This window comes from Pseudonaja textilis, chromosome 11 (genome assembly GCF_049901715.1).
Source record: "Pseudonaja textilis isolate UNSWEBS1 chromosome 11, rPseTex1.2, whole genome shotgun sequence".
In the NCBI taxonomy this organism is placed as follows: domain Eukaryota; kingdom Metazoa; phylum Chordata; class Lepidosauria; order Squamata; family Elapidae; genus Pseudonaja; species Pseudonaja textilis.
In genome coordinates this window covers 1006031-1144349 of record NC_142000.1, presented here as the reverse complement: position 1 = coordinate 1144349, position 138319 = coordinate 1006031, and the positions used below count along the sequence as shown (strand labels likewise).

The 138319-nt window shown below is 48.1% G+C and overlaps 8 protein-coding genes and 1 long non-coding RNA gene across 13 annotated transcripts in view; 5 read left to right on the top strand and 4 right to left on the bottom strand.

Moving 5' to 3' along the window:
• The window catches only part of GOT2 (glutamic-oxaloacetic transaminase 2), a 10056-nt gene extending 2264 nt beyond the window's left edge, over positions 1 to 7792 (top strand). Inside the window, exons 4-10 of the mRNA XM_026714467.2 lie at positions 1249 to 1308; positions 1407 to 1568; positions 1876 to 1980; positions 2980 to 3130; positions 4210 to 4375; positions 4946 to 5096; positions 6266 to 7792. Coding sequence (XP_026570252.1) covers positions 1249 to 1308; positions 1407 to 1568; positions 1876 to 1980; positions 2980 to 3130; positions 4210 to 4375; positions 4946 to 5096; positions 6266 to 6388 — 918 coding nt within the window. The 3' untranslated portion in view covers positions 6389 to 7792. The remainder of the gene's footprint in view (positions 1 to 1248; positions 1309 to 1406; positions 1569 to 1875; positions 1981 to 2979; positions 3131 to 4209; positions 4376 to 4945; positions 5097 to 6265) is intronic.
• Positions 7793 to 9006: 1214 nt separating this feature from the next.
• On the top strand, positions 9007 to 16969 carry SLC38A7 (solute carrier family 38 member 7). Of its 2 annotated transcripts, none has more exons than XM_087940363.1 (11): positions 9007 to 9151; positions 9542 to 9882; positions 10662 to 10860; positions 11086 to 11230; positions 12697 to 12795; positions 13206 to 13266; positions 15302 to 15416; positions 15533 to 15680; positions 15757 to 15956; positions 16415 to 16469; positions 16552 to 16969. In XM_087940363.1, the coding sequence occupies exons 2-11, from the start codon at positions 9640 to 9642 to the stop codon at positions 16652 to 16654; spliced, it is 1368 nt and encodes a 455-aa protein (XP_087796489.1). In that variant the 5' UTR covers positions 9007 to 9151; positions 9542 to 9639; the 3' UTR covers positions 16655 to 16969. The 2 variants fall into 2 exon arrangements, with proteins under 2 accessions (XP_087796489.1, XP_087796488.1); XM_087940362.1 differs by having other exon boundaries at positions 9539 to 9882.
• A 16349-nt stretch (positions 16970 to 33318) lies between these two features.
• On the bottom strand, positions 33319 to 60174 carry LOC113445339 (fatty acyl-CoA hydrolase precursor, medium chain-like). The gene is made up of 13 exons (XM_026714460.2): positions 60086 to 60174; positions 55949 to 56153; positions 53464 to 53593; positions 51043 to 51176; positions 49332 to 49485; positions 47417 to 47521; positions 46508 to 46615; positions 44536 to 44676; positions 43575 to 43655; positions 36086 to 36233; positions 34353 to 34502; positions 33686 to 33758; positions 33319 to 33581 (listed from the first exon to the last, which is right to left on the bottom strand). Exons 1-13 carry the CDS (start codon positions 60147 to 60149, stop codon positions 33395 to 33397), a joined length of 1680 nt encoding a protein of 559 aa, XP_026570245.1. The 5' UTR covers positions 60150 to 60174; the 3' UTR covers positions 33319 to 33394.
• LOC148124810 (uncharacterized) lies at positions 33915 to 36222 on the top strand. The gene is made up of 2 exons (XR_015744895.1): positions 33915 to 33964; positions 36053 to 36222. It is a non-coding gene; the product is annotated as an uncharacterized LOC148124810 (long non-coding RNA).
• A 5358-nt stretch (positions 60175 to 65532) lies between the features above and the next one.
• Positions 65533 to 72724, top strand: CIAO2B (cytosolic iron-sulfur assembly component 2B). Its single transcript, XM_087940281.1, has 5 exons — positions 65533 to 65745; positions 65829 to 65906; positions 65995 to 66120; positions 69803 to 69848; positions 70352 to 72724. The coding sequence occupies exons 1-5, from the start codon at positions 65599 to 65601 to the stop codon at positions 70447 to 70449; spliced, it is 495 nt and encodes a 164-aa protein (XP_087796407.1). The 5' UTR covers positions 65533 to 65598; the 3' UTR covers positions 70450 to 72724.
• Positions 72725 to 75442: 2718 nt separating this feature from the next.
• On the bottom strand, positions 75443 to 88455 carry MATCAP1 (microtubule associated tyrosine carboxypeptidase 1). Of its 3 annotated transcripts, none has more exons than XM_087940280.1 (7): positions 88351 to 88455; positions 85817 to 86429; positions 84324 to 84467; positions 84109 to 84241; positions 77586 to 77891; positions 76852 to 76949; positions 75443 to 76218 (listed from the first exon to the last, which is right to left on the bottom strand). In XM_087940280.1, the coding sequence occupies exons 2-7, from the start codon at positions 86369 to 86371 to the stop codon at positions 76054 to 76056; spliced, it is 1401 nt and encodes a 466-aa protein (XP_087796406.1). In that variant the 5' UTR covers positions 86372 to 86429; positions 88351 to 88455; the 3' UTR covers positions 75443 to 76053. The 3 variants fall into 3 exon arrangements, with proteins under 3 accessions (XP_087796406.1, XP_087796404.1, XP_087796405.1); XM_087940278.1 differs by lacking the exon at positions 88351 to 88455 and adding an exon at positions 87219 to 87391; XM_087940279.1 differs by lacking the exon at positions 88351 to 88455 and adding an exon at positions 87225 to 87391.
• Positions 88456 to 92341: 3886 nt separating this feature from the next.
• Positions 92342 to 103360, bottom strand: LCAT (lecithin-cholesterol acyltransferase). The gene is made up of 6 exons (XM_026714424.2): positions 102787 to 103360; positions 96867 to 97023; positions 95611 to 95726; positions 94861 to 94956; positions 93739 to 93963; positions 92342 to 93369 (listed from the first exon to the last, which is right to left on the bottom strand). The coding sequence occupies exons 1-6, from the start codon at positions 102932 to 102934 to the stop codon at positions 92807 to 92809; spliced, it is 1305 nt and encodes a 434-aa protein (XP_026570209.1). The 5' UTR covers positions 102935 to 103360; the 3' UTR covers positions 92342 to 92806.
• Positions 103361 to 107796: 4436 nt separating this feature from the next.
• Positions 107797 to 119060, bottom strand: LOC113445266 (serine/threonine-protein kinase SIK2-like). Of its 2 annotated transcripts, XM_087940277.1 has the most exons (6): positions 117626 to 119060; positions 113636 to 113777; positions 112138 to 112350; positions 110445 to 110558; positions 109541 to 110354; positions 107798 to 109507 (listed from the first exon to the last, which is right to left on the bottom strand). In XM_087940277.1, the coding sequence occupies exons 1-6, from the start codon at positions 118191 to 118193 to the stop codon at positions 109271 to 109273; spliced, it is 2088 nt and encodes a 695-aa protein (XP_087796403.1). In that variant the 5' UTR covers positions 118194 to 119060; the 3' UTR covers positions 107798 to 109270. The 2 variants fall into 2 exon arrangements, with proteins under 2 accessions (XP_026570151.1, XP_087796403.1); XM_026714366.2 differs by having other exon boundaries at positions 107797 to 110354.
• A 12462-nt stretch (positions 119061 to 131522) lies between these two features.
• AGRP (agouti related neuropeptide) lies at positions 131523 to 137609 on the top strand. Its single transcript, XM_026714441.2, has 3 exons — positions 131523 to 131739; positions 133983 to 134050; positions 137418 to 137609. Exons 1-3 carry the CDS (start codon positions 131580 to 131582, stop codon positions 137607 to 137609), a joined length of 420 nt encoding a protein of 139 aa, XP_026570226.1. The 5' UTR covers positions 131523 to 131579.
• Positions 137610 to 138319: the final 710 nt, after the last annotated feature.

Genomic DNA, 138319 nt, shown 5'->3' with positions numbered 1-138319 from the left:
TTCTCAAAACATGCTCACAGTGACTGTGTCCAGAAGAAGATATAATATATTGTGGCTGTCCCAAAGAGGCAGAGTTAATTTAATCACTCACAATCACATAATGTGCAGGAAGTAGAATTACCGTATTTTTCACACTATACCTGGCTGTAAGAGCACCTAGCGACAACTCAGAACATGTCTGTGCCTGTTTTATAGTTGCCAACAGAAAGGGAGGGGGAAAAGGAGTTTGAAAGAGCAGTACGGCAGTTTGGAATCGAAAGTGCATTCCATTTTTTTACAGAGATTGTAACTAGGCGACTGAAGTTTCTGCCTGAAAAAATCTAACTGGACAATATGATTGATGACTCTTGGCTATGGACGTGTCCCATTGGAGAATATGAATTATGATATCCTCAGAGGGGTGGTGGAAAACCAGGGTCAAGGGTCACAGCGAATTCCGTGTCTCAGAGTCAGCTACACCCAGGTCATGCAGACATGTTAACTCCCAATAAATCCTTTGTAGTTTTGGAAGTTTGGCTCGAGACTCATGATTTAATTGGAGTAACTGCTGGAATCCTGACACCTAGGTTTAGAGGAGGAAAATGGGCAACGACAAAGAAGAGGTGAGGTCCAGCACTGCAAAAGGACGCGGCCACTGCGGCCCGTATTTTTCGTTCCATAAAGCACAGAGACATTTCCACCCACTTTTGGGTGGGGAAGTGTGTCTTATGGAGCAAAAAGTACGGTAGTCCTAAATAAACAATTGTCTTCCTTCGGTTAGCTGTATCTGGGAAACCAATCAGGAGATTAATTAACCCTTAGCTCTCCCAAGGTCAAAAATGGGCCCTTTGGGGTGGGCTGAAACCATGCAATCCCACCCATTGCACAAATTAAATCATCCCAGGCACGGGGCTGTCTGGCCTCAAACTTTGTTGGAAGTAACTTCACTCTGCTTAAGTTCAATTGATGCTCTCTAGTATCACAAAAGCAGTTGAGAATTGCAGTGGCTCTTTCCAGTTGGTTGAGCATGACTACCCTCACAGCAGAGGTATACAACTTGTGGTCCTGTGGATTTTTCTGGGACTTCCATTCTCTAAATTTGTAACTATTAGCTCTGGGGGAAGGTGGATTCTGGGCTCCATTTCCTGCTTCTTCTAAGGTTTTGGCTGCAAAATTAGAGAGCAATTCAGTGTTTGCTAAGCTGCAACAATCTCTTTTTTTCCTTGTTGGTATCTGGATTTCTCATGTGCCTTTTCTGCATCCTTTCAGTATGTTACAGTGCAGACAATTTCTGGAACTGGGTCTTTAAGGGTTGGAGCCAACTTCTTGGTGAGTGTTGATTTAAAATCTTTAATTTTAGAGAATAGGACTCCTTCAGCCATCTACAAGCTCCAACTCAGCTGCCTCCCCTCTTTCTTTCTGCTTAGCAACGATTCTTCAGCTCCAGCCGTGACGTGTTCCTCCCCAAGCCTTCCTGGGGGAATCACACCCCCATTTTCAGAGATGCCGGAATGCAGCTCCAAAGCTATCGATACTATGACCCCAAAACATGCGGCTTTGACTTCACTGGAGCTTTGGAGGACATTTCTGTAAGTTTATACTCGTGGGTGGGAGGGTCACGTGTGTGGAAAAATGTAGCCCACAAAGCCCCAGTGTGAGGCAAGGCCGATCAAAGCTGAAGTCTTGTAGCCACTTTAAAAAAGCCAAAATGATATGTGGAAGGCTCGTTCCGTAGATGGGGGCTCTTTTTATCCGATGCACAAAACTGCAACACTCAGAAGCAGGGTTTCCCATATTTTTTGTGATGGGGGAAATTTCTCTTAACTCTTCTTATTCATGGGGATCATGTCTTATCCCTGCATCCTCCTTCCCCCCCACTCTTTTTTTTAAAAAAAGAAAATTCCAGAAAAGAGCATTATTCTATTCCATGCCTGCGCTCACAACCCCACTGGAGTGGATCCCCGTCCAGAGCAATGGAAGGAGCTGGCAGGAGTGGTGAAGGTGAGTGCTGGGTCCAGGCAGGGGGTCTCCCTTCAGCCATTGCGGGGTTCTCCTTTGGGACCCGAAGGGTGCAGTGGAGTGCAGTGTTTCGCTGGATTTAATTATGTTGGGATTTGGTTCTTTTAAAGCTGAGAATGCAGTAGCAGCTCTCATTGACTGGAGGGCAAGGCACTTTGATTTTTACTTTACAATTTAATTTTCTTTTTGTTTTACATCTATATCTATTTTTCATATTGGAAGATTTTTTTAAAAGTACAACTTTAAAAGGGTGCTTTGACTTGAGACGAAGGTTTGAAGCTCAGGCTGCTAACAAAATTCCTTTTGAAGGGGTGGGAATCAGATGGTGGTTGGGGTTTTTTTTCTCTCTTGTCCAAGAAACGGCAGGCATTTGTGCCTTTTCTGAATTATTAGAGCTGACCATGAAACACAATCCTTCCCCCCTTCAGGAGGAGACAGGAGCTGAGGTCTTTTTGGGGGAGGAGCAGGCTGGGTGGGGGCGGAAGGGCAGGGGTGGGTGAAAAGCCTCCAGCACGGGAGCATCCTGGACCATGTGTGACTTGCCTTTGACCCCCTTGTGGTCCAGAGGCCGCAGTTTTGGCCTCTGAAGGTCGAAGGGAGGCTGCTGGGTGGGGGGGTGGGGAAACAAGCCGTTTTGTTCCATGTGTGGTGCTTTCAGAACAGGCTCCAAGGCCCTCTGACCGGGGAACTCCCAACTGGTCAGGTGGACGGACGTCCTAGGCTAGGGAAAGGGCAGGGGGGAGACTCTGGAGGGGGGGCCTCTCTGTAGCCACTGATCCTGACCGACTCCCCGATTTTCAGAGGGACTGCAGAAACGGTGGGAATAAAGAGGCACCTGGAGTGGCAAATGTGGGGCTTGGTGGGTGGGTGGTTGCCTGAAAACCTCAGCTGGCTTGTTGAGCTACCTTCCTGTACAAACGGAGGGCCAGCAGCTGGGTGGGTGTTCTACTTCAGCGGCCGCCCTTGGAATCTTTTTTCCAGAAAAGGAACCTCTTCACCTTCTTTGACATGGCCTATCAAGGTTTTGCCAGCGGGGACATAAACCGGGATTCGTGGGCCGTCCGTCACTTCATTGAACAAGGCATTAACATTGTACTCTCCCAGTCCTACGCCAAGAACATGGGCCTCTACGGTAAGCTTCCCCGGGACTCTCCGCACCTCCTCTTCCAGGAGAGGCTAGAGAGGGGAGTTTCTGGGGTGTCCTCGGGAGAAATGGGGACGCTGTGACGTCCCACCACCTCTGAGGGAAGCGGGGCAGTTTCTCTTGGGTTGCTCCCAGAAACCAGTGGCTAGCGAGAGCCTGCTTGCTGCACGGAGGGTGCAGGGGCTTTGGGTCTGTCCGCTGGGCAGCTCATACCCTCTGTGGCCCAGTCCCGGGTACAGCAGCACCCATGCAGCCAGTCAAGAGCCTCCATTGGGGATTCTTCTACCTAGGAACGCACAATAAATCCCTCCGACACTAACCAGACAAAATGGGGGCTGCAACTAATCAAAGTTTCCCCCTTTCCCTTGGGGCTGGCCCAGTCCCAAAGCTGCCCCTGTAGGGAAAGACGTCCAAGACTTCCACCTGGCAAGGCCTGCTTCTGCTTTGGCTGCAGTGCCCAAGCCTCCAGGCCAGCCTTGCAGGGGGTTGGGGTGCACCTGTGAGCCCGGACCTTGAACCGGAGCCCTCCCAGTGGCCCTGGGCTCCTGTCGCCTCCTTGGAAGGAGTTGGGCTTCCCTGCTCTCCTCCGCACACCAGGCCTCCTGCTTGCCTGGGGGCAGTTGGGGAGAGAAGGAAGGGCTTGGAGCCCTTCTGTGGGTGTGACAGGATGCAACCCTCCATTTTGAACGTCTATAATAATAATAAATAATAGGAATAATAAAAACAAGGACAAATAGGCTGCAAAACAGCTTCTATCCCAAGGCAGTAGCTCTGTTGAATTCTACTGTGTAGTGCAGTGTTGGTGCTGTGTCGGGGGTTTTGGTTCAATGTGTGGAGGGTGAAGGATGTGTGTTTGTGTTTATTTTCATGGTCATGATGTGCACTGAAGACGGTGTTTGATTTTGTTGTACGAGGTGCAATCACAGTCAAGTAAACTAAACTAAGCTAATTAACTTCAGGATAGGACTATGCCAGGGCTTTGCCTAGTCAACAGGCCCAGGGAAGGAGGCAAGAGGGGGCCTGAGTCGTGAGGAGGGCTCCACACTCAACTTGGGTTCCGTCTCTAGGGGAGCGTGTGGGCGCCTTCACGGTCATTTGCAAGGACTCGGAGGAAGCCAAGAGAGTGGAGTCCCAGCTCAAGATCCTGATCCGCCCCATGTATTCCAACCCCCCCATCAATGGGGCTCGGATAGCTTCTGCTATCCTGAACAGCCCTGACCTGCGGAAGGAATGGTGAGCGTCCTGGGGTCCTCTCTCCTGGGCTTTAGGGGCTGCGGCTGTGCTCTGCTTTGGAGCCTTTGGGGCAGGGGGGCCTCAGGCGAGAGCCTGTCGGGACTGAATGCGGCCAGGGCCATTTGCTGGGCTGCTCCGTGCATCGCTGCAAATTGTTAGAAGGGAGTGCCAGGACGGGCCAGTGGTGGGGGTGACCTTGTCAAGGGACGGGGACCAGCCTAGGGAGCCTTTTGAATCGCCTTCCCCCGGGGGAAAGTGGAGCGGTCCAACTCTGAATTGAGGGCCAAGTCTTCTATCTTTAATGCAGAGGTCTCCAAACTTGGCCACTTTAAGATTTGGAGACTTCAACTCGCAGAATTGGCTGAGGAACTGTGGGAGTTGAAGTCCCCAAGCCTTAAAGTGGCCAAGTTGGAGGACCCCTGCTTTAACGGAAAGGCCTCCACTTTGGCGCTCGGAAGAGCCTCTTCTCCCTCTGGGTCCCGAGATGGGGGTCATGGAGAGCAGAATGGGGAGGGCCTGGGGGATCTGGTCTCCCTGCCGCTGAGCGCCCTTTCTGGCTTCCCTGGGCAGGCTGGCAGAGGTGAAGGGGATGGCCGACCGCATTATCGGCATGCGCACCCAGCTGGTGGCCAATCTGAAGAAAGAAGGTTCTTCTCATAACTGGCAGCACATCACTGATCAGATCGGCATGTTCTGCTTCACCGGACTGAAGCCGGAGCAGGTAAGACGTGGGGGCGGTCTGAGTGTCCAGAGCCCCTTGGCCTGCTTCGACCCCAACTGGGCTCGGTTTGGGAGAGGAGCTTGACCTCTTGCCCCCTTTATTTAGCAGCCCAACCCTGGGGGAGCTTCCGAGAAGTTTGCTTCCCCCGCTTTAAGGGGGTGACCCCTATATTCATCTGTACTCGGCTCCAGGTGCTTTGATGAAGGGGCTACAAGGGGCGAATCTTAGGTTGCCCAACATTCATTCATTCATATCTTGCCTTTACTACTTTCACATGTGTGTAACTCAAAGCGGCAAACGTATCCAACACACCCTATTTTCTTCACAACAACCCTATGAGGTGGGTTGGGCTGAGAAAGAGTGACTAGCCCAAAATCACTCAGCCAACTTTCATGCCTAAGGCAGGACTAAAACTCACTGTCTCCTGTTGATAGTCCAACATCCCCCAGCTGGCTTTCCCAGCTAAGGCAGGACTAGAATTCACAGCCTCCAGATTTCTGGGTGAGCACTACAGCAAACTGGCTCTCTGTTGCTCTAGAGTCTAGACCATTTTAAAACATTACAAGGAAAGGTGTGCTCAGTCCTCTCTGGTTTTCAAGACTCGATCAAGTCTGATGGGAGAGCCAGATATTTAATTTTAAATTTATTAAGGTACAGGTTGAGGGTTTGTGTGTGTGTGTGTGTGTAGTTCAAGCCTACAAGGTCCTGATTGTGTTTCTCTGCAGGTTGCCTATCAGCTTCTGAGCCAGGTTCAGTCCTGTCAGTTGTGGGGAGGGCAGTAAAATTCCTGAGAACTTGGTGTCTGGTCTGCTGGCCAGAGAGGCTCCAGAGGACAGAGGGGGCCCATGTCATGTTCTTGCTGTGCTCCTTGAATCTTGGTCGCTGGGAATCACCTGGGCTTTTAGTTTCTATTGTGTTGCATTGAAACAACTTTTCTGCTGCAGTGCAGCATGTAAATTAGTGAAAAATTAAAACAGTGGGGATGCCCAGAAACCCCAGGATAATGGAGGGATTTCCCCCTCCCCTGTTGGTGCTGTCCTTGCTGCAGCAGGTTGCGGGGAGGGGGTGTCTCCACTGCTTGGCCAGTCAGCCACGCCCCTCGGGAGACGCGGCTGCTGGACCTTCATGGTGGGAAGGCCTCCCCCTGAACGGAACTTTCTGTTTTCCAGGTGGAACGGCTAACCAAAGAATTCTCCATCTACATGACCAAGGATGGCCGCATCTCCGTTGCAGGCGTCACCTCGGGCAACGTGGCTTACCTGGCTCACGCCATCCACCAGGTGTCCAAGTGAACAGGGAGGCTTGTCAGATGGCTTTGTACTCTGTCTGGGCTGGGGGGAGAGTAGGAGTAGCAGCAGCAGCGCAAGCATTTCCCTCGCTTTTCATCATCCGTCACTTGGCTTTGTGTCATTGCGCACTCACACACGCACACACCCATCGCTTGAGGTGACTTCCGGTCCTGGGTGCGAACACTCTGGCATCCTCTGAGCTGGGCTAGGAGACTCTTGGCCTCTTTGTGAGCGTAGCCTTCCCAGGACTACAGCTCCCATAAATAGCCAGGCTAATTTCAAGTGTGCCCTGTTCAGTCTGCCTGCGTGGAGTGGACGTCCTTCTCCCAAACTCTGTGCCCAGGGATTTGAAGGAAGCTGTCCAGGAAAAGTGGCTTTTTTTCTTGCTAGAAAAAGTTCTCATTGTTCTTATGACAGGAATATAAGGCTTTTTTCCCCACTTCCCAATAGAAAAAAGCACAGTATTTTAAACTATTCACTGACAGGATTAATTTTGATTCGCCGTAACCCATTAAATTCCCTTCCCTTTCCTTTGGGGTCTTTGAGAAACCGTTGTATCTATGGACATATGTATGGACATACTTGCGTGGAAAGCCGCCCTCCTGGGGTAAAGCTCCTTTGCGAAGTTGGCATATGTTGTGGCTCTTAAAAAACACAACTTTTCTCAGCTGCTCACCTCACCAAGGAAATATTCTTTCTCCTATTCAAAAATTATTATTAGTGCTGCTTCAGTTCCGGTAGAGATAGATGCTGAAAGGCGTGGGGCCGAACGTCCACAGAAATGGAACATTGCATGAATTAAGTAGGACAGAAGTTGCAAAACTGACCCCCAGTGCGATATTCGCACTGCAACCCCTACTTCGTATTGTGAACTCATGTATGATGGAGCTCTGAATTTTCTCGTGTGTGTCTTAAGAACTTCTGAATGCTCTCCCCACCTCTGAAAGCAGAGGGCAGGAGAAAGCCGCCATCAGGTTGATCAACCAACGAGCTTCACTGGCTGCACCCCCGTCCTGTGCCAGGTTGATGCTGGGGTGCTCTGGTTGTCTCTTCAGAACCCCAAGTGAGGAAGAAGCATTCTGGGAAACGGGGCGACCTGCACAGCTGCAGCCATCAAATGCCTCCCATGGTCCATCACCCCTGGGACGCCTCGTCGTCGTCTCGAGCGGATCAGTGGAATGGTGAACTCTGCAAAAGCAAAGCCACCGAAAGAGACGGGTGGTGGTTGTGTGGCTGCTGAGAAAACCGCCTCTCCCCCTTGGGAAGCCAAGCACAGGCGCCTCTTCCAGCTGGCAGGTTCCCCGCCTGAGAGGTGGCAGGCAACCTGCCTCTTGCGCAGCTGCCAGGCTCTGCCTTCCTACCCTCCCTCCCTTCCTCCCTCCTTTAATAAAGCTGCTGTACATCAAACGCCTCGGTCTGGGATTCTTCTTTTGATTAAATGTTTTAATGTTTAACACAATAAATCCATTCCGCTTCAATCGTGTGTCAGTTAGGTACACATTTCTTGTGCTTAACAATTACTAATATTCTTAACAGTATAACAATATAATAATACTCACATTCCCATATATATAAGTAATATTCAGTATGTCTATTACACTAGTTCCTCTTATTGCTTTATAAATACATCTAATCCCTTTTAATTTTTATTTTCTAGCCATTTATAAAGCAAGTCCCACACCATACACTATTCAGATTCTTTTTCTTTATTTTCTAAGGTTAAATTATTCATTTCTGCACATTCAAATATTTTTTTCAATCACTTTTTCCTCTATTGACATCACCTCCAATTTTGAGCAAATACAATTCTAGCTGCTGTTCACATATAAGAATGTTTTTCGGGGTCTTTCTTGGTCGCTCGCCTGGGACCCCGCAGCGCAGGGACGGGGTGGGTTGGGGGGATCGGTCGGTAGTGGAGCGATGCCCATCTTGGACCCCAAGAAAGAAGATACCGGGCTCGGCCGGGCCTTGGCTCCCCCAGGGAGGGCTGTGGACCGTCCTGGGCGGCCCCAAGCGCCTCCATGAAGAGCCCGGGGCACTGTGCCTGGGACGGGGGCTCCTCCGGCAGCTGCTTTGAAGGGGTCCGGTCGGTGTGCTTCGTGTGCCCGCCTTGCTCTGAAGCCCTCCCGCATCGCCCCCATTTCCCGGATTTGAGCAACCTGAGGGCCCGTAACTGTCCCGTCCCGTCCCCCAGCCCCCGGGATGGGGTTTCGTCTACGGGTAGCCTGAGGCGGGCCGCGGGGGCTCCTTCCCAAGCGCTGCCTCATCGCAGCCGGTCGGAGCTGAAGGGAGAGAAGGGGTCGCAGAGATCATCCAGACCAGGGGTCTCCAACCTTGGCCGCTTTAAGGCCTGTGGACTTCAACTCCCAGAATTCCTCAGCCAGCAAAGCTTTAGGACTTTTGTGGACCAACTCCCGGAGCAAAGCTGGCTGAGGAATTCTGGGAGTTGAAGTCCACAGGCCTTAAAGCGGCCAAGGTTGGCGACCCGATTCCAGGCCGCCCCAAGGAGGCGGGGCGGGGCGGGGCCGGCGGAAGAGGCAGGGGCGGGGGCGGCGTCCCGCGCGCGGGGGCGGTTGCGGCTGCGGGAGGGCGAGCGGAGGGGACGCGCGTGCTCGGGCGGCGGGGACGCGCTTGGCCGGCCCAGGGGCGGGTCCCGGACTTCGCCCGGGGGTCTGGAGCCGGATCCCTCCTCCCCCCCACGCGACCCTGCTCCGGGGCTCGTGACTTGTTCGCGGCTGCCTGCTCCGGCTCCCTCGGGGCTGCGCGGTGAGGCGCGGCGGGGTCGCGTTTCGCGGGGGCGGGAAAAGTCGGGTCGTGGCTCGAAAGCGCCCGGTGATGCCCCTGCCCAGCCGCCGGCTCCGGGCCCGACCCGAGAGCGGCGCCGGCGGGCCTCTTCCCCGGCCCCGAGCGATGCCCGGCTCAGGTGGGGGGTGGGGGGGCTCTCCCGTTCGGCTGGCGGTCCGACGGGTGTGCTGGGTCCGTAGCGCCCGGACAGGGCATCTCCGGAGCGGCGGGCTCCGTCCAGCCAAGACGCGGCTCTTCCAGTTTCCCCGCCTGCTGTTCGGGCCTGGCCGCTGAATGGGGGACCGGGGGCGGGGGTGTCGGTGGCCGGGAGGGCCGGGGGAGGCTGATGGCGCCCGGCTTTCTCCCCAGAAGGGCTGCTGCTGCTTGCCGCTGCTGCCGCCCCCCTCCTCCTGCGGGGGCCCCGCCTGGCCTGCCGCCCAAGGGATGTGCGACTCGGCTGCCCGGAGAAGATGACTCAGAGCCACGTGGGCATCAACAGGGACTATGGCAACTGGGAGTGGAGCCCCGCTGATGCCGGCGAGCGGGCCAGGCTGTTGCAGAGCCCCAGCGCGGAGGAGCCCCGGCCGGCCACCACCTCCATGCTGGGTGCCGTCTTCATCGTCGTGAACGCCGCGCTTGGTGCGGGCCTGCTCAACTTCCCAGCAGCCTTCCAGATGGCCGGCGGAGTGGCCGCTGGAATCGCCATGCAGACGGTGAAGGGCCCTCCTCGGTGCTGCTGGCCCAGAGCAAACCTTAGGGGCCAGGCTCTTCCTTGGGGCCGACGGGTGCACCTCACTAGAGACCTGCTCTTGGCGAGGGGGCTCTTGTTGTCAGGCAGACCCTGCAGGCTCCCTGGTGGCCCAGCAACCATTGGCCACTCAGGCTGCCCTCCAGTGACCATCCCTGGGGAGCAGAGCAAACCTCACCTGGGGCTCCCAAAGAGCTGGTGGTGCTGGCCCAGGGCCTTCCGCTGCCTTCCCTTGCCCGCCTGAGTGTTCCTGAGGAGCAAGAGAAGGATGGCTCTGTAAGCCAGGCAAAAGCCCCAGAAGGGCGAGTGTTGACACCTCCCCCCCCCCCAGGAATGCCCTTTGGTGTCCGAAAGGGCCTGGCCTGAGCCCCTGCAGGCGGCATCCACTCATTGGCCAGAGATCTTGTCCTGTGGTGTGGGGGTTGCCTCTCCTCCTCCCTTCGTTGCAATAGCAATAACACTTTACAGCCCACTCTAGGCAGATTACCGAGTCAGCAAATTGCACCCAACAAACTGGCTTCTCATTTTACTGCCCTCGGGAAGGAAGGGAGGCTGAGTCAGCCTTGAGCCTGGTGAGATTCAAACCGCCAGCAGTCAGCAAGAAGTAGCCTGCACTCCTGCATTCCAACCACTGCACCACTATGGCTCTGTGTGTGGGGTGTGTGTGCGTGTGTGTGTGTTTTACAAGGGCTGTTTCCTCCTTCCCACCCAGCTAACGCCTGCCCTTCTCTGCCTCCCTTGCAGGGGCTCCTGCTCTTCATTATTGGTGGGCTGGTCGTCCTGGCCTACTGTTCCCAGGCCAGTAACGAGCGCACCTACCAGGAAGTGGTATGGGCTGTTTGTGGCCGAGTCCTGGGGGTGCTGTGTGAGGTGGCCATCGTGGTCTACACCTTTGGCACCTGCATCGCCTTCCTCATTATCATCGGGGATCAGCAGGACAAGAGTGAGTGTGGCAGTGGATGCCGTGGGTCGCCCCCCGTCTCCTCTGAGGCCGGTGACTTCCTCATCAGGCAGCTCTCGTCTTCCATAATTAGAATCCGTCCACGGTTTCTCTAAGGGAGCATGGCCACCCCGGAGTGGGCACTCGGCAGACTCCTCCTGCTGATAAGGACCTCTTAGGTGGACTGGGCCCTCAGAGGCCAACTTTCTCTCTCTGTGTCTCCGGAAGTCATTCCAGTGCTGGTAAAGAGCTGTGCCACAGAAGGGAGGAGCTGCTGGTTCACGGATCGCAAATGCACGATCAGCCTCACAGCCATTCTCTTCATCCTTCCACTGTCCGTCCCCAAAGAAATTGGCTTCCAGAAATATGCCAGGTACCTGCCAGGTGGGTGGGCGGTGCTGCTGCTGCCCGTATCCCCCAAAGACGGTTGTTGTGTGTGTTGACACTGGTGGGCTTTTTTCCTGCCCCTTGGCAGCTCTGGTAGGTCCAAGAATTCTGGTTTGCCAGCTGCTGCTGCTGCTGCAGTGCTTGCCTTTGGCTTGGAGGTTGCCTGTCTTCCTGTGTTCACCCCTTTCCCTCCATCCCGGCCCACAAACTTGCTTGCAGTTCTGTTTTATAGGATAAACGCCAATTTGGGGGAGGCTCTTTTAACCCTTGAAAGTCTGGATCCCAGGAGGGAAAATCCTGTGTGTTCACCCTGAATGCCTTCCACAGGCTTGTTTATCTCCATCCCTTCCACCAACTGGGTTTTTAGAGCACCTTCCCTGTGTTAAATCAAAATCATGTTTTCAGTTTATAAATGAAGCCAGTTTGGTCTGGTGGTTAAGGCACTGGGCTAGAAAGGGGGAGACTATGGGCTCCAGTCCGGCCTTAGTTGTGAAAACTAGCTGGTGGTTCTCTCTTAGTCAAACTCACCTCCCAGGGGTTGTGTTGGATACGTCCATCACCTTGAGTTAATTGTAATAAAGGTGGGATACAAGCAAGTAAATAAAAGGTGAGAGAAGTTGCATAAAGAAGCAGTATTATTTTTAAATATATTTTATTAAATGTTAATAAATAATATCAGGTGAGCGTATTAACACAGAGAAAAGAAACAAAACAGAAAAATATAGGAAATGCAAAAGAGATCTACTGCAATGAACCTAGACAGGTTCTGTCATAAACATTTGCCATCTATCTAGAGTATAGCAGAGTATAATCTGTTGCCACTGAAATAAAATGATAATATGTCCAAATGTAAATGTAATTCTTGTCTCTGATGTCTCATTAGTTTTAACTTTGTGGGTTTTTTTGTAATATAGCAGTTAATTCACAACTCTGTTACGTTATCTTGATTATTCCAATGTTGGGCAATTATTATTTTGGCTGATAAACAAATAATTCTCCCTTTGTTTTTAAGCTTATGATTTAGTCCTGTAAATACATTCAGTAATGCTGGCTCTGGGGAACATTCAATTATTGGATTAGTGGTAGCACTTATCTCCCCAAAGATTTTACACCCAGAGAATATAATTTTATTGCATGACCATCACAGATGAAAGACTGGTCCTTTTGTTTTGACCACCTCTTGAACATTTGGAAGAATAATTCTGATATACTTATGCCAATCTAACAGGAATCGGGTGTCAAGGGTGTATAATCTTGCACTGAAGCTGAAGTCAATCAACCCAGTTTTAATAGCCTTCACCAATTTATCTCCTGCATGGGGTTACCAAGATCCATATCCCAAGCTTTTTTAAATCAGTAGGATCTCCTGTTTGACAGTGTTGGTATTGAAATAAAGCACGTATGAAATGTTTCTGGTGGATCCCCACATCCCTAAATTTCGCTCTCTTTCAGCTGCTTGAGTGTGATCGGGACCTGGTACGTCACAATTGTCGTCATTATAAAGTATTTTTGGCCTGACCAGGTGATCTCCCCAGAGATAATCACAACCAGGTACGTGAATGCCGGCTGCATCCAGAGAGGCAGAGACGGCTGAGGGTTGCCATGAAGAAAAAGGCACGGCCGCCTCAGGCTTCGTATCGCGCAACAAAAGCAGAAGAGAAACCTGGCAGTCTTTTATGTCAATGGTCGTGCCTTGTTGGGGTTGCCCAGATAACCCCCTTCCCTGCTCGGTTAGCGGCAGTAACTGGCGCTCCTCTTCCTGGAGCTGCAGCTGCTATTCTGCGGGGGGGGCAACCTCCTGCAAAGGGACAGATTGGCCGTGTTGTTTCGTCCCTGTAGGAGAACCATGGCTGGGGGGAGGGGTGCACTTGGCTGGGACATCTCCTGCCCCCCCTTCTGATGAGGCGCTTGCGGGGGGATCCCCTCCCTCCCTAATCCAGCTCTCCTCTTCCTCCCCGCAGCCGCCCTTCTTCCTGGGTGTCTGTTTTCAACGCCATGCCCACCATTTGCTTTGGTTTCCAGGTAAGGTTCAAGCAGCTCTGCTGTCTGCCCTGGGCTGTGCCAAGAGAGGCTTCGCTGAGGGAGCAGTTGGTGCCACCGCAGGGCAGAAACCTTTCCCGTCTAGATGGGGTAGATTCGGCCCTTGCAGTTGCTGAGCGGCCTCCCCTCCTCTCGCTGGAGGTCTGAAGGAATCCCTCCCTTCCTATGGCCCTTGTTGGGGGGGGGAGGTGTTTGGGTCTGCTACCCAGGATCTTCGGGCATCCTTTAGCTCCTCCGTATCTTCCCTGGGCATCCAACGAAGTCTGGCTGAAGTGGGTCCCGGGTTGGTCGGGGCGCACAGATACCTGGGAGTGGCTTTTCCATCCTCCTCCAAATTGGATTGGACTTTTTCCATTCGCAAGATTGCACATTAGTGGTGTGATTAACAGCTACAACCCCACTTGTAAAGGTTTCTGGATCAGTGGTTTTCCAAGGGGCCCGAAGGGAGTGATGGGGGAGTCAAAGGGCCATTTGGTGTCAGAGAGAGTCCCTAGCCCAGCAAGGAGAGAGAATGACCATTCTGATGGACAGACCTCTGTCGGTGGGGGAGGTTTTATGGCTCACGGAGGAAGGGGGCCCTTCTTGGGTTGAGCCAACCACTTCCTGAGGGGCGATTTAGGGAGGCAGGTGGGTGGAAACCAGTGTGCTTGCATTTGAAGCGAAAGGGCAGCTGAAGATCCTGAGGGGGTCCAGGGTGGCCTGCAGGCACCTGCCCTTCTGTGGACCTTCTCTGGGAAGGAAGGAAGGAGGGAGGGATTCAGAGGGACGGCCTGGGGAAAAAGGCAAAGGCCGCGTGTGCCAGGTGGGAGGGCTTCTCTCCTGACCAAGAGGGCATTTGCTCCCGCCAGTAGCAGGATCTTAGAATCCTGGCCACACCCAGCACAGTCTGCCCATCGTCAGGGCGAGCGGTGAGAGGATGGACATTCAGTGGGTGTTTCCCCCCCACCCCCGGCCACCCCCCACCCCCGAGGACCACTGGTTGGCTTGCATCTCAAGCAACAATCCCCCGTGGTACAACTGTCCTCGGGAGGCAGCCCAGGTACCTCTCCCTGCAGTGTCCAGCCCCTGTGAAGGAAGCCTGGCGGGCCGGACAGTCAGGGACATGGAAATCCGGCCAAATTAGCTGTGCCGGTCTCAGAGCAATTCAGGTGATTGCTGCCTTGCTGGGCATTGTGGAGGCGAGGGAAGAGCTGCTGGGGCAGGTTTCTGCCTGGGAGGCAACGCAACACGGATCAGCTGCTTGCAGGGAAGCTGGGGGGCTCACCTTGGCTTCCTTCTTCCAGGTTGCTTCTACACCTGGAAGGGGGAGAAGGGAGCTGCTCTGTATCAAGATCTTGGCAAAGATCTGCCCAGGGCAACGCATGCCAGGTGGGCAGGAGGACACGGTCTGTTACGCTTCCCACCTGTGTCTGCCTGAGCTTGCCTAAAACTCAGGGAGGGGCTCCTAGCTCAGCTTTGGGCTTCTAGGGTTTCACTTGGCAGATTTGGAGGGAGACCGCCCTGGGTTTCCCACTGAGGAAGCTGTCCAGCGCCTGGTAGAGGCAGCGATGGCATTGGGGGTTTCCAGGCAGACCCGGATGCGTCACACGCTGGCTATGACCACTCCTGTTTTAGCGAAGGGGAAGAAAGTCGAGATACGTCATGTGCCGACAACCTGAGGCCACAAGTGTGGCACCCCAATTTTTAAGGAGATTAATATATGACAGTGGCAAGTAACAGCTGCCAAGCTAAGTTAAAAAAGGTGATGGCAATTAAAATTATTCTCTGGAATGAACCACAGGTAGTAACTAGGGCATCACTTGGTTAAGGGAGGAGGTTTTCCCCAGGAATCCTGGATTCTCGTTGTGAACTGAAGTGGGCGTCCACCTGCAGTTACCATAATGCCCGCCTGAGTGGATGAAGGGCTTGGGGACCCGGTGCAGCAGCTTCAGAGTTTGGGGGGGTTAGGGGTTAACCCATTGCCCCAAAGCAGCTTTGCTGCCCCCCAGCACTGAGCCTTCCCCTCCCCCTTTCGTAGTGCCACGTCAGCAGTGTGCCCATCTTCAACAGCATGAAGTGCCCGCAGGTAAGGACCTGGGGAGTCGTCGTGACGGCAGCCATGGTCATCGCCCTCTTTGTCTACATGGGCACAGGTAGGGAGTGGATCCCGAAACCCAGCCGCTCGTTCCATCCAGTGGCTTCTGCTTTGGCTGAGGGCCTGGCAGGAGCCGTGCCTGGTGTTGCCCCAGCCTCCCTCTGTCCCTGCCAGGCGTCTGTGGCTTCCTGACCTTCGGTGAGAGTGTGCAGCCGGACGTGCTCCTCTCCTACCCCTCGGACGACATCCCGGTCGCCTTCGCGAGGGCCTTCATCATCCTCTCGGTCCTGACTTCCTACCCGATCCTGCACTTCTGTGGAAGGTGAGCAGGCCGGCTGGGAGGGGGTGGGAAGGCGGTGGGGGGGCGTGTGCTGACCCTTCCGAGGTCTTCCTCCTAGAGCCGTCCTGGAAGGTCTCTGGCTGCGCTACAAAGGGGAAAGCATGGAGGAAGACACGAGCCGGGAGAGACGCCGACGCCTATTGCAGACCTTCTGCTGGTTCCTCCTCACCCTCCTCCTGGCCTTGTTCATTCCGGACATCGGCAGGGTCATCTCGGTCATTGGGGGGCTGGCCGCCTGCTTCATCTTTGTCTTCCCAGGTAGGGGAAAGGTTTCTGGGAAGGTGGGCGGGCGGTGGCTTCTCTGGGTTCTCCACTGCAGGACGGCCGGGGCTTGGATGGCCTGCTGGTCCCAGGCTGCAGCCAAGGCTGGCTTTGGGGACAGAAGTGGCGAGGAAGGAGCCAAAGGCTGCCCCCGAAGAGCCACCTGATGTTCCCACGAGGCCGGGGGGGGGGAGAGCCAGCTGAGGGCAGGCAGGGAGTTTCCTGCAGCTCCAGGGACGGGATGGGAAGCCCTGACTGGCCCCCCAGTTGCTGCGTGACAGTTGGCCGGTTCCCCCCAGGGCCGACCTCTGGAGGGAGGGAGACGCCTGCCTGGCTGAGAAGCTCCCCCTGTGCAGCCGGAGGCCCTGGAGGGAAAGTGCTGCCTCTCCACTCTGGGGCCGCGGTGAGACCGTCCCCAGGCTGCCCAATCCCGCTCTCTCTTTTTGCCCTGCCAGGCCTCTGCCTCATCCACACCAAGCTTTCCGAAGTTCAGGGAGCTGGAGGAGTGAGGTAAGAGAGGAGCTCGGCCTTGACCCATCCCCGCCTCGCTCTGCCCCTCGCTGGCCTGACTGTGTCTGTCTCCTCCCCGCAGCTGGTGGATGGTGGTCGGCTACGGGATATTCATGGTTGTCCTCGGCGCTTTCATCTTCGGACAGACAACGGCTAACGCCATCTCCTTGGATCTCAGGAAGTGACCCACCAACTCCACTCCACTGGATCTGGACAGTCCCCTGGGGACTTTTAAGCAGCCAAATTATTGGAACCTCCAGACCTCAGCATTGACAAAGCAGGAGGGTCCTTCTCTTTCTCTGGTCAAATCACTGCTCTGGTTTCCAGTTGCCGTTGGATGAGGGGCTGTTGGCTTTTACCTGTTGCCCCCCACACACACACCCAAAAGAAAGAGGCCTGTGGACTTCAGCCGCTGAGGAGGAGGAGGTCTCTTCATTTAGCCGGGGAGATCAGCTGCTCTGCTTGGACCAAGGATGGAATAAAGTGAATGCATTTGATTGGGATGGTTGTGACATCAGATATGTGAAGGTTGCTTGCAAGTCAGCATGTGAGAAGTGCATTGAGCAATTTTAGTGGGGAAAAGGATCCGTCTCCACATTAAGCTGCTTTTGCTTTTTGTGTCTGGAACTGAATCTTGCAAAACAAAACAAAACAACACACAGAGAGAGAGGGGGGGAGAGAGAGAAACTTGACTAGAAATGGCATATATTTTTCTGTGCGGAGATTTGGAATTTATTAGGATTCACGTGTTTATAACCTCTGACTTCCAGTTTCTAACAAGAACGGTGCTGCTTTGGGCAAAATGCTGGGTGTGACTTGGGGGGCGAGGGAGGGGCAGGGTGCTGTGCTTCTCAGCTGATGAGCAGGAGCCGAAGCCACTTGCTCCTCCGTTGGTCACAGATCCCACAGGTGTGTGGACTACTGTCAAATCAAGGAAGGCAAGCAGCCAGAAAAACCAACTCCAGTGTCAGACTGAGAGACCTGGCAGCTGCTTGGAGGGATGGTAGGGCAGGAAAGCATAGAATTTCAGCTGAGAACCTGCAGGTAAAATTAGACTTCAGCAGAATCTTAACATGAACCCACCTGTCACTTTTGGCTTAGCCAGAACGGGAGCTCTGATCTTGACAAGCGTCTTGAGGAGGTATGCATGCAGTGCATCTTGGGAAAGTCATGATTTAGTGTCTGGGTTTGTAGATGACAAATAATGTACCAATGAATGAGCAAGGTTTCCGATTTGAGAAGCAACGATCCCCAAGAAATCGTTGGTTCTGGCGGGAGAGAAGGGGAACTCGCAGGGTCGTGGCTGGGGCCACCTGCCCCAAAGGCAGACCGAGGTTAGTCCACCGAGCAAGGGCCAAAGAGTCCACAAGGCACTAGAAAGCTTCTCAAACCAAATAACTCACCAGGCCAACCTAAATCCATGCACGAGGCAAGAAAAGTCCAGAGTTTCCAAGGCCCAATTCGATTCCAAACATGGTGCCAGTCCAGAGTGAGGCAGGAATCACGGCGGCCAGAAAACACACAGCGAGGAAACAAAACATTCCAGCAACGCCACCACGAGATAAATAGTAATCTTGTGGTGCAGCCCAAGGAGAGGAGAGGCTTTCTCTCGAGTAGAGGTAGTCCTTTATCACCACAACTGAGCCCAAAATGTATGTTGTTAGGTGAGACATTTATTAAGTGAATTTTGCCCCGTTTTATGATCTTGCCACCGTTAAGTGAATCATTGCAGTTGTTAAGTTAGTAACCCAGTCGTTAAATGAATCTGGCTTCCCCGTTGCTTGTCAGAAGATTGTACAAGGGGATCACAGGACTCTATGACTGTGATAAATATGAGTCACATCTGAATTTTGTTCGTATGACCGGGGATGCTGCAACAGTCATAAGTGTGAAAAACGTCTCTTTCAAGTGCCACTGTAACTTTGAATGAACTGCTGTAAGTCGAGGAGTGCCTGTAGTCAGGCTGACCTGCTGCCTCTTCTCTGCCCTCTGTGTTCTTGGATCAGGTGCAGAAGTCAGCTCCTCCTCCTCTTCGCTGGTGTCTGCGAGCTTTTCCCAGCTGGAGCCTCAGCCAAATGGCCGTTCAGAGCAATCAATCAACTCTGCTCCTGGCCTGCTGAATCTTCCCACAAGCTGCCATCTGAAGAGCCATCTGGGGATCGTCCAAGGGAGTCCTCACACGCCTGATGAAATTTGGACCCCTCTGAAATGCAAGGATGGTCCCAACCCAATCCAGGAAAACAACCTGGTTATTTGTACAACAGGCACAGGGAGGCCTCTCAGGATCGAGCCAACAAGTCCCTCTTTCCAACTGCTGGCCATCATACATAATATTTATTAAAGGAGTCTCCCCCCCCCAAAAAAAAGAAATGAATCGGGATAGGATTTGAGAAGGGTAGGTGGCTGCACAGTTTGCTCAGCTACTTTGCCCCCAAAATGGACCACAGAAACCAGACCACGTTTTTGAAATGTCTAGGTGCAGTTTAGGATCCAAAGCGGAGGCTTGGAAGGGATCCAGTCCAAACGCGGCTCAGAGCTTCTGCCCCCCTTGGTTCAAACACCGCCAGGGAAGCTGCTGCTGCTGCGTCAAGATTTGCCTCGATGTGCAGCTGAACTTGGAACCCCTTGTTTTGTCTCCTGTCTCCTCGTAGCTGGAGTTCTCCCCTGCTCTGGATGACTTCGGTTCAGGTAGGTGAAGGTGGCCATCATGTACTCCGCCACACTTGCTTTTCCAGGCTGAACGCCAGCTCAGGCAGCCTCAGGTGTGGAAACCTCTTCACAGAACCATCACGGATCTGCTCTTAGACCCCCTGCAATCTGCCCACTGAGCAAATAGGTCGGCAGATGATGCTGTCAATATGGCTCTGCATTACATCCTACAACACCATGAATCTCCAAAGAACTACACAAGAGTCCTCTTTGCAGACATCAGCATGGCATTCAATACCATCATTCCAGATATTCTTCTAACTAAACTAAATCAGCTCGCTGTGCCTGACCACACTTGTAAATGGATCATAAGCTTTCTAACAGACAGCCAACAGCGGGTGAAGCTGGGCAAGATCACATCAGATACCTGTACAATTAGCACAGGGGCCACCCAGGGCTGTGTGGTGTCTCCACCTCTTTCTAAATACCAGTGACTGCATCTCAAATGATCCCTCTGTTAAAGTACTGAAGTTTGCAGATGATATAACAGTGATTGGTCTCATTCAAGACAACAATTAATCTGCATACAGATAGGAGGTTGTACAACTTGCCTCATGGTGCGACTGGAACAGTCTTGAACTAAACACATTCAAAACTAGAAATAGTGGTAGATTTTAGGAGAACCCCTCCTATACTACCACCCCTTACAACACTAGACAACACTGTATCAACAGTGGAGACCTTTGAGTTTCTAGGTTCTATCATATCTCAAGACTTAAAACGGACACCTTACTTCAAAAACGTCCTGTGGTGCAGAGTGTGGGGCGCTGGCAGTTCCAGGAGCCCCAAGAATGGCCTCCATAGGACCAGTTGCTCTGCGAGCTGCAATTGGCTGCGAATTTGCTTCCATGTGCAACTGAAGGTGCTGGTGCTCACCTTTCAAGCCCGCCATGGCCTGGGGCCCGGTTACTTGGGGACCCGGCTCACCCCTCTGGCTGTGTCAGCTATCTGGAGGGGGGGGGGGGAAGGGAAGAGGCAGAAATCCCTTCATCCTTTCCTTCTCTTGGGCTAATTTTGGAGTTGCAAATCAGTGAGAATCAGCCTGAAGTGCTCACGACTTCAGAGACCCAATGAAAGACCCGGCTGTCCTCCACAGACGGGACCCCGTGCAGTTCTGGGCCTGGGTTGATCTCTCTCTCTCCCCGCAAGACCCTCGGCCCCTCTCCTGCTCCCTCCCCTCTTGTCCTCCCCTGCACTTCCCCCCTCCCCCGCTTGCAACAAAGGGTCTGCAGCATATTGGTGGTGTTTTCTTAGGCAGCAAAAGTCAGCCAGGTCCCCTCCTCCAAAATACCGAGGAAGAGCAGAGTCTTCGGCACGGATCTTGGCCCCGAGGGCCTCGTCGGGGCGGAACCTTCGGCTACTGGGCAGCACGGGCGCCGCCCGGGAAGGGCGAGTGGGGGGGGGGGCGGCAATTGAGGGACGGGGGGACCGAGCGAAGGGCAAGGAGGAGCCGGGCTGCCCAAGGCAGGGGGCCCGTTGCAAGAAGACTCCCCGGCTTACCTGGCCGGCTTTCCCGCAGCGCTCTGGCCGCCCATCCAGGGGCGGCCCTGAGCGCTCCAGCCGCGCCGTTGTGGCCGCTGCGCGAGACCCGCTGACTCGCCTCCCGCAGCGGCGCCCCTTCCGCCCTTGGGCTGCGCTTCGCCCCCTCCTTCCCCGACGCTCCCTCCCGCCGCGCCCCCCGCCCCACGACTGGCCACCTGCGCGCCCACCTGACACGCTCGGCCCTTCCGGGGCCCCGTTAATTGGTCGGGAACAGCGGCGGGATTCAAAAACGGCCGGTTCTGTGGGCGTGGCCATGTGACTAGGTGGGCGTGGCTTTCTTGCTTTTGCAGCCCCGCCCATTTTGGGGAGCTTCCTAGTCTCAGAAGAGCCTCTGGGGGGCGATTTTGCTTCCGTAAGGCTCCTCTGGGGCTCTGGAAGGCAAAAAATGGAAGGGGGGGCCTGAGCTCCTCCCTCCATTTTTGGCCTTCCTGGGCCTCAGCAAGGGGAATCTACAGCTGATTGTCAGGAGGGAAAAAAAGAAAGAAATACCTTAGGCGAATGTCAGGCAGGAGGGCGACCGGGTGGGGGGGCGTGGCCAGCCAGAACTTACTACCGGTTCGGCGACCCACACCAAATTCTTGCTACCGGTTCGCCCGATCCACCACTGGTTGGGAACCCAGAAAACAGACCATTGTAGCTATTTCTCCTCCAGTCATAAAGCAAATGCCATGGTCATTAAGCAAGTCCCTTGTTGTCATGTGGTGCTTGTTATAGGATCTGGAAGTGAACTCTTGTTTCCAGCAAAAAATTGTGCTAATCTCTGTGTTGTGACCAGGGGAAGCTGCAAACAGCTGTAACTGTGGGCTGGTTGTGCAGGGCCGAAAGTGCAGTCCTGTGACTACGAGGGGGGGGGGTCGCAGCCCTCAGAACTTTGAATCTGGGTCATAGGTATCTCTGGGCTCCGTCGTACCTTTGAATGGCCACTAAGTGACCAATCATAAGTTGAGGACTATCTTTAAAGAATTCCTGTTGTGTTTACGACACCCGGACAGCTTCCTCCAGATACCTAGGTACACCCTGTTCTTTATAAACAAATTGGCTTTCAACATAGACATCCATTTAGGACAATGGAGCTCAATACTGCTGAGCAAGACCATTGTGGAATGAGCCCTGGCCCACTTTCATGCCCCGTTTGCTCGGGTCGTTCAGTGAGTCAGATGTTGTGAAACGAAGAGTGTGGTTGTTAAGCAAATGTGGCTTCCTCCCTTGATTTTGCTTGACTGGAGTCAGCTCTGGGCGACTCTGGGCCAGTGCAACGGTCATCAATATGAGCCAGTGGTCAAGGCCCTGGATTGTTTCCATGTGACCATGAAGAGGCTGCAATGGTCGTAAGTGTGAGAAGGGGTCATAAGCCCCTCTTTTCAGCGCTATTACAACTTCACAGGCTTACTAAACAAAGCGCTGTATGTTGAGGGCTCCTGAGGGTGGAGGGCTGGATGATGTGTCATGGTCCTCCTGTTGCAAGGAAGACTCTGGCCTGTTGGTTCTCGTGGCTTGGCTCCTCTTGAGGGCATCTGGGGACCCTCCAGTGTAGAAGAGAAGGGCCTCTGTTGGGCCACCCTTCTTCCCTCCTTCCAGGGGATTCGGTTGCAGGTCGGAGTGCCTAGGAGCCTCTCTTTCGCCTCTTTCCAAGTTCATTCACTAGGAGGAAATCTACCACAACTTGGGTGGATCATTTTTCTGCTCAAGCTGAGGGCTGGACTAGAAGACCTCCAGAGACCCTTCCAAGCCAGTAATTCCAGGTTCTCCTTTCTACACACACACAGGCTCAGGATGTACTTTTCCTTTTAGATCGTTGAATCTATTGGACATTTCTAATACAACAAACTACTTAACAATAACACTGACATTAAAGTTTCATTCCCCACCCCTCAACTTGTGGGCCAAATCTGGCTCTAGGTTCAGCCTCGTTCTACATCCTTTTGCACTAAGCAAACGAGTCAGAAAATGATGTAAAAGCGTTTTATTAGAGTACATTGATAAAGGAGGGGGGTCCCTATGAAAAAGGGGGACTTGGCTAAAATTGACTTTTATATTAACTTCAAAGCAAAAACTTGGTTCAGAAATAGTCATCTGTCCAGTAACATCCCAGGGAAGGAAAGCATCCAATCCTATGTGAGCATAGCCATAGAAAAGAGCAGAAAAAGGAACTAAAACACATGGATATTTTAGAAAACACTATATATGAGAGGCTATATTATTAAATTGGAAGAAGGTTAAAAGACAACACTATTTGCAAATTCCAGTCTGGCTTTCAACTATAGAAGCGTTTTCATATCCAGTGATATATAAAATGGAACAAACACTTAGATATGATGAAATTATGAATGAAAAGGGTGAACTTAAATCTATGCAAGAATTGGAGCAACAAGGTATAAGGATGAATTGGTTTTCATATGCGCAAATACATTCTAGATATGAAAAATATCTCAAAACAGAAGGTTTTTATGATAAAATTTTAAGCCTTATATAAAATTTTAACAGGTACTGATGAAAAGGTGATTAAGAAATTATACAGATATTTATTAGAAGTTAAATTAGAAGACGAACAAGTTAAAGAAACAATGATTGCATAGGGGAAAATTTTTAGATACGGGATAGACCTAGAGAGATGGCAAAAACTATGGTCTCAAAATTATAAAATGACAATGTCACCTGCATATAAAGAAAATTTGTATAAGATGTTTTACAGGTGGCATCTTCCCCCAACGAGAATAGCAAGAATGTTTAAGAATAAATCTGAAAAATGTTGGAAATGTCATCAGATACCTGGCTCATTTTACCATATGTGGTGGACGTGCGCAAAGGTGAAAAAAATATTGGAGTACAATCCACACTTGGTTGGAAAAAATGACAAAAAGTCATATTGATTTTAAACCAGAAATATTTTTATTGGGTATTGTACCATAGATATACAATAGAGAACTGATATATTTGATTGTGAATGTACTAACAGCAGCTAGAATTGTATTTGCAAAGAATTGGAAAAATGAGAAAATACCAACACAGGAGGAAGTTATTAAGAAAATGATGGAATGTTGCTGAAATGAGTAAATTGACATTTGAAATTAGAGAACAAAAAGAAAATATGATAAAATATGGGATTTATTTTATCAATGGTTAAAAAAAAGTGTGGAGATGATATATTTTATAGATAACTTTACAATATAAAAATAATAGAATTTAAGAGAAAATGATATAAGAATGTATTTTTTATTAGATGAAGTGGCAATGGAAGGTACATTACATATTCGTTTAAAATATTGAATATCCTATATGAAGTGTTGGAATAAATAGTTATTGTTAAATGAAAGAACTATAATGATAATAATACTTATATATATGTACATAAAATGGAAAATATGAGAATTTATGTGACTTGTGAAGGAGGATGATGGACACCTAGCACAAAAGAATTGCAATCAGTCAACACACTGTATGTAATTGAAAGATGGTTTTATGCTTTTATGTATTGTTTTGTCTGTATTTGTGTAGAAAAATAAAAAACTTTTTTAAAAAAGAAAAGAGCATTGGATTCTCAGTAAAAGAAACATTTGCAAAGGAAAAGCATCGAAATGTGTCTGGGTAAGAGACACGCTCAGCACTTCCCAAAATTGAGGTAGAATCTTTGCTTAGATCATGGAGGCTTGACAGAGAGGCGTTTTCTTGAAAGTGAAGTGACCAGTACTACAAAACCAAACTTCAACTATTACAAAGTCCATCCTCTGTGGCCCTCAAAGCACCAAGTCTGAAAATGGTTTCCAAGTAGAACCAAAAGTATCTGTTTCCTTTCCTTTAATCAAAGCGCTCAATTTAGGGTCTTTGTCAACTCCATCAACTTTTGCGGCCATTCGTCCATTGTGGGAATCCAAGTATCCTTCCATCTTTGAGCGTAGTATAGTTTTCTTCCTCTGTCAACATATGGAACATCCAGGTTCCGTTTCTCTCAAGGTCTTTATTCATGAAGGCTACAAGGAAAGTCTCTGGATTTCTCCTCCTGTTCCCTTTAAGAACCTCGGCATGAAGAGGGGAATCCAACTCCCACACCAACGGTCAACAGGTCCTCCCTTGCATTTCTTTCCAGGCAGGAAGTCAGAGCTGCTCCCAAGTCAAGTCGCCTGCGTGGGGTGAAACGGGGAGACAAATGAAGGAGGGAAGGGGGCGAATGGAAGGGAAGCCCATGTCTATCAACAACACGGGAAGGTTGCCGGTTAACGTCTCGGCTACATTGCTGGAAACCACAAAAGGGTCACCTTCCAATGATGACAATAGTGGAGTCCAGAATTTTGGTCCATTTTAAAACCGTTTTTATAATTTTATAATCTTAAGCGAATCGCATGAGGTCCTAAAGCAAATCATGGGGTTGTGAGTTCAAATCCAGACCATCCAAAGGAATTGTTTTGTGATGTGTTTATTTTTGCCCAGAAAGCAACAAAACCTCTTGCACAATGTGACTGCATCACCATCAGAGGCTGCAAACGCTCACAAGAGTGGGCTCGTTGCCACGCACCCGAAATGCCACCCAGGGCCTTCACTTTGGATCGAATGTTGATGGCCAGCCACAACTACCTTCATTTACAACTTGATCAGTGACAAAGTCACCTTCGTTAATGAATGGATCCTTTTCAGGCACCCCAACTTCCTCCCAGCGCTGCTGGACTTGGGTGAGCTGGAAGAGACGGAAAGAATCCGGTTGCCAAAGGGCCCTGCAGGGTCATCCCGCATCCTCCCTCGGCCCATCGACCCAAGAATGAGCCGCAAGGGGTTCTGCCCAGGACTCCCTCGTCCACCCTCAAGGGGAACCCAAGGGAAAAGACGCCCTGCCTCCCCGTCCTTTCCTCCCCAGGGAGAGGTCCTAGGAGGGTGGGGAAGTCCTGTTGGCTAAGAGCCTCCTCTTCTTCACTGCCTTTGTGGAGAGACCTGGGGGAGGAGAGGCGGGACGTGCTTAGCAAAGTCTCAGGCCACCCTCAGAGGAAGAGAACCATCCAACAGCAGGCCCTCCTAGGCAGGGCTCTTCTTCCCCTCCAGACCCGCTTCCATCTTCCCTTAAAACCTCTTCCTGCCTCACAGGGCTGGTGGATCTCCTGGCCAGGAGGGAGCTCCTCAGTGAGGCCTCAGGCCAATCTAGGCCCTCCCTCCCTACTCGCCAATGCCTAGAAAGAAGTGCAGGGGAGCCACCTGAAAGGCTCCCCGAAGAGTCAGAGGGGAGCAGGAGACCTTGTGGGGAGTCCCCAGAGACGCTGCAGGAGGAAGGGGGGACAGCTTGGCCTCCCTCCTGTCCCTCTGCGCAACCTTGAATCTCCAAAGGTGCAGGTGTGTGCCCTGCATATCCCCTCCAAAGGGAAACCCTCCCCCTTCCCTCTCAGGGTTGCAGCCCAATCCAAGGGTCCACTCACCACATGGCTCCACTTTTGGGAGCTCCAGGTGAATGAGGAACCGGACTTATTTTCTCTAGGAGCCTCGGTGCTCTCCTCCCCTCCCCCAGCGCCTGGGTCCCTTGCCTTCTTTCGTGGGCCTCCAAAACACCACAAAGATCGGAAAGAAGCCCTAGGAGACGGAGCAAAAGGAAGGTAAGGAAAGCCTAGTTACCACAGTCGCTTTGATTCAGGAAATGAGAAGGGGAAACGAGAAGGCGATACTTCTGGCTGGACCCCCTCCCTTTTCACCTTGATTTGGTTTGACATGACAGGATGTGTCCCACAGCCAGGTGAGTTTATCCGATTTGAGAATGATTTTCCTAATTCACAGGAAATGTAAGGCTCCTAAGTTATCCCAACCAACTGGAAAGGACTCAACCAAGCCTTTTAGCGCCAATAAGGAACTCAAGGTCAAATTTATTTGGAACACATTTCCCCTCCCCCATTTCCTTTTCTAAAAGGGCCACAAATGGCGATCCCCTCCCCCGTGGAATAGCCAATCCTCTGAGAAAACAGGTCCCTGGAGCCCAGCAGCCTTGAAAGAAACCTACTTACATCCTAGGCACCATTTTGAATTGGATCACCAACAACTGACAACAACTGACAGTTGACTAGTAACACAACACAAAGCCCTCAGAATCCTCACGGGATCCTATCAGAACTCACCTTCTCCACCTTTTCTCCACATACCAATGCCAGCCCCAAACGAAACTCCTCTGCCAGCTTCATGTTCCAAACTCAAGTGGCCTCTAGGAATGAAACCAGCCAAATTTCAACATGAAACTGTGAAAACTCCTGGCGGTCTTCAGTGATCTGGAAGAGACAGAAGGAAGTCCACTGTGCTGTCACCCAAGTGTTGTTGAGGTAATTTACTCACACTCTCTTCTGAGACTAAGGCTAAACAACCCAGGTTTCTGGCTCCATCTTATGGCCATTTGAGAAACCACACCTAATTACAGTTTTGCATTTTCTTAAAGATACAGTTTTAAAATGTTTATCCTGGTTTATATATTTCTAACACAAATACCTGTTAGGTGGCTTTATATTCCTAACATTCTCCCCTTTTGGGTAAGACAATATATACAACCTTACATTCTAAGTCCATAATTTTCACAGCTAGCCTTATACTTTATAGAGCTTTGGGCTTTTGTAAAATGATCTGCTATATTGTTTTCTGACATACAGTATTCCAGTTTAATCATTTTACCTTGCACACATTGTCTCACATTTAAATATCTTAAATCTGTGTGTTTCGTTCTTGTTTTAACAGCAATATTTGAAGCCATCTGTATTGCTGATTGGTTGTCTTCGTAAACTACAATAGAATCTGTTATATTAATTCTCATATCAATTAATAATTGCTTATACAAAACTAAATCTGTACATAGTAAAGACTAACATGAGAATTCAGCCTCCATTGTTGACAAACTTAGATGTTTCTGTCTAATAGATCTCCATCCAATCAATGCTTTTCCCAATAATACTAGAGTACCCGATATAGATTTTAGTGTATTTATGTCTGTAGCAAAACTTGCATCAGCATACGCAGTCAAATTCAGTTCATCTTTTGGCTCCAAATACAATGCATAATGAATTGTTTGTTTCAGATATCTTAACACATGTTTAGCAGCTTGCCAGTGCCTTTCAGTTGGCTCAGTGTTAAATCTTGCTCATTGATTAACACTGTATGCAATATCTGGCCTTGACCAATTAACTGAGAGAAGATAAACTACCAATCAAGGACTGATAAATGTTCTTATCAAAAAAGGACTTTGAACATCACTATGGCTAAACTCCTGGCTCATTGGTGTCTTAGCCGGCTTACAAAGTTCCATTTTAAAACTTTTTAGTAATTGGTTAATTTTATCTGCCAGTGAGATCTTGTATCCTCCCCTAGTTCTATCTATCTTTAAACCAAGATATTGTTTGATTTATCCTAACTGTTTTATTTTAAATTTCTATTCCAACAGTGAGAGCAGTAGCTTCTTGTTCAGTTTTGGTGATTAATGCTATGTCATCAGTAAATAATAACAATAATGAAATTACACCATTAGTTTCTTTTTTAAACAAACATGGATCAGCCATGCCAGCTACAAAACCTATCTTAGTTAATTCTTTAACTATACATTGGTTCCACTCATATCCTGATTGCTTTAAGCCATAAAGACTCTTTTTCAATTTCCAGCAATCAGTTGTATTATCATCTTTGATACCTAAAGGTTTCTTTAAATATATAGTGTGTTGCAACGGTGCATGCAGATAAGCTGTCTCTACATCCAAATGATTTACAATATATTTCTTCTTAGCTGCCCACACTAACGCTGCCCTTAATGTAGTAGCCTTCAGACTAGGTGCAAACACCTCATCGTAGTCATTTGCTGTCTGATTAAACCCTTGTGCTACTAACCTGGCTTTATGGGTAACAGTCCCATCCACACCTGTCTTTAGCTTATATATCCATTTACATCCTATGGCATGTTTACCTGGTGGTAACTTAACATTTTCGTACACCTCCAGTCTTTTTAATGATTCTAGTTACTTATCCATTGCTTTCTGCCAAGCAGCCTGATCCTTAGCAGTTTTAGTTCACTATAATTACTTGGAACTGTATTCACACTAGCATAAAACACTAGCCTGATATCTATCAGGTGGTCATGTTACACGGGTTGAACATCTTGGTAATACAGGGCTTACTGGTGGACTTTCCTGTGCCACCTGCTCCTGTTCTTCTATTTCTTCCTGTGCCTGTTCTACTACTTCTTTCTGTTCTTCCTCTTTAATGGCTGTTTGGGGTTTACTGATTTTATCTTTAGGGACTATTTGGGTGTCAATAACAACATCATTGCTGGATTCCTGTTCCAGTTTATCCCATCCAACGTGCTCGAGAAATTTTGCACCAGCACTACAATAAACATGAGCTGTGCCTTGATCCCAGAATCTAAATGATCTATGGTTGGCCTCATAACCCACAAAAAATAACTTCTTAGCTCTATGTTGCCCTTTCAGTCTTACTTATGAGGGAATATGCACCCATGTTGGAGCTCCAAATGTGTGTAGGTAACTTAAATTTGGTTTTCTGCCATGCCAACAAGTGAATGGCAATTCTCCAGTTGTTGTATTAACTACATCGTTTAAAACATGGTTACTACACATTATGGCCTCACTCCACACGTTTCAGGTAAACCTGAATCAGATAACATAGTGCGAGCCATGGCTTGTAATGTTTGCCCTCTTTGTTCTACAAACGAGTTATGTTTTGGTCTGTAAGGTGCAGAACATTTATGCTCAACACCAGCCAATTTTAACATAGTTTGGAATCTCTTGTTAACAAACTCAGTCCCATTATCAGTTACTAAAGTAATTACTTTACTTTTCATTTTTCTCTCAGCAAACCTTAGCCAGTTAAAGAAGTGTTGGAATGTTTCTGTTTTGTTTTTCATAAGATAGCAAAAACCGTATTGTGAGTAATGGTCCATAATACTCAAAATATAAAACAGGCACCTCCTAAACTTGGTTTTTTAGGACCAATTATGTCAGCAAAAACAACCTCTAAAGGTTCTTTGGTCTTAATCCCATTTAGTCTGTTTGCAGGAGTAACCTTGCTCTTCTCTTGACTATAAGCATTACAATGTAAATACTTGCTACAGGGTTTCAATTTTACTCCCTCTGCCAGTTTAACAGTTTGTTTGAGCATTTTGAAATTAATGTGCCCTAGACATCTATGCAGTAAATGTATACATTCATCATGTGGCTTAACATTGTTATAAACTGAGTTAGCCATCTTCAACTGGTCACCATGTATCTCATATAAATCATTCTTTAATGTAGCAGTAACACTTTTACCCTCTTTCTCTATTATACAGTTATCTCCCCTAAAGGTTACTACATAACCAAGATTAACTAAAGCCCTTACTGATAACAAATTAAATTTCAGTTTAGGTACATATAACATAGTTAAATGTTCGTTTATACAAGAACAATATGCAGTACCTTCATCTGATGCTTTAATCTTCCATCCATTTGCCAATGATACATGTTGCTTACTTGTGGACATCTTTATAAACTTTTTTCTATCTTTAGTAATGCATTGCGATGCTCCACTATCAACAACCCACAAATCATGATTTACAGTTGAATTGCTAGACATAGCTAAACTAACATTCTTCTTAGCCGTCTGGTGTTTACTAGTATTCTGTTGTTTTCCCTTCTTACAGAATTTAGCTATATGTCCCCTAGCCCCACAAGAAAAACATTTCTTAGCAGTATAGGCAGTTGAAGACAAATCCTCTTCTTGTGGTTGTTTCTTCCTCAGTTGATCCCTATCCAGCCTTCTTCTAGCAACCTTCCAGTTATGTCAGTTTATTTCTGGGCAGGACTTCCAGTGAAGATACATAATCATCATAACTTTCATCCAATGAGGAAAGAATGATGTAAACTTGATGCAGCTCTGAAAATATCAGTTCCTTTTCATGTAGCTCTTGAAAAAAAAATTTCATTAAGTTTAAATGAGCTAACATATCTCCACCTTTCAGAAGACATGCTCTAAACAGTTTACGTGTAAGATGTATGTGTGCACCTACACTGTCACAAACATAAATCCTCTTCAAATTCTCCCAACACTTAGCAGCAGACTCTTCTCCACGAATATGGACTAGCTGCTGGTCACTCAGTGTTAGTCCAATTATACAAAGAGCTCATTTGTTGTTCTGTTTAAAGTCAGCAAGCTTCTTAGCATCATCCTCATTTTCTGGATCCCAAGTATTTACATCCAGTGGGTCTTGAACTACTTTCCATAAACCTTCTTTACGCAGAAGTAGACTGCACTTCATAGACCAGGAAACATAGTTTATTCCATCCAACCAGGTTATCAGTGATAGACTTGTTGAAGTATCTTGTGCCATTTTTACCAGGATAGTAACCCACAATTAAACAGTAAACAGCTGTCTGTATACAGTACTGTGTATTCGCACTAACTCTCAGTTATCTGAGCCTGGTATGGCCTGGGCCCATTACCAGTGTTGAGGTAATTCCCTGTTAGGAGAATGAGCGCATACAGGGAGACGTATTTGAGAGTAGTGTTTGAATAATACACACACAGCACACAGATACACTGTACAGTAAATGTTGGTTTTTACTTCCAATAAAGGTTTTAAGCAAAGTTCAAAATAAGCAGTCCAAAGTCATTCACAGGTTAGATCAGTCAGTTTTCATCCAGGGATAATCCAAATATCAAAGTCCAGTGTCAAAAATAGTTCAGTAACAGACTTACATTAAATCCAGAAAATATCAGTCAATTAGGAAAAATTGCAATACTCTCCAACAGAAGGAAATAGAGACTTATTCACACTCTCTTCTGAGACCCTTCAAGATCTTCCTCCTTTCTTTTGCTTCTTCCTGGCTGCCATGAGTAACAGGAGGTGGAAGGGGGAAATGTATGGGATGTAAGCTTCAAATGTTGCTATCTAATATTGCATAAACTGGGGAGGGCTTCTCATTCCTGCTTGGCTTTCTCTTCTCTGCGCAACTGCAACCCTTTATCTGAGTAAGCCAAGGTCAACTAATCATCACCACCTGGAGATGTCCGCATGATGTAGTTCACAACTTTGAATTGGAAGAACCGTTTGAACTATTGGGGGTGGGAACATTTAACCCCCTTGATATATGTGATGTGCGTGCCTGTTTACCCAGATTCAGAATTTTCTTGTTGCTACCACTGACTTCCAGTAAAAGATATCTTTTTTCTAATTACAAGAGTCTTAAGTATTTCTTTCCTGGATTTTGAAAGGAGCACCAGCTGACACCAAGGCTAAACAACCCAGGTTTCTGGCTCCATCTTATGGCCATTTGAGAAACTACACATAATTAGAGTTTTGCATTTTCTTAGATACAGTTTTAAAATGTTTATCTTGTTTATCTTGGTTTATATATTTCTAACCCAATTACCTGTTAGGTGACTTATATTCCTAACAGTCAAAGGTGGTGAACCTATCTAATCCTCCTTCCTCCTTCTATTTTCCTCATAATGACAACCCTGTGATGTGGGTCAGGCAGAGAGAGAGAGAGAGAGAGACCCAAAGCCTATGACCGGAAAGCTACAGGGTCTCCTTATAGCAGGATAAGGACATACAGGTGGAATTGGAAGAGAATGCCTCTGTATCAGCAGTCCAAGGTTTGAAGAAGCTGAAGAAGCTTCTTGGATGAGAAATGAAGCATCTTCAGAGAAAAACAAGAAAGTCCACGTTCCTCCCCGCCCCCCCGCGCACCCCAAGAATAGCAAGGATGTTCAAGAACAAATCATGAGGCCATGAAGAATGAGATGGGGTGGTGAGATCAGAACTAAAGGATGAAAAAAATTGGTTATAATTTAGATGATTGGCAAAAACTTTGGAATAGAAACAAAAAAAAATGACCTTAGTGATTCCTTTGAAAGAAAATCTGTATAAATTATATTATAGATGGCACATACCCCCATCAAGACTGGCAAAAATGAATTCTAAATTTCCCTCCATCTGCTGGAAATGCAATAAAGAAAGAGGAACTTATTATCATTTATAGTGGAGTTGCAGAGAGGCCCAAAAATACTGGCAAAATTTACATAAGTGGATAGAAGAAATGTGTGGAATTGAATTACAACATAGGCCTGAGTTCTTTCTGCTAGGAATTAGCACTACGAAATATGATAAAGAGAAAATGTACTTAATGATCCATGTAATTACTGCAGCAAGGTTGGCGTATGCATAGAAATGGAAAAGTAAAGATATTCCAAATGAAATGGAAATATTGAGGAAAATAACAATGTGTGTAGAAATGGATAAACTAACAAAAGAATTTAAGAATAAGGAAGATATGGATTATTATATAATATGGGATAGATTTTATGATTGGCTAGAGGCGAGGACAATTCATGGGAATAGTGAATGACTTAATGTTTACTAAATGTATATGCACGGAAATTATGTAATATTATTACTGGATATAGCAATGTGATGACAATGATTGATATTAGGAAAACTGTACCACATTCATTTTTTGAATGTAAACTTGTTTGTGTTTGGTTGTTTGTTTAATAAAGAAAAACTTTATTAAAAATGGGCTATTACCATGATACATTGTTTGTTGATTGCTCAAAGATGGATAAGAAAAATTTATTAAATTGTTACAAATTACACTCATTTCTGGACTGTGTGAACAATTTTTGTTTAATAAGCTGTACTGTTTAGTCCAGACAAGACTGGTGCTGTACACATCTCAAGAATTTTACAGCTCTGGGTGTGTTTTCTCTTCTTCAATTATTGTTTTTATTTTTTCAGGCAGGGTCTTTAACCAAAAGTCCACATAGCTGTTTCTCAGTTTCTCTGATTTCCTTTGTTCCAAGTTTAATTCGAGATACTCTTCATGCAGACCATACTGCGGCCATTCCACCAGACCTTCACCATTTGGGTTCCTGGAAATAGCAGAGTCAAGAATTCAGAGGTTTGCCTTTAGCGTAACTGTCATCACTTAACTCAGCCATCAAAATTCAGTGTTTCAAAATAGCCAAACTCTCACCCGTTACGGGCAAAGTTGCTCCAGTATTTCATGATTGTTCTGCTAAGCCGTTTCTCCTCCTCTGTAGCTTCACCTGTGCAGAGCACACAAGAGAAAATACTTAGTCACGCCATGCACAATCTAATTAGAATTTAATGGCTTTAAAAGGATTTCAACCTATTTATGGAGAAAGTTCACCAGCAACTCCCATCTATCCCATGATAGATTTCCTATGAAGTGAACCTGAGACTTTCCCATGAAGTGAACCTGAGACTTTGGGGACACTGACAAGCCGCCTGAGTTAGGAACTGCTGGGCAGGGTTGGGGGGTGGGGGACTCTTGGCCTGATCATCTGATGGGATGTTATTTTTGGGCCAACAGCCTTGTTGTCATGCAAAAGTAGAATCTCCAGGGTCCCCCAATAGGTCTTCAGTTTGTGAAACAAGATCATTGATTTGAGCCACCTGACTAGTTAAGACAGAATCTTGCTAAATCCATGCAAAGTTCTCCTAGTTCTTTCGCCAGCCATAAACACCTGGGTCCAAATGGCTTATTAACAAGCTGCAGTTAAACTGTCAATCACTGGTCTGAATAGAATCAAACGAAAGCTGATCTGCAAACCCCTCGTAAGTGGCCTGATCTGGACAAGATTTGATCTGGATTTCCATTCAGTTGTTTCAGGGCTTACTAAATGTGATTGTGCTGCTTCTCAGGAATGGTCCCCCAAATACAAAGCCGAGTTCATCACCATGGTCTGCCTTCACAAAATCTGGCTTCTTGTCTCTGAATGCTATGGGGCGATGCTGGAACTCATAGAAGTAGACCGGAGCAGCAGAATCTATGAAAAAGATGAGAGGCAGAGAAAGCGTTACAGCTGTGTAGACACAGGAGCCGTGGGACGTGTGTTCAGTGGAGACAAGGAACACGACAGCTGAGATCCTGCATTAACAGAAGGTTACGCAAGTTAAATTAAAACACAATATATATAGAAATAGGGAATGAGGGTTGTCTTGGAAGAATTTTCCAGTAGCCAGAAAGACGGATGCCTGTCCAGAAATAATTTTAAGAAGCCCATGTCTGAACATGCCATGCCAGCCTCACTGGGCAGGATACAAGCGATGCTGCACCGGTCTGTATGATCATCATTGCTTTCTGTTTTGCGATGATGCTCAGCGAAAGTTCTTCTTCCCCAGTTCGAGCAGTTGTTCTAAATCTTTATGCCTCTAAACTAAGCAAGAGAAGTCCTCCTTGGATCTAGGCTTCCAAATTAGCCAGAGGCAATTCAGGGGGATCTGGCTAAGGTGGAATGGATTCTCTTTCCCACTTTCCCACTCAGTCTCCACACAATGAGCTCTAGAACTTTGGCTTTGATTTAGTCAGCTATGACCAGGATTGATTCACCTTATTAAAAAGAATATTTGTTTTAAGTGGTATTTTATGGCCAAAGTGTTTTTCTGCAACTGAGAGAAGCATCCACATTTCTAGTTGCTTTTTTCCAGACCTGCAAAAGCAGATTAGTTTATCAAGGACTAAGTGCCCTTTGTACTTCCTTGACTTGGAATTTCTTCTGGTCTGGAGAAGAATTATGAGCACCAAAACGTCCTTCCTAGCTTGGCTCATCTCCCTTCAGGGGCAGAATAGTGTTTTTTTTTCCCCTTCCTGATTTATTGCAACAGAAAAAATAAAGTTGACACCTGAAAAGGATCAAGTTCCAAACTGCTGCTAATTTCTGTTTGTACTGGTTCTAGCTGAAATGGCAAAATGCTTCTCATAAGATAGCTAAAATGACAAAAATGACAAGAATAGTCTATTTTTTGTAACCCTTTCAAGTTAGTTGGGAAATGTATTTTTAAGTTATTTTTGCCACAAAAAGCAGACAAAAATTCTGAATTGAGCCTCCTGGTTACCATTTGCAATCAGAGGGAAAAAACCAATTAGAAGTAGACTTAAAAATCATAAAACAGCAAGAGAGGCCTCCACCCTTCCAAAATATCTAAAACTAACATTGATTGGTGGACACCAATTCTTGCAGCCCTCACTGGGACCATAGCTGATTCCTCTTTGGTCAGTCTAAGAAATTAGGCTTTTGTCAATTATTACACCTATTTATAAAAAAGGCTCCATGATCAACCTGGGAAACTATTATTCCATTAGTTTATTGCATATAATCAACAAATTATATCGGAACACTTTGGAACTGACTGGAGACCAAAAATATCTCCACAGATGAAGAGGTTGATTTTATAACCGGCAGACCAAGAACTGATCATTGCTTGGTTTTCCAATATCTACTGGGAAAATATAGTACAGGGCCCAATGGGGCTTTATACAAATCCTTTCTTGACATTAAATTCACCTTTGCTCTATTCTGCTCTATTTCTATTCTAGGAAAAAAAACTATGACTTTGTAGATGAACTCACCTCTGTGGTATCTTGCGGTTTGAAGAGAAGGCACGACAAAGATGGCATCTTCCATCAGTTTTTGAAACTGACTGCGTAACTCTATAGGGTCTTCAGTGGCTTCCAAATACTTATCCAATATCATCTGCATAATCTCAGGAGGGTAATTCTGCCAAGAAATAAATATATACGTTGAGACACTGACCGTTGTTTTGCTTTTTGGCACTTCATTAACACTAATTAACTTTCATCACCAGAGATGGGCTATGTTCCTTCTTGCTTCAAACGCTCTACTATCATCCCAGTGCCAAAGAAGGCCTCCATCAGGGAACTGAATGACTACACACCAGTTGCTCTAACATCTGTAGTTATGAAGACCTTTGAAAGGCTTGTGCTGTCCCACCTGAAAACCACCACGGATCTGCTGTTAGATCCCATGCAGTTTGCATACCAAGCAAATAGATCGACAGATGATGCTGTTAATATGGCTCTGCACTATATCCTACAACACCTTGTAGGATATAGTGCAGAGTACAAATACCTACGCAAGGGTCCTCTTTGTAGACTTCAGTTCTGCATTCAATACCATCATTCCAGACATTCTTTTAACTAAACTAAACCAACTAGTGGTACCTGAACACACTTGTAAGTGGATCATAAGCTTCCTAACAGACAGGAAGCAGCGGGTGAAGCTAGGCAGAATCACATCTGATACCTGCACAGCCCTCCCCGCCCCCACAAGGCTGTGTGCTTTCTCCACTTCTCTTCTCTCTATATATCAATGACTCAAATGATCCATCTGTTAAAATACTGAAGTTCGCAGATGATACAACAGTGATTGGTCTCATTCGAGACAACGACAAATCCGCATACAGACAGGAGGTTGAACAACTTGCCTTGTAGTGTAACTGGAACAATCTGGAACTGAACACACACAAAACCGTAGAAATGGTGGTAGACTTTAGAAGAAACCCTAATACTACCTCTTACAATACTAGACAACACAGTATCAACAGTAGAGACCTTCAAATTTCTAGGTTCTGTCATATCATAAGACCTAAAATGGATACCTAACATCAAAAAAAATGTCATTAAAAAAGCACAACAAAGAACGTTCTTTCTGCACCAACTCAGAAAGCTCAAACTGCCCAAGGAATTATTGAATCTGTCATCTGCACCTCTATAACTGTCTCGTTTGATTCTGCAACCTAACAAGACAGACATACGTCAGACACAGACTTCAGAGAATAATTAGGGCTGCAGAAAAAACAATTACTACCCACCTGCCTTCCATGGAGGACCTGTATCCTGCACGAGTCAAAAAGAGGGCTGTGAAAATATCTACAGACCCCTCACATCCTGGACATAAACTGTTTCGACTCCTTCCCTCAAAACGACGCTATAGAGCTGCACACCAGAACAACTAGACACAAGGGGAGTTTTTCCCCGAATGCCATCACTCTGCTAAACAAATGATTCCCTCAACACTGTTCAACTATTACAAAATCTGCACTACTATTACTATTAATCCTCCCATCCTTCCTTTCACCCACCCCTCCCACTTATGACTATATGACTGTAACTTGTTGCTTGTATTGTAATGATTTTTATTGACTATTTATTAATATGATTTGATTCTTATTGTACCCTATGACTATCATTAAGTGTTGTACCTTATGATACTTGACTCTTGATAAATGTATCTTTTATTTTATGTACACTGAGAGGATTTGCACCCAGACAAATTACTTGTGTGTCCAATTACACTTGGCCAATAAAGAATTCTATTCTATTCTAGGCCTATTTCCTCAGATTTTGTATAATATCAGGTGGATATTAAAATCTTGGATTCAAAAATCCAAGAAAGAAAACTTTAGACTCCATGGTTATAGAGAAAAGGACTTTTACTGGAAATTAAAGTGGCAGCATCAGAAGAAATACAAGATCTGAGGCATTAGGCGCAAAAATCACATATAGAAAGTTATCCCATGTTCCCACCCCCAATAGTTCAAACTGGCCATCCAATCTGAGGTGTATATGTGGGGCATCTTGAGGTGGTGTTTCAGACATCTGGCAGGCCAGGACGGTTGACCTTGGTGTAGACGGATAAAGGGCCACATCTGCGCAGTAAGTAAGTAAGCATAGTCAGGAAACCACTCCAACTTTAACATTTCACCAACTTAAACCTCCAGCACTCTTCCCCCCACAAAGCCCAATTATTCTTCCCAACCCCCCAACCCCCATTTCTATGGCAGCTAGAAAGACAAGAAGAAGAAGGATTCTTGGAGGCTGACACTATTCTATATTCTATTCTTTCACCAACAAATCTCATTCCCCATGCCAGCGTGGTTTGTTTGACCCTCTTTCATCCTATGTGAACCCGGCCATCCTAACCTAATTAATAATCAAGGGTTAAAGAAAGAGTGTCTTTAAAAATCTCCGGATATGTAAGATTATGGGCCTAAATTCTGTTGCAGAAAGTAATACAGCAGCAATTAGCAATCAAAACTATTTTTCAGCTCTCAACAAGAAGATGCTGGGAGAGAATTAGTCAAATATATGTTAGGAAGGATATAGAGTGTAGAAAACAGCCATAGAGGCTAAAACATATGAAGAACGGTGGGTACGTCTAGTAAAAAAGGAGGACCAGGGGCGACAGGATGGCAGTCTTCCAATATCTCAGGGGCTGCCCCAAAGAAGAAGGAGTCAAGCTATTCTCCAAAGCACCAGAAGGCAGGACGAGAAGCAACAGATGGAAACTAATCAAGGAGAGAAGCAACCTGGAACGGAGGAGAAATTTCATGGCACTGTGAACAATCAACAATCAGCTTGCTTCTGGAAGTTGTGGGTGCTCCGCAACTGGGCAGCCATTTGTACAGAATGGGCAGAGCTGTCAAACTCCTGGACCACTGGCCGGATGCGTCATGTGGTTTAACGAAGGGGGGGGGAGTCCCGATAATGTCACGTGATGCTGCCCTGACAATGTGAGTTTGACACCCCTGGTCTTGGGTGTCCTACTTGAGAAGGAGTTGGACTAGAAGCCTTCCAACTCTCTTATTCTGTTTTGTTGTTTCCTTTATTTACAAACTTTTATTATAATTTAAACCATTTTCTTTTACATTTATTTCTCATTACTGAAAACTTTATGACAATCCATGCATATAGCCCTTGCTTACTGACTGCCTTGTTTAGCAACTGTTCAAAGTCACAATGATGTAAAAGTCAGCTCTACAACCACAGAAGAATCCCTTGGTCTCATGGTCACCAAGCTGTTCTGACCCAAGCCTTGTTCAAAGCAAACACCAAACAGAGATCAAAGAAAGACCTCTTTAGTGCTTCTCTGTGAATTCCGTTCATTCACAGTAAAATGCTATGAAAAACTAATTGTTGGCTTCCGGTTTGAGTCTCTTTGGCGACAGACCGAAATCTGTGATCGTGTGCGGTTTCGATCTGTGCTTGCCGCCAGAGCACCCCTCGCCAGCTGGTTTCAGGGCTAAGCCACCCCATAGAGGTGGTGAAGAGGGGAGAGACCACCAGCAGGGTCAAGGAGATCCCCATCTTTCTTCCCCAGCTGGCCATTACTCCCTTTCCTGAAGGAGGTTGCAGCGGTAGTCAGAAATCGCCACCTCAAAGAAGAACTGAACTGGAAAAGAATGTACAGGAGGAAGATAAGAAAAGAAAGTTTTGGTCGACTGGGTTAAACTGAAAAAGCAACAACGTAAGGTACCCTGGAATTTAGTTTAAATACCATTGTTCCCAAAGAAGATTTTGAAGCAGCGAAGGAGAGAAAAAAGGGAAATAATTAGGTTTTTCTTTTCTTCCCTTTCATATACTGACAGCTAAGAGACTTAAGCAAGAAATTGAAAAAAAAATCCACTTTGACATTAATAGGCATTTAAGCTGAAAATAAAAGTCAAAGGGATAATAAAGATTTCTGGATATTCTGGATTTCTGGATAAGTTTTTAAAAGCAAGAAAGGAGAAAAAAAAGAATAAAAGGATAGGATCTGGAAAAATGGAGGAGACTGCCTGGAACTAAGGAATGGAACTGTAACTAAAAGGAACTTACAGTGAAACTTTGACAAGACTCCCCAAAGATACATCCTAACTGAAACTTGGCAATAAAATAACAGAACCCCAGGAAGAGAAAGTGGAAAAAAGAAGCAAGAAGAAACAGCCTTGGATTATTTGGATCACTTGGTGATTTTGGGTTTTTGCATCTAAATGACTAAAACTAATCGGGTGGTTGTTTAAAAGTGTTTAAAATGGCATCACTCTTAGAAGAACTGAAAATGGAACTTTAAAAGTGGAAAGAGGATGCACAAAAAGGGAGAGGTTCTTTTGGCTTCGTATTTCAATTCTTAGAAATGGAAATCTGGAACTATGAGAAACAACAAGAAACGCTTGCAGAACAAGAAGATCGGGACAAAGAAGAAGCCATCTTTAATGACTAAATAATTTTAAGTGAGGGGAAAAAAGGAAAGTGGGGAAAGAGAGTGGAAGGTTTAAGACTAGAAAAAAATAACCAAAAAGAAGAAGAGTTTGAAAGATAAGCATAATATTAGAAAGCAATAGAAGAAGGGATTACAGATGAGAGAATTAGAAGTAGAGAGATGAGGGGGTAAAAAGGGGAGGGAGAGAAGAGGGGGAAGAAGGTAAGGAAAAGAAGTTATAAAAGACAGAAACAAGATATAGAGAAACAGGGAAAAGATATAAGGACTGAAACCATAAGCCTGTTTAGAGATAATGGGTGAAAATTTAATTGTAAAAGGGATTCTGAAAGGTGCATAAGATAGCATTGTTATATTACAAATAGAAACAATTTTAGAAAATATGACTAAAATGATAAAATATTCACTTTAATGTAGTGGAATGTTTGTTAAGAAATAAATGAATTAAAGTGAATGAGATAATTAAATTAGGAAAGGATGGGAACATTTTAATTATTATTTATTTATAAAAAATATATAAGTGAGCAATATGGAAAAAATTAATTATGGAAAGTTTATAGGTGTTCCCAAGGAAGTATGATATTTAATTGAAAAGAAATGTTAAAGATGTTAAGATTTTAATGAATATTAATGATAAAATTGAATTGGAATGTGTGTTTTATTTACATATATATATATAATCTTTTCTTTTTAAGAATATAATGTGTATTTTAAGAATGTACCAAGCAGAATTCGATTGGAAGTTATGTATTATATTGAATGCTATAATTTTAAAGGTATACATTGAAACTTAAATAAGAGTTTGAATGGATAAAATTAAAAGATATAAAGATGTCATACTCCAATTAGTAACTACAGGGGAAAATTTGTTTAATGAGAAAAGATAATATGAAATTGCAACAGGACAGACAAAGTATAAATATAATGATTTGAATTGAGATGAGATAATTAAAATAAACTTGAGAAAATTAAAAGAGGGCAAAAACTATGTAGAAAATATAAAACAGTAATAAGATAGAACATAAAAATGAGCATGAAAATGGGACCATGCTATTTTCAAAAAAAGATGTTTTATTTGTATTTTGTTTTTGTGAAAACCCAAATATTTTTTTTTTAAAAAAACTAATTGTCCCAGATAAGAACAAGCCTTGCCAAGGTTGTGCAAGGCTGCCAAGAACACTAGATAAAGTTACTCAGAAATATTTCAAACACAAAAAGTCTCCAAACACAAATCAGGATAGTCCAAATGTCCACAAGACCTGAAGTGCAAAAACTTCTTTGCTTCCTGCAAAGAACTCCAGTTTCTCAGCTGGCTTTTATCCCTTAAAGGGAGGGGCCATCACCTTGCAGCCTTACCCCTGAGTCTCCCATGCTTCTGCAGCTGCTCTTTCCTTTGAGCAGCCTTGCGCGCACTGGGTACAGGCTCCTCAGGGACCTCTTCATTACTGCTGCCAGCCTCCACAATCTCTAAGGCAGCGCTCCACTCCCTGATGGTCCTGGCCCCATCCCTGCCTCACACGCAGGCCCCTCGCCTGAGTCCTCATTCTCTGAGACCTCAGCCGTCCGCACCTCCTGCTGGCAAACCACAACACAGGCAGGTGCTTCCACAGGCAAAGTCAAGGAGGAAAGCAAACATCAAACCATGTCACGGTCGCTGCTGTCTCCCACGGCAGTCAAATGGCGAAGCGGGGGACATTCAGAAGCCTTTGATCATCATGCAATTTCCCACAAAGCTTAGAGATTAGTCACAGCCTTCATTGCCATATCACAGCATGGTTTTATTTTGATTTCTGATTTTTATTCTTAAAGCTAAACATTTCTTAAGGTCCGGTTAAAAGGAATGGGATTAGCCACCTTCTGCAGAAGTGCACGTATGGATGAGAAAATGTATGGATGTCGGTTTCCAGTGCAGAAGCCTGGCTGATAGAAGGTGACGGTAGAATTCCTGAAATCCATTGTGCCCCTCGAGCACGCCAGGCACAGTCAGCTTGCCAAATGCAGCCCAGGGTGGGTCTGATTGGCTGTTTACCAATATTGGAAGAAGGTGAGTAAAAACAGGGACCAAGTTCCTGATTCCAATATTAGGCAGAACATAGAAAGTCTTCAGATGTGACACAGAAATGATACAAGGATTGGGAAAACAGCGGATTTTTGTTTTAAATTTTTGTAGCTTCTTATGAGCAGTCTGTGGCATTCTCCCAACCGTCTGCCTTTTTAACGATTATTTTAATATATTAATATATTAACATATATTTAATATGTTAAATATTAATATAGTTAATAAATTATGTTAATATATTGCAGCCTGCTTCTAATTTGAAATGTGCTAACAGCCCTGTAATCTCCTTGGGCAGCCAGTAAGATCCTTCAGCCACCCTGGACTGCTGAATCCCATCTCTGCTCTGGGCCAGAATCCCAAAGACAGACTCGCTACTGGCCGGAGGCTGCCCAAGGCTGCGACTTGGACTTTGGGCTGGAAGAGTGCTGCGGGAGGCCGCAGCCCATTTTGGCTGGCAGAAGCACCGCGAGCTGGTCCTTTATTGTTTCCAGGATGGTCCCAGATCTAAACAGCCCGGGGGCTGGATCCGGTCCAGAGGCCTTGAGTTTGACACCCCTGTTTAAGTACTCTAATTAGAATAAAAATGTTCAAAAACATCAACTAATCAACAAGGAAAAAAAATATAAAATAGACATCGTAGCTGAAACTCACAGCTGGTCTGCAATCCCCCCTTGAGATCTTCCACAAAAGAGTCATTTCTCTTCATCCCACAAAATCCACCTTTTAATTCATTGGACTTTCATGGCTTCCCATCTTGCCAAGCCATTCCTGTTTAACTCAGCTTCAAAAGAAGTAATGAAGAGCAAAACTAACAACAGGAAAGCAGGATAATGGCGACCAGGCCAAACCGGCCAGCAGGGGTTGAGAAGGGCCGGCTGGGCCCTCCTGGCTGCCTGAAGGGTCAGCAGCTTCAGCTTTCTCATCAAGCCACTTACAGCGCATCAACCAACATTCCACACAAAGTGAGTCGCGAGGGAGGTAGAAACTGGTTTGTCTGATACCCAGTTAGAGGTGAGTGGCTGCATCTCTGCTGCGATCCTTTCCCGATCCATGCCATCTATATCGGAAGAATTTTTTGCCAACTGAAATCCAAAAAAGACATTTCAGAATTTCAACTGAACTTAAGGATGCACAAATTATAAAAAACTATAAGAACTGAGCTGCTATTGTGTAAGTAGGCATAAATGAATTAAAACATATTTTGTCACAGTGCAATAAGCACTTAAAACTATTCCTATAAAAACAGTTTATAAACAAGCGTGGGGATGATTTTCCCATGTGCTGTGTATCCCCTGCCCTCCTCCTTTCCCCACCATGTTCCCCATTTGGTTTTTTCTTTGTAGACACGGTGGTGGGTGGAAGGTTGTGCAGATCCCCAGGACGGGGGGAGCCAAAGGCAAGGCACTTGGATCCTGCAATCTGTGCGTGAGAAAGAGGGTGACGGTGGCTCCTGCTGGGCGGTTCCCAGAATATAGGAGTGCAAATTGTCCGCTTTAGTTCGGCAAGATTTCTGTCTATGGGTGAGGGGCAATAAAGGAAACAGCTGGCAAGAATTGCAGTGTATGTGTTGTGGTTCTGGAACCTGAAACATGGACTCGTTTTCATTTGGACTCTACTTCTATCAGGTCGTCTTTGCTGGACGTTGTAAATCCGACTCAATCTATCAGTCAACCCTGTGGTCTGGATACCCTGTGTAGGGTGTAAAAGATCCGCCTTCTCCTCCCCATCACCTCTTGGACCCCTGGCCAAATCCTTTCCAGGAGGCTTAGCATCCAGTGTCACCACCGTTCCCCCTTCTAGAAACGAACAAGAACAGCACCTGCCCAATCCTTAGACAACCTGGACAGCCACTCCCAGAATAAATTATATTCAGCTACACCAGCATTTTGTTATTTTTCAATATTTTTCAGCACTTCAGCACTCCTTTCATGGTTTTTTTTTCATGAATCACAAACAACTTACACTGTAGATAAGCCATCCATATTCATTATTATTCACTCCAATTAAATATGGGACGGCATGAAGCTCCTTGGAGGCCAACAGTTCCTCTGGGGCTTTTAGAATGAATTCTCCATCAACAACTGCAGGAATAAAGTGAAGTTCCTGGGAAAAGAAGTTACACTAATGCGAATCTGGAAAGGTACAGAAATGTTTACTTTGAGGCTCAACAAAAATTAAGAAAATTAAACCTGCAATCTCTGAGGGAGATGGGCGGTTAAGAAATAAGAAAAAATCAACCCATCTATGCCTGCCGGCCTGTCTCTGTGCAGATTAAAACAATCCAGCCGAAAGCTACAGAGTGGTGACCCCATCCCGGCCTCATGTTGCCTTTGACTCTGCCTCTCTCTCTCCTGCTCTCTCTCTCTCTCTCTCTCTCTCTCTCTCAGGGGATCAGGATTCTTGCTCGAAGGGGGTGCAGAGATGTGGCACAAGCTGATCTTCTGGGACCCAAAACTTGTCTTAAAAGAAAGGGGGATTCTTTCTGCAGCTTTCATTATCTTTTATTTTTATTTTATTTAAAGTCTTTGACTGTGATGAGCCATCAGGGTTATTAAGATCTGGGCAGCATAGAAGTTTAGTAAGCAATTATTATAGAGTGATCGGCAGGCTCTGAATGCTGCAGGCTAGCCCATCTCGCGCTGACTGAGATAGAAAAGGTATTGATGCTTTTGAATGGTGATACTGAAAAGGGCTGAGAATACAGCGCATAGCCAAGAAAACGAATCAATGGATAGCTGAACAAATCCATCTAAAGTTTTCACTCGAGACACAAATGATCAGGCTCTGCTGACCAACCTATTTGGAACACATGAGGTAAAATCCTGGCTTTCCAGAGAAGCCTGTAATGCTGAAGTGATGGGAGGAAAGAGAAGAGAAGGAAGACTGGGCTTGTGTACAGCAGTGATGGATCAAGGGACCCTTGGAAGACGAGAAGGGCCACGCTGGGAAGGATCAACCGGAAGATCAACAGCAGCCACCTGGCTCCTGAGAGTTAAGTCTAACTTAAGGGTTCGAGCAAGCAAGCAGCTTTCTTAGCAGATTCTGGGGGTTGCTGTCAGGTTCCTGCCAGAACGCTGCCCTTCTGAAGGGGAGGGGAGACGCTTCTTGGGGCCAATTGCTTGGACTGCTTTGGCTTTTGCTGTAACCTCATGGGAATTGGGGAGGGGGACTGGGCCATCAGGATGGATTCCCCCCAGCCAGTCCCAGCCTCTTACCCAAGAAGAAGAGAAGGACCAGGGGAGACATGATAGCATCTTGCAATATTTGAGGGCTGCCACAGGGAGGAGGAAGGGGACAAGCTATTGTCTAAAGCGCCTGTAGGCCAGACAAGGAATAATGGAAACTGAACAAGGAGAGATTCAACCTGGAAATAAGGAGAAACTTTCGGACAGTGAGAACAATCAACCCATGGAACAGAAGTTGCCCTCGGAGGTTGTGGGAGCACCATCAGTTGAGACTTTCAAGAAGAAATTAGACTGCCATTTGTCAGAAATGGTGTAGGGTATCCCACTTGGGCGGTGGGTTGGACTAGATGACCGACAAGGTCCCTTCCAACTCTGATTATCTGTTATCTGTTAAGGCCACGGTGCCCCGAGGATGACCTGTTATCACCAACCCGCCTAGGAGTTCTCATAACACCTTTGCAGCACCGTATTAGCTACTGGTGGACATGGGGCTCTAGGTGAGGGTTGAACAGGGGAAATTAGCTTAATGCTTTGTGTGGGAATCTTCAGACTCCACCTGACTTCTCTGCAATCCCTTCTCTCAGCAAACGTTACTTGGGAACTCCTTTCAAGAGTCTTGCCTTCCTGAGAAGGGAGCTGACGCAGGTCCTTATATTTGTATTCTATGATCTTGAGGGCTGCTTTCAATTTGGATGAATATCCTGTCAGTAGAATTGAAGATTCACAGTTGAACACCTTCCATTTCTTACCGGGGGCAACCTGGAAACCAGTGACTTTAGTTCTCCTTCTGTCTTGTTCCGTAAGCAGAGCAGCATGGCAGGACTAGTAGGATCACAGTTGGCAGCAGATGCCACTTTCTTCAAGGTGGAAAAAATATGTAATATAAATGAGGTACAATTTACACTGATGAAACGGGGATACAAGGCTATGGCCCTACTTGCAGAATTTAATTCAGATTTTGCCTTTTCTGAACTTCCATATCCAGTAACTTGAACTTCTACAAAAGCAGGACCTGACCTCCTTGACTGCATATCGAGAGGGTACATCTGGGGAAGGGGGTGTTCCTAAAAAGTGACAAACCCTCCCCCCTTGTCATCACTGCTGGGTCTCATGCGAGCAGGGTGTGTCCCTCTGCTTCCAGGGATGTCGGGAGAGGCTGAGGCCCCCCTGGCAGCTGGGCAGCAATCAAAATGCCGGAGATTCACAGGCACAGGCGATGGAGGTGTGGTCTGGATTTGTCCTTTTGGACCAATCTACTCCTTGAACCCAAACCATTTTGATGGCTATTTGACATATGCCTGATCATCTTTCCCAGATTTAACAGTTCCATGGCTCGCTTTGGGCCTTGGTGGCGCTGTGGTTAGAGTGCAGTACTGCAGGCTACTTCTGCTGACTACTGGCTGCCTGCAATTTGGCAGTTTGAATCTCACCAGGCTTAAGGTTGACTCAACCTTCTGTCCTTCTGAAGGGGGTAAAATGAGGGCTCAGATTGTTGGGGGCAAGAGGCTGCAAACTGCTTAGAGAGGGGTGGAAAGCACTGCGAAGTGGTATATAAGCCTAAGGGCTATGGCTATTGCTACTGCTTTTATTTACAGTAAAAAAAAAGGCAGGTGGATATTGGGATACCAGCATGCAGTTCTCAGACAACGGTTACTTACTTGAGCAAGGATTTCTGGATGCTGGATGAAGATGCCGGGGAGCAGGACACTTCCACTCTCAGAGATCGCTCTGTGAAACAAACCCTTGGACAAAGGAGATAAAATCTACCCACACAGACAGGCAAAAAAGGACAAAATATTCCATCACTTTTTGAAAGGGCCTTAATAATAATATATCAAACTTCTCTTCAACAAGGAACTTGGAGAACATTAAAAATGCAGATCATCTCTGCAACTGTGGTGCCTAGGGGTAGGGGCCAATGGAATTGGGCATAGACATCTGTGAGGTGGTGTGCCTTTTAAAAATCCTGTTATTGTCCATAGATAGAGAAGTTTTCCTAAACTTCAATCCTGTGGTTTGGCCAGAGTTGGTTTAAAGAGTAGAGTTGCTTGGGTAAAAAAAACAAGGCACACCTCCATGTGCCACAAGAGTCTTTGTCATTCAAGAACATTTCAATATCTGCTTCGATGTTCAGATTTTTGAAAAAGGGGTGGTCTTCAGTTTGCCAAACCACCAATTCAGTGTATGGGTTGCTTGCGGCTGATCAGAAACCTTCTACCCTCCAGTCCCTCCCCAGAGTTTTCTCTGATGGTTTTAATTTGCACAATGGGCTTAATCAATGAAGAAGCAGCTGCATCCTCAACATCCTAAGCTTGTTTAGTTTTAAGCCTGCTTAGAGTTTGTGTGGTTTAACCTATCGCCTGTGGTTAACGTGGAGTCCTGCGTCCTGCAGGAGTCAGGCTAGCTTCGCGCTCAGGTCACTTATGTTGTGCAAGCCCAGCCAGTTATGAAGCAATCCTGAGCACAGGGACTTATTGGTGTTTATCCATTCATGTACTAGAACCCACCTCATAGGATGGAGGCATAAATGAGTAAAACTGGTAAAATCTTAAAATCAACTTAATCGACCAGAGTAACAGAGTCGGAAGGACCTTTGGAGGTCCCCTAGTCCAACCTCCTGCACAAGCAGGACACCCTGCACCACTCTGGACAAATGGCTGTCCAGTCTCCTCTTAAAACTCTCCAGGGATGGAGCACCACAACTTCTGGAGGCAAGCAGTTCCATTGGTTAATTGTCCCCACTGTCAGAAAATTTCTCATTAGAGAATCTTGGATTGGATCTTTCTTTAATGATCTTCCACTTGTTACTTCTGGTCCTGCTTTGGAGGACAGGTTGACTCCCTGGTCTTTGTGGCAGCCTCTCAAATTTATGAAGACTGACAGCCTGTCCTCCTTTCCCCTAGACTAGACATACCCAATTCCTGCAACCCTTCTCCATATATTTTAGCCTCCAGCCCCCAAATCAATCTTTTTTTATAATATGGTGACCAACACTGGATGCAGTATTCCAAGAGAGGTCTTACCAAGGCTTTCTTAAATGGTACTGGCACTTCATGTGAACCTGATTCTATCCCTCTGTTAATGTGATCTAGGATTGATTGCACTGGCTTTTTTGATTACTGCCTCACTCTTTGGGGGTCACATTTAAGTGATTGTCCACTAGGACTCCAAGATCCCTCTCACAGTTACTGCTGTTAAGCCAGATGTCACCTAATCTGTACCTTATTAATCTTATTATTAATTGTAATCTGTATCTGTACAGCTTATTGATTTGAATAAAAAGCATCAGAGGCAGGCCTTAACCAAGAGGTATCAAAAGCTTTAAAGCAAAGAGGAAAGGAAGCTGGAGATCAAGCAGTAAAGGACACAAGAAAATTAAACAGAAAATTAAACAGAAGCAGAGCTTCTGATGAGATAAGGATGCCTGGAGGGCAGTCTCTTACCGGATCTGTAACCCCCCTAAGTTGCAAAAAGCTTTCAAACCAACTCTGAATGTCCACGGCCCAAAAGAAGGAATTGATGGCATGCGCTCTGTCAAAGGTCTTTCAGCTGCTTGTGACACCATGTACCCACCTGAGCCCCTACGCTGAATCCTCCAGCGGACTCTCCAAATATGGTCACACAGGAGGGGTCTCCTCCAAAAGCCTCAATGTTTTCCTGAACCCATTGGAGGGCTGCTACTTGGTCCAGGAGCCCCCAGTTTCCAGGGGCTTCTTGGGAGCCAGTGCTGAAAGAAGAAGAGCTCAGAGTAGCCAGTCAGGAAAAGGGTTCTGGGCATTTCTCTACTAGTTATAATATTGAGGAAGGGATGGAGGGGGGAACACCTCTTAATGCCTAACGGATTTGATGATGATGATGATTGTTGTTGTTGTTGTTAATCTTTAGTGAGATTCACAGCCTTTGGGGCTGGTTGGTAGCTCAACAGCTCGAGTCCTAACAAGGACCTAGGTAACGTTCAGGTAATGTCGGAGAATATGAGCTGTTCCAAGTCAGGGTGTTTTTTTGTAGAATCAGGGTATTCAAGTCTGATAAATTCAGGATTTCCAAATAGCGAGGCAGCCCTTTAGGTGGTGTTGCTCCAAGGGCTCCAATCACAATTGGGATCACACACGATTTCTTTTTCCAAAGTCGCTCAACAGCCAGCCGGGACTTTGCTTATCACCTTCAAGGCCAATTCCTCTAGCTTCGGTATGCAGAAGGGAGCGACACCGCAGCTGAATCAGAGACTTTCCCAAAACATCTTCTGGACTAGGGTTGAACTCTGGTTGCCTAGCTACAAAGGGGGGGTGGGGCGAGGTTTCTAGGTTTGTTTCATTTTGAGGCTTTGCATGTTTTTGCTTCAGATCTTGCCTGACTTAGCCGTATTAATTTCTTTCCTAACGAAAGTACCTTTTCTCCAATTCTGTAAAGCCAAAGGTTTTTCTTTCCTAGGAGTTGGTACAGGCAGCCCTGACAAGGGCATTTTCTAACGTATTTTATTAAAGGGCATGAATTAAATTTAAAATGCAGTAAAAAAGCTCAGGCTTTTCAATAAAATGTTAACTGAAAAAGACTACCAGAAATTCTGAATGTTTTCTACAGAAATATAGGGAATGCCTTCAGAAGAAAGCTGTCTTCCCCTTTTCTTGGCAACAGCCTGCAACTTATCTTGTTCCAAATGTAGTCCTTGCTCCATCAGGCTGCTTTCCTTCCCTCCTGAACATCGATTCCTGACTATTAGAATCTCTCTTTTCTCCTCACTCTTTTCTATTCACCATGCTCGTCTATGCAAACCACTCCCGGTGTTTGTTTTTTTCCCAATTTCCACATTTTTCTTTTATGTACATAGATTTATGCTCTTCTCTTCAAATCATGACCAGGATGGCTTAAATAAGAATAACTGAAATATTAGAGACCACAAAATCATTCATGCAGTAAATTTCATTTCATATACTAAAACCACAATGATATAAAAAGACATCAAAATAAAACAGGCAAATGGGGTTATGCACAGGTTCTAAATTCCAAATGGCTGTTTTCCAAGCTCTAAACCACCATTCTGCTTTCGGCAGTTTTCAGGTATGTCCCCAGAGGCCAATCATGGGATGTTTCTGAAAGCTGCCTTTGTTGTCAGTAGATTAATGGTGGGATAGACAGGTGCTTTGGAATGACTTGTTACGAGCTTTATTCTGCAGGCATTTACAAAAGATAAAAGTCAGCTAAGCTGCCTGTGCCCGAGTACAGGAAAGGGGCTAAAATGGATGCGGTTTGGGATGTTTTCTTAGGCTCTTGCAACTTATTTTACCTGAGGAATCCAAGAATCCCCAGCCGGTACTGAAGCACGACTACCACCACATTTCCATAAGCAGACAAGGCCGATCCGTCATAAAGTGAAGCCCCGCCATTGACCAGGCCACCTCCATGAAGCCAAACCATCACCTAGAAAATAGATCAAAAAAATGACCATCGCTGAAACTATTGATTTGGCAAAAAAATTTAATTGTTTCCTCTCTGTGCCCACATTCAATTGATGAATGGGTTAGTTATTTAATTAGAAAACCTATGTTTAATGGGAATAAGAGAATAAGAGAGTTGGAAGGGAGGCAGACACGGCCTGTGAAATGTAAGCGCTCTAATCAATCCCACCTTGGTTTTCCTGGCCAGCAGAGCAAGATGGGGAGGAAATTTGGAAGTCGTGGGAGCTGCATCACTGGAGGCTTTCAAGAAGAGGTTGAAGTGTGATATGATGTATGTCTAAAAAGGACTTGATATAGCCAGTACACTGATGCTGCAAAACTGGAAATGTGATGTATAATAAAAGGAAAATACACAATGTTTTTTTAAAAGAAGAGATTGGACTGCCATTTGTCAGAAATGGTGTAGGCTCTCCTTCTTGGGCAGGGGAGGGTTGGACTAGATGACCTACACGGTCCCTTCCAACTCTGTTAATCTATCTCTTTTCTCCTTTTCTTCTCTTTTCTTCCTTTCCCTAAGAAACAGGAAAAGAATTCTGCTTTGAAAAAATGAAAAATATGAGCTCTCCTCTGATAAATCTTGCATATGTATATAACACAAAAGGGGGAATTTTGGAAAAATTGTAACAAATCAGATTCTTCCCCTTAATTTTATTCTTCATACTGCTCCTTTTAAATAGGAACAACCCAGAGTTTTCCAACTCAGCATCCCTCTGCTTCACTGAAATGTGACTGAACAATTCAATTAATGAGAGTCACTTGTGAATCGCACGTTTTCAGATTCAAAGAGCAGATAGAATTGCAGAAATGTCCAGTAAAAAGAAAGGAGGATATATCTGCTTTTATATTAACAACCAGTGGCATAAAAATGTCACTAGACTAAAGAAATTTTGTGACGTGGACTTAGAAATACTATTAATTGCATATCCTACTACACACACACACACACACACACACACACACACACACACACACACACACACACACACACAGAGTTTTCTTCATTCATCCTGGCTGGGGTCTACATATCACCCCAAGCTTGCATAAAGGAAGGCATTGCAAAACTTAACTGACCATGCAAATAAATTGTGCAAACAGACTGGCAGATGATCGGCTGCAGAAATATAGTATTCAGTGCATTTTACAATACCTCGAACCCCCAAAGACCTATGCAAGGGTCCTTTTTGTAGAGAATTCTACAAAACTTTACTAGAGAACCAGTGGCGGGATTCAATTTTTTTTACTACCGGTTCTGTGGGCGTGGCTTGGTGGGCGTGGCAGGGGAAGGAGACTGTAAAATCTCCTGTCAGAGGTGGGATTTATGCTGGTTCTCGGAACTCCTCAAAATTTCCGCTACCGGCTCTCCAGAACTGGTCAGAACCTGCCGAATCCCACCCCTGTAGAGAACCCACTGTATACCCAGCAAGCCAAACAGCTGGAGAGCAGGTACTGAAGTGAACAAACAGTTCAAGCAGAATGGATACCCACAATCATTGGTCACGAGATGTCTGCAAAGCACAGTGGGGGGAGAAAGGAAGAAACAAGGTACAAAACCAGCCATATGGCACACCCTGCCTTAATCAAAGACACTTTGGAAGCTGTAGAGCGCGCCTGCAAGTGGGCATCACACACAGCCCAGAGGCTACCATAGGAGGACAAATTATGCATTGTAAAGATTGCTCGGAGGCAGGAGGCACTTACAATGTAATCTACCAAATCCCCGGTGTGGATTGCCCCCAGGCCCATTTGGCCAAAGCAGGGAGGAAGCTAACCGCTAGATTGCAAGAACACAAGCATGGGGTCAGACAAGGAGATCTGAACTCATTAGTAGCTTAGTGTGAGTGAACAAGGACAAACTTTCAATTTTGCAGCTACAGAGATTGTTGGACCAGCCTGGGAAACAAGCCAGTCAGTCAACAGGAGTGCTGATGTACCACCCGCCTGTCAAGTACTTAAAAGGCTGGGCAGCACAAGCAAATGGCAGCTAATGATTTAAAGCCAGCCATGAACACACCCCAATCAACCTCTAAAAAGCCACACACAACCAGGCACTATAAAGACCACACAGAGAACAGCACACAGTCTGCTAGGCGAGAGAGAAGTGCCCTGAAGCCCTGAAGTCTGAATGCTGGGAAGGCAAAACCTCTCATCCCGGGGACTGACTTAGATTGAATCCTCGGGTGAGATGCCTGAGGGAATGTGTGGTGTGAAAGAACAGCTAAGAGAGAGAAAAGAAACTGAATTTTACCTACAGGCAACTTAGCCTCCGTGTCTGGGGTGAAAATGTTCAGGTAGAGGCAATCTTCAGCCACCGTCAGGTTGGACAGCGTTGCATTCATGAGCGTCCTAAAAGCATCCAGCCACCCCAGGTCTTGCAGGCACCTTGAGCATAGACAGAAATGTGCCTGTCGGCATCAGGGGCGCTTTGGGATCTCAAGGGTTAACCTGGCAGGCAGTTGCTACCCTCCCCCCACAACCCCAGCAGCACCCCTGAGGGGGGAGCACTGAGCCACTTTGCTGGCAAGAAGCCAGCATCTCTGCAGGCGGGCCAGGGTCTCCACTCCCCGAGGCTCTGGTGCTGCTCCCAGTGACTGAACCGGAAAAGCTGGTTCTGGGTGGCAGCTCCCCCCCCCCCCGCAGCCAGGCAAGTGCTGAACTTCATAGCTCCGCCATTCTTTCCATCCCAAGCCATTCAAACAAGGCTTGGGGGAGATTTGTTTGTTTTTGAGACCCCACCCTCCCCCCAGCCCTTTTTTGAAAGGCAGAGGAATGCATTTACGCCCAAAGAGCAGAGGCCGCTGCCTGCCTGGATAGCATCTCAGCGTGAACCACGGATACCGCAATGCAATGCGTCCCTTGTAAGACAGAGCCAGGGCCTGACATCGGTAGAAGGCTCGGCTGGCTTCCTCGGGAGCCAGTAAAACAAGAGCAGCTACTGCATACTTCTTTTTACATGTTGTCATCACTGTCATTTTTCCATTCAGTGTGCAGTATTTGAAATACGCTATGCTTTTTTTTACACACCCACCCACCCTCCAATTTCCTTAAGGCTTGTCAAGGAGAGATTAACTTTGATGGAAATGTCAAAAGAGAAGGACTTGGGTATCCCGCCCTCTTTCCCCACCTGCACAGCAACTAGCCTTTCGTTGCTGTTGCGAATTAAAGATCGGGCCATGCGTAAGGTTGCATCTCTAAGATTTCTCGCCATCAGCATCCAACCAGGCACATCTTCCTTCTCGGGCGGTTTCACGATGTCCCTCTGACTCCTGGAGCACTTTAAAGTCATCCTTCCTTGTCTTGCATTTTCTGCCCAAAGGGGCAGTTTCTGTGGTGCACTTGGATGCAGTTTTACTGGATCAGAGGTTGGTGGGTCTCAGATGAACATGCCAATGTGGAGGAATCCGTACACAAAGCTTCCTCCAGCTCCTCCTTTTTGAGTGCAGCCAATCATTATTTCTAAGCAAGGCAGCTTGGAAAAATCTCCGCTTACCTTATGCTTTATTGTGCTCTGAGTTTTATATTATAGTGACCAAAACTAGGTGCAGTTTTGGTCACCAGAATATAACAGAGATGTTGAAACTCTGGAAAGAGTGCAGGGAAGAGCATCAAAAATGATTAGGGGACTGGAAGCTAAAACATACGAAGAACAGTTGCAAGAATTGGGTATGTGAAGTCTAGTGAAAAAAAGGATGGGAGTGGCATGACAGCAGCTTTCCAATATTTGAGGGGCTGCCACAAAGAAGGGGGGGTGGGGAATCGACCTGTTTTCCAAAGCACCAGAAGGTAAGAGAAGCAGCAACGGATGGAAACTAATCAAGGAGAGAAGCAACCTGGAAATAAGGAGGAATTTCATGACAGTGAGAACAAATTAACTGGTGGATGGTTTCCCTCCAAAAGTTGTGCGTGTTCCAACACTGGCACTTTTTAAGAAGAGACTGAGTGGCCATTTGTCCAGAATAGTAATGAGTCTCCTGCTTGTGCAGGGGCTGGACTAGAAGACCTCCAAGGTCCCTTCCAACTTGTTATTCTGATATTCTGTTACTCAATCAAAACGTTCTAATAAACAGATGTTTTTTGAAGTATGCATGTTGTTCTTCCATTGCTTCGGCTCCAGATGCTGCAGGGTTGCCATATCCCCTTTCTCACCTTGGAGAAGGGCAGCTTCAGAGCCTGGGGAAGTTGAAGGAGAAATACAAGGATGGACTTCATCCTTCAGGGTATCCTCTCTGAATCCTTGGAGGAGAAACCGAATTACACATTTCCCCCTTGTTTTTAATTAAACATAAGGGGAAAAACTTGAAGAAAGAATAGGAATAAACTATGAGTGAATAATGAAGTGTCATGGAGCCGTGGTGGGATTCAATTTTTTTTACTACTGGTTCTGTGGACGTGGCTTGGTGGGCCTTGTGGGGGGAAGGAGATTAATGTATTTGCCGTTTCTCCAAACTACTCAAACTTTCTGCTACCAGTTCTCCAGAACTGGTCACAACCTGCTGAATACCACCTCTGTCGTGGAGATTGTATCTTTCCAATGTCTCACTGTAAAGGACTTAATGTATTCTATTGTTGAAAAGACGATGAATCACTGCTTAAAACTGAGAGAAATGGAACGAATCCAGCAACATTTCCATCAAAGATTGCCATTATTATGTACCCCTGATATACCAACTGGGCTCAGCATAGTCCTAATAACTTAAATTAGTTTGAAACCATTCAAGCATTGAAGGAAGACCTTACATTGGGGGTTGGGATGTGCAGTCTCTCACATAGCTCCAGGGTTCAGCTGGTTGTGGTGAGGAAAATCTCAGGGATCCAGTTGGGGATTTGGCAAATGGGACTCCAAGAAAGCTCTTCACAGGCTTGTCTACGCCCTCCACGCCAGCCAGTTTGCCTCTCAGACGTCCATACTTGGTGTTCACTTCCAGGTGGTCTTGTCTTTCACCTAAAAATTCAAGCCTAGATATGACAACAAGCAATAGACACCAAGGGATGACCTTCCTACTCCCTTCTGTGTTTTAATTTGCTCAGTGAAAGGTTGAACTGCAACAGCAGAGTGACTTCCCCTCTCAGCATCATTTTACTATGGCTACTGCAATCGGGACTTCTACCTCTAGCCTTCTTCTCCTCCAGACTGGAGAACTGGTGCTGGCCAAGGGCTGCCCTTCATGTGGGGAGAGACTGGGAGATGAGGTGGAGATGCAAGCTGGCAAGGCAGAGTGGGACAGGCACTTCCTCCAGGATGGCTTTTTGCTGCTGGGGTCTCTTAGTTTTCAGATGTGTGACGTCTCCTCTATGGCTAAACCTCCAAAGCACCAGAAGGCAAGACGAGAAGCAATGGATGGAAAGTAGTCAAGGAAAGAACCAACCAACAGCCAGCAGGGGGTTGGACTAGAAGACCTCCAAGATCTCTTCCAACTCTTTATTCTGTTAAACAGGCTCAAACAACGGTTTGATCATCTGTTCTGCCAGACATTCATCAATGACATCTTGAAATGGCAAATGTGTCTGCAAGTGACCTCCAAGCTCCCACTGACCATCCACGGTAGCTTGGTGGCTCTATAGCTACATCACTTCAAACAAGGGTAATGGTGCAATTTTATTTATTTCCTTTGTGGGGGCGGGAAATAATTTTTAGTTTGAATCAAATCCAGTGTCACCTGGCCCACCATTTTGTATCATATCCATAATCCCCCGTCAGGTGCACCCAAGACCCTCACAAGGATGAGCAGGGCAGGAGTCTGCCAAATCATTCCCCTGTATCTTGCCCCAAGGTAATCTGGGGCAGGGTGGATATAAACAGCCATTTTGACAGCCAGTCCTTCAGGCTTTTGGCCTTCTCAAAGGGACATCTAAGCAGCAGTCGCCATTCCTTAAAGTTTCTTTTGTTATTTTCAATACTCTTTTTGAAACTCTTCAATATCTTCATAAAAGACTTAGATGAGAGAATAGAAGGGGGACTCATCAAATTTGCAGATGACACTAAGCTCGCAGGAATAGCCAACATCCCAGAAGACAAACTCAGGATCCAAAGAGATCTTGACAGCCTTGAACACTGCGCCCTACCCAACAACATGAATTTTAATATGGAGAAAAGCAAGACTTTACACCTGGGCAGAAAAAAACCCCAAAGGTACATGTACAGATTAGGCAAAATCTGATTCAAAAACGTTAACTGTGAGGGATCTTGGAATCCTACTGGATGATCACTTAAATATGAGCCAGCAGGTTGCCAAGCGCTTTTCACTGTTAGACTCAGAGTTCTGCCGTTAGCAAGTAGTAACTTCAACTTGGTGTTCTAGATCATTCAAATTCCAAAGGAATTTGTGTCTGGTCAAAACCAAAAGCCCGGCTATGGCTTTTTTAATAAATATATTTTTTATTTTTAATATAATCATTCCATCTTCAGTTGAACAGTGTACTATCTGGATACAAATATCTTTGTTAAACAATGATCAAAATTACAACATCCTTCATTAAATTAATATTGATTCTGCAATTTTTAATGTAATATTCTACATATTAATTCTACAATATTAACATAACATTTAACATACTAGTCATAATATTGACCTGTCTTTTAACTTATCCTCTTTATTTTGTTTCCCTATTTCTAACTTCCATTTTTATTATTTAACCATTGATAAAATAGATCCCATAGTAGTGAAGCAGTTGAAAAAGAGCATATAAAGCACTTTTTCTTTAGCATAGGTCAACTAGTCATATTTAGCAAAGGTCCCAGCTTCCCGTAACATTGTGCAAACCCACAATATTGCTGAACTCAGGAACTTGAACTAACCATGTTACTGTAAACAAGGGTGAACATGGAAAATAACTGATGGTGTAAGATAACTGAATAATCAAAAATATACTTGTTATTTCCTCTTTATACTTCCCTTATAGAAATGTATGCAATATTGTCCTTATTTGGTAAAATGTAGTAACGCCCAGGTCGACGCTGAGGTCATAATGGGTATAAAAATATTGTCTCAGGAAGAGCTGGGGGTTCAGAATTTGCCATGTTAATGCTCTGAACGCTTTGCGCAAATAAAGCCTGTATTCTCCAACCTTTTGTGGTCTTGTGTCCTGAATTGGAAGCAAGAATTGCTGCAATAGTAGTATAGTATTCAGTTTGCTCTTTCTCCTTGTCAAGGTTGATCTCTTCATTTCCGCACATTCTAATATTTTCCTAATCACATTCTCATCTGTAGGTATTTTACTCTTCCAATTTTGTGCAAATATAATATATAATATAATAGCAGTGGTTAATACATGAATACACATTTTCCTTACTGTATTTTTTGGGTAGAATCCCCAATAGAATTATTTCTGGTTTTAAATCAATGTGTTGATTTATCATTTTTTTCAACCATATATGTATTTTTGTCCAGTATTTTTTTTTTACTTTTGAGCAAGTACACCACATATGATAATATAACCCAGGTATCTGGTGGCACTTCCAGCATTTAGCCAATTTGTCCTTAAACAGCCTTGCCAACCTCAAGCCTCGGTGGCGCAGTGGTTAGAGTGCACTACTGAAAGCTCCTTCTGATGCAGCCAGCTGACTGCAATTTGGCAGTTCAAATCTCACCAGGCTCACCAGGTTGACTCAGCCTTCCATCCTTCTGAGGTAGGTAAACCCAGATTGTTGGGGGCGATAGGCTGACTCTGTAAACCGCTTAGAGGGCTGTGAAGCACTATAAAGCAGTGTATAAGTCTAAGTGCTATTGCTATTATACAAATTTTCTTTATATGCAGTTGACATTGTTAATTTGTAATTCCTGTCAGAGTGAACCATCATACATCAACAAGCAGATGGTGCTCCCAGCTCCTCCTCCCGAGATGCTGGTTCTTCTCTGAACATTTGAGAGGCAGGGCCAATGGTGCCCCTGTTTACTGAACTTTGGGGTATAAATGTTTCAAAGAATAATAAAAGGGTGATGATGTTCCCTTCCTTCAGTTCAGCATATCAAATATTCCTTATGAAAGGAAGCATGAAATATAAATTGTGACAGGACTTGGTTGTGAAGAAATCTGTTTCCAACACCCACTTTTTGTTCAGCCAGATGAGTCCACCTCCCTGTAAATAAGTAACATGCCCTTGGCCCTCTCCACTACATCTTCGTATTGTAAACATGACTATACACTTTCCCACTTGTCTCAGAAATGTTGCTTCTGTTTCAGATAGTCTACCTGTAACGGGATGTTTCTGAACTTCTTAAAAAAAAATTAACTCAGATTCATAGAAAGAAAGATGATCAATTCTAATAACAATAACAATAAACAGAACCTCCACAAAGGTTCTATGTCCGGAAAGTCTGTTCCCCTGCCCGCAAGAAATAGTAACAACGAATGGTGATTTACAGGCTTTCCCTTTCTTAGCTGACCCTGGAAATACAATTCTACAGTTGCAATACAACATACCAAAAAACTTTGCTGAGAGTTGGACAGACTATAAATTTACTTTTATAAGCAAATTTCATAACTTTTGTCTTTCTAAAGGTTCCCAACAAGAATATCTACTAATGGAAGAAGGTGCCTATTAATCTTGCTTAACTTTTATTTAACGAGTTTGGTTATTATTAGCAAACTGCATAAATTCACAAGATGGATTCAGGCTGCACAGGAAGCAAATGCTGCATTCAAATCTACAGTATTTAGAGAAGGCCTGTCTTAAAATAAAAGCTGGAAACAGAGGACTTTTCAGCAGAAAGCTGCGATCAGGAAAGGAACAAATATTAGTTAGATATGTCTTGACAGAAGTTTCAAAAGAGAAAAAGAGGAAAGTCATGACACCAAACGCCTTGTGCTCCTTTACATCCCCTGAAAAGGACTTTTCTACATTTATTCATGATCAGCAAAAGAAGTTCCATTTACCCTCAGTTGTTATTCCAGCAACCAACAAGCTTTCAATCACGATCCCAAACAGCCAGCACTTCATCTCTGCTGAAATCCACTCGCTTCTCTCTTCCGAAAGCACAAAGGTCTCTGAAAACAGGGCCAGCAAAGGGAGTGCTTGCTTAACAAAGGGTGTGTTTAAAAAGAAAGAAAAAAAACCCCCACACTTTCCCAACAGGAAAAAAAAAAATCACAAAGGTGTCCAGTTCTGCAAAGCTAAGCAAGAGTTCAGAGTCTCATTTTTTTATTCAGCTGGATTGATGCTGATGCCGACAAAATCTGAAGATCTTGAAGCCACAACTGATATACCTGGCTGAACTGATAATTTCAAATTTGCTCCTTGTGACAGGTAGAAATTACATGAGTTACACCTGTGAAAATGATGGACAGAAGGGAAGCCATACTTATCCATTTGAATTATGCAATGATTATGGGACAGTTATATATCTAATAAACATGTACTGTTTTTGTAACTTGTTATGTTCTAAAGTAAATGTCAGGCTTTTGGGTAGAACACGGGCCTGTACATATTGGCATAAGGACATGTGTAGGAGATACTAGGTTATCCTGACCCGAAAGGAACGGGTTAATGATCTATTGTATTACAGATGGTCATAATAGGACCATAACGGGAAGAAGCCATGAGAATGAGGGTAGTTTCCAAGGACAAGGAAACAGGTGTTACGCAACAATAATCTGGGTAGGGAGATACGTAGCTTGGTTAGATTGTGAACCCAGGAAAGGGGCAGAGACTGTATATTTGAACCTGTATTCCTGAGAACCATGTCTTCTGCCATGAGCAGAATTTTCTTTTGCAAAAGCTTAATAATAAAGCTCTTCTATATTGTTCGCGTTTCTCCAGTTGTTTTGTGATTATTATCATACTCCCGAATGCTAGAAAGTAACAGCAGAATGGAAAATATAGTTGATAGTCACAGCTCCTCCTAAATGCCCATTAAACTCTAAAAAGCCCAGCTGTCCAAATGTGTCATAAAGGAGGCAGCATTCATTCTCCCTCGCTGTGCCAGTTCTTCCTTCCTTCCTTGTATTCTTTAAAAGTGGGCTTAAATGGAATATTTTTATTTTCAACAGCTCTCCTAGATCCAGTCAGTGAGAAAAACCTCCATAGCTAGAGTGAGGTCTCTTTAAAATCACTCATTTCCCTCATTTATCACGTAAGATTATTCTTGTCAAATGTCTAACCTCTTCGGCTTCTATGCTTTGCTGGCATCCTGCCATAAAATGCGAGGGGTGGGGGGGGGGCAATGGAATGTAGAGAGTAGAGATTAGAGTGGGAATGTAAAGGACAAAAGGTGGGAAAGGGCAAGTGACCGTCTGGATGGAAACCAGGTGGGCCAGAACCGGATTACACCAGGATTCAGGGACGCCTGGCCTGAGAGTAGGATGTGAAATTACACCGTGTGGAGCCAAACATCCAAGCCATTCCGAAACATCTAAACGGCATGTCATTAGACAGTGATGAACTGATCCAGTGCAAAGGTCCAGGGAAGTGGGGAGAGTGTAACCTTTTGCAGACAACGTTCAGGTCTAGCTCTTCTTTCACTGCAACCACTTAACGTTAGCAAAAGAACCCACCATTTCAACCAAATGAAAACAAGGGTCTTCCTTTCCTAAGGACTGAGCTGGGACAAGCCTGACAATTATGTGCCATCAAACTGATATCAACTGTTAGCAATCGCATCTATTTGCTCCAGGAGGGTTTCTCACCGCAACTTCCAACAGTCCTATATTGTAATCAAATCTATGTACATTGTTTTGATCATCCGCTCCATCTCATTCCTTCCATCTTTTCCATCATTAGAGTTTCCTAAGAAAGCTGAATTTTCCATCTTGTAAAGTCCAGCTATAACTTAAGATCATGATGTGCCAAAAATGAACTTAAGCAGAGGCTTTGAAGAACAAAATCTAACTTTAATTGATCAATAAGGTTAGGGTAAGATATGTGAAGAAGGTTACAAAGCATATAAACAAAAGTAAGTCTTCTTATACTTTTAAGATTCTTTAGAAGTAGAGTAACTGCATTGTAAGTTAGATTTACATCTTTCTGCAAAAGACAAATGCCCTTCTGGCAATGTTTATCTTTCATTATCCCTTCTCCTATTGTCCTGCTAATTGATCACAATTGATACTTAAGAAGGCATTAACAGCATACTTCAAAAGGTGTGGATTCCTCTGGATGGAGGAGATTGCATTCCCAGAGAGGTAGGTTTCATTCCCAGGGGGGTGGGGAATGCTGGGATGAAACATATCCATGAAGGAAAACAGATGGATTCAGGTTGATTTAGATGGGACAATCATGTGTCTTCATAGGAGAGGGATGTAACTGATTGCAGGCACGTGTTATAATTGTTTTACAGCAAGTGAAAGGTTAAAGAAATATTTTCTACAACAGCAAGATAAGAAATGCCTATCCTAACATCAAGATAAGAAATGCCTATAGAGTAACTCTCTACTTAATGCTATAATATATTTTACTACATTTCTTTATTTATTACCCTTCAATCTGAAATATGCTAGTTTGAGCCTAGTCATTTGTGCCTCAATTGAGAACTCCAAAATGATTTGTTCTATTATCCATCAGTTGTTGTTGTTGTTAGGTAAAGTACTTAAGCTCACAATGAGCCAAAAAATGAACTTAATCAAAGGCTTAAAAACACAAATCAGACTTCATTATTGATCAAGGTAAAGTTCTGAGTAGATCATTCCAAACACATGTACAAAAGATGAGAGGAAGGTTTACAAAATACAAGAAGATGTGATGTCCTTCTTATAGCCACAAAACTCTTAATTACTCTAGTCATATAACCTAACTTCAGGGGTGGGATTCTACCAGTTCGCACTTATTTGCTAGAACCGGTTGTTAACATTCTAAGCAGTTCGGAGAACCGGTTGTTAGAAGAAATTACAGGGCTAATCCTGTAAGGAAGGCAGGAAGGAAACATTCTGGTGTTGCTTACAGAAACTGCCTCTCCGTTAACCCTGATTACATTCTTGGCAGGACTAGACTTCCTGTCTCAGGAACTTCTCTGGAGTTTTCTTTCCTCCTTTGCTGGTACTTTGCTTGTGTGGAGTGACCATTCAAAGTTACAATGGCACTGAAAAAAGTGACTTATGATCATTTTTCACGCTTATGACTGTTGCAGCATCTCCACAGTCATGAGAGGCCTGGCGAGGAGATGCATGCCTCGGTGTGAGTGATGTTGAGTTGGCCACACCCAGCCAGTCACATGACCAAGCCACGCCCACCAACTAAGCCATGCCCACAAAACCAGTTGTTAAAAAAAATTGAATCCTACCCCTGCCTAACTTCCTTGTAAAACTCTAGTCATATACTCTATATTACTTGTCTTCTAACTTAGATTTAGATCTTCCTACAACAGAGAGATTCCTTTCTGGCAGTGTTCTTTGTTATCTTTTCTTTCCTTTGTCTTCTTGATTGATCACTTGGTCACCTAATAACAGCACAGATCAAAGGTATGTGGATTCAGATAACAGGACCTTATACTTGATACAGGAAGGATACAATTGATTGCAGGACATGCTTTTACAGAGGCATATGTTTTACAAGAGAACAAAATATCAATAGAATAACAAGTTTTTAAATTAATACTATAATACTATAGTATATAATACTGTACTACCGTTGTAGTATTTCTATTTATTATATCTGTATTACTATTTCTCTACAGTTGTTTTTGGCTATCCGGGGCATTCTCAGAAGTTTCCAACATCAAAAGCATCAACACTCTTCCTATCCTGCTGCCATGAAGTATCACAGGGAATACCACAACTTGCCCTATTCTGATTTATGTAGCTCTAGATACATTGTGGCATCTAATATCTATTCCTTCATAGCTGATCCACTTATTGTTAGTTTGTTGTGTATTTCTTGACTGCTTATTCCTTTATTTTTTTTGATGATTGATCCTAAAAGGCAGAAACTACTTTGATATCTTCATTGTCAATTCTAAGGTTGGTTGTTGTACTGGTTATTTGATGTTATAGCAATAGCAATTAGACTTATATATCACTTTATAGTGCTTTCCACCCCTCTCTAAGCCGTTTACAGAGTCAGCCTATCGCCCCCAACAATCTGGGTCCTCATTTTATCTCGGAAGGATAGAAGGCTGAGTGAACCTTGAGCCTGGTGAGATTCCAACTGCTAAATTGTAGGCAGCTGGCTACAGAAGTAGCTTGCTGTACTGCACTCTAACCACTGCACCACAGAGCCTCCTCATATATTCTCCTTAAGATGTTTACTCACAGGTAGCACCTTTGTAGACAAAACACAACTGATGGTTATCCTGGATGGGAAGCTTTGGGAATTCTCTCATCCAGATTGGGTAAATTTCCTTCAAAATTAAAGTTGAAGAAATGTTCCAAGAGTACTGTACTGTATATGCATAAGACTCTAAACATAAAACATAAGCCTGACATCACAGGGGTACCAAGCACCAGATCTAAAGCAGCAGAAGCCCTCCAGACTAGACAGGTCCTGACAAGGGCAGACCACGCAGAGAGGCCTCAGAAACAGCCCAGCACATAGTGGCGGGGCGTAAGATCCAGGGAAGAACAGGAGGCATGGAAAGGCACAACTAAGTATGGCCTTATGCACAGAAACGTCTGCACAGAATACGGGCTAAGAGCCGACCCCTCCGGGTTTAAATGGAAGCTCCCATTTAAGGTGGTGGATAAGGACCTGTGGCACTACCAGATCCAGATCAACCCGACATGGTGGTAGCAGACATGGGCCAGGAGACCGCAGCGGCCGGAGCGGTGCCAACATCAAGGGAGGATGTGGGAAGTCAAGATGGGCACGTCCGCCCCCGGCAAGGAAAAAGACCCGGTCCCGCAGCTCTTGTTGGCTTTGCTTCTGTCTCGAGGAGAGGGGAGGCCGGAAAAGAGGAACCGGGGCCGCCGCCTAAAGATGCCCCGCCAGGCTCGCCGCTCTGCAGCCAAGAGAGCGGCCGCTTCCTCGGGACGGGGCGGAATCCCCCCGGAAAGAACCTCAGCCTCAGCCTCAGCGGCACCGGACAAGGGAAATTAAGCCATTAAACGTGGACGCAGGAAAAAGCCTTTCACGGCCGAGAGCGGCCTTTGGCCTCGGCGCGAGCCGCAGTTGCGGGGGCGCCGCGAGGGAAGCGGCCGAGAAGGCCGCGCCGTAAGGAGGGTATCCGACTGGGAGCTTCACCGGGAAGCATCCCGGAACCCAGCTACGGGGGTTCATTTTCCTCCCGGCCCAGCGAGGCGCACGGAGCTCCGAGCAGTTTTCTCCTTCCGTTCCCTCACCAGTCCTTCACTTCCGGACGGAGGGGGGGACGAGGGCCCACGGGTAAACTACCGCGCAGGCGCCGGGAGATGAGCCAACGCTTGCGTCCTCTGGCCTCAAGCGGAAGCGGTGCGTCGGCGTGAGCTCGCCAACGCCGGAAGTCGGCCGCCCTTCCGTTGTCGGTCCCCGGCCTGCAGGCTTCATGGTGGGCCCGCTCGGCGGCGGCGGCGGCGGCGGCTTGGAGAACGCCAACCCCCTGGTTTACCGGCGCCAGGGCGAGCGGCCCACCACAGCGCGCGAGCAGGATGAGGGGCTGCCCGACGCCATCGACGACCGCGAGATCTTCGATATCCTTTGGCGGAGGACCGGGGGGGCAGGAGGGGGGGGGCGCTCGGGGCCCCGGCGCGTCCAGCCTTCCTTGACGGAGCACATCTCATCCGCGGCATCCACGACCCGGAGCACCCGCTGACCCTGGAGGAGCTGAACGTGGTGGAGCAGCTCCGCGTGCAGGTGCGGAGGCCGAGCGCGAGGTAGAAGCCCGCGGCTCCCCGCCCGGCCCCGCCGCCGCCGCCTCTGAGCCCCCTTGTGCCCCTCGCAGGTGAGCGACGCCGGGAGCGCCGTCTCCGTGGAGTTCACGCCCACCATCCCGCACTGCAGCATGGCCACCCTCATCGGCCTCTCCATCAAAGTGAAGCTGATCCGGTCCCTCCCGGAGAGGTTCAAGGTGAGCGGCCGGAGGGGCATCGGAAGCTCCGCTCCCACCCAGAGGCTCTTCCTCCCGGGAACCTCGGGCGGGCCGGGCGCCCTTTGGATAGCCAGCCGCTCGCTGGTTCATTCAGAAAGCTCAGCTTTACCGCCGGTTTTCCTGCCTCGTGTTTGCCTCAAACTCTAAATCAACGGTTGAGACCGGGGTCGCCAACCTTTTGAACCTCAGGGACCACCAATCTCATAATTTTAAATCCCGCGGACCAGAGACGCTGAAAAAAGTCTGCAGGAAAATTCCCTACCCCGTATTCCTACCCATCAATCCTTTCTCTTTGGGATCGCAGGATACCGTCTCCAGCTTCATTTTTGTGGGTGGGGGTGGGGTAGGGGAGACTTTTGGCTTCATGCAAGGGAAGCAGCAGGAGCAGCAGAAGTTTTTCTTTCTCTCCCCCCAACTCAGCCAGAAATGAGTTTTTGCCGCAGCAGCCTCTTGGAGCAGGAGGCCTTGCAGGGTCCCAAAGACTCATTTCTGGCGGAGTTTGGGGGAGAGAAAGAAAGTCTTTTGCTGTTTTCTTTGCATGAAGCCAAAGGCAGAAGAAGAAAGAAGTGGAAAGAAGCAAGCCAGTGGCCAGGCCAGGCACGTGGGGCGAGTGGGGCAAGTTCCCCCCTCCACCCTTTTCCCCCTCCCCTCACTACGTCATGTTCGCAATGCAAGCAACGCAAGCCTTGTGTTCCCACGGGCCATGTGGGTGGCGCAGCCTTGTGTTCCCATGCAGCCTGGATTAATTGCTTGGGGGGGGGGGGCATTTCTCTGAGGAGCTCCAAAAAATTTTCGTGGATGACTAGTAGTCCCCAGCCCACTGGTTGGCGACCATTGGTTTAGGTGAGGGGTCCCCAAACTTGGTAACTTTAAGACGTGTGGACTTCAGCTATGCTGGCTGGAGAATTTGGGAGTTGAAGCCCACACGTCTTAAAGTTGCCACGTTTGGGGACCCCTGGTTTAGACTTAAGAAGAGTCTGACAGCAAGAAATCGGGTACTTTTTATTTGCATCTTCCCAGCTCCCTCAACTTGTTGCTTTTTTTATTGGTAGTCTAAGGCAGGGATCTGAAAGCTCTGTGTAGGATCTTCATGTGATCCTTGATTATCTAGCAAAAGAAGCAAACACCCTGTAGCAGCCTGTTTTGCCAAGGGGTGGTGTGTATAAGTCAAAAAGTTTCTAAGGTGCAAGTCACCTTCCCTCCTACAACCACTTTATTATACAGCCGCTAAACGCGTGTGTACGTACATCCACACAGATGCCTTGGGGTGGCTTACAAATAATAAAAAACCCACACCCATTAAAAAGGAAAAATACACTTAGCTTATCTAATGACATCATTAAAAATCATAACATTCGTAACTGAGGTAATCATGTTTGTCAATAATTAGTGCGGTTTCTGTGCCAGCTTTGCCACATTTCCTGGTTCCTATTGGCAAAGCCATGTTTTCAAGATCTTGTCAAAGTCCAGCAGAGTTGGACCAATTCTAATCCCTGGTGGAATGATGTTCCAAAGGATGGGCAAATCCTTTTCAGAGGTAGCCCCGTTGTAGAGTGACTAAAGCATAACTACCGTGAGCAGGTTGAGGAATGAACAGAATTGGCACACAACACACTTGCTGCCACCTGTTCTTTGACCAGAAGGACCTCCAGATTGTGCCCAGATCCCATTTGGGGTACTGCAACTCCATCCGGAACAAGAGATGGAAAGTCTCAGAACCAGGGAGCCCAACACTCAGCCTCTCTCGGGCTGAGCTGAGCCTGCCATTCCCCATTCAAACCCTGACAGTCTCCAAGCACTGAGACACAAAGAACCTCCAAGCATCACTTAACTGTATATCATCAGCACAGTGAGGATAACTCACCCCATGCCATTAGGGGATGGACACACACGCACACACACTCACAGCTTTATGTAGAGAGGAGAAAGGGTCCTTACAGAGCAGAGGCTGAGAGCCGAACCTTTCCCTTCCTATCAACGCCAACTGGAACTGGTCCAGGAGGAAGGAAGAGCCAGCAGAAGGCAGTGCTCCTTACTCCTGGAACCAGACCAGAAGGATGCTGTGGCTAATGCTGTTGAAAGCAGCTGAATGTCAAGAAAAGCGAGGAGGGGCACACTACCCCCATCTGCAATGCAGTGCCCCCCACCCACCCTTTCTATTGGGACTTTCCTTCTGGATAAATCCTAACTTCCATTGCAGTGTCCCAACTGAAAGTACCAAATCCCTGCCAAATTTCAGTGGTGCCCATCACGTTTTGGTCATCTTCGTGGATTGGGATCCCTGCTTATTTTCTATATCTGCTGCATTAGAATAGCCAAGATTTTAAGTGATGCCATCTCCAGGCTTCTGTGTTCGCTGCTTTGCGTTTCTTCCTTTCGATGGTAGGGGGCGGAGGTTCTTTTTTTGTCCTAAGTCCTTGGTGGCCACTCTTGATTTTGCCATTTCCTCTCTTTGGTTCTTTCGTTCTTGCCTTCCAAGATACAAGCCAAACTTTCCTTTCCAGTTTTAAGACATATCCCATTTTTCCACCATGAGAACATGGGCCATTTTGTAGAATCGAGCCCCTTCTCAATCCCACCACTTGCATATCTGTTAGTTAAGTTCCAGGATCCTCCTTCCTTGCACAAAAATCCTCAGCTGGAACAATTCATGAGTAAATTCTTTTCCAGCCCCTCATAATCTTAGTACATTATTTTAAGATCCCTTCTAGCTATGTAATTTGTCTTGCATGGGTCATGAGAAAAGGAAGGTTATTGGTGGCTTTGAATAGTCATGTGCCATTTAAGGGCACCTGCAAGACTATACACCTCCAATGACGTCACCTTTGGTTTCCACACAGCCCCTCAGTTTATCTCAGCTGGGAATCATCCATCGCTATGATTTGCCCTTTTTCTCAGGGTGGCTGTTGGGCTTCTTAGATCCATGGGGGTCCAAGCATCTTCCATAATGTTACATGCAACCTTGTTCGGGTAGCTGCATCCAGAAAGCCTGGTGGCAATTCTTGGTTTCTGTTGACACTGATTTTGTTATTTGGCAAAAGGAAGGCACTCCCAGAATGGTCTGGGAAATAAAGATGCTAAATGCACGCTTACAATCTAGAAGACAAGAGAAGCAGACAGATTTTTTTTGGGGGGGGTTAATTCAGTTTCTCCAATAATTAAAATATATACATTCTAATTTGATGACATTTATGTTTGCAATATCTAGTTTCAGATTAGGCCAACTTATTCTATTTTGCTTTCTGTTCAAAAATCAACTTTAATTGGCATTTTGTGTCTCGGGGAATACTGCTCAATTTATCCACAAAGGCCCTTCAGGTCACCCGGAGAAATAGGTTCTTTGTGGAGGTGCTTTTTCCCTCTTCCCTATCCTATTTCCTCTAGCCCTTGCCTCTACCCCCCCCTCCCCAAGGAGAACTGAATGAAGCTGAGCCCTGGGTAATACGTGACCTGAAAAATCAGAAATGTTTTTTTCTGAAAAATTAAAACAAAGGGAGTTATTGCAATGAAGGGGTTGCTGCATCCCTTTCAGGAGAATATGCAAACTGAGCGAGGGATTCTGTAGTGCTCTCTGGGCTCGGTCGCTTTTTTGCAGACATTTCATGACCAAACTAGGTATCATCAATGCTCTGAATAATTTGAACTGCTGCCTCCTTTTCAGGTGGATGTCCACATAACCCCCGGGACACACGCTTCTGAGCATGCAGGTAATCTTTTGTTTTTATGTTTCATATTCAACACGCATCTTGACAAGGTTGCATTGAGGATGCTTAGTTACCTGGATGCAAAGCAGAAAAGGTGCTTCAAAGAAAATTCAGATGAAAATTTTACTGCCCATTAAATAAGGTGCTTTTTTCTCCCCCCACCCCCTCCTGAACCGTCACCCGCTGCTGACAGGACAGATTCATTTCCAAGAGGTGTTTCAGATTCTTGGTTCTTTAGAAATGCCCATTTAATTATCTCAAACACTTTAATATAAATCTGTTTTAATTTATGTTCTACCTTTATTTGGATCTTTTTTTTTTTTTTTTTGCAAAAATAAGAGTCATATATTTGAGTTTCTCTGAGGCAAAATGCACACATTTGTACTGTTCAAATGTTAAATATAAGTTGGTAAACATAATTTTGCTGGTTGTGGGGGAAATGGGGAGCTCATATCTTAGCTGGGCAACAATCTAACTAAAACTATATCTGGACTGTTTTTCCACAGTGAACAAGCAACTTGCTGACAAAGAGAGAGTAGCGGCTGCCTTAGAGAACATGCACTTGCTCCAGGTGGTGAACCAGTGCTTGTCAGGACGATCTTAGTCTCTGTGTGTGTGTGTGTGTGTGTGAGAGAGAGAGAGAGAGAGAGAGCATCTTCAAGGTCTGGTGGAGGCCAGTTTCTTGGAGAAAGAAGATCATTTACTTGTCCTCTATCTACGTTGGAGTAAAAAAAAAATGTTCCTTGGCAAAAAGCCATTTAATTTTTTTCAAGAGTTGGCGATAAATGTGGTTTTGAAATATGCTATTTGAATAGAGGAAAGTGCTTGTAATAACCAACAGAAGCCTTATACCTTCCTAGTCAAATAGGTCTATTTTTGAAAACCTCCAGTGATGGAGCCCCCACTACCCCGGGAGACAAACTATTCCATTAATTGTTCTCACTGTCAGTAAATTTATCCCAGGTTGGATCTCCCTTTAACAAGGTTCCACCTATTACCACTTATCCTGCCCTCAGATGCTTTGGAGATCCTCTCTTCTCTGAGGCAGCCCCCCAGGTACCAGAGGACAGCTATCATCTCCCGCTAATCCTTATCATGTTTGATAGGCTAGACATACCTCTCTCCCTCAACCATTCATCATACAATCTAGCCTGTTACCAAGTTGAAGGTTTAACGTGGTTTGAATATGTTTCTTATTCAAAAGGCCTGTCATGTCCTGGGAGGCCTTCAGCCTTTTGGGGCTGACAGGCCAATCTGGATTCTGCTCAATGCCCTGGTGCTGCCAGGCCTCAAGGCCGCTTGCCCAAATGTGTGGCCCAATAAACCTGAGCATGGCACAGAACTGGGGAAACGGTTCCTAGAAACTGTTCCTTAGCATTAAGGATCCAGCCACCTTGTGGCCAAATTCACACAACACTTTGTAAAACACAGCCAGTCTGTCAAAAGAAATCTGGTGCAGCTTCACACAATAGTCTGGATCTCCCAACGTGCTAAAGCATCCACCATTCTGCCTTCATCTGGGTATGCAGACGAACAAGGCTGGACCATCTGCATACCCAGCGCTTGCTTTGGCCTCCTTTTTTCCTCAAAACCAGCTCCTTCCCCCTCCTCTCCTGCCTACTTGCCTCCCCGGAGGGTTCCTGTGGCTTCCTGTTGCTCTTGGCAGCATCCCTCCCCCACCCTCTCCTTTCTCTTCCACTGGGGGGGGGGGGCATTGTTCCTTCCTGGGGTCTGGAACAGCTCATCCCTTCATCTCGACTCTGCTCCAGAGCTCCAACTTAAGAGGGTGGGTCACCCTAGAAAAGTGTGGGCCGGTGGAATAAAGGCAAACAGCACATATCCAGAGGCCATCTACATATTTGCAAAATGTGTCTCATGCACACGTGCACACACACACACACACAGAGAACCCAAATTGTATCTCTACAAAAGGTAAACTAACTAAAAAAAATTTGAAACAAAGAGCTAGAGAAAAAAGCAAATGGACCTAGAGACAGGTATAGCCACTTTGAGATTCAAACAGCAAAATGAGAAAACCCAATTAAAGGAAGAAGCTTGCAACCAAATTGGACACAGTCAGGAACAATTAACCTAGCACAGAAAATGAACCTTTAGAGATAGACAAATGGCAAACCTGTCACTGATAGAAGAGGAAAAAAACCCAATTCAGTCTAGTCCAGGCCCGCTGGAACTAAACATCAATTTCATAATTGGAAGAAAGAAAGCAAACACCTAGAGAAGGAACATCATTGATTATAGCAATTATAGAAAAAAATAGACTTCTTTAAGAAAAAATAGACATATGTTGGTGATACGAGACTCAATGCTCAGGGAAGCTGAACCAGACCAATCAATCTAACTAGGGAAATTTGCTGTCACCCAAAGATCTATGATGCGATTGAGAGGCTTATAAGATAACTAAGTCCACAGATTACTACCCCTTTCTCCTCTTTCATGTGGGGATGAGTGATACAACAAAGGCAATATCAATAGACTAGGAGCACCTAGGCATGAAAGTCGAAGCGATAGGGACAGTGGTGGTGTTTTCTTGTGTGCTCCCAGTGAAACGTAAACATTCAGTGAGGGAAGGCAGAACTTTTGAAGTAAACACCTGGCTTAAGAGATGGTATTGATGTGAAAACTTTCTATTCTTAGTTCATGGTCTACAACACCTACATGAAGGGCTTTTAGCAGGGGACAGGCTACACCTCACAATAATCTGGAAGACTATCTTTGGAAACCAACTGACTTGCCCTACCCCAAGGATTTTAAACTAAAACTGGAAGAGGGTGGAGACAAACTTGTAGAAGTTAATTCCAAGCGTAAAATGCAGGACAACTAACCAAATGGTAAGACAAAGGGGGAACTCAAATACAAAACAGAAGATTTCAGAAACCAACACTGTGGGTCAAAGGACAGCAGAGAGAAAGTGGAACTGCTTAATTCATTATTTTCATCAGATTCTGACAAAAGGAAAAAAAGTAACCCAATCTATCAAAAGCAGAACTGCAAAAAGTGGACTAGGAATCCAAGTCAAAATAGGCAAGAAAATATTAATACAGCACCCATCCATCCTAGACAAATTCAAATGGGTGACGTCCCAGAGTTCTGAAGAAGCTGACAGACATGATCTCAGAACCATTGAACCATACATTTCACAGATCCTGGAGCACCAGGGAACAACCAGAGGACTGAAAAAATGCTAGTGTGGTTCCCATCTTCAAAAAAAGAGAAAAAAATGGATCCAGGAAACTACAGTCCAATCAGTCTGATTTCAATACCTGGGAAGATCCTGGAAAAGGTAATCAAGCAATGGACCTGTGAATAGTTAGAAGTAAGCAAAGCTATTACTTGAAGCCAACATCAGTTTGTCAAAACAGATCATGCCAAACAAATTTCATTTCATTCTTTGGGAAAGTGACTAAATTAATGGACCAACGAAAGGCTTTGGAAATGCTTGGGCTTTAGTAAGGCATTTGGTAAAGTAGGCAGCAATCTATTTCTTGATGAGATAGAAAATGTGGAATGAACAGTACCACAAGATTATGTTGAAAGACATAAACACTGGGCTCTAGCTAACAAAATGCAATTCAGTAGTGTGAAAACTAAGATTTTACACTTGGGCAAGAAAAAGTGCACAGGTATATAGTAGGTAGAACCTGGCTCAACAGCAGTAACGGTGAGGGATGTTGGAGTCCTAGTGGATGACCACTTAAGAATAAGCCAGCAGTGTGCCACAATTGTCAAGAAAGCCAATGCAGTTCTAGGCTGCATCAACAGGGATCAAAAGTCACTTGAAATGGGAATACCCTATATACTAGCTTGGTAAGACCACACTTGGAATGCTGCATCCACTTCCGGTCACCACAATATTAAAAAGATGTTGAGACTCTAGAAACCGTGCAGAAAAGAACAAAGAGGGTTAGGTGGCTGGAGGTAAATGGGATTAGGGGTGACAGCAGTGTTTCAGTCTTCAAGGGGCTCTCACAAAGATGGAGGCGGCAGACTATTCATCAAGACAAGAAGTAATGGGTGGAAGACCATTAAAGAGAGATCCAACCCAGAATGAAAGAGAAATTTCCTGACAGTGAAAACAATTAACCAGCGAAGGGCTCCCCTGCAGAAATTGTGGGTGCTCCATCTCTGGAAGTTTTTAAGAGACTGGACAGCCATTTGTCTGAAACGGTCCAGGGTCTCCTGTATTCTGTACATTCAGCAAGGAAGCCTTCAGGAACTAATAAACCCCTTCAAAAGGGGTTCAATTAAATCTCATTTAATATATTTAGTCCTTCATTTCCTGTGTTTCAAAATAGAATACATCTGCCAATAAACTTTCTTTGGATAATTGCTTTGTCAAAATTGTAATGCTGCAGTGTTACTATATTGGAGGGATGCTATAGTTAGTTCTGCCTGCCAAGGAAGGTGTATATTGACTTAAGGTTGTAAAACCTCTCGGTTCCAAGGCCGATTCAGCGTGTTCAGCCTGGAATAAACAAAATGCAACAAAGTCGTGCAAGTGGCTGCCTTCAAAAGCCTTTCCGAAAGCTGATGTCAAATTGAATTCTTAATATGACAAAAGAGGAAAATTATATGCATCAGATAATTATATTCAATTGGTTTAGTTGCAACTAAATTTAAAACAAGATTTTGTTTGTTCCCATCTGACTTTTTATTTATTTACATTTGATATGACCCCAAGACCTTAAAGGCCAAGTCATCTGAAAACAGTCTGAACACTCTAGTTCATTCTGCAAGGTGCATTAGCTGTGTCGATGTGACAGCCTGGGAGTTTGCCTGACCAGTCCCAGCCACCCCATTATAGTCCTTGCTGGGCATAAGGTCATCAGGTTATTGAAGGCTGCTTGGGAAGGGCAAGCTGTTTCCTCCAGCAACAGGAAGAAGAGGCAGGAAAACCACCCACCCACCCTCGGGTTGCAAAATGAAAGAAGATCCTGCTCTTAAGAGCCCCAGCAGGACAGACTCTGGCTTCAAAATCCTTTTCTGCTCCAGGGAGCCTCAGAACTGCTCCCCTACTAAAGCCAAGAACTTGCCTTAAGATAGGGAAGCTTTCAAGGAACTGCACTGATTTATTATAATGGCCCGTTTCTAGGGAAAACCCTTGCCGTTCCCCCACCCACCTCCCCACCATGAGTGCCAAGTGGCTTATCAGTCTGACTGCAGCCCAACCTCCTCCTGTTTTTGGACCCAAATATGTTTGGCTTTGCTTAAAAGATTTAACTTAAACTAGCAGAAGAAATAAGGACAGCTATTCAGTGTCTTATGTTTGGGAGAAAGGCCAGGGAGAGTTGGTTAGTTGTGGTTTGGAAGGCAAGATTGTTTTTGCTATTGAAATATTGTCCAGGCCTAGACGCCAAGGCCTTTGGCCTAAGATCCTGGCTGGAAACCAGCCCTGGGCAGACTTCAGTTCTGCATGCTCTTCCGTGCATTTTCTAGAGTCCACAAGCCCACCGAGGGCAAACAGATGCTATCAGGTGGCAGTAGGACAGGTGTGCTGAGGATTAAGGTGCAAATGTGGAGATGAACGGGCGAGGGAGGCTTTTCGTTGCTCTTGTAAAACTATTTGAAGTCTGAAATTCTTGGGATCTGTTGTGATTTATTCAGAAAATAACCAGCTTCTTTGCAGGCTTCCTTTAGCCACCTGTGGCCTTTGTCAAGCACAACCAGGCCAGAATGAAAGTTCCACTCAATTACAAATATAATTTCAAACACTTAGAGAATAAGGAATGTCAAAGCCATGCTAAAGAACTTCTGCACCTGCCCTTAAGCAGCATTTTTAAAAACCTTTTCTGGCCACCTGGAGATCACTCTCAGTTGGCTCAACTGGAGAACCCCGGAAATATTGGCTAGGGATATTTTAGCAGGTTCCAAACCATCTATACTAACCTGTCCACAGAAGAAAGGCATAATCCAGACATCGACCTTTGTCAATCGGCTTAAGAACATCTCTGGACGAGAACAAACTTCCACGAGAGGTAGCTGAATTCTCTCTTAGGACACTCAAAAGATTGCTCTGATTGCTTCACTTCAGTCAAAAACCAGACACCCCCAATAAATAGAATAAATAGAACACATGAGCCACTGATTTGTTTTCAGCAGACCAAAGTCCAACAAAATTCTCCTTTGGGACTTCAGGCACCTGAATGAGAGAGAGAGCACAGCCTGTCTGGCAGAGCGGCAGGCAGCAAGTTCACTCCGGCATCAGCTGTTCCAGCTCCTCATCATTGAGACAATTGGTGGCAACTATGTGGTTGAGCTGCTGCATATACCGTTCAAGGTCTTGCATGAAGTGGGGGATTCGGGCTTTCTCCAGCACCCCGTATTTCTTCAGATGGTCCACATCTTCATAAGAGACCTGAACGGAGGACATTTGCATGTTAGTTCATCGACTTGTTTTAAATCGTTTCAATGCTGACAGCGTAGTTGGCTACCCAGACCAGTGCAGGGAGCAGGGCCAGGCACTGGTTATCGGCCAACCGAGCCATGGGACTCTCCCAAAGCCATTCACTGGAGAAAAAGGCATACATAAATCCTAGGTATGAACTGTCCTGGATTTTTAAGCATGCTGCCTTCCAGTCACACTGGGTTTTGCCTCAAACCTGGTAACTCGTGTGGTCCTTTGGGCCAGCTTTTAAAAGAAATACGGCTGCTAAACTTAGGGGGACTTTATGAGCGGTTTGTTAAAGTTGGGTCCCATGCAAACACTGTTTTCCAAGGTGTAAATGATAATTGAATGATAAAAACAGACCCCTGGGGAGAAATATTTCTCAGAGAATGCTAATCCTTGCTCAGTTGGTGTGAACATCACTTAAATCCAAGCTTGCACGAGGCAATGTAGCTTTTTGGGCGGGGTGGGGTGGTGGTGGGGGGAACCCAAAGCAAAAGTCTCCACGATGGTGAAATGGGGGATCCAAGATTCCTCCCCCCCCCCGGTCTCTGCTGGGAGGGCTGTGCCAGAGCCCAAAGCAAGTGGCCTCCCTCCACCTACCTTGCCCAGGGCAGCCAGCAACTGGAAATCAATTGTTTGTCGATGCCGGAGGATCTGGAGGATTCCTTCCAGGTATACCTGGTCTTTGCTGAAGCAGCCTGCAGAGGAAGCAGCAGCAGCAGCCGGTCGATCCTAAGTGCCTGAGCCAAACCCTGGCTTCCATTTCAGAGCCCCCTCCCCTACCCCCCTTGCCTGGCACCACAGAGATCCGGCCAAGGGGAGCTTTTTGTAACGGGCTCTGTGCCGGCGGCCCCTGGACAAGGTGACTGGGGGGTCCTTTGGGGCTTTTAAGGGGGCTGGGAGGGAAGGTTTCTACAGCAAATCTCTTGCTTGCGCTGTGACTGTCAGCATCCTTCTGGCCCCACGCTTTTGGAAACCCGTGAGGGGAGGGGGGCCTTGAGGGGGGAGGGGCTGCTGCTGAAGCCCCCCAAACCTCCTGAATGCCAATTAGGTTTAAAAAATGCCTCCAAAGCCAAATGGCTACAGGGACTGTTGCCAAGGAGGGTCAGAAATTGGGATGGGGGGCAGGGGAGAGAGATGGTCATACAGGCCTTTCACCCCAGAATGGAGGCAGGCAGGCAGGCAGGCAGGTGCTTCCCTGCACTCTCTCCCAGGGATCCACTGGCTAGAAAGGCAGAAGGGGAGGCCCAGGGGAGACCACCTGCCCCCTGGCCGTCAGGAGGACCAGAAAGGTTCAAGGATGGCCGTTTTTGTAACACCTCCCCCCCCCCCACCTGGCAATGAGGTGTCGGCCTGGCCTCGCTTGGCTCGCACACAGTACTCCCACCGGACCCCGGCATCCTGCACGTAGCGCCCCAGGTCCTGGAAGAGTTCGCAGAAGGACAGGCGCCCAGCCTGGCAGACGGTGTAGTAGAGGAGGGCGGCCCTCCAAAGGAAAGGCTGCTTGCGGAAGAGGACGCTGTGCAGGCTGGCCAGTCCTTCCTCTGTGGGGTTGGCAGGCTTCAGGCTGTATTGCTTGCGGCCTTCTGAGCTGTGCCAGGGCTGGGAGGCATTGTTGACTCCGCGGATGTAGTGGGTGCCTAGGAAAGAGGGTGCGGCTTATTCCAGCAACAGCCTGTGAAAATATCTACAGACCCCTCACATCCCAGACATAAACTGTTTCCACTCCTTCCCTCAAAACGACACTATGGAGCCCTGCACACCAGAACAACTGAACACAAGGACTCTCCCCCGAAAGCCATCCCTCTGCTAAACAAATAATTCCCTCAACACTGTCCAACTATTTACAAAGTCTGCACTACTATTACTCTTAATCTTCTCATCACTCCTTATCACCCATCCCCTTGCACTTGTGACTGAATGACTGTAACTTTGTCACTTATATCCTTAGGATTTATATTGACTGTTTCCTGGTATAATTTGATTGCTTATTGTACCCTATGACTATCATTAAGTGTTGTACGTTATGATTCTTGACTCTTGACAAATGTAGCTTTTATGTACACTGAGAGAATTTACACCAAGACAAATTCCTTGTGTGTCCAATCACACTTGGCCAATAAAAGAATTCTATTCTGTTCTATTTTGAAAACTGGCTTTGCTTCTATGGAACCGCCCTTCGTTTTGTTCAAGAAATTGGCGCCTGCCGGCATGGCCACCAAGGCTTGTCCACCCACCCACCCACCCCCGAGTCGATGGAGTGCGGAATTGGGCCTCCTCCCCTCAGGCCTTTCACTGGCTAGTTTAATAAAGCTCTAGGGATTCAAGTGCAGCAGGTCCCAGGCACAAAGAAATGCACTTTGGTTGAAAGATGTCCATTTTATGGTACTTATTCCTAAATAAGGACCCACAGCAACCTTAGATGGGGTTTTTGCTGCATTTGAATAATTCAGCTTTCCACAAATTAATGTCCTCCAGAAACTCTGGACTATTTACTTGGGAATATCCCCTGGTAGTATGATCAATAGACAGAAATAATCCTTAACATTTCCTGGAGAAATGATGATGAAGAAGAACAAACAGTATCAACATAGACACACGTGACTCTGGGTAGCTTACATTATTAAAATCCCACAGTATAAAAATGCCCCTCACTTCCCACACCCACCCCTGCAGCAAGCACAACCACACCCGGGGTCTCCAGCTCACTGACAGGGCCGCACCTTCAGCACCTTCCAGAAAAATATCAAGGTAGGTGCCAATCTTATGTCTGGGGAATGGGATTCCAGGAAGAGGGAGCCACCACAGAAAAGGCCCTTCTGGGCCCCACTAGATATCCTTCCCCAATGGTACTCACACATGCCACGCCTTCCTGCTTTGATCAGCTGGGGAGAGGTGGTCCTTCAAATAACCTGACCCCAAGCCATTTAGGGCGTTGAGGGTAATAACCAGCCTCTTGAATTGCACCCAGACCACAAATCAGTAACCAGCTCTAGCAAAAAAAGGTGACGCGCAAATTGAGATTTCGAACTGTATGGCCCATTGCCCTTTTCACCAACTGAAGCTTCCACATGCTCTTCAGGGAAAGCCCCATGTAAAGCGTGTTACAGCAGTCCAAACGGGAGATGGCCGGAGATAGCTGACAGCGAGGAGGGCAGGTTGGTCCAGACAAGGGCGTAAGTGGTGCACAATCAGCAATTCTCTATTTGGGAAGGATCTCGGCTCATGTAATTATCAATGGAATTCTTTTATCAATAATTAAAAAGCAATTTGGGAAGTTGCCATGGTCATTCTTCCTTTCTGATTTTCCATCTGGTAACAGGTCTAATAAAGACAAATTCATGAGATTAAAGGAAATCTCACCAAATTTAACTGATTTTGAGGGCAAGATTCTGTTATATGGAAACGCTAGCGTTTATCCTATTATGATCAACTCTACCTCAATGCGTAGAAGTGGTACAGTTATACAGTAAATATTATGGGAATTCAATAAATATAATCCCAATTGGTTAGAAGGTTCTAAAGATGTATTAAAAAGTTAAGATTTGTATATTATCCAGAAGCTGTTCAGTAGCTAGGATTACTATCTGCAAGAAAAAATAGTGTACTAAGAACATTTCAAAAAAAAAAGAGAATACGTAGATGAAACTGTAGGTTTGCGGGAAAGAACTAATGTTGTGAAAACGAATTTTGCATCAAGACTGAAAAATATTTAGACACCAATGCCAATGTTAATTCCACTTCAATACTTAAATAAATTGATCTTTTAATGGTTAAATATCCAGGATCTCCTAGTTAATGTCTCATACTATGATGATAGTTTTATTTTTTAAAGTATTACTGAAGGCCTTACTGTTAACCTAAATAATATGGAATGGAAACAATATGGACACTTTGGGCTCACCAGTTATGCACTCCTAACAAGAGCTATGAATTCTGGGAAACCCCCAGGCTGCCCTCTTGAATGGGAAATGCTACCCCATCCATGATGAAGGGTGGAACCTCCCCAATCCTGGAAACACCCAGGACTGAGTTAGAGACAGTTGTTCCCATCCACACCTGCGCAAGGCACTGGGAAGGAGTCTTGATTGGCCGGCCCAAGACTGAAAGATATAATGAGGTGTGGAGAAGCTGCAGCACCCCACAATGGAGAGGCTGAGGGAACCACCTCTGCCCAAAAACAAAACAGGTCCCGGAGAAAAGAACAGAACTCCATAAAACAGGGTCTTGTCCCCCCCACCAGCTCAGGTAGCCAATTCAGAAGGACATGAGTGCTGGAGGTATTAAAAAGAGAGCAAAGGGAACACGGACAGATGCACCCAAGGTCATCTACAAGCTCCACCAAGGCTGTCTCATTACTTCATCACGGTCCGAAACATGACTGAAGTGTCCCGTCCAGTTTCCAGGGGCAGCCACAAGGTGGACCGTGAAAGCAGGACGACCACAGATGACTTTCTACTGCTCGTCCCAGAGCTAGCCAGGGGCCACTCATCAGCTGCCTTTTACTTTTAAAAGTCTTAATCTCTAATTCATTCAAATATTTGATTTAATTTCTCTTTTTTTTTTGTCCCATCACAGAGTCATTCTCTTGGTTGGTCATTCGTTTTTTCCTTTTCCTTTTTGAAAACTCCACCAGTTTCTTTTGTGAGTTCAGTGAAACATCCTTTTCTATATTGTATTCTTGGCTTGTCAGGTGTAAACCTATTTTTGATACCATCTCTATCTTGTCAGGTAAAATTTGTTCTACACCTGTCCTTTCCTTAATATTTTTGGACACAGTCTATATCCGTGATGGCGAACATATGGCACCATGCCAGAAGTGGCACGCAGAGCAGTGGTAGTATTCTACCGGTTTGGCCCGGTTCTTGCGTTCCGGAAGTGCCAAAGAGCAGCAGACACCAAAAGGGTTCTCTAAGACGCTCCCTCAGCCTCTCCACTGTAGGGTGCTGCAGCTTCTCCACAACTGCATGAAACAATAGGCTGATGGGCTCCCAGGCTGACCTTTATGACCAGCTTTTGAAATGCAGCTGCTTTGCGCGGCACAGCCGATTGCTGCACGTCAGCTGCTGAAGTGACTGGGAGAGTGCAGGAGTGCAGGTGAGTCGTAAAGCCTCTGTGCCTGCGCAAAGTGTGCGTTTGGCATGTGCGCAAAGTGTGTGTGTGTGCGTGTGTACTAAGCACGCCCACACCACACCCACCAAACCAGTGAGAAACTTTTTTGAAGCATGCCACAGATGCAGAGACATCTCTCCAGGCATGTCAGCCATCACCCGTTGCTCTTCCGGGTCCTGGTGTGCACATGTGTGCCAGCCAGCTGGTCTTCGCGCACGCAGAAACGCCTGAAGCCAGAAGAGCAGCTCCCTGGCCCGCACAGGCATGCTGGGAAGCTGAGCTTCCGCTTTCTGGCACGTGCATGCAGGCTGGGCAGCTGCTCTATCGGTTTCCGGTGCTCCCTCATGCATGCATGCATGCTCCTGTTTTGGCAGAAAAGATTTGCCAACACTGATATATAATAATATATTATGATATAATAATATCATCTTTTGGACACAGTTATAGAAGTAGATATAAGTACCTACATGGTTGATATCGTGGCTATTATTTTGTGATTCTTTTCTTCAAAAGTCTCTCCTTCAGTGTTTTCATTGTGAGAACGTTTTCCAAATGCTTCCTCTGCCTAAAGTGTTGAGTCCCATCCAGTGTTCAGTTTTTGAAATTAGGAAATTGCTCATCTTTGTTTTGTCTTGTAAAAGCCAAAACAGGATCTATTTCACACAAGAAGCTGTTCCTTCTATTTAATTAATTCCAAAAACCTATCATAAAAGTGCCAATATTCCAATTTCATCTGGACTCTTAGAGGGTGATGGTGGATGAGCATCAGAGGGAAAACGGGTGTATTTTTGTTTGTTCTCTACTGTGTTGACTCAAGAGAGTCAAAGAATTGCACTGGAAACGGGCCGGTCACAGAGCAAGGACGACTGATGGCAGGTGGACCGAGGCAGTCACAGAATGGATCCTGCTTGATAAAAAAAAAAGCCTCCAAGAAAGAGACCTGAAACAAGATGGAGCGACGACGTCAGCAAAGTATAGGTAGTCCTCAAGTTACAACCCCAACATTTATGTCGGTAAGTGAAATGTTTGTTGTGAGTTTTGCCCCATTTCACGACCTTTCTTGCCCTGTTGTTAAGTGAGTAAACTCCAATTGGTAAGAGTAACCCAGTTGTTAAGTGAACCTGGCTTCTCCATTGACCTCGCTTGTTGGAAGGGTGCAAAGGGCATCATGTGACCCCAGGACCCAGAAACAGTCATAAATAGGAACCAGCTACCAAGCACCTGAATTTGGATCACACGATTGTGGGGCTGCTGCAAAGGTCACAACTGTGAAAAAAGGTTGTAAATGTTGTGGTTCCCCGGCAGCAGGTGCCAATGGCTGAAGTCTCGGAGTGCGAGGACTCCGATGAGGGGCCTGCGTGTGACGCAGGGATGGGGCCAGGACCATCGGGGAGTGGAGCGCTGCCTTTGGGGATTGTGGAGGCTGGCAGCAGTGAGGAAGAGGATCCCGAGGAGCCTGTGCCCAGTGCGTGTGTGCAGGGCTGCTTGAAGGAAAGAGCAGCTGCAGAAGCACGGGAGACTCGGGAGTAAGGTTGCGAGGTGATGGTCCCTCCCTTAAGGGATAAAAGCCAGCCTGAGAGACCGGGATTCTTTTCAGGAAGCAAAAAAGTTCTTTGCATTCAAGCCTAGTGGATGTTCAGAGTATCTTGGTTGGTGTTTGGAGACTCTTTATGTTTGAAATATTTCTTAGTAATTTTATCTCATGTTCTTGGCAGCCTTGCACCACCTTGGCAAGGCTCATTCTTATCAGAGACAATTAGTTTGAAACAGCCTTTTAACCCGGAAGGAACGGAATTCGCAAAGAAGCCTTACAAGGTTTTGCTGTTACCTCTGTTTGTGTTTGTTTCCTTGGAACAAGGTTTGGGTCAGAACAGTAAGTCAGATTCTTCAGTGCCGTTGTAACTTTGAAAGGTCACTAAATGAACTGTTGCAAGTCGAGGATTGTCTGTATTGCGGGCCCAACTGGCAAAGGGAAGCTCAAGGTTGTATGGATTGGGAACCACGCGGAAGAGGCCGTCGCCCTGCAGTGGACGGACAAGGCCTTGAATGGTGATAACGAGTCCTCAACTTACAACCTTTCCTTGGCTGTTCGAAGTTACAATGGCACTGAAAAAAGGGACTTACAACCGTTTCTCACACTTATGGCCGTTGCAGCATCCCCAGGGCCATGGGATCAAAATTCAGTCGGTTGGCAACTGACCCATATTTACGACGGTCGCAGCGTCCCAGGGTCGTGTGATCAACTTTTGCAACCTTCTGACAAGCAAAGGCAATGGGGAAGTCAGACTCACTTTAACAACCCGTATGACTGACTTAACAACTGCAGCCCTTCAGTCGTTAATAACTGATTCAGAGTTAACAACCGTGGCAAGAAAATGGGCAAAACAGACAAAATTCACTCAACAATCAAGTTACTCAGTCACAGAAATGTGAAGCTTAATTGTGGCCATAAACGTTGAGGACTATCACTGTGTTGCCAGAACCTCCCTACAAAATATAAACCAAACTTGGGAGTTTTTACGCTGCAGCTGGACTAACCAGCTGCAAGTTGGCCCAACCTCGAGTTGCGGCTTTGCTTTCCTTGGGAGTTTCTTTAAACCCGGAACTTCAGCCAGTGCAGAAAAAGGGGAAAGCCTCCGTGCCCCCCTCGTCTCACCAAGGCCAACGTGTTTTATGAATTTCCAAAGGACCTAAGTTCCCTTTTAAGGCACCTGACAAAAGTGGGAAAGATCTTTCAGGGCTGACCTATCTCATGGCGCAACATGCCTTCCAGCCAGTTCTGACGCGCTCCAGAGAGGTTGATTGCTAACGTCGGGCGGCTGTTTTCCACCATCATGACCGCCTGGGAAAGGAGGTCCTCTGTGAGCTGAACCACCACCTGGAAAAAAGAAGCAGAAGGAAGACAATGGAGACCGGGAATCTCAGGGTGGTTCCCTTTGGAGCAGAACCCCAGAACTCACCTCTCCAGAGCAGCCTTCCTTCTGCATATACTTCCTGGTGATGGACCAGATTTGGCATTTGGTAAGCAGCTTTCCACCGTTGGAGGCCTCAAAGCTCTCGTAAGTGCCATATTTCTGAAGGACAGCATTGATTATTCCAGTAGCCTGCAACAGATAAACGAAGTGGACATCAAAAGGTTTTGTTCTGGTCTGGGGTGCAATTAAGGCTGCACCGAACATCCAGGTAGCTGAGCTGAAGACTGGATTGACAAGTCTCACCGGACTAGATAAATATTGGGATGATTCAGATGGTTCTGGAATCATTCCTTATATTGGCATGTTATTTGAATCAAGTCATCACAGTAAGTAGCTGCCATTGATTATTGCACACACACCCCTTATGTTTTCTGAACAGGGAAATATAGTTTTGCTAGTCCAGGTTTAGGGTTTGGGGTGTTAAAGGAAACCAGCCGCCATTTTGCGGCATAACTATAATGCCGCCAGGGACATTATAGGGGAGAAGGTCATAAAGTATCAATATCTGAAAGCCAAGTTGGCAAACACCAGCCCTGGTAGCCCCAAGAGGTTATTGGCACAATAGGCCCCACACCAAAACCTCCTTGGAAGCCGTTCGATTTGCAGTTGCTCAGCCTTACTGCATGGCAAGTAGGATGGCATAGAAATGCTGGAGGCACCAGAGCCTCCCATTTGATCATATATTCCTTTAGCCTGCCATTTTTAAAATTCCTCTTTTGTTAAGGGAGGAAACCCAGTTACTCAAAGCAGTGTTCCTAAACTGGGAGTAATTGGGAGATATCCTGGGGCTAATGGTGCAATTTGGCTTGTGAATTGAGGATCTAATTTGTGGGGGGGGTGCGCGGAGAAGCTGCCACTACCAAGATACTTGTGTAAAATAACCATCTGGGTTGTTGTGCACGTCAGGACAAGACCAGGGAAAGACCAGGGTCAGTCAAGCCCCCGTCTTAAAAGATTTTTCAAGCATGAAAGCAGCAGATGGCATGTCCTGCCAGAGCAGGAAGTTTGAGGATTTGGAACATCAGCTCAACATCTTGGCATGAGCCAAGGAGATGCAAAACAAGGCCCAGTGGTGAGACCCCCCCTCCCCCCCTTCCTCTGGCAGGTCCTTCTGTGCTGACCACCCTGGCAGGCAGGCAGGCGCTTTGGAGGGCCCTGGGCGTGCTTGCCCCTGTTGCTCTGCCCCCAGACTGGCCCGGGGACAGTCCCACTGCTGATCCTGGGGTGCCCCTTCCAAGGCTCTGGGAAGGACACGTGGAAGGCTGCAAGGGCCCAGGCAGGCTCTGCCTCGGGCCTTCTCTCTCAGCAGGGATGGCGCAGGGAATCGTGCTGCCTGCAGGGAGATGGGCTTGATCCCCTCCAATGATCCCCTCCAAGGGTCCTCACAGCCCAGGCAGGAAACCGGGGGAGGGCTCCCTTTGGGCAAGAGCCGCACGAGCCGGCGGGAGGGAGGGAGGGAGGGAGGGAGGGGAGGCTACCTGCACCAGGAACTGCCCAGAGGCTTCTCGGTATTTTTCCAGCACGGCTTCCGGGACAGACTCCCCATATTCGAACTGGGGGTTGTAGGCAAACGAAGACCGGAAGAACTGCTCTCGCTCTGCCTCCAGGTTGGCTGGCCGTAGGGCCACCAGTAAACAGGGGCTCCTCTTCCCGGCCCGGCAGGCCCCCTCCTCGGCTCTGGCCCTGGGCAGGTGAGGGAGGGAGGCAGCGCTGCGGATCCGGCCTCGTGCCCAGTTCTTCTGGCTCACCAGGCAGCTGCTCTCGCTCCGGTGCATCCAGCTGCAAGGGCCCTGCAAGGCGAGGCAGGGGTGCAGGGCAGGGGGCCCTCCCAAGCCCCGGAGGAGTTTCGGCTGCTTGGTCCTTCTTCCGGGCCCCAAAGATTCCGACTCCGGAGGAGAGGACTGGAAGGGGCCCGGCTGCCTCCTGACACATGGAGGGCCCTCTTTCTTCCTCCCACCTCTCCCGGGTTGTGGGTCTGCGTGGAAAACCCCCGGATGCAATGGCGGAGGATAGGCCGGAGAGTCAAGCACCATCTTGCGATTGTGTAGCCGCCGGAGGCCTCAGGAAGCCAAGCCTGGGCCTGGGAGGATGCTGCAAACAGAGGGGAAAGGACTGTCTTCAGGCAGGTATTGAAGGTATTGTCTCTCCTTTGATGATAGTACTTGTGAAAGAAGATCTTGATACAGGATATGAATTGAATGCAAACTCACCCTAACCCCACATCTCACCACCACCACCCCCGAAGAAAAGTGGGGGGAACCCAACCTCAGATCTCAGGGACCTGGGCAGCCTCCCGGGGTCAAACCCCGACGCCCTGTCCATGCCCGGTGGGGAAGGGTGTGTGCAGAGGGGCAGGTGGGTCCTGGCTGCCCACCTGCTTGGAGCTGTGCTTGGCCTCAGCTATGCCAGCCGTGGCAACTTTGGGCTGCCCAGGAAGGCTGTGCTTATGCCATCACAATGATGGCCGGGGGAGGGGGTTGTGGGGAGGAGACGCAGCACCAGGACTGCAGCAACTCTGCAGTCCCCAAAGCCCCTTGCCCAGAAGATGCCCACTCACCCCAACCCTAGCTTTGCCAAGGCTTGCCTGCCCCAAGTCACTGCTTCTCGGAGGCTGAGGAGACCCACATATGCAGCCCACAATGCCCTCTGGGTGCCCCCAACCGTGGGAATGGGATGGGGGGAGTGGTTGGGGTTGGACTAAATAACAGGGAGTCCAGGTTCAAGTTGCCCATTATCTGCCAGGGAAGCTCACCTGGGCACTGGGACCAGGCAGCCTTTTGGCCTCACTTCCCTCACTTAAGGGATTGTTGGTGGGGAATTAGGGGAAGTGGGGGGGAGGTGTAGATCTAGCAAGCAGCAACAACAGCCAACCAAACTCACAGAGACCTTTAGAGATGATTCAAAACTTGCTCAATCCATATTCTGGTTTCATACAATTCACTGCCAGGTTAACTTTCATCTACTGCTAGGTCAACTGCTGCAATTTATAGGCTTCTCCGTTTCCAGAGATTCTGCGCATCTTGCAAGGCTGCCACCAGAACCTGTTAGTGCCACTATAAAGAGAAGGGTGTGGATGCTTTCTTAACGTGGCCCAAGGAGGTGAGCCGCCTGTCCTCGGTGCAGAGGGAAGCCCCTCTTTGGTACAGGGAAACGGAGCCTGGGGAGAGTCAGGCAGGTCTCCATAAAGTTAAGGGAGGACAAGGGAGTCGCACGGAGGCTGCCCACGCTCCGGAGACAAGCGCGATCCACCGGACCCTGCAAGCTCTTCACCTTCCGCCGACTCAGCGAAGGCTCAATGGTGGAAGAAGCTCGTAGCCGCCGACTCCGCCGCGAGAGGCAAAGGGTTCCGGCCAGGAGCCTCTGAGTCCTGGGAAAGGCCGCTGCTGCCTCAAGCCAGGACCCGCATCTCCCGGGACGGACTTCGGGGGAGCCCCGCCCCCCCCCCGAACCATCTCCAGGGCCCCGTCTCCTCCCGGGCCTGCCAACCCCATCAGGCGCTCCGCGGGGGGAGGAGCTTTCCCCCCGGGGCCCAAAGGGGGTCAGCGTCGCCTCTCCGGCCTCCCCGGGGACCCCGCAGCCCCAGCCAGGCCTCTCCCGGCCACGGCCCTCGGGCGCCGCCGCATCTCATCCCGACGGCCGCGGCGCCCCCGGACGCTCCCCCGACGCGAAGCCCGCAGGGCGGAGGCCGAGCGCTTGGACCGCGCCGGGGCGGAAGCTGCCTCGCCGTCGGGCTGGAAGGGGGCAGCAGCCGCAGGGGCCCGCCGGCCCGGAGCGGCAACGGCTGGGCTTCGCATGGCAGCCCGCAGCCCGGCACACCCACCCGCCGCTCGGCAAGGCTGCAGCGCCGCTCCCGGGCGCGGAGCCCGAGGCTGGACGGGGGAGCTGCCCACTCCCTCCGCCGCCGCCCGCCCCGCCCTCCCTGTACCCCCCGAAAGCGCCCCGCCCGCGGAAGGGCTGCCTTCCTTCGGCCGCTCCTGGAAGCGGCGCCGGGCTGAGACGAGCCTCGCCCGACCCACCTGCCCCGCCGCCGCCGCCGCCTCGCTTCAGCCCCCGCGCCGGAGAGGGGCGCCGGCCTGGGGGCTCCTGCCGGCCCCGCCCGCGCTCCGCAGTGGGTCTCGCCCGCTCGGCCAGCGCCGGGCCGGCCGGCTCTCCCGCCCCCGGAGCATGCTCAGTTGCGCCGCCGCGCCGCGCCCGCCCGGCCCGCTGACCAGCCGCCCGGCGGCCCCGCCAAGGAGTCCGGGCGGGGCGGGGGGACAGCCGGGCGGGACCGCGACTTCGGGGGGCGACGCTGCGGGCCGGCCGGGAGAAGCAGCGGACCGGCGGGCGGGACTAGCAGACGGGCGGCGCTCGGCTGGGCTGGCCCCGGCTCCCCTGGGAGGGAGCGGCCGCGCAGGCTGGGCGCCCAGTAAAGGCAGGTCTGGGGCTTTTGCCGCCTTCGGACCCCCAGGTCCCCTTTGATGGCAAAGCGCCCAGCGGCTCTGGCGTGGCCCAAAGTCTGCCTGGTGGCCTTGGATCATATGCGAGGCTCCTGGGTGCAGGTCCCTGTAATGCCCCCCAGCCCCTTTGCTTTCCTCGTCCTGGGGGCGGGGGGGCAGCTGGCATTCTTAGGCGACTCTCGCAAGCTGGGAATGCCTGGTAGCCTCTTTCTCCACACCGCTTGAGCCCATTGGGCAAGGATGGCCGGACGGCCTTCGTTCCACTGCAGATCCATCATCCTTTTCCCAGAAGCTTCTTCCGAGCCACTGACCTTTGGGGTCACCATTGCAGAGGCGACTCCTCATTCCATCCAGGAGTCACTTGAGTCAAAGGGGGGTCATTGGCTTACAGCCCATCGCCTCAAGTGATCCCCGATTGCCCCTCTGGACACCCCACCAGTGCACTGTAAACAAAGCGGATTCAATCCAGCCACCTTTCTTCCCCAACCAAGGTGGTTATTCATGATTGTGTCCAAACCATTGCTGAGGTTTTTTCTGGCTGGCTGGCTGGATGTGGGTGACCAGCCTCTTGAGGATGCAACAGAGGGCAGCAGCTTCATGTACCCAGGAGAAAGGCTAGCTGGGCACGCAGTGACCACTTTGGACCAACTATTGAAAGCAACAGCCGTCCCTGCAGGCTGAGTCACTGCCTGACAAGAGCCTCGGGGTTACAGGAAGGCACCGTGGTAAATATTTTCACAGACCGTAAATTTGCTTATGGTCTTCTATGTGTACATGGTTGTCTTGTGGGAGGAGTGAGGGAGGAGTGTGAACAGGAGGTACCCCTGTTAAATATGGACCTGAAGTATTGAGATTATTGGAAGAGGCTTTGCTTCCCAGCATGGTAGCTACTATGCATGGAAGGGCCGCAGTAAGCCTAATGATGCTAGTAAACCTGGCCAGGGAAATGTCCTGGCTGGCGGGGCTACCAAGTCTGCTGCCTCTGGTCCCCCTTCCCCTTGGTATGCCTGGGCACTCCTTCCTTCTCACCTGCTTGTTGGCTCCTTGGCAGGATAGGCACAGGGCGTATAATATGGGTGCTGTTTATCAGGGTAATTGGTAAATTGACTTCTCCCAGTACATGAACTATGGGCCCCCTTGAGGGAATTATATACAAGTAGAAACATGGGGGCTCCTAGGCTATAGGCGAATCTCTGTTGCTGCTTATTAGATTTACACCCTCCCTTCAGCATCTCCTTCCTCTAATTTCCCACCAACTATTTTGGACTATATTTGTCATCTAACATCCAAGGACAGAGGGAACTGTCGTTTTTGGAAAAACGACACGATGCCCCTCTCTATCCATTGAGGCCCTGAGCTGCTAAAGCTCCTATCCAGTTGGGTACAGCCCCTTGCAAAGGAAGCCCAGTTGGGTGTTGGCTTTTGTGGTAGAGATGTTTGCACGCAGAGAGAAAAGCAGGTCTTTTCCTGCAATGAACAGTTGCAAGAACTGGGAATATCTAGTCTTAACAAAGAGAAGGACTAGGGGAAACATGGTAGCAGTCTTCCAATATTTGAGGGGCTGCCGCTGGAGGTTTTTAAGAAGAGACTGGCCAGCCCTTTTGTCCAGAACGGCCTAGGGTGAGAAGACCTCCAAAGTCCCTTGCAATTCAGTTCCTTTATGTATTCTTTGCAAGAGCTGACTTTTCCCGTGGTCAGGACACCACCTGAAGGAAAAAGGAAGCATCTGAACAAATCAAAAGTGACCCTCAACTGTTTTCATTTGTCTAGGAGAAGCAGGCAATTGCTGGTTGCCCTGAAAAAAGGGGGAAATCCAGGGGTCTCAACTGAGCCATGGGTTGTGGGGGGTATCCAGCTACTGTCCTCCCTGAGGGGTTTTTGTATCCCGCCCCCCCATCCATTCCCTTTGCAACACTTCCAACTTTGAAGGGCTCTTCTTATCAGAAAGATTTGTGTGACACTGAGGCTTATCAGAGCATTAAGCACTAATCTTAACCGGTGTTGCTGCTTGTGAGCAGAGGAGATCGTGGACAGCGGCTCTTGGGTGACCCTCCTACCTTGTGGAGGAATGAGGGGCTCCTGTTGGCCTCCTCAGTCTGAAGAGGGAGAGTCTCTGGAGGGAGGGATTTCATGCTGGAGTTGTCAACACCCCCCCCCTTTCCTTCCCATCAGGCTCAAGAAGCTGCCCAATCCTGATTCAGATGACCCAGAGTAGCAATATGGCTTATGGCCAAAGATGGCTGAATACAACTGAGGGCAAGAGGAGAAAAATGTATTTCTGTCGTTGTCATGCCCCTGTTAGAATCTGACTCCGAGGGAGAGGAGGAACAGCTGACAGGGAGTGGGAGGTTGTGGAGGAAACTGGGGAAGGGCACAGGCCGGCTGGGCATTCCGAGGAAGACCCAGGCCCATCCCCTCTTCATCCCACCGTCGCCTTTGCCTCCCGAGAACTTAGGGAGGGTCCCCTCGGAGCTTCTCCCCCCCCTCCACTATCCAGCTGCAGCCCTGCTGCCTCTCAGGTCTGCCCCTTCCCAGGCGGAGCTCTTTCCCGAGGTCTTTCTCACATCCCATTACATCGCCCCTCCGGAGCTCCCAGGGAAACTGAGGGTAGCTGTGTCCTCCCACTTTTCTGAGGCCACAAAGGCATCCTGTGCCTGTAGAGGTAGCAACTGCTGCCCGTTTACCAGGAATCTGTGGGCCTCCCCCCACCTGTCCTGTGTGCTTGGTGTGAAAGGAGCCGGTCATTTGCTCCCCGCGAGGCACCTCCCATCTAGGCCTTGTTTGTCTCAGAACTTCCCCAGTTTTGTCTTGACGGCCACTCGATACTTGTGCCCTTCTTCCATTCTTATTGGGGGTAAACACTTTTCAGGTCTAGTTCTGTAAAGACGCGTGTCTTTGGTAGCCAGCCTAGTCCGTCTGCGTGAGAATGGATCGTGGTTTCTAGCAGCTGTCCTTCTGCTCCGGTCTTTGCTCCCCGCTTTCCCTCCAGAGCGGCTGCTTTCTAGAGCACCGTTGTTGATGCCAGTGCTGGGGAGTTGGAAGAGCGAGTGAATTCTTTCTCGATGTTAATATTCAAATCTCCCTTGAGAATTGCTAACTCATGAGCAGGCCTGGGATCTCCAAAGGGCGCTTTGAATTCGCGCATGAAGTCCTGATAGTTGCCGGGCACTGGACCGTTTCCCCCAATGGCCGGTGCTGCTCGCTTGCTGCTGCTTCCTTCAGCAGTCACACACACACACACACACACCGGCCTTCCATTTCCCACCGAGGAGTGAGTGGCCAGAACTGATCCCAGCCCCCTCTGCACTTTTCCAGCAAGCAGGAGCAATTTGTGTGGCCACAGATGGGGCATATTCTGCTCCAACTGTGGCGTTGTGCCATGGCGCTCTGCAAATCGGTCATTGTGGTGGTGTTAACAACAACGCTACTGCCAGGTGCTCAGCAGATGGCAGAACTCATTGAGGACAGGAGGCCATTCCTAAAATTCTTCTCTTTGGAAGAGAATCAGAGACTTGCAAAATTGATATCAGCCTTACTAAATAGACCAGACAAGAATCAAGACCAGGAGTACTAATTCTACTTTATTGCAAAATTATATTAAGAGAAACTTGCAAGTCTGCAAGTACAAATCTCCCACTGTCTCCTTTACAGCCTGAGAAACTAGTAAGGGTCTCTTCTGGGTCTCCTGCTCCACCCACCATACAGCTGCAGGCTATGCCGTCTCTTCTCTGACTGCTCCTTTGGCAACCTCTCCAGGCCCAGCCTTCCAAGATCTTTGCCACACACCATGAGGATTTCTGAAGTTGCTGGTGCTCTGCAGAAGCCTGCAAGCAGTTGTGTGTGCTCTGGGCTTCTTGGACTGTCTCTTGAAAATACGGTGGAGAAATGGGGACTATGATATTAACAACCAAGCCCTGGGGGGCCCAGCCAACCCCTGCGCCTCTCCAGCACAGGGAAAGCTTCCGTGCCGTGGCTCATGTTCTCTCCCCACGCTAGCAGGAGAAACAGCAGGGCTTCCCTTTGCATGGGGGCTCAGGGGGCTCTCCCCCCCAGGTCTTGGGCAGCAGTCACGTTCTCCAGGCTCCCAAACAGGATGTCACTGATGTATTGTAGGGTGCGGTTGTCAAAGACCATGTTGAGATGCTCAGCTCCAGGCAGTTCCAGGACATGGACCTTCTCATCCTGCTGGTTGCGCCACGCCTTGCACAGCTCTATGTTGCGCCAGCTAACCACGTCATCCCCATCCCCATAGATAATGTCCACCGGGTCCTCGTAGGGAAAGCGGTCGTCGTAAATGTAGGTCTCCGGAGTGGGGCGCCCGGTGCCAAACAGGCAATAGACCTCCACGCCCGGGGCTGGCAGCTGTACCATCAGCTCCTTGCTGTCATTCCACATGAGCCAGCCGTCTTCATAGTGGATATCACGGAAGAACTGCTGGTAATCCCGGTAGGTGTAGTTGTAGGAGGGGGTGGAGATGAAGACGTGTGTCTCCGGCCAGGCCGTGTGGGTGGGGAAGAGCCAGGGACTATTGGTGGATGTTCGCTTTTCTTCACGCAATTTAATGTTGGACATAATAGGGATGCCCTGAAGGTCACCTGCCAAGGACACCAGTGGGATTGCATTATTCTACGCCCACTTTCAGGTCTGCTCATTTGTAATAGAAAAATTGTATTACAATTTTATTCAGCCACAGGGGACAGCTGGTGAATAAACTTAACAAGATCGATTTCCAAGGACTCTTCCCTCTTCTTAAAGGTAAACCGGGGGCAAAGACAGAAACAGATCGATGCCTCTCCATTTTTTCCTCAGAAGGGCTGGGGGCTGTGAGGGCCGTGGGCAAAATATGCCCAGGATCTTTAGTGGGCAGAGCGGGGAAACCTGGAGACCAGGAAGAGTGGCTGGTGCAGCCCAACTCCGTGCAGGCCCCCGGGAGACACGGCTGCAGCGCCTGGCCAGCTACTCACCCGAGGCCACGGTCCGCATGGATTTCACAGATCCAGCCCAGGGGGCTCCGAGGGCAATGAAGCCTTGGACGAAACGGTCCTTCCAGGCCTGCGGCTGCTGGACCAGGAAGTAGAGGATGTGGAGGTTGCCAAGGCTGTGGCCAATCAGGAAAACCGGCTTCTGGTAGGCTTCAAACATCTCTTCAATGAGGCCCCGCAGCTTGCAAAAGTAGTCCTCTTGCTCGGCTGTGGAAAGGAGGAGGAGGAGGAGGAGGAGGAGTGTGGGAGGGAAACTCCCCCACACACACCTCCTGGGGTCCAGAGGGAAGCTTCCCATGCCCTGGCCAGAGCGCCGGAAGGTTCCTTCCACCCCTGCCTGCAGACAAACCATCTCCGGCCCCTTTGAGAAGGGCAGGTGAGAGACCCCAATGGGGGGCGCTGTTGCTGAGGCTCTGGGTCCTTGGTGGCTTCCCGCTGCTCCCATGTGCCCGGTTGGGCTATAAGGAAGGATGCCCAGAGCTACGCAGCTGAATTTCATGGCCCCCTCCGCCCCCATCTCTCCCGTCACTCCTTTCGTGTCACATTTTATTCGTGGGTTTGTCGTGTCAGGGTTCCAAAGACGGAGAAGCCAGGGATGGGTGGGAAATACGACATCCCTCTGGTGATGAGCTATATTACGAGGCAGACCTGCCCTGTTTTCTTCATCCTTCCTAACCCGAATTTGTGAAAGAAAAATCTTCAGCCGGGAAAAAGTTAATGCCAGTTTTTTTCAGTGGGGAGCAGAGACTGGTTTCCTTTGTACCTTATACTGATCTGACCCTATGGCTGCTTTGCTGGGGCCACTTCAAAATAATGGAACGACCAATGGAAAGCCTGAAACCAATGATCAGGCTTTAGTGATTGATTGACTGACTGACTGATATTGAAAGGCTTCTACAGTGGCTTGTAACAACCACCTTGGGCAGAACGGAAAACAGTAAAAAAATGCTGGGAAAATGGACTCCCCTGCTGCAGGATCTGACTTGGAGGTGGCTGGTATGGGGTGCACAAGCTGTCTCACCCTTCAGAGGGGCATCAGCCCATCTTCCCTGCCGAGACCCTTTGGAGGGCAGGGGTCCCCGGCCTCTGTCCAGGCGTACTCACTGGGGTTGAGCCTCCAGTCGTAGGGAGCCGCTCTCACGGTCTGATCCCGCACGTAACCATTGTTGACCAGGTGCTGCACCAGCGTGTGCATGTAGCCTGGAGCAAGGAGGAGAAGGGCAGTTAGTGGAGGGCAGAGGGAACGGTCTACAGGTAGGGCTTTCCTCTGGCAAGGGGCCCCAGGCATCTGCTCCTGTTCTCTCCTTTCCCAAACGATTCTTGACTCCCTCGGAAGAAGCCAAGCGGGTTTTAGAAAAAGCACCAAGATCAAAGCGAGTCCAAAGAGTCCTGCAGATCCTGCACCGCCTGGTAGGAACCCAAAGGGCTGCCTTCCTTTGAGCACCTCTCAAAGGTCACCCTCTCCCCAATGCCTTCGGGAAAGCAGGAGAGTCGTGACTTCCACTGTACCATTGTCCTTCCTAAACATCTCTCCGCTTGAAGGGAATCGCTCTGGCCACGATTGACCCAAGAAGGACTGTGGTTGCTCTGCCACATGGGCAGAAAAACTGCCGGTGGAGCTATCTGGCTAACACCCCCCCGCTCATCATAACTGTATACTGGACTCCCATGGAGGAACCTTGTGCAGGTAGACCCCACCCCCCCACAACAAAGGCCAGTGATAGGCAGCCCATCGGCCAAACTCAGGGGAACCCCTGGAGGCTCAGGAGAAGACGACATTTGGGGATGCATTTCACCCTGTTGGGTTTCTCCCCAGCTCCCCCACCCTCCCGCCCTCCTCCTCCTCCTCCTCACCGGCCAATTTGCCATCGTCCAGGTATTCCACGGAAAAGGTCTGGCCAAACCCAGGGACTCTGATTTGGACTCCAGGGGCGTTGGTTATGCTCCGGGTGGTTTTGTTGTACATCACTCTGTACCGCCCAAGGGCAGATCAAGAGAAAACACAACCATTATCTTAGGTCTACTTGCAACCAAGGCCCTCTTATCGGAGAGCTTTAAGGGGCTGGATATCCCACTCGGGGTCACTAGCAGCTTGGATCTAAAAACTCCAAGCCTCGATCCTTTCGATCGACTGTCCAGGTTGAGGCCTCAAATGGTGGGGACTGGAGGCCTCCTGTGTTTGTGGTCTCTGCCAACAGGCCCTGGAAATGAAAGCTGCCGCTGTGGGGCATCCGGAGTCTCCCTGCTGTCAGAATCTGCCACCCACCAGCAGGAATTGGCTGAGAGGGCGTGGGGGTGATTGGGGGCTGCCGGGGGAGGGAGACGCCTGCCGCATTGGGCAATCCATAGGCCACGCTTGCCTGGCTATCCTGAAACAAGGGCTTCCTGTTTCTTCAGGGATGCTAAAGCCAGGATTAAAGCTAACTCTGAAACAACAGGAGGAGTTGTGGGCTTGCACCGTGACGCCCTTCTTAATGCCTGCCGGGACTGGCCCTCTTCTAAGGCAGCCCTGAACTCAGCCGGCCTAACGGTGGATGAGGTGGGCCCCGCAAGCCAGCCTGGGCATCCCAAGTGAAAGCAACAAGAGCCCATCAGGATCAGGGCCGCAGATGGAGACCAGGCAGGCTCTAATAACACAACCAGCAATTCTTTTGAGGTTCACTGAAGGGTTTGGACGGGGGAGACGTTCCCAGAATAAATTAATACTGAGAGGTCCTATTGGAAAGTGGTGGGGTCATATTTTCACTCAGAGCTGTGGTAAAAGGAACGAGAGAAGCAGGCAGCAACTGCAATGCCCCAAAATGCTTTGCTTGGTTTAGGACTTTGCATGCTCTTGAGTCAGTCACTGTTCATAAATCGTGGTTTATAGTTTAGCAGAGCCTGTGCAAGTCACCCACTATGTTGTATAAAACAAACAATGGCTAAGCGGGTTGGGGAGAGGCTCAACTTGCTGATCATTGCGTCTTTGGGGTCTCCTCCCCCTCTGCATCACCCCCTCTTCTCCTCAGTCTGGGGGCACTTTAGGGCCTGAGCCAACAAGGACCCCCATCCCAACAGGCAGAGGAGAGGCCAAGATGTGGGGGGGGGGGGCGGCTCCCTCACAGACATGCCTTGTGTTGTCGATCCAACAGTCCCCTCCAAAAGGCAGGAACATGTTGAGGTTCAGCCAGATGGTAAAATAATCATCCGTCTTGCGATAACACATCCAGTTCACCACATCTGGCTTGTCCAGCTTAGCCTCCAGCTGATTCCCGAGGAACCCGGGCACTGCAGGGGCAGAGAAAGAGAGAGCAGCTGCCTTCCCATCTCCCAACCAAATGGATAAAGCGGTTCCTGGCTGCCCTCCTCCTGCGCCTGCCTTCTATGCCTGGGCCCTTCCCCTCTTCTGGCTGCAACCGTGTCTTGAAGGGAAGGGGCAGGTTCAGCCTTTCCTCAGCCTCATTCCTGGTCCTGTCAAGTCACAACTGGAATAAGAAAGCAAGTGCCGGGGAAAGACGAAAGGGAGTTTTGCAGACCTGAGAAGAATGCAGAGCAAGGCAGCCAAAGCGAAGACAAGGGAGCCGGCCGGCCGGCCCGAGGGGACCCCTAACGAAGCCCTGCTGGCCAAGGAGAGGAAAGAAGGCGGGGAGACCGTGTGATCCGCATGGCGCTCCTTTCTTCCCTGTCACCCTTTGATCACCTGTACAGCATAGCATCCGCAAGCCTCTTTGTGACGGCATCTTCTGCTGGAGTGTCTGCAATTAGTGGATGGCTTGTTTGTTAGCAGAAATTCTCCGCATGCTGCTGTGTCTACCTTTAAGCAATTCATCGGGCGAGGGGTGAAGTGCTGCTTTCATTGACAGAATGGCACAGGATTTCAGAAGCAGCAACGGTCAGTTCCCAGCTCTGGTCTGCCATCGCCAGATGGCGGCAGAGTTTTCTGCATTTTGCTGCCATCCATGCCCTAAACAACCAGCAGGCAGTCAGGCTCGAATTGCTAAGTCCCAAAGGCCCGAGGAAAACCCAGCTTGGCTTGGTGCTGAGATGCCAACTAAGCTGGGTGCTGGTCCAACGTCCTGCCACAATTTTCTGGATGCAAGAGACCCCCTTCTACCAACCAAGAGCAGGGGCAGCCTGTCCTCCAGGTGGCCTTTATCCTCAGGCAGGGACATGGTCCAGGGAGGCCTTGAATACCTGGCCTAAATTGTGAAAACTTTTAGTACCTTTACTAAGATCTCGCCCTTAGGCCAAGAAGACTAAGGGCAGCAGAGCAATTCCTTTAAAACGGGGGGGGGGGGGTGGAATATAAAGAATCACCAGAGGTTGTCCAACAGGTAGGAAGAAAGGAGGAGAAAGAGAGCTTTCACAATTAGGTTGTGGTGTCTTCAATTTATGTCTGTTTCAACTTTGAGCTGTGATCTTCTCTAATATGAGAAGAAATGGTTTATCACTGTTTACTTATTCCTATCTAAAAAACAGAGAAAAGTAACATAGTACTACAAAGCCAATGAAGCGGAAGAGGAGGGTAGAGAAACAAAATAGAAAACTATGAGAGTGCTAAAATTGTTATGAAATGCAAGAGATCTTGTAACAGCTCCTTCCAGAATCTCAGTGAAGAATTCTCCAAGAAAGAACCCAGCTCGGGGCTTGGGCGCCATTCTGGCTCTTCATCCAAGGCGTTAGGTAGCCCTGTCCCAAAAGGCATGGCAGAGATTGGAGGTCCCCAAGCAAGGCTTGCAGACTGTGCCCAAGCCCCCTTGCAGGAAAAGTCAACAAGGCGAAAAAGGACAGTCCAAAGAAAGGAGGAAAGCAGTGGGGGGGGCACTCTTCCAAGGGAAGGGAGTCAAGCAGAGGCCCACATCCTAGGGTGGCGGAGAGGAGCCAGTCCGGGGAGCTGTCTTGAGCAAGGCCTTGGTGCTGGGTTTGGTGCCGGAGCCTCTGGCTGCTGGAAGCTGCTCCATCAACTCCCTGTTTATCACCATATCTGGACATCCATGGGGGCCCGGCTGGCTTGCAAGGCGCCGTGGAAGATCTTCAGATCACCCTATAGCTTCCATGCAAATCTTCCTTCTTTCCAGCATTCAGTCAGACCAGATTAATTTTATTTATTTTTCATTACGTTTGCTCTCTGCTTGGAAAGAACCTGACTGAAAACACACTTTCCAAAATGTATCAGGGCATTTGCAGCCAGGCCCCAAAACAAGAGGATTTCCATTGCTGCAAACATTCTGTGCCAACATCCTACTTGGATTTCAGGCAGACTTCCCTCTTTGCACAGAGGGGAGGAGAACTCCAGGGCTGGGCTGGAGAAAAGAAGTCCAGAATTACAAAGATCGGAGAGGGTTCTCCTCCAGCCCAGCCCTGGAGTTCCCTTCTGCATGTGGAGGGGAGCTGCAGGTCCTCAGAACCACTGAACGTCCGTTACCTTTCAAAGATCCTGGAGCACCAGGGAACGACCAGAGGACTGGCGTGGTTCCCCTCTTCAAAAAAAAGGAGGGGGGATCCAGGGAACTACAGGCCTATCAGCCTGACCTCCATATCTAGGAAGATTCTGGAAAGATGCTCAAGCAATGAATCAGAAAACACCTAGAGGCAAACAAAGTCATAACCAAAAGCCAACATGGGTTTGTCAAAACCAGATCATGCCAGATAAACCTTATTGTATTCTTTGACAACATGACAAAATTACTGGACCAAAAGAATGCTGTGGATATAATTTACTTGGACTTCAGTAAGGCATTTGATAAAGTAGAGCACAAAATACCACATGATGAAATAGAAAAAAAAGTGGGTTAGACAGCATCACCACCAGAAGGGGTGACATAGTAGCAGTCTTCCAATGCCTCCGGGGCTGCCCCAAAGAAAAGGGAGTCAAACTATCCTCCAAAGCACCTGAAGGCAGGACAAGAAGCCATGGGTGGAAACGAAACAAGGTCACTTAGATTCATTGGAACTAAGGAGGAATTTCCTGTCAGGGAGAATAATTAACCAGTGGAACAATTTGCCTCCAAAAGTTGTGAATGCTCCAATACTTGGAAGTTTTTAAGAAGAGGTTGGACACTTATTTGCCTGAAACGGTATCGGGTACCATGCCTGAGTAGACGGCCTCCCTTCCAACTCGGTTCTTCTCTTCTCTTCTTTCCTTCGGCAGGCAGCTCTTCCGCTCCAGCCGCCTAACGCCTGTGCGGTTGCTTAACACTTAACGACTGCAATAGGAGCGCCAGGATTGTGGTTGTTCAGCAAAGCCATCATAGGGGCATCTTGCTTAACAACCACAATGGCACCAAACTAAATTCTGCACTCAATTGATCTTAAGCCAATCTATTTGCATCTCCTCGCAACAGGGGGGGATCCTACCGGTTCAGGCGAACCGGATGTTAATTTTACATCCAGTGCAGCAAACTGGTAGTTCTGAAGAACATCTGGCCCCGCCCACACTCCTTCCCGCCCCTCCCAGGAGTCCCCACGAGGCCACTTAGCTGGCTCCCAGGTAAGTGTAGGGTAGCCTCCTGGGAGCAAAAACAGAGCTGGGTGTGTGTGTGTGTGTGTGTGTGTGTGTGTGTGTGTGTGTGTGTGTGCCCCTCCCCTGCTTTTGCTCCCAGGAGGCTCCAGGGAGGCTCCCGTTTTGGGCCTAGGCGGCTTCCCTGCAGCCTCCTGGGAGCATCCAGCCACCCAGCATGCCTGGATTCAGTGTTTAGCCAAAAGAATATTTGGAGCTAATAAAAGTATTGATTCCTGCCTTGGGAAAGTTCTGGGTAAACAAATGTAAAACTGTTGGAGCCAATCTTCTTTCTTTATTCCACATCCTCCCCTTCAAAACAAGTAAGTTGCTCTGCTTTTTCATGCCAGGCTTAGTGTGGCAAGTTGAGAGAGGATTTTGTAGAGAACCCCTTTCCTTTAGGTCTCAGTCATTTGCTCCGTTTCAGAGCGTACACGACACAATTTCCAAAGCAGAATTCAGAGACTATCCAGCTGTTTTCCCAGCTGCTGCTTCGTTACTTCTCTTGCTGTCACAGCCTTTATGGAGTCCAGTGGCCTTTTAAATTTGACCAGCAAAAACACAGTAAATATTTCTCACAACTATTTTCCCTCTTCCACCTTGCTGTTCAATATTTAACATAAAAAATTATGGGCTGGGTTACTATTCAGGCAATTTGCAAACTTGTGTTTTTTGTTGTTGGAAGGCAACTCTTTCATTTGAAGATGGTGGTAAATACTTGATAATAAAATGGGAGGTAAAAAGGCTCACTTCTACTTGCCATTTAGAAAGGGTTAGAAAGAATGAGAATATTAATTTTTGCTTTGTTTCCAATCTCCTTTTCTTGACTTGGTCTTCATAAAAAGCAGCTTTGGAATTGAAGCCACATGTGTTAACACAAAGATCTTCCTGTTCAAGATCAATCCAAGTTGTTTAATGGCTTTAAACATCTGGGTGTTGTGCTAAGGTTTAAGTCAAGACTTTGGACTCCGCCAGCTCAGTCTTCCCTTGCCCCCTTTACCAGTTTTCTGAATTCTGGGAGTTGAAGTCCACAAGTCTTAAAGTCGCCAAGTTTGGGGCCCCAGGTTTAAGTAGAAAGAGCTGAAAATATACCATGAATAGCATAGAGGTGCATGGTGGCTCTCTTTCTTTCTCTTAAAAGGAAGAAGAAAAAGAAAGAGGAAAAGGTGGGGAAAAGAAAGAAAGGGAGGGAGGGAAGGGAGAAAGAGTAGAAAAGGGAGAGGAAGGAAGGACCACAAACCCTGGCACTAGACACCGCTTCAGAGGATGCTTTAAAACAGCACAGTAATCCAGGGCTGGAAGGGACCTCAGAGGTCATCTAGTCCAAGTGAAAGTGAGTTTCTATCTTTTGACCCACCCAGTCATGTGACCACCAAGCCACGCCCAGCCAGCAAGCCAGTCACACCCACAAATTAGGCTGTGCCCACAGAACCAGTTGTTAAGAGATTTGAATTCCACCCTGCCTTGCAGTCATTTTCTCTTTTCCTTCCCTGTCTATTATTCCTAAACTCAACTTAGACTTTGGACTCCGCCAACTCAGTCTTCCTTTGCCCCCTTTCCCAATTTTCTCAACCTTCCTTATGCTTTTAAATGTATATGAACTACTTCCCCATGGGGAAGCGTTCACAGGCCGCTATTGCAACCACATTTTTCAAAGCAGAGTATTTATGAATGCATCTTATTCCATTCTGGGTTAGCGATCTTTTTTTCTGGGACTCTCGCCCCTTCTTGTTCCTCAGCAGAAGAGGATTTGGGCCTTTGAAGAAAGGAGGAGCAGCCTCAGCTCCTGCCTCTCCTCCGCCTCTATTCTCCTCCGGGCCATCTGGGAGAAGAACTCAGAGCAGCTGCTTCTTAGGAATTCCTAACCGGTTTAAGTCTAAATCAGTTGAAAGATACTCAGGAGGAGCAAACTGCAAGGTACCTGCTTAAAAGGGGTGGCTGTGCGGTTGGTAAAGTTCGCTTCCGGATCGGATTTGACTTTACTCTGCGTTTTAATGAGCCACCGCAGCATGGAGACCACGGGAGGCTGTGGATGGAGGAGAGCCAGGCCTCCCTCCACCTCCACACCCAGCAGGCAAACGGGACGCTCCTCCCGGTCTTTCGGGCGTGCCGGCCCTTTGGGAGCTTCCGATCCGTGGCGCTGCTGCTGCCGCTGCCTGATGCTACCCGCCCAAAGCCTTGCAGCCTTGCATGCAGCCTTGCTCTCCCTCCCGCAGCCCGGCCTGTGGGGAAGAGGCGCTGCCAATTATCCGCCGGAGCAGCAGGAGGCGATTGGGTTGCCTGTCCGCTTCGCCTCCGACGTCCTGGGAAAGGCCGTCAACCAAAGGCCGGGCCCTTCTGCCGTCGGGCGGATCTCGCAGCGGCACGCCATCTCCTAGCCGGCTCTTGCGGGGACCGCGTCGTCGAGAGCCCGCTCTGGGCTCAGCCCTCCCGCCTCCTGCAGGGGAACCTTAGCCGCAGCCCCCCGCACCCCCGCCCGCCCAGCTCCCCCGCCCTTCTCGGTCCTTGGGAAGAAGCCAGCGGCCCCTCCCTGGCCACCCGGCCCAACTCACCCAGCACCACGGGGGACGTCCCGTTGGCGGAGTCGGCTTCTGGGGTGATGCTGGGCGGGAAGAGTATGTTGAGGAGCCAGAAGGCCCGGCCCGGCTGCAGGAGCGCCAGGAGCAGGAGGGCAGCGCTGCGTCCGGCCAGGCCCCGCATCCTGGCTTGCCGAGAAGCCTCTGCGGCCCGCCCAGGCCGGGCTGGCGAAGGCCGCTCCGCTCTCCTCTCGCGGACAGCTGGGGAAGGGGAGGAGCGGAAGGTGGGACCCCAGCCGCCCAGGCAGAGCGGCCGGCGGGCCGGAGGGGGCCCTGGGCGGAGGGGAGGGGCCTTTCCGAAGAAGAAGGCCTGCTGCCTCCAGAGCTCCCTCCGGGGACCGCGCAAGGCGCGCGCGGGGAGACCTCGGCCGCTAATGGGCAGAGGAGTCCGAGGCCGGGAGCGAAGGACCCGCGAGCAGCTGCCCGGTAGACTCCTTTGGAAGGCCTGGAGAGCCGGGCCTCTTCCTGACCTTTCCCGGTGCTTATTCTGATGCTTGGGCCGAGGACTTTCTGCCTCGGGAAAGGAAGCAAGGCCAAAGGCTGGGATACCAGGGGAGAGCAGCCTTTCCCGGGAGCACCTGAAGGCCTCGTGGCCACCTCTGGATAAACAGGCAATTGGTTACACATAAAGCAGCACAGAAGTCAAACTTTTGCTTAAAGGGGACCCAAGATTGTCTCAATCAGCCGGCTTGGAACATTTCATTATGAGATGATTTCCAGTTTCGGTGCTGTGTGATAACAATGGGATCCAGGATGAACCGCTGCTGGCCTGGCATTTCTAGCCCCAGCACGAATGCCTTGCGGCCCTCCCTCCAAGCAGAGGTCAGACCTTAGAGCCTGAAAGCTGCTGGAATGAATCCCCTCAGCTGGCTCGTCTCCTGGCACAACCAGCGGAGCCGATCCAGCCACTGCCAAACGCAGCACAATCTCCCACACAGGGTTGTTTCAAGGGCACCTTCCTTGCTGAGTGAATGAGGCAGAATTTCAGGCATGCTTGAGATTTCTATCACTCCTTGTGAACTGAACATTTGTCATTATAAATGGGCAATCCCTTGCCTGGGAAATAAACTGATTAGAACAAGGGTCTTCAAACTTGGCAAGTTTAAGACTTGTGCACTTCAACTCCCACAATTCCTGAGCTAACAGGACTGGAGGAAGAATTCTGGGAGTTGAAGTCCACGTCTTAAAGCTATCAAGTTTGAAGATCCCTGGACTAGAAGCTGGTTTGATGATTTGATGGGACCATCGGATTCAAAGACTCAGGCAAGACAGAGAACAAGGATATGGGCCTGGCTTTCATCCTTCCCTCAGAATATGAGCTGAATGAGATGTTGACTGACCGGTTTAAGGCCGATTAATTATGGGGTTGATTAATTTGACTGGGATTCCCCAAAATCATGGAAGTATTATTCCAGATTTGTACTCGTAAATGGATCCTACCCACTTTACTCCATGAGCCCCTACACAGCTAGTTTGAAAATGAGAAGCATCTTCTGAATTATCTATCATCTGATATAAAATGTGGAAGCTAATCTGGTACAAAATTATAGAAGGCATTACCTTCAATAAATTATCAGCACAACCTGGTTTCATGAAATGCCATCAAATCTCTGTTAATATTAGATTATTTGAATGTTAATACTGTAATATATTTTTGTTTTTATTTCAATATGGTGCAAGCTTTTTTATTTGGAATTTGCAAAGTGGATTTTAATATAAATAATTCCTTGTATAAAACAATATTGTTTTAATCCTTTGAGAGGCTAATAAGATTGTCTCTTATGTAAACACAGGAAATGTGGAACACGCCAATGTTCCCTCTCTTGTTCAATATTTAATTTAGCGTTAGAACCTTTAGTATGTTTAATGACACAGTCTGGGGATATCCAAGGTAATCGTGCTACAGGAATAGATATAATTTGCTACTGTATGCAGAAGGTATGTTTGGCCTTTTATTATCATAGATCTTTACCAAGATTTGTTGAAATGGTACAGCAGTATTGTTAATTGCTTTTCAAAAACTCCACAGTCATTTTTATTTCCAAAAGCGAAGTTTTTGGAATCTCTTCAGCACTATGTAGAGTTCTGGTAGCTATGCCCTGTAACACACGCAAAGGCCTCCTTCTCAGGCTTCCATTGGTGGCATCTTTAGCAGGAGAATGCCTCTTCCTATCCATTAGTCCTGCTAAAGACTTTGGGTACGTATTTTAAACTTTTAGTTACCTAGGCCTCAAATCTTTGGAACGTCAAGCTTTCCAGGATTTTCCGGGCCTACAAGAGCCAGTTTGGTGGAGCGGTTGAGGCATCAGGCTAGAAACTGGGAGGCTGTGAGTTCGAGTCCCACAAAGGACACAAAGGCACAAAGCCAGTTGGGTACCCCTGGGCCAACCATTTTCTCTCAGCCCCCAGGAATGAGGGGCTGAATGGCAAACCTCTTCCAAAGAACCTTGTGAGGGAAACTCCAGACAGGCACCAGATCAGCACAAAATAACAACAAAAAAACAAGAAACTTGAAGTGCTTTAGGCTCGTGACCACATTTGTCCTTCACAAAATAGCCTGGCAGGAGTCTTTCAGTTAAACAACAATCTTGTATCACAGTGTTTCTTCATAATGGAATTGCTCAAGTTTTGTTTGCTCTTTTTGAACATTAATCCAGTTCTGTAATATTGGGTTTGGGTTTTTTTACTAATTTTTATTAAACCAAAACTTGTGTAGTATGCTCAAGTTTATATAAATCTGCTGAGATATTCTTACCTGCCTTTGACATCACAGCCACCCAAATATTGCACATGTATTTTTGGCATTCTTTAGCAGGGAGGAAAGCAAAATGCGATTCTTTACCAGCAAAACTTGCTATGACTGATGGCTTATCTGTAGTATTTCTCCTCAGGCTACCTTGAAGTAAGCAACTTAATTGGCCTGCAATCTTCTACGTAGATGTTATTGTGCCCTGGTGAGGAAACTAATCTTAGGTCATGGTATATATTTTCACAAGCAATTCTACACATACTTGAAAAGTGCTAGATGGTGGTTGATCAGATACCATGATGTCCATATAACCCCTTATAATCTTTGGGGCCTCTGGTGCTCTCTGAGCTGGGTTGTTTGCCTCCAGACTTTTCATAACCCAACCAGATAGTATCTTCAGTGCAAGGGCGTGTGGGGTTTGCTCTTGTTTATGTAGTTTGCCCTGCCAGTTGTTGGTGAAGATATGGTTTTCTACTTGGTAATTAAATGATTGGGATATTGTTTTCAACTGGATTGTAGCTTGGTGTGAATCCCTGCATCTCGGAGTCATGGAGTGACAGAGAGCCCAAGAAAAATTACTGGGTTTGGATTGCTTCCTGGTATATTATGATTAATCAATCATTTTATCTTATGATTTATTATTGTCTTTTTGATTTATGATCTACGACTTATCCCTTTGTATGTACACTGAGAGCTTATGCACCAGAGTCTGAATTCTAACTAATGCCCAGGTGAAAGGCAACCAAGAGCCTTCGTGGGAAAAAGCAATCAAATATATATAACTCCTTAATCTTCTCACACACGGACAGACTCAAACCATAGTTTCAACTAGGAAACTGTCAGCATCCCAGACGTAGCTACGTATAGTCCTGGGCAAGAACCAGAGGCTATGGAGATTCTCAGTCGTCCAGGTGATGGTTGTCCCAAAGGTGCTTTTTCAAGAGAAGCTTCTTGGATGAGAAGCGAAAAGTCTTCAAAGAAAAACCAGAAAGACCAGCTGCCTCTTGAAAAAGCAGCTTTGGGACAGAGAGAAGTGGGGTTTTTTCCAGCTGGTGGGCTTCCCAAGAGCTTCTGACCCTACAAGAATCGGGCTGGCTAGAGGCACTTCTCGGTCCTTTGGGTCCCCTCAAGAACCCTCAGTGGTGCATTGAAGCCCAGGGCCCACATCAATCCCAGCATTCAAGCCTCAGGTGGATACGGCAGACCTCCCCAGGATGCTTGGAGGCATGACCAGCTGATGGCCAAGGGAAGACAGATATTCCCCAGGTTTCGGCCTTCCTGTGGAGCAACAGGCATGGCTTCTAGTGAACCCACCCAGCCTGAGACAGCCTCCTTCCCACAACCAAAGCCTCCCACAAGAAACCCCTGGGACAATTCAGTCAAAAGGTTGACTGGCAGAGAATAGGCCAACGACCTATTTCCACCACTGGATCTCCATGTATAGCTTTTCCTCCCAGTGCAGCTGTCTTACCCTCTTGAGGTTCAAAGGACAATTTACCATCAGAACAAGGGGCTTTCAATACAGCAGACACTGCAGCGAGTTCAAAGCTTCCTCCCTCCGCTGCCAAATGAAAGGCAGGTGGAACAGGGAGGCCTTTTGCTCTTCTGAGAAACCACCGAGAAGGCCTCTAGTCTGCGGCTGCCCCCACAAGGGAAAGTTTAGTCAAAAAAGCCCCCCTGGCTGGAGATCTCCCTCGAAAGGCTCCTCTGGGGTTGTAGGTGGGAAAGGCAGAGGAGCCCCCAAAGCTGCCTGGCTCTGGCGGATCAAATGAAGGCCTCCGTCCACCCTCAGGCTGACCTGGGTGAAGCCATCTTGGGGCCTCAGTGCTGCCAGCGGGGAATAGAGAGAGCTGGGCTTGCGTAGTCAAAATAAAATACTTTCTCTTGGTAACTGGGCCACGTGACTGATTGGTTGGGGTTGGGGGGGAAGCGTTTACTTTTTAATTAGGCGAAGACCAAGAGTTGGTTTTCACCAGATGTGTGCCAGCCAATATTATGCTTCCCATGCAGCTATTCCTTGAGGAATCCTCCTGCCCTGGAGTTCTTGCTTGCTTGCAATGGGTCTTTACTTGGAACCGTGACAGTCGAGGGAGCTGAATGCCCGGGGGGGGGGGGGATTCTCGGCTGGCCTGCAGAGCGAGGCCTGATGTGCCTGCACAGCCAGGCTCAGTGGTACCAACCCACTGGGTGAAATCCTCCGCTTTTTCTTGACAAGGAGCCACAAGTTGCTTTGGGATCCAGAGTGATCATTTTATTGGGTTGGCCTTGCTTTCCCTTCGATCCCATCAGTGCACGTGACACAGAACTCCCAAGAGCTCAGCCCCTTCCCCAACCCCAACCCCCACAATCCATTCCTTGCCAGCAAGAGGATAAATACAGAGAGCGAGAGCTGCTTTTCCCCGGAAGCCTCGGGGAGGGGAGGGGAGTTTGGGCGCAGGCGACAGGACGGGGGAGAAACGCAGAGCCCAGGAGGCTGAGCAGGGGAGGGCCCTCTTCTGCCCAGCAAGGCCCTTCCGAGCCAGGCAAAGGAGGGCAACACGATAGCTTGGCTCATGCTGGGAAGAAGGTAGGTTGGCCACCTAGGGCCAACCCCAGCTAGGTGATAAACCTTAAAATATGCTAAAATACCTCAGTTGCTACAAAAAGCTGCCCTGGGGTTAAGAGAGCCCCGGTGCTTTGGGAAGACCCACTCGCTGCTTGGCAGCCGGGGCAGAGAGCGCGGGGCGGAGGAAGCAGCGGCGGCAGCAGCAGAGGCCTGGCCAAAGGGCTCATCGTCCCCCAGAGGCTGGGGCCAGGAAGGAGGGCAGGAGCCGACCAAGCCGAGTGGCACCGTCTCTTGCTGAAGAGCCCCAGTCCAGGTGTGGGGACTTAGCAATGAACACTTACCTGCCCTGCTCTCACCTGCACAGGTCCCCAATCTGGCTCTGCCACGCTTACACTTTTTCCCCAGCCCGGTCCTGGGTCCAGGAGTGAGCTGGGCTTCGAAGTGGCTACGCTCCCAAACCTGAAGCTGGGGGAGTGAAAGAGAGCGGGCCCCGAAAGGGAGGAGGCCCACTGCTCTGCCTGGGGGGGGGGAGGGGAGGGGGGGGAGGACAGCCAGAGAGAAGGGAACAAGGCCCTCCCTCCCTCCCTCCACAGCTGCCAGCTCATCCACAGCTCCTGATGGAGACGTTAGCCGGGTGCCTGACCTCCCCGGCCTGGAGGCACCACAAGGGGGAGATGGCCGGGGCTCTGCCAGGGAAAGTCAGGCCCACTGCCTGCCTGGGGTAAAAAAAACCCGGGAGTTGTAGGCCGGTTACCTTAAGTTAAAGTCGGAGGTCTGCAGAGGCCTGGAGAGATCCTGCATCTCCTGGAAATGCTTCTCCAAGACCTCCAGGGCCCATAGACACCCCAAGTTCCCTTCTGACTCGGAGGAGCACAGCCTTGGCTTCCTCCCAATTTCCAAGTCCTCCAGAGTGAGCCAAAGGCTTCCTCCACCACAGACCAGGGAGAGGGTTTGTGTCAGAAGTTGTGGGTGCAGGGGGACGTGAGGGGAAACGCCCCGGCCAAAGGCTGGTGTGGGGGTGCTGGGAGCTGCCGGCTTCTCGCGCAGGAAGCCCCTCCTGAGAGGAGGCAGCCAGCCAGCACGGACCTTGGCAACCGGGCTCTGCCGCTGCCCTGCTCTCCCTCGGAGGTCCGCCTGAGCTCTCCTTGCTCTTCCCCCTCGCGGGCCTAGATGACGTGGCAACAGTTGAACTGCCCCAAGGACAGCAGGCTCTCCCTGGAGCTGGGCTGCATCCGGAAGGCCAGGGCCTTTTCGCAGAGCGGGAACTGCAGGAGCCGATCCTTCAGGTTAGCGTTCTTGCCTTTGGCCGGGTCCAGCTTGATGATGCTGTCGGCGAGGCTGTCGTGGCCGCTGCCACTGCTCTGGCCATCGCAGCAGGCCTTGGCCCCGTGGGGCGGCCCCAGCTCGAGGCCCTTGCCCTCCGCCCCTGGCCCCACCTCGGCTCCAGTGGTTCCGGGGGCACCGCCACCCTGCAGGAGAGCTGTGCTGCTCTGGGGCTGGGGGCTCTCCTCCCCAGCCCCCGAGAGTTCCCCCTCGACAGGATCTCCTCCTCTCGCTGGAAGGAGGTCGCTCTGCTCCTCTTCCTCTGCCAGGAGGGGCTCGATTCGGCCCGGTGCCACCTCTGGTCTGGCAGGGCCCCCTCCATGACTGCCTAGTGGGGTGGCTTCCCCGGGGGGCTCAGCAGGCCTCCTCCCCGCTTGCAAGCCGAGGCGGCCACCCGGCTCCTCTGTCTGGGGGGCTCGGCCTGCCCCTGACTGGCTGCTGGGGGACGCCTGCTCCCCTGGAGCCGCTGGAGCCGTCCCAGGCCCTTGTTCCGGGCAGGAGGACTTGGCGTGTGAAGGGAGGAGGCTCTTGCCCGCTTTGTAGTGGGCTGCAAGGCCCCGGCAGAAAAGCAGGGATGATGCGGTGCTCTGGAAGCGGCTCATCTGCTCTTGGTTCAAGGAGGAGGTCCGCCTTCGAGAGAGGCCCGGCTTCCCTTCTGCCTCTTCCTCCTCCTCCTCCTCCTCCTCTGAAATCTGCTGCAGGGCCAGGGTGCTCTTGGCGATGCCTGTCTCCATGAGGGAGGGCTGGATGAGGGCCCGCAGAGGCTGCCCGCATCCATGGAAGCTGGAAGAGGACCTGCCCTCGCCTGAGGCCGAGCGGGACAGGAGAGGCTTCCTGGCGTACTCCGCAGCGACGTTCTCCAGGGTGCTCTTGGTGGCTGGGGGCAGCTCTGTGGGCTGAGGGAGGCGGGACTCGCCTGGCGGGCTCCTGAGGAAGAAGGAGGAGCAAAGAGCGTGAGCAGGTGTGGATCCCCCCGGCTGGCTGAGACCAAGGCTGGAAGGGCTGAGGGGGACTTGCCTGCTCTGGAGCTGCTCCGCCAGGCTCTGCTTCTCCTGCTTCTCGCGCAGAATCCGTTCAGCCAGCAGAAAGTAGGTGGCAGTGACGTGATTGTAGCGCTTGGCCTCCAGGGCTCTGCAGGGAGATGCCAGGCAGAAAGAGTCAGGCATGGACACAGGAAGAGACTCCCGAGGCTCTGCTCGCTTTCAGGCCTGCCCAGTAACTGACCGATTGCCCCCAACCAGCTGTTTACCAGACTGCCCCAGCCCTCAATGCCTTCACAACACAAACTAAGTTAAGAACCTCTTCAGTGAACAAAAGTCTGTTTCTATATGCAGCTTGGCCCATAAAGTCCAGCTGCCTGAATTATGGGCTTGAAACACACCTGGAACACCAACCAGCCTCACCTTGGGTACAGGTGCGTGTTTGATGACAGATAACTGGGTGCAGGAGACCGAACATCTTCACTTATTCTGCGGCTCTGTCCAACCTACTCACTGTTGGATTCAGGAACCTGACAGTTTGGGGACCGGTTCTCCGGTTGCAGGCCACAGTGATGGGATCACAGATTTGGGCAAGCTGTGTGCCATGTTTGGAGCCAGGAATGGGGACCCCATGGCTGTCTAGAAGCTGCTGAGCTGGAATCCACAGCACGGCATGCCATTAGCCAGGGAGGTTGGGCTCCTGGCTCCTATAGTTCACCAACACCTTACATGGCTGCAGATTCACTTTTCTCTCTATAGGCAAATGGGAATGTAAGCTTTACCTAACCAGGTAGTCCTTGCTTAACGACAATAACGGGGACTGGAATTTCTATCACCAAGCAATGTCGTTGTGAAGCATGAGGTCATGTGACCACATTGCTTATGGCAATCCTGCAGTCTCTGTTGCTGCCATTAAGCAAGGATCGGGGCTGGCATGAATGTGTGTTGCCACCAGGGGTGGGTGGGTGGGTGTTGTTGTTATTTATTTTATATTGTGTTTTTATGTCCTGTAAGCCACCTTGAGTGGCCATCTGTGAGTAGGCAACAATATACATTTTCTAAATAAATAAAAACCATGGGTTGTTAAGTGAGAACCTCATGTGACTACCAAGTACTTGCAACTTCCAGCCACCTTTCCACAAAGTCATTGGGGAAGCCTGTATGGAGTTACAAGTCCTGGTGGCTTGCAAGCATGCCGAAGGGTGAGTGAGGCACACAGTCTGGGGAGAGATTCCACTGCACGAGTACATGCATGGATTCTCCAGGATTTTGCACTCTGTAGCACGACTCCTCAGGGGGAAAAACAGTGGGAGCAACATGCAACTTTCTCTGCCAACTTCCCATTGATTTTGCTTCTGGGAAGTTGGCAGAGAATGTCATAACTGGCAGCCACGTGAATGCAGGGGTGCTGGGACAGCTACAATTTCTAGAACCGGTCTTAAGTATCACCTGTTCAGCACCATTGTAACTTCAAATGGTCATTGAATGAGTGGTCATTAACCAAGGATTACCTATTTATGTCCATTTCAAAACTACAATTGACGTTTCACAGTCAGAAGCCACTTTTGACCTTCGAGCCTTAAGGAGGCCTCCAAACATCTACCTGATCGAAATGATCAGCCAGCAAAGCTCTCCCGTGATGCCTGCGCCCAAATCACATTCCCCATGCACAGCCTTCCTGAACCAACCAGAGTGATTTGTGCCAACGCCCACCCCGGACCCTCACTCACTCCTGGATGGTTTCTCGGTCTGCAATGTGGCCGCACATCATGGTCTGGATGATGACCTCGTGCTCCTCCTCCAAAACCCTCCGGTGCGACGTCAGCGGCAGAAGAGAATGGCTGGCTGGGGAGGGGTCCACCCCCTGGAGCCACGGGTGGTTTTCAATTAGCTCCAAGGAGGCCCTTTGCTTGGGGTCCCGCTGCAGCATCTGGGCAATAAGGCTGGGCAAAGAAGAAGGAGAGGGACTCAGCCGCTGCCCCGCCAGGCCCTGCTCTCCCCGCTCCCAATCCACGTCTCTTCAGAAACCCCAAGCAGAAGGCAGAGCCCAGGCAGAAGGGGGAGCCCCCTCCTTATTCCTGGGCCACCATCCATGTTCCTGGGCTCAGCACAAACCCTGCGTGGCTCAGAAGTCTCCCAGGGAAGGCAGAAGAGCCACCAGCAGACCGCTCATCCAGGCACAGATCTGTTCCCCTCGACCATGAGCGATTAGGCCAGAGCCCAGACCCTGTGGCTGAACTGTCACCTTGTGAGTTCTGGTCCAACTTCAGAGGGCCTCCTCCCACGGGGAAAGAGGAGCAGCGGGGAGGGCAAAAAGAAAGATAGGTAAGGCGCTATATTGCCAAGCCATCCTTCCCTCCAAGCGCTCAAGGGTGAAAAGAAAGGGGTGCCAACTGCAGCCTTTCCTGTACCAGGGAGGACCCTTCAGACACGCTAGCCACCTCACAGCTTGACTACTGCAACACGCTCTATCTAAGGCTGCCCTTGAAGAACACCTGGAAGCGTCAACTGGTCCAGAACGCAGCAGCACAGGCACGCCTCCGTATTCCTATCTCTCTCTCTATTTATGTACTTACTTATTGGATATGTGCCACCCCCACCTCATCTAGACCTATGACGACATAACTCCTTTTCTGTGAAGCTGCACCACTGGTGAGCTTGCTTCTAGGTGCAATGCAAGGTGCTAGTCGTTACTCTCGAAGCCCTACCTGGCAAAAGGCCTGGTTACTTACTGTCCATCTCCCATAGTATCTTCCTGGCTGACTTGAGCCTGCAGAACAGGCACCTGTCGGGTTCCTTCCCCTTACCTCTTGGGACTCTGTGAGTGTCCCTTCTCTGTCCCAGTGCCTGCCCTCCAAGGCGAGTCCTGCCGCCCGTGATCTGGATACACCCCCCTCCCCTCGTCTGCTCTAGTTACAAGGAATCATGAAGACCCCCCTCTTCCCCCAGTCCCCTGGCCTTGTCCCATTTGGTCTGCCACGCTTGCCGTCTTTTTTCCCCTGCCTTTTAATTGGGATTGTTGTAATTTCTTTGATTGGGGCGAATCACCCAAAGTGGTTGGGAGGCATAGAAATGTGGCAATAATTCAAGAGCACCTGGGGGGCGGGGTCCTGCTGACCCTTGCCCACACGTCTCTATGCTATGAGCCAAATAGGCAGGGAGGTTGAGGCTGCTTCCCAAGGAAAAAGGCACGGACAAAGAGGGAGGAAATGAGGAGGGGGCTCCTACTCTGCACACAGGACGGAGACGCCTGATGGTATCACATAGCGACAGTCCAGGATCATGGTCAGGGTCTCGCTGTCGTTGGCCTCCTGGAAAGGGGGATGTCCACAGACCAGCATGTAAAGGATGACACCCAAGCTCCAGATATCTAAGAGAGAAGAAAAAGAGGAAACTGGGCTGAACAGGAGCCCCCACCCCCCCCACCCCCAACCTCTGGGCTCAGCCCTCCAACGTGTCTCTCTTCTTCCCCTTCACAGCTCCCTGCTGCAGAAGGACCCCGCTGCTGCCCTAAAGTCGTCAAATCAAATCCACTTATTCCACTGACTTCAAATGCAAACTCTGTTCCGCAGGGGACTCAAGGCTGATGTCCTATTTGTATGCCAGTCAAATCCTCCAAACCAGGGGTCTCCAACCTTAGCAACTTTAAGACTTGTGGGCTTCAACTCCTCTGGGAGTTGAAATCCACAAGTCTTAAAGTGCCAAGGTTGGAGACCCCTGCTCCAAACCACCAATATTACCACCAATATTATGAAGGGCTTAACAGCGTGGGATAGAAATGTGTTATGAACTATTGGGGGCGCTGAAGAAAGCCTTGAGATTAGGAACCTGTAACTCAGTAGCTGGGCACCTTTTTAAAATATCAAGAGAAGCAGATTTTATAAACCCTTCCTCATGGCAGAGAAAGCTAATGTAGAAAAGAAGTCAAAAGAAGTGAGAATTCTTAAAAAGAATTTAGGAATCACTTTCAGTTGTAAGAATGTAACAATGAGAGAAAATGGAAAAATTGGAAATCAAAATGTAAGGAAACAGATAGCTAAATCACCAAGTAAAAAGACGTGTAGTTACCTTGGAAGTGTAGAAAACAAAGGTGTAGAATGAATTGAAGGTGGGCAAATCATAGTAAAAATAACAAAGAGAATTTCTTTAGATACCTTCAAATGAAACAAGAAACAGTATCAGCTGTTCAAATGAAAAAGACAAAATGCTAGCAAGTAATGGAAACAGCTACTCAAATTCTATTTTGGTTCGGTTTTCAGGCTATTATAAGAAGCAGTTGAGGTCACAGCTAAAGCTTGAAATATGGTCAGGATAAATTTCTTTGCTTTGAAAGACAGACACAACAATTGCACATTGAAACAAAAGTCAAATGTAAAGGTGTAAGATGGTGATACATGAAAAAAAAAAGGGTATGGCTGGGTTGCAAATGGAACATAAGCCATTACAATGACATCATTTGGGGCTGCTGCATTAATATGGTTTCCAAATCACAGTTAAGCCTATGTCCCACTTGCTTTGGTTTTAGTCAGACTCACCTGACTAAATAGAATAAATGGTACCTGGCTGAACAATAGCAACTGGGGTGGGGGGGATCTAGGAGTCCTAGTGGACTCCTGATTAAGTAGGAGCCAGTCGTGTGCTGCAACTGCCAAAAAGGCCAGTGCAGTCCTGGGATGCATCAACAAGGGTATCAAGAGCACATGAACCGTAAGTATTTCTTTACACTGCACTAGTGAGGCCACAGTTCTGGTCACCATGATGCAAAAAAATGAAAGAATGCAGAGAAGAGCAACAAAGACGATAAGGGATCCAGAGGCCAAACCATACGATGAATGGTTAAGGGAGCTAGGTATCTAGCACTGGGGTTGGGGTGATATGATAAAAGTCTCCCAGTACAGAGAAGAGGGAGTCGACTTGTTCTCCAAAGCACCGGAAAGGCAGGACAAGGAGTGGCTGGGGGAAAGATCATTAAAGAGGTCCAACCCAGATGTCAGGAGAAATTCACTGGCTGTGAGAATGGAATGGCTGGTCTCCTGGAGTTCTGGGTTCTTCAACGCGGGAGGTTTTAAGAAAGGATTGGACAGCCCTTTGTCTAAAATGGCCTAAGTTCTCCTGCTGGCTGGACTAGAAGGCCTCCAGGGTCTCTCCCAGCCCTGGGATTCTATGCTCAGCTTCAAGCACCGCACACTCTCCGAGGACTCAGCGGCAGGGAGAAGGGCCAGTTCTCCGTTGCAACATCACCCCATGAAAAGAGTTTGAAGGAGATGATTTTGCTGAGGCTCAACCACCAAAGACCCAGTTCCACACTGGAATCACGTAGTGTCTTCTCAATTTCAGTTAAGGAATCAAATGGATCCGTCCATTTGGCTGATCTGGCTGAGGATTCCAATTGTGTAAAAATGTTCCAATTTTAATTCAGAAAATTTACCAGATGCAGATCCAGGATGGCTAAAGATGACACTTTGTAAGCTTTTCTAGAATATCAATTTTTAAAAATGGGATTAACACGGGAAATAGCTTTATCATCTTATCTAAAAAGACATCAAATTATCTCTTCTTCCAATATTGGATTTTTTATCTATAAACAAATCCATAAAGCATCATCATTTCAGTTCTGCTGGTTTCATTAAAAATTACTAGAAATAACATATTTATGTCAACCTTGATCAAATAAACCACTATTATATTCCTTCCTTCATTCCACTTCTAACAATCTTTAGTCAATTAAACTAATATTGTAGAACTTGATTTCTTTTTTCTTTTTCTCCCTTCTCACAAAATTCTTCAACGCTTTAACAATCTTCTTTTGTAACTCCAATGTAAGAAAATTATCCAGGTCATGTCCTTGGTTTGTTATTTATAAATCCATTTTAATTAATTGTTAACTCGTCAGCCAGCTTCTCTTGTATGTCCAATGTAACATCTTTTTCCATGTCATATTAAAGGATATTTCTGAATGATGGATTCATAAATTATCTGTAATAGCCTCAACAGAGCCATCTGCTTCTATGGAGAGACTGTATCTAAAAGATGTTACGGAAAAGGAACAGGTTCTGACTGACAAGATTGAGACAGGGTTGAAAGGGGATTTACAGATGACAGGCTACAAGAATGACATGGGAAAGGGATTTATCTGCCAAGGAATTCTGTCTGTTCCAGTTTGGGGGAACAAAATCACCCGGAATAACATTTGTTCTCTAGTTAATCCCTCAACTATCCAGGTTGATTGATCAAATGTACATGTTGTCAAACCCTTCAAGGCTCCCAGCATCCTACAGGGATGACACCCATGGTAAACTCCAAACTCCCCCCACAAAAAATATGGGAACTAAACTAGTACAGCAGAGTTGTTAGTGGCAACCCCCTCCTCCTCCACAGGTGCTCCTTTTCACCATTTCCAGGAGCTCCCCAGCCAACGGGCCAGTCTCTCCTCTGCCTAAAATAGGGATGGTGCAGATAGTATGTGGTTTTCTTGCACCAGGGAGTTTTTAAAACCTCTTTGTGTGAAGCCCCTAGTCTCCCATTTTTTCTCTGGATCGCTAGAGAAGAAGATCTGCCAACAGATCCTGAGACCAAGGGCTGATAAAAGGGATCGCTCTGACACAAATGCGATAAAGCATCTCCTTGTTCATGGTCAGAGAACGGACCTGAGAGAAACAAGAAAGGGAGGCAGGAGTCGTCATGGGCCACCATGGAAGGGACTGGGGAAGAGGACATTGAACAGACTTCAGCCATTAGAAACTGCTAGTCCTCTTAAGAGGTTTAGAAAGGAACGGCTGGCTGCTCTGTCCTGCTTCTCCCTAAGTGGTTCCCGCTGAACAGCAGCAACCCAAAGAAATTCCTGGATTCCATCCGGGCCCAGGTGGACCACCGTTGCTGCGGCAGGGGCACCAGGGCTATCCACCGGTCAGGCAGCCCAGCCCTCCCGCACAGGGTCAAAGGCGGCTTTAGGCCTCTGGAACTTCTCTGGCTCCCTCCGAGTGTTGCTTGTGGGTCATGTCAGCCAGGAGCCAAGAGACATTCGAGCCGGAGACGATGCCCAGAGTTCCCCGGAGCCTCGGCGGCCCAAGGTCAAGGCCTGGCAGCCGGAGCACCCAGCACCCCCATTCCCCGTGGGAGCAGCGACATCCTGCCAGGCCTCGGCTGGGCCGGGCCTGCTGCAGGCTTGGCGCTGCCTCCCCTCCTTGGCGCGGCCGAGAGGCCTAGGGCTCTCCTTACCCACGGCGGGGGCGTCATACTCCTCGCCCAGCAGGATCTCAGGGGCCGAGTAGGCGAGGGAGCCGCAGCTGGTGGCCAGCATGGTGCCCGGCTGGAAGCAGCTGCTGAAGCCGAAGTCGGTGAGCTTGACCACCCCTTGGTGCTGGAAGAAGAGCACGTTCTCGGGCTTGAGGTCGCGGTGCACGACGTGCAGGCGGTGGCAGTAGGCGATGGCGTGCACCACCTGGGCGAAGTAGCCCTTGGCCTGCGCCTCCTCCAGCCCGCCCGGCCGCCGCGTCAGCAGGTCGAAGAGGTCCCCGCCGTCGCCCAGCTCCAGCACCAGGTAGAGCCGGGCCGGCGTCTCCAGCACCTGGTAGAGCCGCACCACGTTGGGGTGCTGCACCAGCTTCATGCAGCCCACCTCCCGCCGCAGCCGCGCCGCCGCCGCGCCGCCCAGCCGGCTCTTCTCGATCACCTTGACGGCCACGCGCTCGCCCGTGAAGACGTGCCGGGCCAGCCGCACCTCGGCGAAGTGGCCCCGGCCCAGCCGGCGGCCCAGGTCGTAGAGCCCCGCCATCTGCCCCTCCATCGCTCGGGCCCGCGCGGCGCCGCCAGGCCCGGGCCCGCCGCTCTCGGCCACCGCTTCGGCGCGGGCCTACCGGCTGGGCAGCGCTGCTCCGGCGAGCGGCGAGTCGGGCTCGGGCGGCGGCGAGGCCGGAGCGGGCGGCGCTTCTCCCGGGGCAGGACGGAAGGCGGGCGGGCGCAGGATCGGCTCCGCCGGAAAATCTCCCCCGCGAGCACGGAGCGGCTTCTCGTGACCCGGAGCGCTCCTCCCGGGCACTTAAAGGGACATTTCCCGGCGGCTCTTCCGCGCCGCTCCGAGCGAGCAGCTCCAGGCGCTCGTTTCGGACCGAGGACGCGCTGCCTCACCAACGGCGGAGCCTTTCCCCGAAGGCGGCCAGGACCCGGGGGCTTTTTCAATCCGTCCGTCCCTCCTTTCCGGAATGGAGAACCGGAGGCTCTTCGGTCTGTGCCCCAGAGGGAACTTGGCCTGGCGGCTCTTTCAGGTCCCGGCTGAGTCTGACAGCTCGTTTTACATATATTTTATTGCATTCTAATAAGGTCCCCAAGGGGGATCCCAGCCACCATCTAGCAGGGTTCTGATCTTTGGCCACCCCCTCGGCTCTCCTCCTGCAGTCTAGAGGGAAAAGGAACTTTGGGGAGCCAGGCTGAAGACCGTCAAGCCTGGTGCCACAAGCCTCCCAACTCTTCCGTGGCTTGAACAAAAATGCACCGGTGATACTCCCAAAATCTTCAGGTTATAAAAAGTGAAAAGAGCGACTTCCCTAGAAGAAATACAATTCTGAATGATCAAGATTGAATGGAGCAATAGGCATGAATGAATGAAATTGAATAGCGCAAATCGCCCCACTTAACGAATAAATGTCAAACACACAGTGAGAAATGTCTGCCTCCCTAATGATATTTGGGAAAATATGTTAGTTGATGGTAAATTGAAGTTGTGGTTTTAAAAAAGGGAAAATGCAAGTTCAGGCTGCCTCAACAGAAATATAAACTCCAAAATCACCAGAAGTCTTTCACTCAAAGGATTCACCTCATCTCTAGCAAATCCATTTGGGAGGCTTTAAGAAGCATTCAAGAAGCTGGGATACTAGGCTTATTAAAAAGCAAAAAGAGATCAGGAGATCTGAAATTAAATTTGGTAATGAGAGGTGGAAAGAATAGGGGAAAATTTGCCTTGCAGACAGGGAGGGGTAGCACGGCTTTTTTCAGACACCCACAAGATTTATTCATGTACTTGAGGTCTTCTTTCAGCCCAGGGTGGAGGCAAGGCTGAGTAGATTTAAGGCATAGAGAGCCAGATGCCAAAGGAATGTTGGAAATGGCTCCAAAGTGTAAAAGAGCCCTTGAGAAGTGGAGCCGATTACCCAGAGACAGGAAACCCCCCTCCCCACTTGCTTAGCTCAGAATGACCCAGCCCAGGGAGGTGGTCTAGTACGGTCCCTTGGTAACATTTTAATTCCAACATGTGGATAACAGAATAACAGAGTAAGAAGGGACCTTGGAGGTCTTCTAGTCCAACCCCCTGCTCAGGCAGGAAGCCCTATACCATTTCAGAGAAATGGTTATCCTACATCTTCTTTAAAACTTCCAGTGTTGGAGCATTCACAACTTCTGGAGGCAAGTTGTTCCTCTGGTTAATTGCTCTGTCAGGAAATTTCTCCTTGGTTCTAGGTTGCTTCTCTCCCTGATTAGTTTCCACCCATTGCTTCTTGTCCTGCCCTCAGGTGCTTTGGGGGATAGCTTGACTCCCTCTTCTCTGTGGCAGCCTCTCAAATATATTGGAAGACTGCTAATCATGTCCCTCCAGTCCTTTTTCATTAAACTAGAATTAAACCCAATTCCATCAACAGTTCTAGTCCCCTATTCATCTTTGTTGCTCTTCTCTGCATTCTTTTCTAGTCTCAACAACTTTTTCATATTGTGGTGATCAAAACTGGATGCAGTATTCCAAGTGTGGCCTTACGAAGGCACTATAAGGTAGTATTAACACTTGTGATCTTGATTCTATTCCTGTTAATGCAGCCTAGGATTGTGTTGGCTTTTGGCAGCTGCAGCACACAGCTGGCTCATACCTTCAAGTGATTGTCCACTAAGACTCCAAGATCCCTCTCACAATTACTATTATTGAGCCAGGTACCACCTATACTATACCTATGCATTTGGTTTTTCTTGCCTAAATGTAGAATCTTACTTTCTCCCCCCACTGAATTTCATTTTGTTAGTGCCCAATTTTTAAGTATCTGTATCTTAAGCCTGTCTTCTGGAGTGTTGGCTATTCCTGCCAACTTGCTGTCATCTGCAAATTTGATGTTCTCATCCAAATCATTGATGAAAATGTTGAAGAATATTGGACCTAAAACAGAGCATTGAGGTACCCCACTGCATACTTCCCTCTCTGTAGATGCAGTTTCATTGAGGACTACACATTGAGTGCAGCTGGTCAACCAGTTAGGAATCCATCTGGGGGTGATGCTTTTAATTCACATTTTGCTATCTTACGTAGCAAGTTGTGGTCTACTTTGTCAAATCCCTTACTGAAGTCCAAGTAAACTACATCCACAGCATTCTTCTGGTCCACTAATTTTGTCACTTTGTCAAATAATGCAATAAGACTTCTCTGGCATGATATGTTTTTGACAAACCCATGTTGGCTTTTGGTTTGCCTCTAGGCCAGGGGTCAAACTGATGACCTGTGGGCCAGATACACAGGCCACACCCATCCCAGTTCCACAAAGGGGAAAAAAACATAAAACATCACAATGGCAACATGACACAAGTTTGACACCTGTGCTCTTGGTGTTCGCTGATTCATTGCTTATTTTTTTCCAAAATCTTCCCAGGTACTGAGATCAGGGTGATAGGCCTATGGTTTCCTGGATCTCCCCCCCCCCTCTTTTTTTTTGAAGAGGGGAAATACATCAGCTCTTTTCCAATCCTCTGGTAGTTCCCTGGGTCTCCAGAATCTTTGAAAGATATAGTTCAGTGGTCCTGAGATCATGTTTGCCAGTTCCTTCAGAACCTTGGGATGTAATCCATCTGGTCCTGGCGAATTGAACTCATCTAGGGTAGACAGCTGCTCACCATTTTCCTCCCTGTTTTAACAAGTATTCCTAATTTCTTTTTTACAGTACTGCTTTTGATAGGTTGGACTGTTTTTTCCTTTTATGTAAAGACAGGTGAAAACCCCCGAGTTAAGCAGTTCTGCTTTCTCCCTGTTGCTTGTCTCTTTCTTGCCACTTTCTTCCCTTAATGGACCAATCATTTTCTTGACTTTTTTCTTGTTTTTTACATGTTGAGAGAAGCTTTTGGGGGGTTATTTTTTACTTTTGTCGCAAGACTTAGTTCATTTTGAGCCTTAGCTTTCCTCACTTCATCTTTGCAGGCTTGGGCTATTTGCTGATATTCTGCCTTTTTTTACAGTATGTTGCCCACTTGTTATACTTGTCTGTTTTGTTTTTCTATTTATCGGAAAGTTCTTTATGCAGCCATGCGGGTTTCTTTTGAGTGCTGTTATTCTCCTTCTTCACTGAATAAGGGGTTGCACCCAAAGTGGGGTTTTCTGATTCTAGGGACAGAGACTTAAGCTAAAGAAAACGGATTGCATCCCCCAACGCCCCCAAACAATTCACAGTACTCCATGGGTTGTACACAAGATTCTTGTAACGACCGCCAAATAAAGATCAACCTTCAAGTTTTTCCCCGGAGCAGGAAGGCGAGGCAGCAGCAGCAGCTGCTGGAAGGCAGGCAAAGAGACTCGCTGGACGCCGCAGCTTCTCTCTTCGGAAGGAAACTTTTGATCAGGGTCAACAACATTAGTTTTATTTCTGGCGTCAGTTTCCCATCCCCGCATTAGTTTGGGGGGCGGGGGGGACGGGACGCATGTTAACCGTGCCTCTTAATGGCTGTTTGGGAGCTTCTGGTTTCCTGGAATCGCCTTTCCACGCTGCCCTTCGCTGAATGTCAGCAGGGCCAGAACATCCGAGCGGCGCTTCGTTGGCAGATTAAAAAGCTTTCAGCGCAAATGCAGCGCGTGGGCGGGAGCCGCCTCCTCTCAGCGGCGGAGCTAATGGCTTCCCTTCCGCTCAGCTGAGCGGCGACCCTGTTTACCGGCTCCCGCTTCTGAGGCAAACAAGCGCAGGCGTCGCGCTCTCGGGCTGCAGGCCCGGCTGAGTTCACTCGTCAACCACGGTTCGCCTTGGCAACAGCCCCCGCTGACCCCCCGGGAACCGCGCAAAGCAAACCCACCAAGGCCGCCTTCACTTGGGCGGCGTTTCTCGGCCTTAGGAGCCTTAAGATCGGTGGACTGCAACTCCCAGAATTCTCCACAGCCAGGCGGCCTTTCTTAAGGCCCCCGAGGCGGGGGAGCCCCGCCGGGCTCTTTCGGAACTCACGCCCGCTCCGCCCCCTCCCCGCAGTGCGGCGTCCCAGGGAGCGAAGGGGCGCCCGGCCTTCCCCGCTCGCCTCGCTCGCTTCCCCGCCGGGCCCAGGAGCCAATCAGCGGAGGTCTGGGGGCGCCACCTTCCGCTCTCTGGCGCGGGCGGCCGTGCGGGGCCTGTCCCTGCTTCCCCCCGGCTGCCCCCGCCCGCCGCGCTTTCCCAGAAAGGCCCCGCAGCGCCCATTAGCGCCTTGATTGGGCGGGGGCGGCGAGAGGCGCTTCTCAGAATCGCCCCTCCGGCCCGGCTGCTCCCAGCAACCGCCGCTCCACGCCGGGCGCTTCGTGCGGGATGCCGCTAAGCGAAGAGCCGCTCGGAGCCCGGTCGGCTGCGGGCCTCGGCCAGATGGGCTCCCCCGGCCCGTCGGTCGGGCAAAAGTTGGAGCCGGTCTAAGCCCGTCCAACCCCTGGCCCTCTCGGCCGCCCGGGAGGTGCTTGGGCCGCCGCCCAGGCCGTCCTTTCCCGGGCGCGCCCGGCGACGTGGAAGCCTGTGAATCGGGCGGGCTCAGAGGGAAGCTGCCTCCGCGCAAGTGGGGCTCAACGCCCCGGGGCCCTTTCGGAGCCGGGCAGGCTGCGAGCAGTTGGACCCGCCTGGACCCAATTCTGTCCGTTTGTGAACTTCGTTGTCTGCCGTTAAGCGAGACCTTCGCCAGGCCTGGATGCTCTTTAGGCCGGTCCTACTGACCGCCCAGCTGGGCAGCGGCGCTGGGGGCAGCCAGACACCCGCAAGGGGCCACAGCTTCCCTGAGCTGGCAGTTGATCCCCCTGCGCCAAGTGAGGGCTCCTCTCCTCTCCTCTCCTGGGCCCCTGCATCCCCAGAGCCCTTAAGCCCAGACCAGGCACCGGGAACCTCTGTTTTCAAGGCACGGGGGCAGAGTTCCCAGGAGAGCGGGGGGGGGGCCCTGGGAGCCAAGGGCTCCCTCTGACAGGCGGGGCAGGGCCCAGCAGAGAAGACTGCCTGGCACAGTGGCCAAAGAGAGGCCCCTGTCACAACATCCTCATGGCCGGCGGCCTCACTGATACACCGAGATGCAGGTCAAGGTGAGAGAAACCACCATGTCAAGAAGCCCCCCAAACACCAAGATGGACAGCAATCCCTTTGCAAAGGATGGGCAGTCATTCCTGAATCCTGGTGCAGAGTAACTTCCGTGGTTTTTTCCTCACCCCCTGGGCTTCCTCCTTCGTTGAATTGCCTTCCTCAAGGAGAAGGTCTCCAAAATGCTAAATCCTCCTCCTTCCTCACCAGCTGAGCTGTCATCATCCTGCAATGGCTTCTTGATGCCTTTGCTACAAATAGGAACAGTAATACAGGTAGTCCTCAACTTATGAGCCCAAAATTTCTGTTGTTAAGTGGAGCATTTGTTAAGTGAGTTTTGCCCCATTTTACCTTTCTTGCCACAGTTGTTAAGTGAATCTGGCTTCCCCATTGACTTTGCTTGTCAGAAGTTTGCAAAATATGATCACATGACCTTGGGACACAGCAAGGATTGTAAACGGGAACCAGTTGCCAATCACATGATCATGGGGAGGCTGTAAAGGTGGTAACTGAAAAACAGTCACAAGTCACATTTTTCAGTGTCATTGTAACTTTGGTCACTAAATGAACTGTTGTAAGTTGAGGACTACCTGTATACCACAAATATTGCAGGATATGACTGCTGATTCTTACCTGTTCTCTTCCATTTCTCTAGGTATCCCCAGAGAAAAGATTTGGATTTTCTCTCATTTTTTAAGCATAGGTTTGCTTGGTTATCTAAATAAATCTCTTGATTTAAAAACAACATTTCTCCAAATTCTACTGATAGGTGCTCCATGTTTTCTCCCTCAGTTGGCCTTTAGGAATCTGACTGCCCCATATGCCTGCTACAATCTCTGTTTGGTTAGCAAAGGGTAGCCAGGCACCCGGTGGGCGATCACTGGCACTCAGCCCCTCAGTCGGAGGTGAACCTCTGCCTCGCTCAGCTGAAGCACACAATCCCCAATCACACAGCTCTCTTCGCCATGGCTGAAAAACTCGCGTCTGCTCTCCTTTTCTGCCTGCTCAGGGCTCCTGTTTACATCAGCAACAATACACGTTGCTGTCTATACCACCCAGAAAGACCATTTCATTGACTTCTGCCGTCTGAATCCCATATTCCAGAACCTGGTGTGTGTGTGTGGGGGGGGGCGGTAAACGCACCTTTCCCTGCAAGCATACCTGACGGGTTCCAGGCTGTCTATTTGGTTTCCCAGGTTTCAGTGGTTGGCGAAGATGGACTGGTCAGTTCAGAGGCATCAACGTCCAAGGTGGGCACAAAGTGGTCTTCAACCCCCTCCCCCTTTTTTCATGTGGTGATGTCCTGATTGTTGCTTTTATTCTTTTGCCCTTGAACCCACCAGAGTGGGAGTTCTCCCTACTTGGTGCAGCCATGTATAGTAAAGTGAGCCACGTTTATGGGGCAGCTCAATCCAAAGTGGCAACGATGCTCTCGATCCAGTGGGGACACACTCCCTGGGAGAAACTCACTTGGTTCCAGGAAAACAGCCCCCCCTGCCCCTGAGAGCAAGCAAATCCTGCTCCCTTTCCCGGTTCCCGTCCCGGTTGTGCATGGCTGAGCCCGTTGCCCCTCAACCTTCCCTACCATAGCCTGGTTTGCCAGCCTCTGCTTCCCAGCCAGAGCTGGCTCCCGTCTTCTGCGGGGTAACCTTCAGACAAAAATGGGGCTTTTCTGGATGGAATGGGGCATCGAGACATTGACCCTTGACTGCCCCCAGTCCAACAGTGTCTGGGCAAATGGGCAGGGATGAAGGGCCAATGGAGGAGGGAAGCTGGCTGTGGATTGGCTGGGCGAAGAGGGCACGGCCAATGGTAGAGGCGCCTAAATGTCCTAAAACTTTTCTGGAAGATTCTGTTGGTTAACGGATGCTGCCATTTTGTTTTTGTGGGTCTTTCTATTTTATATTCTTATTTGCCACGGACATTTTAAATAATAATTAAATAATATTGCCTTGAATGGCTTTACTTTATAGTTGCTGCTGGGAGATGCTGAATATTAAGTAGTATACAACTCTTAAGAAATAAACACCTGACAATATTTTCCAGTGTGGAAATTGTGACAAAGTTTATATTCATATTCATTTTTTAAAAGGTACTAAATTCTTTTTAGCTTCAGTCGGAAAGGGAGTGTGACTAACTTAAAGGACTGATCAGGCCACACTTCTTCCACCATATGAGGCCAAAAGGATGGTGCACAATTGGGACCATAATTCTGTCTTCTCTTCGCTCCGTTTGCCCCATCAAAAGGATGGATGGGTCTCCTTGCTGCTTACCGAAGTCGTCCTGGTGCTCATCTTCCGTGCCTTGCTCGCCTTCGGCCGTTTGGGCAGCCTTTTTCCTGTGGAGGGCCGGGCCTGGAGAGGAACAGTTACCGTCAAAAAGACTTGGGAGCCGTCCTGTCTTGCTTTTCCTGGTGTTCTGGGAAAGGACAGATAACTTATCCCTGTCTTGGTCGACAGCTGTCTTCTTGCCTGGGGGGAGGTAAGGGGGGAGTCTAAAAGCCAGAGAGGTCAGGATCAACCTTCAGTTAATTTGAGGGACAATCTGGCAAAGGATTCTAGTCGTCCTCAATTACCATTAAACAATTACCTACCATTAAACAACCAGATGGAAATTTGAGACTTAACGCAAGGCATCCTTCACAGCATCACTGTTTGCAGAAATCTAATAAACTATCCTGGTTTTCAAACAGTTTGAAAATAAGCCTATCTGATGGTTTAATTTTATGCTATATTCTTTTCATTTAATGGCGTCCCATGCTTTCTCCCCACGCTGTACATAAAGTGCTTTTCAAATGGCCTCTGTGCTGAAGGAACTCCTTTTTCCTAAACGGCTGAGCGTTTGGTAGGACCCTCAATGATAAGGAGACGTGTGCTATTCCTCCAGGTACCTATTAGGAGACCACGGGAGGAGCATCAATATTGTTTGTTCAGAATCCCTCCCACCCATTAGAGAGCCACCATGTGCTCCAGTCAACCGATTCCAAGCGAGCGGTATAAAAGTGGGGTCAAGCAGCTTCTCTGCAGAGCTACGACCTTGTGGCAAGAGAGGCTAGCAACCACATCCAGGTACAGTGAACTTCCATCCCTCCCTCATGGTAAGGAGTCTGGGGTGGCTGCATCCTGGAGGGGAGCCACAGTCTGGAAGAGACTAAACCTTCTGGTGGTGGGTCGGTTCTCTTCTTTCCCTTTGGGAGAAAGGGGGGCTCCAGAAGGAGGCAGGGATGGACAGAAGGATGATTATGACGGGGAGATGAAGTTGCTCCCCAACTTCATCATCACCTACCTTAGAATGGGGGTGGGGGGAATGAGAATTATCTGGAGGGCCCTTTGAATCTTTTGCAAGGAGGGGTAGGACAAGAGCAACTCAAGGGATGCTTAGGCAGCTGCAAGGGGGACCCGAAATGCTGAGGGTCAGAAAGCGCTCGCCAGATTGGGAAGAGCCCGTGGATCTGAGTTCGCTCCCCTGCATCAGACTGGTACAACATTTGCTGCCTCATTGTCAGTCCCAGCTCTGGTTCTCTTGCATCTCCTCTGGGTCATCCTGAAAAGGGGTCCTGGCTGCTGAGTGTGTCGCTGACTGAAACGCTTGGAATAGCAGGGAAGAAGGAGGAAGGAGGAGAGGGAAGGGAAGGGAGGAAAAGGAAGAAAAAGAGGAGGAGGAGGAGGAGAAAAAGAGAAAGAAAAGGGGGGGAAATCTACAGTGCTAATGCTCTTGTCGCTAGCCAATTAAGAAATCATTCCTGAGTCAGGGCAGCAGGAATGGGGACTAACTTCTCTAAGTTGACCAAACTGTTCACTTGGGCATCGTGAAGTTCATATCAGCACCCCCAAGATGGAAGTTGACCTTGCCACCTTCTGCAGAGCCTCCGGTGAGTAGGAAGTCAGCATGATTTGAAACAAGTACAAGGAAGTATGAGCACGCCCTCCCCCAGATGAAGACGCTGGGGCCGGAGAAGCATCCTACAGCGGCTGTTTTCTCTCCTGTGGCATCTCTGGGGTTGAGAGAGCGGGTTCTGCTGCTGCTAACAGAGGGGCTGTGCTTGGAAAACTTAAATGTTTAATCCTTAAATATGGGAGGGTGGGGCGGGGGGGCCAGGAACTTAGCACAGCCCCTCTGTTCGCAGCAGAAGAGCCAGCCCTCTCAAGCCCAGAGATGCCACCGGAGAGAAAACAGCCTCTGTAGGATGCCTCCCTCTCCTGGCACAGGTGCCCTCTACAGCTGGCTTGACAGGGGCGAGGCTGCCACAGCTTTGGTGTGGAAACCCCAATCGGGCAGAGAAGGAGGCTGCCTCCCCAAGGGACAATTGAGCAGCTGAATCCTGCAGAGGAGAGACTTCCCCAGTTCTAGCCTAACAAAGAATGGCTGAATTAAATCTTAGCCAGGAACAAAATCCAATGTTGGAAAGAAGGTAATTAATCTCTAGTTCTAGATGGAAAAGGCTATAGGGCAAAGTTGGTGAGAACAGGATGCTGTGTGTTAATTGAGGGGAGGGAGGGAGGGAGGGAGGGAGGGGGAGAGTACTGGGGCACCTCAAAGGAACAAGACATCCTCAGGGGCAGCAGGAAGAGCAGCCTTTGGACAGGCAGGGGTGTTATTAACCAGCATAACACAGTCTTCCCCCATCACCACCAATCTGCTTGAAATTGGGAGCAAACAAGCCAGGTTCCATTGACTCCCCTTCTATTGGATCTGGCAAAGGCATCCTGGAGCTGAGTAGACCTGGTTTGCAAGCCCCCACTGGAGACCCTGCCCCAGAGTGGGGAGGGGGCTGTGCATATGTCTGATCTCCTGCGGGGGCCGGGGGAGTGTTCCTGCCCCTGAAAGAGAGGGAGCAACTGATCCAGCCATGGGGTGATATCAAAGTGTTTGCTGCCCTGAGTTACCTATCAAGTAATAAAATCAGAATAGAAATTAATTGAATCAATAAATAGCCCAATATATAATTAGGTCAGACAACCAGCTTGACAATATAACTTCAAGTTTGGTACAGCAATCCACCTCACTTTTTTGCACTTCCTAGAATACCAGATTTGATCCTCAGTCCTTTATTTAATCAAAATAAATTACTTATTTGTCTAAACCATCTTTTCATAGAATATAGAATATAAAATCATGGGGCTGGAAGGGACTTTGGAGGCTCAAGACAGGAGACCTGATATCATCCCGGTCTAGTTTTGATAATGTCCAGTGATGAAGCCCCCCCAACTCTGGGGGTCTCTTCCTCCTGTCCTTCAAATCCCCTTGATTGCTTTGCTTGGTCTTCTCCTGTGTGGGGAAAGGTCCAAATGGACTCAGGCAGAATTAACACCCAGAATAAGGAGAACACCCAGAAGAAACTCCCTTCCTGAGCAGAAGGAGAGACACACTGCGAATAAAGAGAAACGGTTAGGAAGTAAATGGCTCCCATGAAGGAGCGAGGACCAGATCTATTCGGCCTGAGAAGCTCTTTCTAGGATCCTTAAGAAGCCCTGGAGGCAGGAATGGTGCCAGAGGACCAGAGGAAACCAAATGTGCCGGACTCCTAAAAAAAGAAAATATCTATGTCATTTCGGACTAGCTGGCCAAACACCTAATTGTCTGTCTGATGAGCAGGGTGGCTGTAATATTATTATTTATTCTTTTTATTATCTTCTTTACTTCCCCTTGTCAATGGTGGTATCATCATCATCATCAGTGATTTAATCTTCAATTCGATTGACAGTCTGGGACTGGTAAAAACAATCCAAGTCCTAACCAAGGACCCAAGAGCTCTTAAGGTAACGCCGGAGTCTGGATAGGCAGTTCCGAGTAAAGCGGGGTTTTGCCAGGACCGATAAAATTCAGCATTCCCAGGTATCTGGGCCGCCCTTTGGGTATTGCTCCAAGGGCTCCTATTACTATCGGTGCCACCACTGGTTTCTTCCTCCACAGTCACTCAACTTCAATTTTCAGATCGTGGTATTTCACTATGTTTTCTAGTTGTTTCTCTTCAATTCGTGTATCACCTGGTATTGTAATATCAATGAATCAGACTTTTCTTTCCCACAATAGTGATGTCAGTTGTGTAGTGGGCCAGATGTCTGGATTTGAAAGTCCATCATCATCATCATTTTCTCTGATGCTTTGCAAGTACACTGAGTGCTTCTGTATCAGAGACAAACTCCTTGTGTGTCTAATTACACTTGGACAAATAAAGTATTCAAAAATCTCTCTCTCTCTCTCTCTCTCTCTCACACACACACACACACACACACACACACACACACACACACACACCCCAAGGCCTGAGGCTGCAGTCATTGATGCCTGCGCTGGGCAAAGAGGAACTAAATAATTTAATCTTTGCTTCTCTCATTCAGATGCATCAAAATGCAGATTCTTCCCCTTTCACTCCACCGGCTATGGAACAATGGCAAAATGGTCCAATGGCTTGCCATACGGGGGGCACTGGATTACAGGGGTCCCATTTCTCTCAGTTGAACCCCGTGGTGCTCCTGTTATGCAATCCCTCAACAGCCAAACGGGAAGCATGAAGTAGAATACATCATACCAATCCTTTCAGCTTTAAGGCATCGCCACGACTATCTGCCCCATCGATTCAGTTGAAATGGCTCCCATCAATCTGTTAAACCCTAAATGGCTTAAGATACAGCACCTAAAAATGGTCTCCCTTCCGAGACAGCCTGTGCACTGTGATCTGCTAGCCAAGGCCGGCTTGGGTTCCATCCGTGGGCCTGATGCACGTGGGAGTGAGCTTGGGAGGCAGGGAAGAGCAGCAACCAGAGCAGAGCAGAGGCAGCTTAGCCTGGAAAGTGGGTGTGGCCCTTCCTAGTTTCTTGGTCTACGAAGATGGAGGGGAAGAGATGTACCTTCAGACTTGCAAGATTCTGTTCATGTAACTTTGCCAGAGTAGAATCTGTGCTTCTTGTCAGGACGACCTTGCAAAGGGGACATCAGTCTTGCAAGCCTGAAAGGACATTTCTCCCCTGTCGCCTCTGCAGCCCCCACCCCTCCACTGCCCCCTTTAGTGGAGAACCCTGGAGAGTTACAGCCAATCCCCAGGCAGTCTAGCTTCACATGTAAGGTAATGTTATTTGTTAGCTAAAATAACTCTGGGGCCAGAATGTCAATGAAGATACCGTTTTAATGGAAACATCTTATTTAATTAGTTTTTATTCTCTTTTATGGGATACAGATGTAGATATATTTTTGTGCACTGCTGTTTCCATCCTTTGGGAGGCACACCTGCTCTCAGTTAGCCTGCACTAGCCCCATCTATGACGCACACAGGGGCCCTTATGAAGGAAAACAAGCATGCCCCCCTCGATTTTCTGCATTTAATTGGGGGGGGGGGTGATGTATGCCTTGCAATGGAGATGTTTGCCTCACGCATCTGATCAGCACAGTGAAGTAAATAGGTTGTCTTTGGAATTGAATAACCTCATGCCTGTATCTCGCACTCAGGGTCCCGAGTGTCTCTGAGAAATGACAGAAAAAGTATACCGATCATAGAATCCCAGAATTATAGAACTGGAAGGCCCTTTGAAGATTCCCTAGCCATCCCCCTCCTAGAGCAGGAATCTCAGGCGAAGTCTTGCCTGGTCTCTTGGCAAGTCTGAATAGGTACAACATGCCACTTAACCAGGCTTAGTTTGGACTCTTCCACGATGCAAGTTGGAGAAATGTGTTTTTTAAAGTGAAAATAATATAGAACATCCATTTCTGTCTTTTGAATAGTTGAAAATCACCTGTTGTGGCAGAGTAAGGAATAGGGAGATGGGTGGAAGGGCGATGTTAGGAAGGGTCTGGAATGTGGGTTTGTGCCGTGATGGATGGAGACCATGAGGTGACAACACAGCCTTCTGCTTGACTGCCGCTTGGTGGCTCTGGGTGGGCCTCCCACCCTCCCCTGAACTCTTCCGCTTGGCCTTACAGGGATCATGTTGAGGCAACTGCTGCTGTCCTTGGGAGTCCTACAGGGGACCCTGGCCTTCCTGGCTTCTGGCCATGGCCATCTGGACGAGAGGGGACCCATCCTGGAAGATCCAGGCAGGCCCAGTTCCACAGGCCTTGAAATGGCCAAGGAGGTCCACATCCCAGGTGAGTGTTTCCATATCTCCTCCATGCAGCTTCCAGATGTTCCCATGTTTGGTTGTTGGGGAATAGAAAAAGTTGATAGAAATGACAATTCATTCTTAAAAAGAAGAGAGTTTCCTGTATGCTCCCAAACCTTCCCACACTAGAGAGTTTTCTCTTGGTGGCTGTTTTGATTTTGTTAGCCGAAAATTGTTGTTTGTGTGACTGGATGATTATCGAGTAGCTTACAGGAGATTGTAAAATACATGCCCCCCCCTGCCCCCCCATGAACAATACCCAACTGTCCTTGGTCCCCTTAACCCTAACAAAGCAGAGGCCTCCTGTTGATCACCGAAGAAGCACATCTTCTTCAATGGGCTCATGAATGGCCTGGAGAGGCTCTGGTCCTTACACACACACACACACACACACACCGCCGTGCAAGCTCACAGGACGAGCTGTGGCTGGGTTTTTCTTTTTCAGATCAGCCTTCTTTACTGGATCATTGTTGTATGGATTCTTACAGGAAAGATGGGATATAAATCTAACTAAGTTTACAAGTACAGCCTTAACCTATGAAAGGAACATCATTCACAAAGCCCAGGACAATTTGATGGGGTTACTTGTATTTGTTACTTCAATTTATGGCCTAATGGTTGCCTCAGTTATTTGTGGGAATCCTTACCAGTGCAATTTCTCTGCTGTTGCTGCACATTTGTATTCCAGCTCCAACAATGAATGAGCGAAAAACACCCAAGTACACAACCAATGAGGTATATAAGCAACCTCATTCCTTCCAATAGTAAAAAACCATAGAGATTTTTTTTTTAAAAAGACTGTATTGAAGTTTTCAGACTAAAGCATCAAGACCACACATTAAGGTCCCTTTAAGAAGATATATTGCTCACCTCTATGCACAAGAATCTAGTTGATGGAATTCGGGGTGGGGTGGGGGCCTGGACTTGGATTGTTTGTGGGAACTTAACAGCTTCAGGCTGATTCCTCTCTTGACTCCACCCCCCCTCCCCAGGTTCTTCTTCTCCTACAAAAGAGCAGTTATGCCAATACATGAAGATGATGCGACACATGAAATTCCAAAGAGGGAATAAAAATAACCACCCAAAGAAATGAAAGACATAAGAGAAGAGATAAAGGAGATGTCCCACAATTCACTATATACTTCATGTCTTTCCGCCTTTCCAAATAATTCTTGCTTCCTTGGAAGATTGAATGGAGATTGAATGGATCAATAGGAAAGCCAAAAATGGGGTGATTGCATGACATTGATGAGATTACCAATAAATAAAAATAGATAAATCGGTATAAGAATTGATGGAAGCAAGAATTATTTGCAAGGGGAGGGAAGTCCTGTTTGTTTATTATCAAATTTATATATTTAGAAGTGACTCTTGTGGGTGTTGGACTAGATGACCTACAGGGTCCCTTCCAACTCTGATTATCTGTTATCTTGATAGACTCTGTGCAATATCTAGGAAAAAAAATAAAACCATAAACATGTCAAACACATTCTTATTAAAATAAAAAACAGACCCACTGACTGAAGAGATTCAATCAGCAGTGGAGCCATATCTTAGTGGTCCCCTAAGCCCCCCCCAGCCCCGGCCTGATGACGAAGGCAGGCATTGGGGGACTTTGGTGAGTAAGGAGGGATGGAACTGAGCTTACTTCAGAGAAGAGGGTGCAGAGGGCCAGGCAAGAGAGAACCTTCTGGATGTAACCAGGAAGAGGCAGTCCTTTGAATAACTCGTCCCTAACCCTTAAGCTGTCAGTATACTTTCTTTATATTCCCTAACACCTTCGCAGGTTTACCTCCCACCTTTCCCTCACTGGCTGAGTGCTCAGGCTGTCACAATGGGTCAGAGGCGCCTAAAATGAATACATTATTCCCTGCCCCTTATTGACAATTTATCTTTCACAGCTATTAGTTTGGGGGGGGGGGGTTGTCTATAAATCAACTACCATGCCAGCAAAATCTAGCTAAAACCAGTTTTGAACATACCAGGGGCCTCTCATCCCTTCATTAGTAGGTGCAGCTTTAGGCTTGAGCAACATTTTTGAGATTAGATAAGTACACGAGTTATCCATTTCAAAGACTGGTGTGTCCTTCTACAATTTCTGTAAAAACAATAAACTCCTTTCCCACAATACTATGGGACTTCTGAAATAAGCCTCAGTCCAGTTTGGCTTTTCAAACTCCTTCAGCTCTTGGAATCTAATTTTACTTTCTTTCTTTCTTTCTTTCACAGATTTTAAGCAAGTGGCTCTGGAAACACCAAGAGTCCAGGATGATCTTGCACCAGAAGCCAGCATGATGGTAACCTAAATCATGTTTGACTCATTCTGCTCCTACAAAAAGTAGATCTCCAAAAAATAACCGTCATCTGTTTCCTGCTTTGATGGATAGGAACTCAGCAGGCTCCTCTAGAGATACAAGAGGGGGTCCTTCCCAGCCCTGGAAGCGTTTTAACCCAGGGGTCTCCAACCTTGGCCACTTTAAGCCTGGTGGACTTCAACTCCCAGAATTCCCCAGCCAGCAAAGCTGAATTGAAGTCCACCAGGCTTAAAGTGGCCAAGGTTGGAGACCCCTGGGTTGACCTAGAGAAACATTTGCTATTCAGGACCCCATGATTTCCATGCAGAAGGCCCCGTTTTCTCAGGTGTAGCTGAGAAAGAGCTTCCCTGGCCCAGTTAGGTCCACGGTCTGATGTAATCTGCCCACTTCATACCTTTTTAAAGTGGATTACTTGCATATGTTTTGCCAATCCATCAGTTTACAGAATGCCCCTCTGTCAAATTGGAATGCCAACCTTTACACAGTTTAGACCACCAGAATATGCCATGTTTGGAGGGTCCCCATTGTCTTACAGCGGAAGAAACTTCTTTATAACCAGATTAGTTAGCTGACTGTCCACCTAGAACAGGGATCCCCAAACGGGGCCACTTTAAGACTTGTGGGCTTTTAACTCTCAGCTGGCTGGATAATTCTGGGAGTTGAAGTCCACACGTCTTAAAGTTGCCAGGTTTGGAGACCCCTGGCCTAGAAGAACTCTTGTGCAACTTTAGATATGGAAGCTCCTTAACGATGGTGCCAAACCACCTGGAAATAGGTTTTAAGAAAGTATCTTGACAGCTTCCAAGTGAAATCCCACCCTCAAGTCATCACAGTTGAACTTGTCCACACCAGTTCTCCTCCTCCTTCCCTCTGCTTTAAGCCGCGTGGGAGCGCACAGCAACAGGGTGTTAAGCAAGGGAATCTTCAAAGATCAGCATGCTATACGCTTTGCAGCTGGTGCCATGTTTATCTTGTTGAATCCTAGAATCAGAGGGCTGGAAGGGGCCTTGGGGGTCTTCTAGTCCAACCCCCTGCCCATAGCAACAGACCTTATGTCACCCCAGACAAATGGCTGTCCAACCTTTTCTTGAAAACCTCCAGTGATGGAGCCCCCACAGCTCTGGGAGGCAAGCTGTTTAACTGGAGACATTCACTGTCAGGAAGTAGTTCCAGGTTGGATCTCTCCTTAACAAGCTTCCACCCACTGTTTCTTGTCCTTCCCTCAGGGGCTTTGGAGAGTAAGTCAACCCCACCTCTTGGTGGTCCCTCATGTACTAGAAGATGGCTATCATGTCACCCTAATTCTCCTATTCGTTAGACCAGATCTACTTAGTTCCCTTAACCAGCCCTTATGCAATTTAACCTGCAACCTTTTACCACCCCGTTGCTCTTCTCTGCACTCTTTCTAGGGTCTCAGCATCTTTTTTGCATCACGGTGATGAGAATAGGATGCAGTGTTCCAGGTGAGGCCTCCTGGCTGTAGTGCAAAGCAATACCATCACTTCTTGTGATCTTGATACGATCCCTCTGTTAATGCAGCCTGGAACTGTACTGGCCTGTCTGGCAGTTGCAGCACATGGCTAGCTCACATTTGATTGGTGGCCCATTAGGATGTCCGGCTCGGCCTCTCTCAGAGCTGCTGTTGTTCAGCCAGGCATTTGTTTTTTCCTGCCTAAGTGCAGGACCTTCTCTCACCACTGAACTACATTTTAACAGAATAACATATGGTAGTTGGAGGTCTTTTTTTTTTTTTTCTTGGAGGTCTTCTAGTCCAACCCTCTGCTCAAGCAGGGAAATCTATACATTTCAGACAAGTTTTTCTTCAAAACCTCCAGTGAGGGAACAACCACAACTTATGAAGGCAACTAATTTATTATTCTGTCAGGAAATTTCTCCATTGTTTCTTGTCCAGATGCTTTGTAGAATCGGTTGACCTACTATATCTTATCAGCTAGGCCCTATGCTCAAGTCTGGCAATACCCTTCTGAATCGTGAATCTATCCTCCAAAATGTTAGTAACTACTCCCCCCTTAGTGTTGCCTGCAAACTTGAAGAATTCCCCTCCTACCCCCTCGTCTAGATCACCTGTGAAGATGAAGGGCACTGGCCCCTAGACAGAGCCTTGAGGTACCTCCCTGCATGCTTCCCTCCATCTGGATTAAACATAAAAATAAACCAGCTTTGCATATCAGTGAAGAGTTTTTCTGCCTAAATGTGAAGAGTGAAGCGAAGAATGAGCAGGCAAGGGATGCCACAGTGCTCTAATCCTGTGGTGGAACCCAGCGAATCTCCTGGCACCGAAATGACTAAGATACGGACCATAACTTAAGCTTTCAGAGCAGTTGCTGCAGTGTGTGTGGGGTGGTCGTGTGTGTGTGTGTGTGTGTTCGGGTCTTTTCCCGTGTAAGATTGAGAGCATCTTGGCAACGTTTCGACGAGGTCCCACTCGCCATCTTTTGGCTTCATACTTGTGCGAGCAAAGCACAAAGCCGAAAGCACCAGCCTGAAGATGGCAAGTGGGACCTCACTGAAATGTAGCCAAGATGCTCTCAATCTTACATGGGAAAAGACCCGAACGCGCCAAGACCTGCATACACATATATATGTATGTATATATATATGTATGTGTGTATGTATACATGTATGTGTATATGTGTATATGTATGTATGTATGTATGTATGTATGTATATATATATATATATATATATATATATATATATATATATATATATATTCGAGTATTTTCCCACGTCATTATAGTTGTGCTTTTAAAGTTATAGCAACGTCTGAAAGCCTGACTCACAGACGAACACAATACAGAAGCCTGATGATGGCAGATGAGATTCTGCTGAAACGTTGCTACAACTTTAAAAGCACAACTACAATGACGTGGGAAAATACCTGAACAAAGCTGAATACCATACATACATACATATATACAAATATTAGTAGATGAATGTAAGGCTCGTTTTGAAGGTTTTAAGATTGGACAGATTGATCCTCCTGGTGGAAAGGCTGCCTTCCTGGAGGCAGCTCTGAGAAACTCAGGCTTGCCCACTGGGGGCTAACCAGGGCTTGTGCCTCTCCTAGAGGCCCATTAGTAATCGATAAACGAGGCTTAGAGATTCAATAATAAACCCTGGCTTAAAAACGTCCCAGACTATTTTTTCTAGTCTATGCCTTCACTCATTTTAAAACATACATATTAAACTGCCATATAGACAAGCGTGGTTTTCTCTCCTTAGCAAAAAGCAATTTTTAATGTATTTCCCAGCTAGGTTCACTTTAGAATTCCTCAGACCTGTGTTAAATGTTACCCCCGTGATTCTCTTTGCGGTCTCCTTGCAGATTATGTCAGCAGCACTGCAGGGCCAGGAGCGGGAGGGCCGTTCCCCGCGGAGATGTGTCCGTGTCCAGGAATCTTGCCTCGGGCACAAATTGCCATGCTGTGACCCGTGTGCCACTTGCTACTGCCGCTTTTTCAACGCCAACTGCTTCTGCAAGAAGTTTAGCACCACTTTCCCCTGTGGGAGGAACTAGCTCGCATTCTGCAGGCTGTCATTTATTAATCTTGAATTGGTTTGGTCCATATACATTCCTTTTACATTCCAATAAATCGCCTATGAGAAAGAATCCAAGAAATGTGACTTTTTTTTCATTAATGATGTTAAATAAAAGCTAAAAGCACTTTAGCTTCAATTGTGATTCTCCAGTTTTCATGCAACCTTAATCAAAACAGGAATGTACCAGGGTCCCCAGCCTTATTTATATCTTATTTCCATAACCTGACTTTTACCTTATTGTTCAAACCTATCCCTACTTTCCATGGATTTCTGTTTTCCAGATTCCAATACACTGTTCAGATTCTTTTATTTATAAAAACATCCTTTTGCCTCAACTCAGCAGGCAGGAGTCAAGCTGCCTCTGGTTTCTTCTAATGGGAGGGATATTCCCTATTCTCCAAATCAGAACTCAAAAATATAGAGAGGTGACTCTGAAACAGACCTCATACATATGAAACATATGGTAACACCCAAGAGAATGGTGAATAGAATATATAAAGCAGAGAATAAAAAATAAATATGAAAATTTATCAAAAAGTGTCTCTGGACAACTTGTTCTAGGTATACTACAGGTAGTCCTTGATTTATGACAATTGAGCCAAAATTTATGTTGCTAAGTGAGAAATTTGTGAAGTGAGTTTTACCCCATTTTACAGCTTTTCTTGCCCCATTTATTAAGTGAATCAC

Excerpts from the sequence above, each read along its gene's own strand:
- SLC38A7 (XM_087940363.1), top strand. The coding sequence starts at position 9,640 with ATGACTCAGAGCCACGTGGGCATCAACAGGGACTATGGCAACTGGGAG. Across the intron at positions 10,861-11,085 it reads CGGGGATCAGCAGGACAAGA|TCATTCCAGTGCTGGTAAAG; the intron begins GTGAGTGTGGCA and ends TGTCTCCGGAAG. Across the intron at positions 12,796-13,205 it reads CCAGAGATAATCACAACCAG|CCGCCCTTCTTCCTGGGTGT; the intron begins GTACGTGAATGC and ends TCCTCCCCGCAG.
- LOC113445339 (XM_026714460.2), bottom strand. The coding sequence starts at position 60,149 with ATGAAGTGCTGGCTGTTTGGGATCGTGATTGAAAGCTTGTTGGTTGCT. Across the intron at positions 44,677-46,507 it reads TGGTTTCCAGGTTGCCCCCG|GAACTTCACTTTATTCCTGC; the intron begins GTAAGAAATGGA and ends TTCTTTTCCCAG. Across the intron at positions 34,503-36,085 it reads AACCGCAAGATACCACAGAG|ATTCTGCTGCTCCGGTCTAC; the intron begins GTGAGTTCATCT and ends TCTTTTTCATAG.
- CIAO2B (XM_087940281.1), top strand. The coding sequence starts at position 65,599 with ATGGTGGGCCCGCTCGGCGGCGGCGGCGGCGGCGGCTTGGAGAACGCC. Across the intron at positions 65,907-65,994 it reads TGGAGCAGCTCCGCGTGCAG|GTGAGCGACGCCGGGAGCGC; the intron begins GTGCGGAGGCCG and ends TGCCCCTCGCAG. Across the intron at positions 66,121-69,802 it reads CCCTCCCGGAGAGGTTCAAG|GTGGATGTCCACATAACCCC; the intron begins GTGAGCGGCCGG and ends CCTCCTTTTCAG.
- MATCAP1 (XM_087940280.1), bottom strand. The coding sequence starts at position 86,371 with ATGGTGCTTGACTCTCCGGCCTATCCTCCGCCATTGCATCCGGGGGTT. Across the intron at positions 84,242-84,323 it reads AGGAAGGCTGCTCTGGAGAG|GTGGTGGTTCAGCTCACAGA; the intron begins GTGAGTTCTGGG and ends TCTTTTTTCCAG. Across the intron at positions 76,950-77,585 it reads GGCCGACACCTCATTGCCAG|GCTGCTTCAGCAAAGACCAG; the intron begins GTGGGGGGGGGG and ends CTTCCTCTGCAG.
- LCAT (XM_026714424.2), bottom strand. The coding sequence starts at position 102,934 with ATGCGGGGCCTGGCCGGACGCAGCGCTGCCCTCCTGCTCCTGGCGCTC. Across the intron at positions 97,024-102,786 it reads GACGTCCCCCGTGGTGCTGG|TGCCCGGGTTCCTCGGGAAT; the intron begins GTGAGTTGGGCC and ends CTGCCCCTGCAG. Across the intron at positions 93,370-93,738 it reads CATGCGGACCGTGGCCTCGG|GTGACCTTCAGGGCATCCCT; the intron begins GTGAGTAGCTGG and ends TGTCCTTGGCAG.
- LOC113445266 (XM_026714366.2), bottom strand. The coding sequence starts at position 118,193 with ATGGAGGGGCAGATGGCGGGGCTCTACGACCTGGGCCGCCGGCTGGGC. Across the intron at positions 112,351-113,635 it reads GTCTCCGTCCTGTGTGCAGA|CCTTATTGCCCAGATGCTGC; the intron begins GTAGGAGCCCCC and ends TTCTTTGCCCAG. Across the intron at positions 110,355-110,444 it reads GCGGAGCAGCTCCAGAGCAG|GAGCCCGCCAGGCGAGTCCC; the intron begins GCAAGTCCCCCT and ends CTTCTTCCTCAG.
- AGRP (XM_026714441.2), top strand. The coding sequence starts at position 131,580 with ATGTTGAGGCAACTGCTGCTGTCCTTGGGAGTCCTACAGGGGACCCTG. Across the intron at positions 131,740-133,982 it reads CAAGGAGGTCCACATCCCAG|ATTTTAAGCAAGTGGCTCTG; the intron begins GTGAGTGTTTCC and ends TTTCTTTCACAG. Across the intron at positions 134,051-137,417 it reads CACCAGAAGCCAGCATGATG|ATTATGTCAGCAGCACTGCA; the intron begins GTAACCTAAATC and ends GTCTCCTTGCAG.